The 129,438-nt window shown below is 48.9% G+C and overlaps 3 protein-coding genes across 3 annotated transcripts; 2 read left to right on the forward strand and 1 right to left on the reverse strand.

Annotated features, from left to right (window-relative positions):
- Positions 1-13,476: 13,476 nt before the first annotated feature.
- Positions 13,477-31,418, reverse strand: TMEM241 (transmembrane protein 241). The gene is made up of 16 exons (XM_061554408.1): positions 31,148-31,418; positions 29,621-29,667; positions 28,617-28,694; positions 28,119-28,200; positions 26,468-26,545; positions 25,770-25,795; positions 24,774-24,825; positions 23,988-24,036; positions 23,747-23,795; positions 20,359-20,394; positions 19,473-19,507; positions 19,178-19,247; positions 17,827-17,920; positions 16,873-16,937; positions 14,540-15,891; positions 13,477-13,685 (listed from the first exon to the last, which is right to left on the reverse strand). The coding sequence occupies exons 1-15, from the start codon at positions 31,217-31,219 to the stop codon at positions 15,735-15,737; spliced, it is 990 nt and encodes a 329-aa protein (XP_061410392.1). The 5' UTR covers positions 31,220-31,418; the 3' UTR covers positions 13,477-13,685; positions 14,540-15,734.
- Positions 31,419-31,954: 536 nt separating this feature from the next.
- On the forward strand, positions 31,955-43,445 carry MRS2 (magnesium transporter MRS2). The gene is made up of 11 exons (XM_061554409.1): positions 31,955-33,773; positions 34,676-34,740; positions 35,563-35,599; positions 35,770-35,882; positions 36,397-36,570; positions 37,234-37,364; positions 38,011-38,127; positions 39,124-39,276; positions 40,192-40,309; positions 41,207-41,320; positions 41,929-43,445. The coding sequence occupies exons 1-11, from the start codon at positions 33,521-33,523 to the stop codon at positions 42,064-42,066; spliced, it is 1,413 nt and encodes a 470-aa protein (XP_061410393.1). The 5' UTR covers positions 31,955-33,520; the 3' UTR covers positions 42,067-43,445.
- Positions 43,446-48,710: 5,265 nt separating this feature from the next.
- On the forward strand, positions 48,711-91,644 carry RNF144A (ring finger protein 144A). Its single transcript, XM_061554410.1, has 8 exons — positions 48,711-49,036; positions 68,898-69,108; positions 74,484-74,588; positions 78,621-78,681; positions 79,698-79,980; positions 81,068-81,212; positions 83,106-83,195; positions 85,267-91,644. The coding sequence occupies exons 2-8, from the start codon at positions 68,956-68,958 to the stop codon at positions 85,414-85,416; spliced, it is 987 nt and encodes a 328-aa protein (XP_061410394.1). The 5' UTR covers positions 48,711-49,036; positions 68,898-68,955; the 3' UTR covers positions 85,417-91,644.
- The last annotated feature ends 37,794 nt before the right edge of the window (positions 91,645-129,438 follow it).

A 129,438-nucleotide genomic window follows, 5' to 3' on the forward strand; every position in this document is an offset into this window, starting at 1 on the left:
TTATGGTGCCGTTAAGTTGTTGTAGTAAATACGAGGCCTAGTTAGTAACGAAGCCTGTGACTTTCCTTATTGTGGATGTTACTTGTGATTTAGTAGGTCGAGTCAGACTTGTGCCTATGTTGCGATCCTGAGAGTGATAACGAAGTATCTCATCCACAGTTTAGTGTTAAGTGTAATGCTGTACATTTGGGGTGCAGTGGGATGAATACACTGTGCCTGTATGCAACGCACCAGCTTGTGCCTTTGTCTAGTTGTTCAGGGGTAATGTGGGGGCCTGGTCCTTCCAGGATCTATTGTTATCTGAGACAATGTTCTGATGCTGTGGTGTTCATTGTGTAGGTGTTTCCGAATTATAACAGATGCTGTATCTGTGTTTTCTCACCAGTTTTACCTGTTACAATCAATAAATGACGATCGGAGTTGGACGGTCATCCTGGCTCCGAGGGTTTATTGAACACATGGTTGTCTACTCGACTAGCGGTGCAACGCAGCGCACAGCGAGGCCGAGATAGTAAAAGGATATTTTTCCTGAAGCTCCCAACCAGTGCTGCAGCCAGCTCTCTGCAGCCAAGTAAAAAGATAGTCTTCTTGAAGCTTCCAACCAGCCCTGCAGCCAGCTCTCAAGCAGTCAGCCTGCAGCAAGAAAAGAGCTCTCAAGCAGTCAGCCTGCAGCAAGCAACCAGCTCTCAAGCAGTCAGCCTGCAGCAAGCAACCAGCTCTCAAGCAGTCAGCCTGCAGCAAGCAACCAGCTCTCAAGCAGTCAGCCTGCAGCAAGCAACCAGCTCTCAAGCAGTCAGCCTGCAGCAAGCAAGGAACTCTGCAACGAGTCTACATTAAAATCGTGTTGCAAGCATTGCAGCATGGACAGCCACAGTTCAGCAGGGAGAGATGCTGAAGAAGATGATTTAAGCAATCCAGGACCTCCCATCCTGCCTCAAGAGGACCAAGGGAGTTCAAGGCCCCAGAGGGAGGTCAGGTTGACGCAACGGGCCTTGGAAAGCTATGAGGCTGAGAAACAGGACCTGGATGCCAGGATACAACGGGCATGGAACCGGGTTGAAGCAGATTTATCTGAAGCTTCAAATGCCTCAGACACAGTGGAATCAATTCAGCGGGCCATCCAGCGAGTGAATGTGAGCAGCTCAAGCTACAAGCTCCTGGCAAATAGATACATCTCCCTCCTGATGAAGGTGAAAACAGATGAGGGCATTGAGGGAGTGCGCAGACAAGAGCACTTCCTTGAACTGCTCGATGATAATGTGCAGGCAGTGATACAAGATGCAATGGACCGTGTGGAGGGCTTAAGAGAGACACGATCTCAGCACTCTGTCTCATCCAGGTCCACCACAAGCTCTAAAGCCTCAGCACACTCACATATATCATCTACTGGTATGGCAGCAGCTCAGGCACGCGCCGCAGCAAAAGCAGCAAACGCCCGTATTGCCTACATGGCTGAAGAGGAAGCCATGCTAATTGAAAGGGCTCGTATACAAGAAGAAGCAACCAATGCAACTGCTGCCGCACGGAGGAAAGCAGAGCAGGAGGAAACAAGCATAGCAACTGCTGCCGCACGGAAGAAAGCAGAGCTTGAAGAGCAAGAGAGTATATTAGTGGCTACCGCCACGCGGAAGAAAGCAGAGCTTGAAGAGCAAGAAAGTATATTAGTGGCTACTGCCACACGGAAGAAAATTGAGCTGGATGCTAAGTTAAGCATCCTACAACTCAAAAAGGAAGCAGCTGCTGCAATGCAGCAGCCAACCTGGATAAGGAAGAGAATTGGAGCGAGTTTGGCACGCAGATACCTGTCAAGGACCGTGATCAACTCACCAGAAAAAATATTTTGGACTGGTCTGAACAATGCATCAATGCTCCTCCACCAAACCATACTGAACAAAGGGTGGACGTTCAGGCATTGCCATCTCCACTCCGAATGAACATGAATGCTGTCTACAGGAATGGTGGAAATGCATATCCCGCTCTGGCAGTTAGTCGCCAACTCAGCGTCGCGCACGTGGGGTCAGACGTGGATGCACCAAGTCAGACCCACATTCCAGACAGTCACATAAGGGGATCCAACCAACGTGATCGAAACCCTCTGGGCTCACAGTCCAACGCCATCGCAAATGACGGCATGCTAGGCAATACGGCCAATAATGCCGCCTCACAAGCGCAAGTATGGATACACCCTGGATCAGCAGGACTAGGAAACTTTGCTAGGTACCTGGCTCACCGCGAACTAATCAACACAGGACTCGTTAAGTTTGATGACCACTCTGAGAACTATCGAGCCTGGAGATCTACCTTCAGCAATGCAATCCGAAATGCAGACATCTCTGCAAGTGAAGAACTCGACCTGTTGGTGAAATGGTTAGGAAATGAATCCGCAGAGTACGCAAAGAGGATCCAGTCAGCAAACATTGACGACCCCGCCTCAAGCCTGCATGCGGTGTGGGAGAGGCTCGAGGAGTGCTATGGTAGCCCAGAAACCATTGAGAAGGCTCTCTTCAAGAAGTTGCAGAACTTTCCAAAAATCTCTGGTCGAGACAATAAAAGGTTACGGGAGCTTGGAGATCTTTTGATGGAGCTTGAATCAGCCCAGGCTGATCCCTACTAACCAGGTCTCATTTTCTTGAATACCTACCATGGCGTGAACCCCATCGTAGAGAAATTGCCATTTGACGTGCAGGAAAAATGGAGAACAGCGGGTTCAAGATACAAGTCAGAGCATCAGGTTGCATTCCCCCCATTCTCTTTTTTCTCAAAGTTTATCCGCAACCTGGCTAAGACTAGAAATGACCCGAGTTTCATGTTTGGCACCACGGGGATTTCCAGTCCAGATCTCCCAAAAATGGAAAGGACAACGGCGAAACGAGGAACAGCGAGAGTGCCAATTTCCGTACACAAGACTGAGGTCTCTCCTGCGACATTCGCAAACTCCGTCCAGGCAACCACCACAAAGAAAAAGATAGAGGATCCAGAGAAGCAATGCCCATTGCATGATAAACCTCACTCCCTCCAGAAATGCCGTGAGTTCAGGAGGAAGCCATTAGAAGAGCGGAAGAACATGCTGAAAGAATTTGGAGTGTGCTTCAAATGCTGTGCTTCTACAAACCACCTTGCAAGGAATTGCAAGGCAGATATCAAGTGCGAGGAATGTGGCAGCGACAAACACGCAACTGCTCTGCACACATTTTACTCGAAACCCAGTAGCACTAAGGCTTCCGATCCCGAAGCAGAGCACGGCGGGGAGCAAGGCGAGACCGCCGCACTCACTTCGTCAATCACAACCAAATGCACAGAAGTCTGTGGAGAAGGATCTTGCTCAAAGATATGCCTCATCCGAGTCTATCCCAAAGGACATCCTGAAAGGTCAGTAAGGATGTACGCCATAATGGACGACCAGAGCAACAGGTCTTTGGCAAGGTCAGAGTTCTTTGATCAGCTAAGTGTAGGTGGGAATTCCTTTCCATACACGCTCAGAACATGCTCAGGACTGATGGAGACAGCGGGAAGAAGAGCGAGCGGTCTCATGGTGGAAACCATAGATAGCACCATGAAGCTAGCCCTTCCTACGGTGACAGAGTGCAACGAGATACCGGACGATAGGAGTGAGATTCCCACGCCCGAAGTTGCACGTCACCACCCACACCTGAAACTCATAGCAGAGTTCATCCCGCCATTGGATCACGCGGCACAGATTTTACTTCTGCTCGGCAGGGACATGCTGAGAGTCCACAAGGTTCGTAACCAACGCAATGGACCTCACGACGCTCCCTATGCCCAGAGACTCGACCTAGGATGGGTCATCGTAGGTGACGTTTGTCTGAAGGGAATACACAAACCTGACCACATTAGCACATTCAGAATGAGTGTGCTCACGAATGGACGCACGTCGCTCTTCAAACCGTGCCCCAACCACTTCACGCTGAAAGAGAAACTCGGCGAGAGAAGTCAAGGCTGTACCTTGCAGACTTACGAAGAAACCACCATGACTTCGCTTGTCCATCCACCGTCTTCGTTGGAGTTTGTTCCTCCACGTTTCTCCAAGCCAGTCCTGACTGACGGGAAGAAGACTAAGGTGAAGCCGCTGCTCGTCGCTCTGCTGGTGGTCGTGGCGGTGGTCGCTGTGACCGTGGCCTCTCCGTTCCTCGACTCGGAGCTATCGTCCGAGTGGGAATTCTGGAAGGAGTTCCACGGCAAGGCCCCACAACCGGAACATACCATCTCAAGGCTCGAGCTGTGTGGAGCCGTTCTTGCTACAGAGGCGGCGGAACTGATCTTAGACGAATTTGACGTCAAACTGGACGCGGTCAAGTTCTACACGGACAGTAAGGTCGTACTAGGCTACATAAACAACCAAACCAGAAGGTTCTACACCTACATCAGCAACCGGGTGGAGCGCATCAGGAGATCGACGCAGCCGGAGCAATGGAATTACGTTCCAACTGACCAGAATCCAGCAGATCTCGCAACTAGGTCCGTCCCTGCATCTCTGCTGAATCAAACCATCTGGCTGATGGGTCCAGCGTTCCTGTTATGACGTGACGTTGGCCCATGTACTACCAAGGAGACCTTTGGACTCTTAGAGCCCGAGTCCGACAAGGAGATTCGTCCTCTAGTGACAACTTTCGCAACAAATGTGCGACCAAGAAGTCCACTGAGTCCACACCATTTTGAACATTTCTCAAAATGGACGACGCTCGTGCGAGCGATGGCACATTTAACGCATATCGCAGACTGCTTCCATCGCCCGATGAGAGGCACCACTGGTAGCTGCAATGGATGGCATTACTGCACAGTGCCACGCACTGAAGACGAGCTTTCCAGAGCAAGGAAATCAATCTTCCGCTGTGTGCAACAGGCAGCTTATGCAAGTGAGATCAAGGCCATCAACAAGGGAGAAGACCTTCCTAGGATCAGCACCCTCAGGAAGCTAAACCCCGGGATGGACAAAGACGACTTGCTCAGGATCGGTGGTCGGCTAGGGAATGCAAAATTAGATGAGAATGAACGAAACCCCTTCATAATCCCAAGCCAGAGCCACATCGCAATCTTACTCGTACGCCACTACCACGAGAAGGTCAAGCACCAAGGTCGGCACTTCACAGAAGGAGCAATCCGATCTGCAAGGCTGTGGATCGTTGGAGCAAAGAAGTGTATCGCCAGCACAATCCACAAGTGTATCCGGTGTCGCAAGCTACGTGGAAAACAGGAAGAACAGAAAATGGCAGACCTCCCAGCCGATCGACTCAGTGTGGAACCTCCCTTCACCTCTGTAGGGATTGACGTGTTCGGACCGTGGACAGTCATCTCCCGCCGCACCAGAGGAGGGCTCGCGAACAGCAAACGTTGGGCAGTGCTGTTCACCTGTATGAGTACACGAGCAGTGCACATCGAAGTCATCGAGTCCATGGACTCTTCGAGCTTTATAAATGCACTCCGGAGATTCTTCGCCATCAGAGGGCCAGCCAAGCAACTCCGTTCTGATTGTGGAACCAATTTCATAGGAGCATGTAAAGAGCTTAAGATCAATACGGAGAATGTCGAAGATTATTCTGTCAGGAAATACCTTAGTGATCAAGGCTGCACATGGATCTTCAATCCTCCCCACTCTTCGCACATGGGTGGAGCCTGGGAACGCATGATCGGGATTGCTCGACGCATTCTCGACCCCATGCTATGTGATGTCGGGTCCACACGGCTCTCTCACGAGGTCTTGACCACTCTCATGGCCGAGGTCTCAGCCATAATTAACTCAAGACCCCTGATCCCCGTCTCAACCGACCCGGAGTCACCATTCATCTTGACTCCTGCTACACTTCTTACCCAGAAGATAGATGTGCTCACAGCACCTACCAAGGAGGCCAGCACTGCAGACCTCTACAGACGTCAATGGAGACAAGTGCAGAGCTTTGCGAACACGTTCTGGCGTCGCTGGAAAAACGAGTACCTTACGACACTCCAAGTGCGCGACAAGTGGCAGTCTAATAGACCAGACATCCAAGAAGGCGACCTGGTCCTACTGAAGGACAACCAAGCCAAACGGAATGAGTGACCAATGGGCCGCATCCTCAAGTCGATTCCAAGTGCCGATGGAAAAGTTCGAAAGGTCGAGGTTATGATTGCGAAGCAAGGTGTCGCAAGAACTTTCATCAGGCCCATAGTCGAGATAGTACTACTTTTCTCTCGCAAAGATATGGACAAATAAGTCGACCCGTTGAAGTTGTTATACACTTGTTTATGAGATAGGAAATAAATGGTGGTATCTCCTAGATACCAGACGGGGAGTGTCTTGCCTCACGGCAGTTATGGAGCGTACGGTCACAGGAAGTTCCTGTTTTTTGATGCTAATGTTGGTCACGTGACCAGGAAGTGACGATGTTAGATTTCCACTGTACCACGCGGGCGTCAGCCATTACACAGATAAGTCAAGATGGCGGCACGCATCGCATCTCAGTGAGACCACAGCTGCACTTGTCCATTGTGGGAGCTTAAGAAGCATTATCTGTAAGTTGTTTATCTAACCTATATAATTCATTTTTTGTCCGTCCGTCCGTCCGTCCGCGTACGCTCCCTACCGGGGGATTTAGCTCTCGGACCGTGGGGTTCGGCGAGATTAAATTTTGCAGGTGGGCACGCCCCCGGCCCCGCGGTAAACTTAGGCATTTCCGATTTTTCGTCTCTAAACTTTAAATCGGACTGATTATCGATTTAGTGCGATTTATCTTTATTTATTTATTTTACGCTTTATTTATTTATTTACTCTTGCCGGCCGGCGCGGACCACGGCGGTTGCCCCTGGCAACGGGTAGAGACGCATTCGCTGCGGGGTGGACGCCATTTTGAATTACCATTAAAAATATGCGCACGCATTAACACGCGATTCTGAGGTAAATTCATCAAAGTTTCACGTCCTCTTCACTCCCCCCCCCACCCCGATGTGTGCAATTACTATTATAGGGTCGGTAGATAATAAAATTATAGCGATTAGACAGTATTATTGTAGCGCGGGGGGGGGGGGGTATTGGCCCCAGTACCCAGCCTCAGCTGGATGGGCAATCTAGGCAAGGCCGGAGGCTCTGCACGGTACTAGGCCTCGACACCCCACCCGTGTCAAGCGACGACTTTGTGGTATGAACTCGATATACCCGGCGTTGCCCGGAAAAAAAATACATTTATAATCTTCTGAAAACTTTAAAACATTACATACCAATGAAAATACAAGTGTGTAATTAAAATTATAAACCCGACGCGCCAAGAATCGATTCTCTGAATCCCGCAAAGGAATCAAAGGTTGTAGATTTTTTTAGATTCGGACGATTCCCGTTTACTATAAGTTGGTTAAAGTCGATATAAACTGCTACGAACGGGAAATATCCGGCGTTGACCGGGGCAAAAATGTTATTAAAAACTCCTGAAAACATTAAAACATAACATATCAATGAAAATAAAACTCTGTCATTCAAAATGGAAACCTCCTATGCACCAGGAATCGATTCTTTGAATCGCACAAAGGAATCATCGAAGGTTGTAGATTCCTTTAGGAGCGCCCTTAACATGTGGTGAGGGAGAGAGTGGTGAGGGGGAGAGTGGTGAGGGGGAGAGTGGTGAGGGGGAGAGTGGTGAGGGGGAGAGTGGTGAGGGAGAGAGTGGTGAGGGAGAGAGTGGTGAGGGGGAGAGTGGTGAGGGGGAGAGTGGTGAGGGAGAGAGTGGTGAGGGAGAGAGTGGTGAGGGGGAGAGTGGTGAGGGGGAGAGTGGTGAGGGGGAGAGTGGTGAGGGGGAGAGTGGTGAGGGGGAGAGTGGTGAGGGAGAGAGTGGTGAGGGAGAGAGTGGTGAGGGGGGAGAGTGGTGAGGGGGAGAGTGGTGAGGGGGGAGAGTGGTGAGGGAGAGAGTGGTGAGGGAGAGAGTGGTGAGGGGGAGAGTGGTGAGGGGGAGAGTGGTGAGGGGGAGAGTGGTGAGGGGGAGAGTGGTGAGGGGGAGAGTGGTGAGGTGGAGAGTGGTGAGGGGGAGAGTGGTGAGGGGGAGAGTGGTGAGGGGGAGAGTGGTGAGGGGGAGAGTGGTGAGGGGGAGAGTGGTGGTGGTGTGGGTGAGTGGTGAGGGTGAGGTTGAGTGGTGAGGGTGAGTGGTGATTGAGGGGGAGAGTGGTGAGGGGGAGAGTGGTGACGGGGAGAGTGGTGAGGGGGAGAGTGGTGAGGGAGAGAGTGGTGAGGGAGAGAGTGGTGAGGGGGAGAGTGGTGAGGGGGAGAGTGGTGAGGGGGAGAGTGGTGAGGGAGAGAGTGGTGAGGGAGAGAGTGGTGAGGGGGAGAGTGGTGAGGGGGAGAGTGGTGAGGGGGAGAGTGGTGAGGGGGAGAGTGGTGGTGGTGTGGGTGAGTGGTGAGGGTGAGGTTGAGTGGTGAGGGTGAGTGGTGATTGGTGAGGGTGAGTGGGGAGGGTGAGTGGCGGTTGTTAGTGGTGATTAGTGAGGGGTGAGTGGTGAGGGTTAGTGGTGAGCATGAGTGGTGAGGGTGAGTATTGAGGCTGAGTGGTGATTAGTGAGGGGTGAGTGGTGAGGGTTAGTGGTGAGCATGAGTGGTGAGGGTGAGTGTTGAGCGTGAGTGGTGAAGGTGAGTGGTGATTGTTGAGGGTGTGATTGGTGAGGATGAGTGGTGAGTAGTGAGGGTGAGTGGTGAGGGTGAGTGGTGAGTGGTGAGGGTGAGTGGCGGTTGTGAATGGTGATTAGTAAGGGGTGAGTGGTGAGGGTGAGCGTGAGTGGTTAGGGTGAGTGGTGAGGGTGAGCAGTGAGGGTGAGCAGTGAGGGTGAGTGGTGATTGGTGAGGGTGTGATTGGTGAGGATGAGTGGTGAGTGGTCAGGGTGAGTGGTGAGGGTGAGTAGTGAGCGGTGAGGGTGAGTGTTGAGGGTGAGTGGTGAGTGGTTAGGGTGAGTAGTGAGGGTGAGTGGTGAGCGTGAGTGGTGAGTGGTGAGCGTGACTGGTGAGGGAGAGTGGTGAGGGAGAGTGGTGAGGGAGAGTGGTGAGGGAGAGTGGTGAGGGTGAGTAGTGAGTGGTGAGGGTGAGTGGTGATTGGTGAGGGTGAGTGGTGAGGGTGAGTGGGGAGGGTGAGTGGCGGTTGTTAGTGGTGATTAGTGAGGGTGAATGGTGAGAGTGAGTGGTGAGTGGTGAGGGAGAGTGGTGAGGGGGAGAGTGGTGAGGGGGAGAGTGGTGAGGGGGAGAGTGGTGAGGGAGAGAGTGGTGAGGGAGAGAGTGGTGAGGGGGAGAGTGGTGAGGGGGAGAGTGGTGAGGGGGAGAGTGGTGAGGGAGAGAGTGGTGAGGGAGAGAGTGGTGAGGGGGAGAGTGGTGAGGGGGAGAGTGGTGAGGGGGAGAGTGGTGAGGGGGAGAGTGGTGGTGGTGTGGGTGAGTGGTGAGGGTGAGGTTGAGTGGTGAGGGTGAGTGGTGATTGGTGAGGGTGAGTGGGGAGGGTGAGTGGCGGTTGTTAGTGGTGATTAGTGAGGGGTGAGTGGTGAGGGTTAGTGGTGAGCATGAGTGGTGAGGGTGAGTATTGAGGGTGAGTGGTGATTAGTGAGGGGTGAGTGGTGAGGGTTAGTGGTGAGCATGAGTGGTGAGGGTGAGTGTTGAGCGTGAGTGGTGAAGGTGAGTGGTGATTGTTGAGGGTGTGATTGGTGAGGATGAGTGGTGAGTAGTGAGGGTGAGTGGTGAGGGTGAGTGGTGAGGGTGAGTGGCGGTTGTGAATGGTGATTAGTAAGGGGTGAGTGGTGAGGGTGAGCGTGAGTGGTTAGGGTGAGTGGTGAGGGTGAGCAGTGAGGGTGAGCAGTGAGGGTGAGTGGTGATTGGTGAGGGTGTGATTGGTGAGGATGAGTGGTGAGTGGTCAGGGTGAGTGGTGAGGGTGAGTAGTGAGCGGTGAGGGTGAGTGTTGAGGGTGAGTGGTGAGTGGTTAGGGTGAGTAGTGAGGGTGAGTGGTGAGCGTGAGTGGTGAGTGGTGAGCGTGACTGGTGAGGGAGAGTGGTGAGGGAGAGTGGTGAGGGAGAGTGGTGAGGGAGAGTGGTGAGGGTGAGTAGTGAGTGGTGAGGGTGAGTGGTGATTGGTGAGGGTGAGTGGTGAGGGTGAGTGGGGAGGGTGAGTGGCGGTTGTTAGTGGTGATTAGTGAGGGTGAATGGTGAGAGTGAGTGGTGAGTGGTGAGGGAGAGTGGTGAGTGAGAGTGGTGAGGGTTAGTGGTGAGGGTTAGTGGTGAGAGTGAGTGGTGAGGGTGAGTGGTGATTGGTGAGGGTGAGTGGTGAGGGTGAGGGTGAGTGGTGAGGGAGATTGGTGAGGGAGGTTGGTGAGTGGTGAGTTGTGAGGGTGAATGGTGAATAGTGAGTGGGAGTGGTGAGTGGTGAGGATGAGTGGTAAGGGTGAGTTGTGAGTGGTGAATGGTGAGGGTGAATGATGAGTACAGTCAATATGCACTGCTGTTATCATACCAGGTACCACCACCACAATATGTACTCCTCTCATCATAGCAGATACCACCACAGCAGTATGCACTGTTGTAATCATAGCAGGTACCACCACAGTCAGTATGCACTGTTGTAATCATAGCAGGTACCAACACAGCAGTATGCACTGCTGTAGTGATAGCAGGTACGACCTCAGTCGGTATACACTGCTGTAGCGATAGTAGATACTGCTATCGAGTTGGTAGATACCGCTATAGTAAATACTAAAACAGTCAGTATATACCACTACAGTCAGTCAATACTGCTACAGTCAGTATATACTACTATACAATCAGTACATATTGCTACGGTAAGTAGCTACTAGAGTCAGTAGATACTATTATAGAGTGAGTAGATACTGCTATAGATTGTGTAGTTACTACTATAGTCAGTGGATACACTATAGAGTCAGCAGATACTATACAGTTAGTCGTTACGAGTATATAGTCGGTAGATACTACTGTAGGCCCAGTAAATACTACTATGGTCAGTAGTTATTACAGTCACTAAATACTACTAAACAGTCAGTAGCTACTACTGGCTCAGTAGATACTACGGTACAGTCAGTAGATACTACTACAGAGTCAATAGATACCACTTCCTATGTTGTATGTAAGGTGTTGTTAGTATATATACCTACGAGGGGTAAAGATATTTTTTGAGGGGGGGGGGGAGACCACAATTTTCGGAAACCTTTTGACATCAACTATTTACCCCACACTTTCTACAACTTTTTGGACTTGTGAAAGCCTCTTATATATTTGTTGGTGGAAAAATGTACAAACAGCCCACCGGGCTTTGACAATACCTTAGTATCTGTGTATATATATATGTAAGGTTTTTAAGAAAGATATTTTTCACCCGGGCAAAGCCGGGTACTTCCGCTAGTATTCCTATAATATTGGAAATGCTGTTGTAATGTTGGAATGACCGCTATAGCAATGTAAATGCCTTTATGGTGCCGTTAAGTTGTTGTAGTAAATACGAGGCCTAGTTAGTAACGAAGCCTGTGACTTTTCTTATTGTGGATGTTACTTGTGATTTAGTAGGTCGAGTCAGACTTGTGCCTATGTTGCGATCCTGAGAGTGATGACGAAGTATCTCATCCACAGTTTAGTGTTAAGTGTAATGCTGTACATTTGGGGTGCAGTGGGATGAATACACTGTGCCTGTATGCAACGCACCAGCTTGTGCCTTTGTCTAGTTGTTCAGGGGTAATGTGGGGGCCTGGTCCTTCCAGGATCTATTGTTATCTGAGACAATGTTCTGATGCTGTGGTGTTCATTGTGTGGGTGTTTCCGAATTATAACAGATGCTGTATCTGTGTTTTCTCACCAGTTTTACCTGTTACAATCAATAAATGACGATCGGAGTTGGACGGTCATCCTGGCTCCGAGGGTTTATTGAACACATGGTTGTCTACTCGACTAGCGGTGCAACGCAGCGCACAGCGAGGCCGAGATAGGTTTGTAACATAAACAAAACGTGCCAATTCGTGACTAGTACAGCACACCGGTGTGTTGGAGAGCAAATCCACAAGATTTACAATCTGAGTACGACGTTTCGCCAGTAATCAGGCGGCAGCCATACTTGTTTCGTTCCTTCGAGAGTAGATGTGATGACGTCACTTGAGCCCTTGTGCGAAGAGGGGGGGGGATTAATGGATGCATATGGATTACAATGGATATCCATTACCGGTTGGGTTATATACATGATAATCAACGAACATTACGCAAGCCCATTGTTCTTGTTCCTCCTGTCGTTTGTGTGCACTGAAATAGCGGTATCTGCTTTTATATGTTACCAGTGTCCACCAACGGGCAGAACGCGTGGTGTACACACTCCTTCATATACTCACACAACGAATATTTGTTTTCATGTTCCGTAGATGCTATATATCACATTTGTTTCTGAAGTGATATTTTCTGTCTTTACCTTCGTTAAATTACTTCTCACAAGACACTCCCATGGTGACCTTGCTATCATTATGCATATTTGTAATCTAGAGAATCGGATGTTTAAAGAATATACTTGTTAGGCCTTGCCACCATGGGCGGTACCAATTAGAAAAGTTTTAACCCATTTCAAGGGCTATACACGACAACCCGTATGTGGAAAATCCACCATTGGCTCGCTTTCACTCAGAGATGAGCACCAAACAATGCTCACTCGATTAGAGACACATTGAATAGTTGGTAAATGTTTCAAGCAACGGTCTCGTTTTGGAAGCGTGCGTGTGCATGCACGAGACTGAGCGAGTGGGTACACTCCAGGGATTCGGTGTGCACGAGCTAGCGAGTGAATAGGTGAACATGTGAACTAGAGACACGGCTACCTTTTAAACGTAACTTTCCATTGGTGTTGTGCGCGATGTCCAGGAATGGAACCAAGTCACGAACACGTCGACTCGTGCACGTACACAAGAACAGTTTTATTGCCAGTGAGAGTTATTCCACCGTTATCCAGCGTACAACATGGCCACACACCTCAGGATAAGTGTCACAGTACAAGTAAAGGCAGGTAACCGGACAATCCCATATTTAAACTTTCATGGGAAAAATCACTTATCATCACTTATAATGTACAAGTTGATTAGTTTGATGATTTTACTGTCAAGGAAAAATTAACAAGTATTCCAAGCACAAAGAAGATGGTGACGTTGGCAGCTGCGTTAACGAGGACAGCAACAGCCAATGCACACAGACGACGCGACACGACCGCCAGGCGTAGGAGCCACAGTGCAGTTGTCCGAGGTGAAATTATCCCCAAAGAGGGAAATGCATTAGGTAGTAATGAAGTATATTCTATGGGTCTTTCGGTAAAGCCACGTACGTTTCGATCGCAACACAAGCAATCGTCTTCAGGTGAGAGAAAGAAAGCTGCTGAGACAAGGTTCTATATAGGCCTGAGATGGGTGCATCAAGGTAGGTGGGTGGAGCTCGAGATGGTCCGACCACAGAGGCTGGGGCAGAGGCCTTTGTATTGTGAGAGATTAGCCTGTAAGCTGTGGAGGTGGCCATTGTATTGTGTGTAGCCCAAGTGTAAGGGGGTGGGGCTACAGATGGTATTTGCATGTAAATGTAAGATCGGAGGGCGCCCTGAGGCTGTGGAGGTGGCCATTGTATTGTGATAGATTAGCATGTCAATGTAAGAGAACCACTGCAACGGTGGATATGCTAGTGAGACATTCAGCCTGTCAATGCAAAGACATCCAACCTGGCAATGCAACTCAGTTGGAAATAACAGCGAACATCGACAAGTAAGATGGAAACATCATAGCCAGTTATGCCTTAGACTATATATCTGGATGGCTTCATGAACAAATCTTTGTTGATAGCCAGTAGATTTTTCCAAGACGAAGGTACTCTGCAAACCTACTGGCTATCAACAAAGATTAGTTCATGAAGCCATTCAGATATATAAACACACAATTTCAACCGAGATGGGTACAAACTGAGCAATCACCGGAAGGACGTTATTAACCAGTTTAAGTCATAACTGGCTATGATGTTTCCATCCTACCTGCCGATGTCAGCAGTTATTTCCGACTCTCTGAGTTGCATTGCCAGGTTGGATGTCTTTGCATTGACAGGCTGAATGTCTCACTAGCATATCCACAGTTGCAGTGGTTCTCTTACATTGACATGCTAATCTATCACAATACAATGGCCACCTCCACAGCCTCAGGGCGCCCTCCAATCTTACATTTACATGCAAATACCATCTGTAGCCCCACCCCCTTAGACTTGGGCTACACACAATACAATGGCCACCTCCACAGCTTACAGGCTAATCTCTCACAATACAATGGCCACCTCCACAGCCTCAGGGCGCCCTCCGATCTACATTTACATGAAAATACCATCTCTAGCCCCTCCCACTTACCCTTGGGCTACACACAAGACAATGGCAACCTCCACAGCTTTGGTGGCGCCCTACAGGCTAATCTCTCAATACAAAGGACACTGCCCCAGCCTCTGTGGTTGGACCATCTCTAGCTCCACCCACCTACCTTGATGCACCCATCTCAGGCCTATATAAGACCTCGTCTCAGCAGCTTTCTCTCTCACCTGAAGACGAATGCTTGTGTTGCGATCGAAACGTCGTGAAATTTTTATTATTTTTCTATCTACGTGGCTTTACCGAAAGACCCATAGAATATGTATTCCTGCAGTCACAAAAGATTTAAGTCAAGAAGTAATGAAGTAATCGTATTAAGAGTGGAAAATGCCGCATGCCAAGATCGTGTTAAATCCCAAACCACGATTGATGCCCCGCCCGCGTTACAACGACCTCACACCGCAACCGCATCTCATTCTCCCCCCCGTCCCCCATCATCAAAAATACTGTTTTATCAAATTATTATTTTCACGACTTTTCCAAAATATACTTTCAGAGATACCAACAGACCATGGCTACATAGAGCATAAAAAAGTTAAAACGCTATACGCATACAGTATATACTGTAAAAAAAAATATTTTGTACATCCAGCACGTGCGGGAACTCCACGGCCCGGTGCCAAGCTGATAACCTGTGTGGCTCATTACACCAAGGTGTAAAAACCACGCCGATATTTCACCACTCGCTTCACCAATACACACTTCATTATGCAGACGTAGACAACCCGAGTTAGATTCCCGCTCATGGCTAACACCAGTGACGATTATCTGAAACCAGCCCTGGGCCTCCCCCCCCCCTGTCGACTTGGGCTCAAATGAGTGCCTGGTGTGATGTGTAAACATTGCCACTGGGGAGACAAAGGCGGCCGCGCGTGGTACTAGCCGCACCACTCCCTCACGTGCCGTGCGAGCTTTCATAGGTGCTCACTAACAGCACTTACCCTAACAATATGTTAAGGCTATGCAGGGGATCTTTGTCTTTTTGTATTTGTCTCTAGTAGTACTATTATTAGTCATGGTTAAGTTTTGGTGGTGGTGGTGCCATCAGCAGAGCATGCGGTTTGCGATTGGGCAGCTCCAGTTCAAATTCCGGTTGAGGGTCGTTGCGACCTTTCACCCCTGCAGGGTCGATGGGTGGAATAAAACCAGTGGGAAGCCAACTGTGGTTTACATAGAGGCACTGCTTCCTGCCATAGTAATGTTGACTGTTCACTGGCTCAGCGCTGTAAACAGGTGATCATCTCCTCCGCAATCATCTGAGCGGCTTTAGAATCGGCCGTTAATCTGGGACCTCCAACCAGGAGTGCGGAGTGACGGGCGGGTGCCTCCATTCCAGCCGCGCACTCCTCTTCCCCCGTCTCCCCCTCACACGACTTTGCTGGTTCCTTGGCTTCCGATGCCGCTGGTGGCGAGCGACACCTTCTGCTGGAGGGAGGAGCTGACCCCAAGGCAGTCGCTGCCGCCCTCCTGCCACTTGTCGCCCAGCGAGAGCAGAACCTCGCTGACCAGGCCGAGCAGGAGGCTGGGGGGAAGAACACGTGGCGACTTTAGGGCAGAGCTGGGGAATCTACGGCACGTGGGCCGGACACGGCCTTGTGACGAAGGACGCCCGAGATTCCCAGTGGGCCTCGAGATCCTCGCGATGGCTGTGGGTTAACGTTGAGATGAGGCCAAGCCGACGCCTGACTGCATCGCTGTGTGGCAGACGTGGGGACCTGGGGGGGCCCAGTATTTAATTTCACAGGGCCCGTGCCAACACCAGGTGTGCGCCCACCTCATGACAGGGCCAGCTAACAACATTCACCCATCACTGCGAGCATCTCGAGAGAGGGGATATTTTCGACCTGCCAGTAATTGCTGTGTTTAAAAAAATTAGTGCAATCGGCCATTTATGCCATTTCAAGGGCCTCGTGCAGTGACAGAAGTGACTGCGGCGTACATCAGTGCGTGGCCCAGCAAAGTCATTTGAAAGTCACCCTCAACACCAACCAGTTGGAGGTGTCGTTGATGAGCAGTTTGCTTTATTGCGATATTGTGATGTTCAAGAACATGGCCATAGCGCCCCCTCCAGTGACATAGCTGGGGTATAACCTCTTTTATGTGTAAGTACGTACAACTTTTTATCTAGTGCTATTCACGCAAGGCCACATGGTGCTTTACAACACAATCCCAGTAATTAAAAATTTAAACCCTTAACATTAAAATTAAGAGGGAAAACAACCTGACACAGACGGATACGCAAGAGAAAGTAAATGTGCTTTCAGACGAGCCCTAAAAACCTCGACTGACGAAGCGTCCCTAACGGACTGGGTGAAGACTGCAAGCTCTATCATCACCCATTGAGCCTTTTTTGCACTAAATTTCAAGCGAACTTTAAGTCAGGATCATGGCTGCTACGCTCCCACCCACTTGTTTACCTATGATTCTATTCTTGCATGTGGCAATTTGTTCAAAGGCCAATGTTGAGGCTCTGCTGCATAGATACTGAAGGTGTTGCGTTTACCAGATTCCCATCCACGTAGTCAGCGTGCTTTCAAACAGGACGATGGATAGGGCACACGCGTACATCTGGAACACAGGGCGGGGGCGTGGGAAAAGATGGTCACAGAGCAGATTCCCTTGGATGGACTCGCGCAGCAGATATCTCCTGCACCCGCACATGTGCAGCCAATTCTGACAATCCACTGCTGGGTGCCGGCCTCCTCACGCCATGGTCTATTGACCATACTTCAGCACGCTGAACAGTGCAGGTTGTTCGAGGAGGAGCGCACTAACGTGGCAGCATTGAATTACTTCGGATATTTCTGCACTGCCCTCTGCTGACCACCACTCCGCGGTCGACTGTGGCAGCAAAGCGTCCATTGTCACCCATCCAAGCACTATCCAGGCTCAACTTTGATGCGCTTATAAGATCTGACAATACTGGGTGTGCGTTCACAGGAAATGACAGTATCGTATTTCAAAGAGCCGTACCACGCATTCACTCTTGGTAATGGGGCACGCCAAGGACGCTGGGGGGGTTACCAAGTGCCATGCATTGTGGGAAACAGCGATACGCAAATAATTTTGGGTAACGGGGCCCGCATGCATGCTGGGTATCGGCGGACAGACAAAGTAGAGTCATAAATAATGGGATGCCGACAAGGGGGCAATGCTGGATTGTCAGACAGGGGGGAAGATGATGACTATGATGATGAGCCGCGCGAGGCTGGCAGGGAACCCCGCTCCCCCGCCAAGTTTCACGGCGAAACCGAAGCGCAAGAGGGAGACGGAGATAACGGTGGCACGGGGTTCAGCACGGGGAACAACACACAGAGGAAGCGAAGGAACACGTTGACCCTCAATATCCGGACCCGGAGCTGACACCCGTAGGATTCGCGCGCACGGCCGGTTAAGGGTCACGCGCCGTGTGCGCTGTGAGGCGGCGCCGCTCCCCGGCGTCTCGCGACGAGCGTACCTTCCCCGCGAGCAGCCACATGGAGAAGTCGGCGGAAGAGATGCATGCCTTCAAGCGGTCTCCCGTCACCACAAACAGGAAGCCTAGGATCCCACTGGGGGTGACGGGGTCAGGGTCATGGTCAGGGTTCAAAGTCCTTGTCCGAGTGCCTCGCTTGCTCCAACGAGCTTGGGACAGTACTACTTTTCACTGGCAGCCCGCAGCCAGTAGCAGATATTCCACGTTAACTTAAAACATAGGTCAAATGTAGGAAATTCAACATTATTAGGGCAGGGGCCAGTCTCTACTAAAGTGCTACAAGCCCACATATACTAGTACAGGTATGCAGAATCTACCGCTAGGAATTGGTGCAATCTACAGCAGTGAAACACAGGTACAGGACAAGAAACAGCAGTAGTTAACTGCTGCACGCACGCGTCAGTGCCCGGAGGACAACAATCAATCTTCATCGGAATGACTACTCTTCGGTTAATGTACTTGCGGACTGATAACACCCTCGCTAATAACACTGTTCTCTCTCTTTCACCATCCGCCTTGGCCATTCACTGCTGGATGAGGGCCTCCCCAATCTGCCACCACTCCCTCAAGTGCCGTACTAGCTTTCATAATTGCTCACTAAGATCACTAAGAACACTTTCCCTAACAATATGTTAAGGCTATATAGGGGATCTTTTTGTATTTGTCTCTAGTAGTAATATTGAGTGGTGGTTGAGTTTTGGTGGTGGTGGTGCCGTCAACAGAGGATGCAGTTTGCGATTGGGCAGCTCCAGTTAAAATTCCGGTTGAGGGTCGGTGCGACCTTTCACTCCCGCATGGTCGAAGGACGGAATAAAACCAAAGTGGGAAGCCAACTGTGGTTTACAGAGGCACTGCTCCCTGCCATAGGAATGTAGAATGTTCACTGGCTCAGCGCTGTAAACAGGTGATCATCTCCCCCGCAATCATCAGAGTGGCTTTAGAATCGGCCGTTAATCTGGGATCTCTAACCAGGAGTGTGGCGCGACGGGCGGGTGCCTCCATTCCAGCCGTGCGCTCCTCTTCCCCCGTCTTCCCCTTCCCTCACACGACTTTGCTGGCTCCTTAGCTCTCTCTCACCATCTGCCTTGGCGAATTCACTGATGGATGAGGGCCTCCCCCATCTGCCACCACCGAACATTGCTCGAGAAATAAGATAAAATAAAATATGTATATAACAGGTGACGAATGCGAGTTAGCTCATTATTGGTGCTTCGCGCACCACGGCCAGCACAGCATCACCTTCAAGTGTTTTGTTGAATGCTGCAGGACTACAGCGTGACCACTGCCATGGTGGCGATGGGAGGAGATGTCGTAGCGAGCAGACGAGCGTTACCTGGCCAGGCATCCGGTGTGGAAGCGGTAGAAGTAGAGGAATGGAAACTCGGCCGCTCCGAGCAGGTCACCTGGAGCAGAGGGACACGCGTGACGCGATTGTCGCACATCTGTGGTGCGTCACTGATTTGTCACGTGCCATGGGAGTCATGTGCGAGCCATGGAATGCGCGTGTCGATTTGTAGTTTAAGGTGTGGGTCACCGATTGTGTCCATCACGTGTCAAGTGTTTGCGCAACACGCGTGTCACTCGTGCTTCACGCGTGTTACCGGCTCGACTGCGCTCCTCACACTCACCAAGCGGATGCGACGACGGCAGCAGAGCCACAACGCTAACAGAACCACACACGGAAGAGCGCTCGTTAGTGCCACGTCCATCACGGCCACCGCCACTCGCTCAAAATAAGGTCAACTGCTTGAACGTGAATCCATTCAGGGATGTCAATGAAAGCAAACGCAGTTGACCTCCATTCGTCTAATCAAGCGGCCGCCATACACTTGCGTGGCGATATTCTCAAAATCACCGACGCGAGAGAATTCGCCGTGTTCATTTCCATGTACGGTACACCAATGACAAGTCGTGCCCATCCCGTCATCCACAGAAAGAGGGATGAGTGGACAGAGTCGACCCCTGACCCATATTTTCACCCGCAACATGATTGTGAGCTTAATCACAGCGTCAGACGTGGCAGACTGTGCACACGTTTGAAAATTGCCAGTCGTGCGGTCGGTCAACACCTGACACATGGGCTTTGTCTTGTGAACTCATGCCAGCGGGGCCTTCGACACTTCACGCGGGGGCTCAAAGTACACCTCGCCTGGCACGGGGGTGCCGTCGTGATGTCACCGCCAATTGGTGGCGAACGGTGGTTCTTGCAGTGGTGTAAATACGAGCGGGACTGAGATATCTGCTCCTTGCCAATTCACCCCCACGATGCAATAAATCGTCACCTTTCAGGGTCACAATTCACCGCATCTTTGGTGCCAAGTTAAGCGGCCACGTGAGCCCATTACAGCACACAAATAGAAAACCATTGATTCTTACACACGTCATTTGATGCATGCAACAAGAGTGGTAATAACTGATGTTAATTAATAATCGATACATCACTACGTGTCTATATAGTATTAGTTGGTGTCTTTAAGATACGTGCATTGCAAATTATCCAGTTGGACATCGTACCTGACAATGTAGTTTAAATACTGCTGATCCAGCTCACTGCAATCACACACACACACACACATAACTGTGTATACACGCATACACATACATACACAAAGATCCCCCGTATAGCCTGTAACAGACTGCGGAGGCAAGTACTGTTCACAAGCACCTCTGAAGGCTGGCCATGGCACACGAGGGGGTGGTTGGCCAACACCACGAACCTGTCCGCCTTTGTCTCCCCAGTCGTAATGTTTAGACACCACACCAGGTACTAATTTGAGGCCGAGTCGACCTTGGGGAGGCCCATAACCAGTTTAGATAATTGTCACTGGTGTTGGCCGTGAGTGGAAATCCAACTCGGGTTGCCGGGTTCGCAACGCAACGTGCTAACCGCTGCACGACCGCTCCCCACACAAACATACGTGGACGCGTGCGTATTCACATGTGCACACTTTGAACAACACACTCTCCTTTTACTAAAATGCGCAAGAATACTTGTTTATTTAAAAAAATTCTCATTAGCAGATTGCAGCCTATTACATCAATGCCAATTACATGATATAATGTACATTACATTATAGACTGCCAGTACACTCACTCAGTTTAATAACCATTGCTAAAGTCTACAATATAGACTGCCAATACGCTCACCAGCTTAAAAACCAGGCTACAGTCTACATTATAGACTGCCAGTATGCTCACCGAGGTTAAGAACCAGGCTACAGTCTACATTATAAACTGCCAGTACACTCACCCAGCTTAATACCATTGCTACATATTCTACACTAGCGGTAAGTGCCCGGTGTTGCTCGGGCAAAAAAGGCACACACACACATGGACTTACACACAGACATTTACCCACACACATAGAAACACATCGACTTAGACGTACACACACACATATATGGTTAAACCCAAGATGGATCGTTAGCAGGCCAGCCTAAATGTTTCGAACTGGCGAAGATGCTCCAATAGGGGGGTGCACGTTTCGCAAGCGTAGAGAAGGGAGGGAATGACTGTGGCCGAGAAGACCTGAAGCTTTGTGCGGAGCGACAGACCAGGTAGCTTCCACACAGCGTTATGCAACCGATGAAAAGATATTGCCGCTCGACTGATTCGGAGTGAGACCTCTGCTGTTAAACTGGAGCCGGTCATAAGCACACTGCCCAGGTATGGGAAACTCTCCATTCTCTCCACTACTGCCCCTACACCGATTGGGAGTTGTGGGGGTGGAGTGTCCGATAGTACAAAATACCCAGGCAGGTGCTTAGTTTTGGTGGGGCTGATGGTAAGGCCCCACCTCTTAGTGGCAAGCTCCAGGTTGAGCAGCAGTGAGCAGCAATCACCAGAGCATCGGCATACATAATATGGTTGAGCAATAGGGAGGCATCCCTTGACCGCACCCAGGCATCGATCACCCTCCCATTGTATCTGTACTATATGGTAATTCCTCGGGTACAGCCATTGAAGGCTTCACGAACTACGTGCTAAAAAGATATGTTAAATAATGTGGAGCCAGAGGACATCCCTGTCACACCCCAAGGTGTAGAGGGAATGGCTCTGACTGACGGCCACATAGTTTGACGCGGGGCCGCTCAGCATCATGAAGGTCCTTAAGGATCATGAGCAAAGTTTGAGGGACTCCGAAAGCATGAAAAACAACCCAGAGGCCAGGCCTACTGATGGTATCATCGGCCTTGAGCAGGTCAATAAAGCACATACATTCACTCACACGCACACATGGACCTACAGACACGCAAAGAAATTTACTTACACTGACTGACATGGAGCCATGCATACAAAGCGACTAACACAGACGCCCATGGACTGACACACACAGACATATCGACTCACACACACAAACACATGGACTTACACACACACACATATGGACTCACACACGCATAGAAATGCACTTTAGATACACACACATGGAGTTACACACACATATATCGACGTACACACATACTGCGACTCACACACACACATCAACTCACACACAGACATACGTGGACTCACACACGCATTGACGTAAACACACATGTACTTACACACACACATATCGACTAAGACACACACACATGGATTTACACACATACACACATACATAGACTGACACACACATTGCCTTCCACACACATATACATATGGACTGTGACACACAGACACATGGATTAACACACACACATCGACTGACACACATAGACACACAAACGCACATTGACTTACACGCTCAGATGGAGCCATGCACGCACATCGACTCATAAACACGCATTCACTTAGACACACACACATGGAGTGAAACACACAGGTATGGACTTACACACACATGTGGACTAACACACAGCGACTGATATGCGCACAAATGGACTGACACACACACAAACACTTGTACGTACGCACACATGGGACGTTGTCTGTTTGAAAAAGACAGACACACACATGGACTTACACACAGACATGGAGCCACACACATAGAAACCCATCGAGTGACATGCACACAAACATTATCATTGTAATATTTGTAAACTTACTTGTTTAATAATAGTAAACAATAAACCTTAAATTCTTCGTGAAAGATGCAATAAAATTGTACTTTACATTGGCGTGGTGACGCCTCGTCCCGTGCAGAGCCCGCGGCCTCGCCTAGATTGGCAAGCCGGAGGAGGTGAGACGTTGCCAGGCTGCGAGCTGGGCCGCTACCCCCCCCCCCCCCCCCCCCCGACGATCCCCTCGCCCGAGGCAGAATAATACTATGTAAGCGCTTACATTATAGACTGCCAGTACACTCACCAAACTTAATAACAGGCTAGTCTACATTATAGACTGCCAGTAGACTCACTCGGATTTATAACCAGGCTACAGTCTACATTACTGTTTTTTTTACTTAATTTTTATTATTTTTATTCACTTTATTTTTATCATTATTTTTCTACCTACGTGACTTTACCGAAAGAACCAAAAAATATGAATTCCTGCAGTCACGAAAGTTTTAAGTCAAAATAAAAAGGATAACCACTGTTAACGTCCCACGCCGTGGTACTCATTTTTACCAAACCTCAAGGAATGACGGGCGGAGTTGGCCCTCTTACTGGGACTTGAAATTGCAATAATACTGACTCGAGGCTGCAGGCCCTGACCACCGCACCGCCGGGACGGGTCTCTGCCCCGTACAATCGTTGGCCACGTTCACACCAACTCAAGTTTGGCTGCGATTCCATTCATCCAGTGGCGTAGCTACCGAGAGCGCAGGCGGTGAAACTGCACTGGAGCTCCTTGGGCCAGAGGGCCCCCCCCCAGGGCGCGGGCTACGAAGCGGAGGAGAAATGGGATGGGTGGGCCCCATTGCATTCCTTGAACTGGTGCCCATGCCGACCACGCTACGAGGCCACCGCATCCGTCGTACCTCAGTGACTGGTTCTTGCTGTGCTCATAGGAGAAGGCTTTGTAGATCCCTGTCCGGAACACACAATGCGGGGGTGGGGGTGCAAAACCCAATTTCAAACAGAGCCAGGATTTCAGGGGCCGCCACCGCCGAGGTCCTGGAACGTCGGAGAGCCAGGCCTGGCGGTGGTGACCTCTCGACCGGGTTGCAAGTGCAGCGCTCGCGTTTGAAGAAGAGGCATGGGTCGGGTGGAGGTGCTCACCGGCGCATACGAAGTGCAGCAATGCCCACACGTAGCCGCCGGGGTCAAACTGCAATGGCACGGCGACACGGGTAGGGGAGGGGGTGAAGTCTCGCTGGCAGAAGGACAACAGGGCACAGACCCAGATGTTCGTAGTGATGATGTAGGAAGGAAAAAAAAAAACGCAGGACTCGGAGAGAAATTCACAGACACGCAAACTCCAAATATACAGCAGGCGTCAGGGTCTGGATTGAACCCACGAACCTTCTGCGTACCAGGCAAGGTAGTTAACATACACAGCAGGCGTCAGGGTCTGGATTGAACGCACGACCCTTCTGCATACCAGGCAAGGTAGTTAACATCTTGCCATCTCGGAAGGGTCAACAGCTCATCATTAACCACCACCATCATCATCATCCCTCCGTGGTGAGTAAAAACGAGCATCACTTCTTGGGAAGTGATGACCGATAATCGTGCAAAGAATGGCCACCGCCTCAGGCATGTGGGATTTCTCTGACTGACCTCAGGGCTGCCCAGTGAGCGGAGTGCTTTGAACACCGAATCTCAGAGGTGCTCGTGCAGTGAGGGCACAGACAGGAGGTAAGCAGCATAGTCAGTGGCCCCCTAGGTCAGTCACATTAAGCTGCTCGACAATGTTGATGGTTGTGAGTACGGGTGCAGCGCTGTCTGGGTGTGCAGTACTGCATGTGGATGCAGTGCCGCGGTGTGGGTGCGCAGCGGCGTTGTGTGGGAGTGAAGCAGCGGTGTAAGTGCAGCTCTGTGCAAGTGTGGCTGTGATGTACGTACCTGCACATCGCAGAAGAGCAGACCTCCTGAGGACAGGGTTATCAACAGCAGGCTGCAAACACACACCCGCACACGCAGGTTCCTGTAGAGGCGTATGGACTGTTGGGGCAACTGCTGTGAAGGCCTGCATGGTAAATGAGGTGATTCTTGCAGAACCAGCCCTGTTTGCCTATTTCTTCCCAGTGTTGATGCTTATACATGACATCAGGTGCTGAATTAAGCCTGAATGAACTTAGAAGGGGCCAGGGCGAGATCAGATGTGACTCACCACTGACGTCATCTGTGGCTGGAAGCTGCAGTCAGCTTGCCGGGTTGCACCACCGTTCTACCCAATGTAATATAAATGCAATAAAGGGTCAGTGTCCCCTGAGCAGCACACATCAAAGACAAAGATCCCCCGTATAGCCTAAACAGACTATTGGAGCAAGTGCTGTTAGCAAGCACCTATGAAGGCCGGCACGGTAAACGAGGGGGTGGGTGGCCAGCACCACGCCCAACCGCCTTTGTCTCCCTATTGGCGATGATTTTACACACTGCAGTAGGAACTAATTTGAGGCTGAGTCGACTTAGGGGAGGCCCCTGACAGGTTCAGATATTCGTCACTGGTGTTGGCCGTCAACGAGAATCAAACTCGGGTCGCCGGGTTTGTAGCGCAGCGCGCTAACCGTTGCATTACCGCACAAATGCACGCTCGCAAACACACACACGTGTACATGCACGCACACACGTGTACATGGACGCACACACAGGAGACACACCCATGCACTTGAAGCAGGAGACGGATTGTGGCATCACAGGACTGGATGGACGGTGACAGCGTGGGGAGGCCTTCATCCAGCAGTGGATAAATCAAGGTTGCCGATAGTGATCTATTTATGCAGTGAAGAACCCAGTTTATGATGAAAATCGCATCGAATGAGTCGTCCAAGTATGGTAAAGAATTTTTGTTTCATCCAAAACACACAAAGCCACCCGCATCAAACCTTGTCCACTCACCTCGTTAATCTAACTAGAGGGATTTTCTGTGAAGACAATGAGAGAATGGAAATACAGCGCGTATTAAAATAAGGTACGTGAAGCGCCTTGCTCCGGGCACATTACACATTGCGTGAAAAAAAGAGATATGGTGATATTAGTCCTTTCGTTTTTATAGCAGGTGAACCTAGAGCCACCCATAATGAAAAATAAAATCCCTGAAAGGGACAGCCAAGCCCAGGGATTGAACCCAGAAGCTCAAAATGTGCTGGCTCAACACTCTTGCACCGGGCCCTTTAGGGTAGGGTTTCTCACCACTGCAGTCCTCGCAGCCCACCAAAGACGGTCACTGCATTGCGCGCTTTCAGTTGCGCTTCTACAGCCGTCTGGAATGCTCTTCCTTACGATATTAGGAAGCCACTGGAGCCTATGCACTTTCAAATCATCATCATCTAGAATTAAAACTAATTTCTTTAGAACTGCTTTTTCGTGCTTAGTTTGTTGACCTTCCCCCGCACCTCCAATTAGCACGATTAGCTACGTACGGTGCAAAAGAAGTTCAACATAAAAACATACGTGGTACACATTTCTGAGTTCACCGATTTACTCAAAGGTCGAATAACAAGACCACAGTGCGCGGTGACACACGGCGCGCGCGCACGATGACCGCAGGGTCGCGTTCCACGCGACGTGGAGGGAGCGGCTGCGCAGGCGCTCACCTCTCTGCACAGCACGGCGGAGCACAGGCACAGCACCACCTCCGACGCGTTCTGTAGCAGCAGGAAGGTGGGCACCGGCTGGGAGACGGTGGCACGCGGGGGGGGGGGGGGGGAAGAAACGCACCACTCAAGTCTCGATCCGAACACGTTCGTTCTCGAGTAGCACGGGACACACAGGGAAACTTGTAAACGCTGTTTATTTCCCCCCCCCGCCCAAAAAAATTACAAATAATCTTTGTGGCATTTTTAATTTTCGGTCTGGCGTGCACTGCATCTCGTCTCTTCCATCTGCCAACTGTGACGTCTTTTCGGAGCCATTAGCCTGAATGTTGACGTCAGCATTTAACGTGCTTTGCAGGTATTTTATGTACATATTAAACAATTAATTATTACAGATTAATCAACTCGCACTGAATGTGTGATGATGCATTTTAATCCACGAATTGTTACACATCAAGTGTTTGAGTGCGTGTACGGTGTGCGCTTGTGTGCACTGCAGTTTATACAGGGTGTGCTCAAAAAAGAATAAACCAAAAATAAAGTTGAATAGTTGTATTGCTATTCGAGATACTGACGTAAATTTGATATGAATATATGCATTAGACTTATACGTTTTAGCTTGTTGTGAATATTGATTGCTATTTTCTGCTTCAGGAGAAACCGCCAGTTCACCCGACTTAACACCATTAGCTATTTATCTCTGGGGTTTGTCAAAAATTAAAGTCTACGCTAGCAAACCAAGGGACCTTGAATAACTTAAACATCATATTGCTGATGCTACTGTGGCATCAGCCATCCATACAGATGTGTTGGAAAATGTTTCTCAGAGTTTGAACGCCAAATTAGATTGATTATAGTGAATTATGAACCGCATGTAGAAGTTTATTAATAATTCTAGAATATCGAATCAATACTACAAAACTCTAAAACGAATAAGTCATGTATTCATGTTACATTCATGTCAGCATCTCGAATAACAATAAAACTATTCAACGTTCTTTTCGGTATATTCATTTTTGGACACCCCGTACGTATGGAGTGTGTTTGTGTACCTGCTGTTGTGTTGGCACGGTGGGGAGCACTGGTGGTAACACCTGCCAGTCACCTCAGTGAGTTAACCCAAAACACCTGGGTCTGTCCCATGACCTGCCAGCAATATAGCCTTCCACACATGTCCTTAAAGTGCACCTAGCCTAGCACAAGTGCTGTGTTGGCATCACCATGATTTTGTGGTGAACGGCGGCTGTTGTTGTTTGCGTATTGCAGCACATACGTGGAGCGTTGTGTCCACTGTTGTGCGTGTTATTGGTAGGGAGTGGTGGTGTAGCAGTTAGCGCTGCGCTATGAACTCAGCGGCCCGAGTTCAATTCCTGCTCATCGCCAACACCGATGACGATTATCTGAACTGGTCATGGGCCTTCCCTAGGTCGACTCAGCCTCAAATGAGTACCTGGTGCGGTGTGTAGTAAACTTCTCCACTGGGGAGACAAAAGCGGCCAGGCATGGTGCTGGCCACCCACCCCCTCTCGTGTGCCGTCTTGGCCTTCATAGGAACTCGCTAACAGCACTTGCCCCAACAGTATGTTAAGGCAATATGGGGGTTCTTTGTCTTTGTTTTGTCTGCTGTTGTGCGTGTGGTCTCGTTACTCACCAGCAGTGACAGCGCTCGGGACCCAGCGTAAATCACAGCCACGTAGAGGAGGGCTCCAGGAAACCATGACACCACCACGGTTCTTCACAAACAACCACCACACGTACTCATTACAGCCGACAGCGATAATTACTATTATTATCCACGGTTGGAACATCACCATCACCATTCTCCGGCCTCATGGAGCAGTGGCCAGAGTACTCGACTCGCTATTAGGTCGTGAATTCGAATCCTGGTTGGTGGTCGAATCAGCCAAGAATCACAATTCTTATGGGATTGATAATATAAGGGCTATTTAGTGGAATATTGCACTGCTGGCATCAGGCCCTCGACAGAGCTGAGAACTACCCCAACACTTGTTTGGGCAGAGAGACACGAAGCCACTACAAGGATAGTTGTCAAATATATTTGAATTTTCATTTTATAAATTTAGGTGGGAGATGAGGCCTCCAACTCGATGGTCTACTCTGGTGAATGGTGGAAGCCACTTCGGCTCACCCCGATAGAGTAGACAGCTCCAGGCAGCCCAGCCGCCAGCCCACATGCAGCAGCAGCCCCCCGATCAGCGTCTGCCACCTGCACGAAAGGCACGGGACACTTCATTCACTCTGGCTCTTTGTCAAGGTCAAGAGGTCATGACCGTAATGCTACTTAACCTTCTTTGACAGATGCCACATCCGCTATAGAGTCAATATCTAAACATGACTATGTGTTTTTGTTAAGTCTCATTTCTACCATCCCTTTTACAAGATATGCTAACAAAAAAAAATATTTTCATTTTACCAGGTGAGGCCCAGTGAGATATACAACCCTGTTTCAGCAGCAACCTGGCCGCAAACGTAGAAATTTATACCAAATACTTTAAAACGCATTTTTATAAATGTGGAGGGAAAAACCGAAGGACACGTAGAAAAATCCACGTGACCACGGGGATAATGTGCAAACTCCAAATATAAAGGCATCAGGGTCGGGATCAAACTCACAACCTTCTCCATACCAGGCGAGGCAGATAATGTGCAGGTGACATATCCTCGAAGGACTATTGTAACAGTTGTATCCCATAATTAGGCTTTAGGTCTTGCCCTTGCTACACCCATCACAGCCTTCAAAAGCACCACTCTCTTTTGGTCTCATCCCAGCATTTGGCTTGTTTTTTCCATCGTGAAAGTCGTTAAAGTCCTTCAATGACCATTCTAGCCTCATCACCACCAGCTGGCTCTAGGTTTTCACCTTAGTCACGATATTCCACTCCAATGCCTGTCTCTGTGTCCTGGCACCATCCTACATCCTGCACACGTGCCACCCCAGCCATCCCAACTGTCTCTTTATCATTGTCTACAACGCCGTGTTGTCACGTTTTATTTGAAACGTACAGGTTGCTAATACCTTCTGCACGTGCAATGTCTATCATCCTCAACTCTTCTGAGGTAAGCTGAGGTTAGGACCCATTGTCAAAACTTGGCAGCAAAAATGCTGCCAACTTGGTAGCTTCCTTCACTCACCCTTGGAAGAGCGTTGGGTAGGTGAACTTCAAGACAGAGAGGACATACTGCAAACAGAACACAGCACTACGTTAGACTGTTTGTTGCATTTTTACAACATTTGACCTACGATTATGACCATCACGATCATCACCATCACGATTATGACCATCACGATCATCATGATCATCATCACGATTATGACCATCACGATCATAGACCTGCCAATTAAAATGCCAGTTGTGGAGACCTATGGAGCCCATCATCTTTTTGGGGCAACAAAAATTGCATGGAAAGTCAACAGTGTGGCCTGTGTCGTGCATTATTGGCATCGGGCATATGAATGCGTAATGTGAGCGATTTGTACCTTTGGCAACGTAGATGATCTCACTTTCCGGTAATAAACCGGCTCAGTCAATCACTGTGTGTTAGTTCATGTGTTGCACAATTTCCAGTGGAAAACACTGTACTGGTGAAACAATGCAAAACTCGCTCGGTGCTGGCCATTTCGAATACTAACTACTATGCTTATCCCTGTGGAGGTGCCTGAGCTGCAAACCAGCGATGTGGAGGCTGCCCAGCCAGCATGAATCAAGGTGATCAGGATATTACAGTAAAGCAAGTTGGCTCGCAAGCCCCCACATACTCTTGAATTGAACACGATGTAGGGGAGTTAGGATATTGTCAGGAGCCAGATTCAGCAGGGGGAGGGGGTTGCTCGAGCATACTTCACCCATAGTTGTCAACCCCTTATCAGAGCCTACCTCATTACAGACCAATTCAGACCTTATTGGAAGCATGCAAGACAGCCAGGAGTGGTGAGTTTATGTCTGCACTGCCATCTGCCGTCGAACACGTAGCATATGGAGACCTCGCAGGCGCCTATAACATCAACAACAAACAATTTAAACACGTGTAGGCTTTCGCGACCAATATCATCCATAATATAGGGGATTTTTTGGGGTTAGATCGCGTAAATTTGTGTCGTTAAACCCGCCACCACCCGACACGGACAATTTTTTGTTAACAGGCTTAGTGCTGCATTGTTTAAATGCATGCCTATACAGGTCACCATATGTCAACAGAGATTACCTGTACGCATACAATAACAGGCACTGTTATTTTAGTGCACGCAAATGACAGGAGGTAGAAGAGAAAAGTGCATGCATATAATGTGCTTTGATTAACATACGTATAACCCAACCGGCAATGGATACCCATTGAAATGTATATGCATTTACCCCCCCCCCCCACCTTGCACACATCTATCCCTCTATTTAAAGAACAAAACAGGAGGAATTCTCCACAAATCTGGCTGTCCGCCTGATGATGCCGGTTGTAATTACTGGCGAAACGTCGTGCTCAGTTTGTAAATGTTGTGGATTTTCTTTCCAACACACCGGTATGCTGTGAAACCCTTACTAATGGTCTGTTGAGGGTGGTGGATGGTTTAACGACACTTTTATATAATTACGCGATCTAACCCCCCAAAAAACGCAACCTATATGATGAACGACAAACAACCCCGACCCAGGGGGCGTTCCGAACCTTGTTCGTGAGGATCGAGGCCACGTAGAGGGAGCACAGCAGGAGAGCGGTCGCCAGGTGCCTCCACTGCATCCAAGCGGCCGTGTCACGGACACGTGATGGGGCGGCTCGCTGCTCGTGGCGGCGTGGGAGGCTCTGCCGGGGAATGGATCGCGAGGCTCGGGGAGACGTGGGAGGCTCTGCCGGGGAATGGATCGCCGCGGTGCGCACCGCGTACGACGGAGCGCATGGGCGGCCCCTTCAAAACAACACACGTGGCTTCCACGTGGCGCGTGACGTCACATACCCCCCCCCTCTACCCCCCCCCTCTCCCCCCCCTCTACCCCCCCCCCTCTATCCCCCCCCTCTACCCCCCCCTCTACCCCCCCCCTCTACCCCCCCTCTACCCCCCCCCTCTACCACCCCCCTCTACCCCCCCCTCTACCTCCCCCCACTTCACGCCTCCACATGCGGAGTTTGACCTCTGACCCGAGGATTTTTTTGTGTTTTCACAATTTTTTAAAAATATATAACCAGTTTATAATTACTTTTGAGGGAATACTTTTGTCTCTCTTCTTTTTACAAGAATAAATAATAACAAATGTCTCTTTAAAAAAATTGTTCGAGAAAAAATAATCACCCCCCACCCACCGCCATTTGTTTGGGTCACGCCGTCGCCTCGCGCGCCCACGCTTCCGCTTCGTGAGGAATCGATTCCAAGCACGCGATTCGCGCGAGGCGGGTATTCTATTAGCGATTCCCCAGTTGTTTTGTGAATGAAATCGATTCCATCCGCCCGTGGAGTTCTTAATCGCGAATCGACTCCCGGTTAGCCCGCACGTGGTTCCGCGCGGCTCGAGGTGCTCGTGGGTCAAATGCGAGGACGACTCCTGCAGCAGCCAAATTGTCGCTTAATTAACTCAGCCGATAGCAGGGAAGTTATAAACTACACACACACCGGACAGAGTTACCGTCTCACTCGCCCCCGTGACAGACGAACCAGACCGAGCCTTGAACGCGGCTCGAGTCGGCAGTGCTGAGATGTGTGTTTGCTTAACACGTCGTGGATTTAACAATGTTGTGGATTTGCTCTCCAACACATGTGCTGTACATAGACACGTGTGTGGATATCGCATGCTGCAATTAAACGTGTGCGCGCTTGCCTTCGACGCGTTAGCAGCTAACGCAGCCGGGCCGTCAAGTGCAGTCGAAGAACTTTCAAGTGCGTGGCCGCTGGTAGTGGCGTACTAATAATTATAATCATTAATCCTGCAACGATAGTGCTACGGCTACAGTGTTATTGCATAGAGACCGCAGGGATATATATCCAGTGATGGTGCATCTCACTTGCAGGGGCGGAACAGATGACCACCACCAACATCATCGTGAGTGATCGTCACCGTGACCCATGACTGCTGCTGTTGCCATGCGCCGGGTCTCCACAGATTGCACCGCTGCAGCCTTCGATTCGGCGAGAGCCGTCATATTGTTGGCAATGACGCCGTGAAGCTGGAGGGGGGCGTCATCTTAACTCGAAAGGGAAATTGGTGGAAGACGCTAGACGGACTGATGAACCCATTGACCCGGCACGGCTGCTGCACATGATATAGTGTGAAACATAATACCATACCTGTCAACCCCATATCAGTGCCTACCTTATTACACACAAATTGAAACCTCATTGGTCACCCAGTGCCCCTTATACATCTGAACGTTCACCCCGTCACAAGGGAGAAATACAACTAGAATTTTTTTTGCCCGTATTGGAACGGCTGTATGTCGTATGGACCCTGAAAACTCAATTTCCCTGTTACAAGAATACGGGGTAAACCGTAATGCGTTTAACAAGAGCTGCAAAGGTGCAATACGCAATGACGGTGTGAACTTCGATGTCCAGATAGAAAAATTGCACGACCTTTATTGAACCCGATAAGAGCCGTGTGGTTATACAAACAATCGAATAGTTTGGCAAGAATAATAATCAACATTAGGCACTTTTCGTGGTGAAATCAACAATGCAATCAAACTGATGATGATTTCATCAGTTGGATTACATATACATTGAAAACTAATTTCTTTAGGACTGCTTTTTGTGTTAAGTTTGTTGTCCTTCCCCCCGCACCTCCGGTTGGCTACTTACGGTGCAAAATAAGTTCAACATACAAACTCATAAACATTGCATCAACAACAGCAGAAATATCTTAATCAGCGTCCTCACCATCAGCAGCAGCATTAATGTTATCAACTTATTGAAGCCATTTCATTAACATTGCCATCAACAGCATCCACATAAACTTTTTCAAGTGAGATAATCAGCATCACCACCGTCAGCAGCAGGAGCAGCACAGACATTGACGGCCAGAGTTGAGAGCGACCGGCAAGAACTCCGCCGCGATGTGGCCGTGTCACCAGCTCCCGTCAAGAAGAGTGGTCGTCACTCTCGTGTGGGGGGCCGTGGTGACCCGAGCCGGGCCCTCCACGACTCCGCTTCGTACCGCCTGCTCCGTGTGCCCCCCCTGCGTGCGGGCGCGGGGGGGTCTCCGCCCTGCACCACTGCCACCGTCCCCCCCTCGGCCCGGCAGCCGGTGGAGACCCCGGCTGCTGCTAACGTCGCCGCCGCTGTGGGGCGACAGCGCAGTGGGCATGGGTGAGTGCGTGAATGAGGGCACCAAATGTTGGAATGCGTACTGCAATATCACTTGGAGCAACGGTGGTTGAGTGTACTCGAACCCGTATGGGTTGTAGTTAATACAATAATCGTACATTTTTGTTCTTGGTTCAGTCCACGTGGTGGTTTAGTGCCAAAATTATTGTCATTCATCTTCCACTACTGGACCAGATCGTCACGTTTACAAAGATAGTATTTATACATGGCCAATATATTAATCAAATTCTGACTTATAAGCTTCTCACCAATGGCTCAAGACTTTTTATGACTGAATGTAACAATGTACGGTGACGTTTCACTCGACCTGCTTAGTGCTTCACCAGTTAATGAACTCGAAAATCAGCTGCAGGAGCTGACGCTGTTCCTTCAGTACCCGCCTTGACATCACTAACCGCCATTCACATGTATTTGTAATTTTGGCCTGGCTACTTTTAAAGTAAAAAAATTCCCATCCACAGCTTTCATCCATTCTGAGTTAAATTCGAACCAGTCCAGGCCTCGCCCTCCGCCCTTCACTAACCCGCACTGACCAGCATGGTGAAGTATGGTGCAATAATTCCCACGGTATAAACAGAATGGGGAAGACTGTCATTCAGCAGTGGGATAACACGGGGCTCAGACCTGAATTTGAACCTGTGATATTCCTTTTATGGGTCAGCCTTTCCATCCACAGCGCGACCCAGCTGGTTGTCAGGTGACAGAAATTATCTGGCAACTGTAGCTGGAATCGAGCTGTCACGTCCATGCCAAGTGGCTCAGTGGTGGAACGCCGTGACCACCGGTCCACTCAGCCCCCGAGTGCTCTGGCTGTCGAGAGTTGTCGTGCTTGCGTTGAGCTGTGAGTTTGTAAGCGATGCCCCCTCTCACTCGTGTCTTCACAGGTAGACACTTCTCTTCTGATCCCTCACAGGCAGCCCTTGCCAGTGTCATCCCTGTGTTTAGCGTGGTGAGTGATTTGATTTTTTTTTTATCTCCCATACTTTAGTGCCTACGAGCAAATTGCCCGGAATCTGCCCCATCTCGTCAAATCTAGGAAACTAAGCGGCCTGGGTAGTGCTTGGATAGGTGCCCGCCGTGCATAAAACAGGTGTTGTGGGCTGCTGTCGGCTACGTCGTGGGTAGCAGAGGGCAGGGCACAAATGCCCATCGTACCTGCAGCTGCTTCTAGCCTTTCTAATTAACCGGCTCAAATCACAGTGTCTTCTTGCTCGGATAAGCAATGGGGGGTCACTCCTCCGTTGGTGGCCCTTAGCCAGCTGTGGAAATGCCACATTGTTTTGGCAGGAACCAGTCCATCCACTGGATGGCCACAGCTGACTTCCCACAACTAAGTGGTAAACATCAATAGGACGTGCGGGATCACTATTATTGAACAATTTGTATTTTACCAGATAAGGCCCACTGAGCTATATAGTTTTTTTCAGAAGCGGCATGGCCACAAATGATAGCTCAACGAAGCGGCTCATCATATGGAAATTTATAGCAGCCAAATACTCTAAACACGTGATGTTCATTATAAAAATGTGGAGGGAAAAACCGGAGGACGCGGAGAAACATCCACGCAACCACGGGGAGAACATGCAAATTGCAACTACACAAGCGTCAGGATCGAACCCACGACCTGTATACCAGGCGAGGGTGATAACAGCTCGTCACCATGGCGCCCCTGGGATGGGGCGGGGTGTTTGGCTGCATTTTTTTTATCCTGTGCCGGCTTAGGAGCCTCGTGCTGCTGCATGTGTCCTAATGCTGGCATCTGTCTCCACAGATGAAGTTCGACAAGACCGGCCTGGTGTGTTGTTTCGGTGGGGACCGCTGCAAACAGCCACTCACCTGTCGTCTGCACCCCACGCTTATTAAATTTCTTTAACCAAAGTTCCCAATTACTCCAGGTTGTAGAAGTGTAGCGCGTGGCTGTGCTCATGCGTGGTTGTGGCGCCCCCATCGCCCCGTGGCCCCCCATGGGCGCATGCAGAGCGCCGCAAGACGGAGCTCTACACGGAGCTGGGCCTCCAGGCGCGAGACCTGCGCTTTCAGCCTCCCGTTGGCATCTTCACCCGCAACAACCGCATCATCCTGCACATGGAGGTGTGCGCGTGTGTGCGCGAGGGTGTGTGCGCATGTGTGCGCATGTGTACGCATGTGTGCACGTGTGGTAGTGAAGTGGTTAGCGCGTTGCGCTACGAACCTGGCGACCCGGGTTCGATTCCCGCTCATGACCAACACTAGTGACGATGATCTGAACCGGCCCTGGGCCTCTCCTAGGTCGACTCATCCTCAAATTAGTATCTAGTGTAACATGCAAACATCGCCACTTGGGGGACAAAAGCGGTCAGGTGTGGTGCCGGCCACACATCCCTTCGTGCGCCGCTCCGGCCTTCATCAATGCTACTCACGAACAGCACTTGCCCCAACAGTCTGTCAAGGCTGTATGGGGGATCTTTGTCTTCATGGGCACACTGAGCGATGATCGCTTGATGGTTTTGCATGAAACGTCTGCCCACTTGCTTGACTGCCTGACCGCTAGCATTGGCGACTCGGCCCACGCTTTGCTCGACTGCCCGGCTGACTGCGCCCCTCCCGTGCCGTGCGGAGCGAGCAGCAGCTGAAGGCCGTGGTGAGCACCGACAGCCTGCTGGTGCTCGACTACCGTCACCCGAGCCTCGAGTCGTGGCTGCAGGCGGAGCTGGGCCCCCAGCTGGCGGGGGAGGGGCAGCTCGCCTCCTACTCGCTGCCCTTCGAGTTCTGGGCCCTCGAGGCCATCCTGCAGCACCAGGTGAGACGAGGGGGGGCACCAGGTGAGACGGGGGGTTTTGGGGGGGGGTGCACCAGCTGAGAAGAGAGGGGCACCAGGTGAGAGGAGGGGGCGCCAGCTGAGATGGGATGGGGGTCACCGGGTGAGACAGGGGGGGCATCGGGTGAGACGGGGGGGGGCACTGGGTGAGACGAGGGGGCACCAGGTCAGACGAGGGGACACCAGGTCAGACCAGGGGCTTCTGGAGTAGCATCAATGAGTATGTGCATGTGTGTTTCCTTCAAATATCTGTTCTTCCAGGAATGAATATCATCAATCTGTGAATATTTTTCTCCCATCTGGAGTGTATTTGCCGCGTGTTGTTCGGCATGTTGCCTGACCCTTCACTCCACGTGCCGGGAGCTTCAGTGGCTGAAGTAGCCCCCAGCACGTGGAGTGAAACGTCGGACATCAACAACAGCAACGGGCGGTAGATCGCAACCACACGATCGTGCGCAGCGGCATTGCTTTCGACCTGCCGAATATCTTCGCTCCCTTGTGTTTTTGTCACGGGGTGCAGTGGTAACGCAGTGGGTAGCTCGCCACACTTCGAGTCCAACCTGTGTCGGCTACCCTGGGGACCTTTGTCTTTGTATGTGCGCACGCGCGCGTGTATCCGCACGTCGTCGGCGTCGTCCGGCGCAGCTGAGCGAGCTGCAGAGCCGCCTCGGCGACCTGGAGTCGGCCATCATGGCCATCCTGGATGCCCTCGTTGACCCCAAACTCCTGTCCATCGACCGCGGGAAACTCCACCTCCTCCTTCAGAGCAGCAAGAGGTGAGTAGTGACTCCAGCGGCGCAGCGTCTTCGCTCACCACGCCTCGCCAACCCCTGCTGCACCATCGTCCCTCACTGCTCCTCGCCGCCCTGGTCATTGTCTCTGTACACTTGGTGATAGGGTCTTGTTCAGTCATTGCGTGCGTGTGAATCGCGCGTCTGTAGTTGTTAGTGAGCTGACTGTGTTCTCTCTCTCTGTGTGCATGTATCGTGTTTCTCCCTATCCATGGGCTCTCTCTCTGTGTAAAGCTATAAATAAAAAAACTGTAAACTATTATTATTTTACCAGGTCAGGCCAACTGAGCTGTATAGCTCTTTTTCAGAAGCTACCTGGCCACAAATTATAGCTCAACTAAGTGGCTTGTTACGTAGAAATGTATTGCAGCCAAATACTCTAAACGCACGTTGATTCTAAATGTGGAGGGAAAAACCAGAGGACGCGGAGAAAAATCCAGGCGACCACAGGGTGACGATGCAAACTCAAAATAATATAAGCGTCAGGGTCAGGATCGAACCCACGACCTCCTGTATTTTATACCAGGCGAGGCAGTTAACATCTCACCACCGCGGCGCCCAGTGTCCGTGCTTGCATGCGTCATATGTGTTGCGACTGTGTGCAACCGTGCGTGTGCCTGCATGTGTGCAGCCTGTCGGAGCTGGAGACGGACGTGCGTGTGCTCAAGGACGTTCTGCTGAAGATCCTGGACGACGAGGAGCTCATGGAGGAGCTGTGCCTCAGCAAGTGGAGCAACCCACGAGCGTAGTGCGGCTCGCAGAGCACACGGGGCTCCTCCACACAGCCCGGCACTCGCCTCCTTACCTCCACCCACTTCCACCCGCCTCCACCTGGCTCCACCACTCTCGCACCGCACCACCTGCGTACCTGGGCAGGCGTTTGTGTGCATGTGTGGTGGGTATATATGGAGACCCAGGCATCACGTTGGAGGCAACACGTTTATTTAGTCTAACACAAAGGGGGAAGTCGAGCGGCATTATCCTTTCATTGGCTGCATAACGCTGTGTGAAAGCTACCTGGTCTGTCACTCCACACGAAGCTTCGGGTCTTCTCGGCCACGGTCATGCCCTCCCTGCTCTATGCTTGCGAAACGTGGACCCCCCAAAGATAACTTTTTAGCCAGTTAGAAATATTTAGGCTGGCCTGCCTACGATCCATCCTGGGTTTAACCAGGCTGAATTTTGTGAGCTCACAGATCCTTGAGCTTTCCTGGCAGGCAAGGCTGTGTTGGCTGGGTAATGTAGACTGCATGCCCGGGCACCATATGCCTAAACAGCTTTTGTTCGGCCAAATAGAAGGGGCTAAACGGGCGTGGGGCACGGTCTAGAGAAGAGATGAAGTGATGTAGTACAAGAGGATGTGGAGCTGAGTGGACTTGCCGATGACTGGTACCATTGCTGTCAAGATGGGCCTCTGGAGGAGGCTCGTGAAGGACACTATTGGGCAGTTGGAGGCAGTCGCCCTCCAGCAGCAACGGAGGGCAGAGGAGTGACGCAACAACGAGCGGAGCGCCGGATGGCTAAAACATAGCAAATTGGCACAGTAGGGGGCATAGGTGGTACATCGGCGAGTCATCTCAGTCAGCCGACCCATGGCACCTGGGTCTGCCCCGTGAACTCCTGCCAGTGGGCGTTTGACGCTTCAAGTGGGATTAAAATCCACATAGCCTGGCACAAGCACCATGGTGACGTCACCGCCACTTAGCGGTGAATTGCAGTTGTTGTGTATGCGTATGGTGAGCAGCGAGGCGAGCAGCGTGGGCATGGACCACGCGGACGAGATGGAGCTGCTGCTCGAGGTGTTCCTGCATGAGGCCGACGCACTCTTCAATGCCGTGCGCGAGCTCAAGGGGCTCATCGACGACTCGGAGAGCGTCATCTTCCTCAACCTCGACAGGTGCATTGCTTCGCTCACCGGCACGGTCATGCAGCCTGCTCAAGCAGACTTCTTTGACTGGCGGCCTAATTGAGGCCCCTGTACATTTAGCAGTCTCCCTCCTTAACCTCCTTTCTTTCCTATCTTAAAGCATCACCTCTTCTTCGTTGCCCATTCCCTTCCTCGCCCCTCCACTCCTTCCCGTCCCTCCCCTATAGCCCTTTCCTGACCCCATGCCATATAAATCACTAAATTTTTGTACCGCTTATAAGCTATGTAAAGCGACTTAAGCTAAAGCACTCTATAAATATAAAATAAGATAACAAGTTACCCACTTTGCTAGGGCCACCCGAGATCGATCATCGAGTCATAACGAGATACAGATTAGAGAGATGTAAGGGAGTCGAACAAGAGAGATGAGAGAGTGGTAGACAAGTTAGAGAGGTGAGTGTGATGAAAGGGAGCTAAATGAGAGAGCTATGCAGAACCGAGAGACGAGAGGTACACGCATCACGATGCCACGTGATGACGTCACAACGCCTGAACATGTGACATATGACGTTACTTGTCAAGTCAGCATGCGCTAATTTTACCAAGCGGCCATCCTGCGTGCGTATGTGTGTGTGTGCGCAGTTGTTTCGCGGTTATCACGCTGCGCTGCGTACCCTGCGACCCGCGTTTGATTCCCACTCACGGCCAACAACATTGACGGTTATTTGAACCTGTCCTCCCCTAGCTTGACTCGGCCTCAAATGAGTACCCCGTGTGGTGTGGAAACATCGCCACTAGCCAGACAAAGGCAGCCGGGTGCGGTGCTGGCCACCCACCCCCTCGTGTGCCGTGCAGGCCTTCATAGGTGCTCGCTAACAGCACTTGCCCGAATAGTATTTTGCGCTTACACGGGGAATCTTTATCTTTGTTTGTGTGTGTGCGCAGCCACCGTAACGTGATGATGCGGCTCAATCTGCAGCTCACCATGGGCACCTTCTCCCTGTCACTGTTTGGGCTGATTGGCGTTGCCTTTGGCATGAATCTCAACTCGTCGCTCGAGGAGGTATGCACACCGCCTGCCATCGCCTGCTCCTGCGGCAAATTGGTCGCAGGGTTGGTGGATCACGCAGGGATGGGAGTCATGATGGCAATGGGTGTGATGACACCCACTGACCTGTAGAAAGCAGAACCACAGGCAGATTTCTGTGAGTGGCGCTTGAGTTTCCTGTCCCCCTCTTATGGGTTTCCTCCAGGCACTGTGATTTCCTCCCACATGGAGAACAAAGCACAACCCTCCTAAAAATAATGTCACCTGACCTTCTGCCTGCGAGCCTTTGACTCTTCACGTGGCCTCAAAGTGCGTGGAGCCCAGCACAAGCGCTTTGGTGACATCACCGCCACTTAGCGACGAATGTCAGCTGTTGGTGGTGTTGTTATGCGTGGGTGGAGCCGTGACGTACTGGTTAGTGCACTGTTCTATGATCTCAGTGACCGGGGCTTTATTCCCAGCCACGGGCAAAACCAGTGGCAAGTGATCTCCATGCACCTCCTGGGCCCCTCTCATTTTATTCGGCTACAAATTAGTACCTGGTGTGGTGTTTCAGCACCAGCACTGGGAAGGCGATGATGATCAGCCATAGGGCTGGTCACACCACCTCGTGCACTGTACTCACCTTAATAGGTGCTCACTAATGCCACTTGCTCCAACTGCCAACACCAATAACGATTATCTGAACCAGTCCAGGGTCTCTCCTCGGTCGACTCAGCCTCAATGAGTACCTGTTACCATGTGTCAACATCGTTACTCGGAAGACAAAGGTGGCCGTGCGTGGTGCTGGCCACCCTCTCGTGTGCCGTGCCGGCCTTTATAGGTGCTCGCTAACAGCGCTTGACCCGGGATTCTGTTATGGCTATATGGGGGATCTTTGTCTTTTTTTTGTGTTCGTCTTGGTGCTTTGAGGACCCACGTGTGTTCTGGCTGGTCACGGGGCTCATGCTGCTGGGGAGCGGTCTCATGTGGAGGCGACTTCTCTCCTTCCTGGGGCGACACCTGGACCCCTCGTCTCCCCCGGTCGTACGTAGAACAGGGAGCACACCGCAGTCCACCGAGTGTACACGGTGCATTGCAGCACACATAGCGCACACGGCGCATAGTGATACACATAGCATACATGACACATAGCGGTGCACATCGCGGTACACATTGAGTACATGGTACATGGAAATAGACATAGCATACACGTTACATAGTAGGACACGTTACATTTTACGGCAATCTAAAATATTGTACGTAGTGGTACATGTGACGTAGCACAGAAGCACGCCATGTACCCAGTACATAGCAGTGCACGTGGCATTTCATGACATCGCAGTGCACATAGTGTAAATCATAGCGGGTACACGTGAAGGTTCTTATGCGTCACACAGCACAGCGCGTGATGTTGCTATCACGGCGGCCAGAAAATCCACGAGCTTCGTTACGCGGTGCACCGAAGCACCCGCAATGCACGCGGTCTCGTCGGATCTCGGGAAGGCTAAGCAGCCTCGGGGCCCGGATAGGCGCTTGGGATGAGCGTCCACCACACACACGGCAGGTGATGTAGGTTGCGGGCTTGCTTGGGGGAGAGATGCCCGGACGTGACGCCGATTGCGAACGCGTGTGTCGCTTGACGTGTGGCGCAGGTGCCGTCGTTTGTGCGTCGCACGCAAAGCAAGTCTGCAGCTGCCGCCTCCTCCTCGCCATCCCAGGCGCCCAGTAAGGCCACCCTGCCCCTGCTGCCCAGCCTGGCTGGCCAGAAGAACCCGCTGCTGCAGAGATGATGCTGACGTGAGGGCGCGCAGATAAGCGAGGAGGACGGTGGGAAGCGCTGTCATAGAGCCATACTGAATGCCGATGACCCAGGGCCGTTGGGTACTCGGTCTCTGCTGGTGATTGAATGAACGAATGCCCGTCAGGAAACGACGCTTTCTATATCTCGTAAAAAAAAAATGAAGCCAACAATTGTGAGAAACTGCGGAGGCAGTGGTGCACAGATCACAAAACATCCAAATACCCTCGTCAAAAACACTGTGGCCTTAAAATTAAAAATATAAAATACGCGTTCATTTGGGGGCATTTTATCAGGACTTTCTCCACAGCACAAAAATGTGGTCATTATTTCCGTTTCGTGCTTTTCATTTAACCAGTGAAGAGGGTTGTTGTTTTATTAGTTAACCTCGTGTATTGGTTTTCTTGGTGTGGTGGTTGGTGGCGAGTGTTTGGACACACTGAGCTGCTCCTGTCCCAGTGTCCGTGGTTGTCATTGTCACGACCGGAGACTCGTCTGCTGTGGATGATGCTCTCATTTATCCAGGATCTCGTTGGCCTCTCACGGCCTTGCTTGAACCTGACAACTGAACCCGTCGGTCGCTTACAGTGCCGGGGTTGGTGGGGCACGTCAGCACCGCGGCGACTCGAACTCGAGGTCGAACTTTGGACCGTGCGGAGTGAAATGGTTGCGTGGCGGCCGTGGTGGGAATTGAACAACGCCTCCGTGCTACCACTTTCCTTTGTTCCTCTTTCAGGCATGGAGCCGGTACATTCACAAAATTCAATCAGCTATTGAAAAGGAAGAGGTCTCATTAGGTATCATTGAGGTGTCTATAAATGGTTCACCCTGTATATGTACGTAGTTTACATGTAAACAATGTTGTACTGTATAGGTAATATGTGGGCATCATAAGTCACGTCAAAGTGTTTCACTGTTCATGATTGGCCCTGAGCCAATCGTGAACAGTGCTATGGCAAGGGCCACTTTCTACACAGGACAACGCACTGTGCATTTTTGACAAAGTGATAATTTTATCGATCAAGGTGGGAAGATGGACTGCACTGAACCTCAACCGGGATGTGATCTCGCGACCTTCCAAGATGAGTGCTGCGACACGCTCGCCGTGCGACTACATTACCTGTGGTGTCGCGGTGTCTCCCCGCTCAAACGAGCAGTGGCTGGTGGTGCTCCTCTCCCTTGGTGGCCACAAACCAGTGGTGGAAATTCCACATTCCCATGCTGGAGGGACAGCCTATTCATAGGGCGATCACTTTTGACTTCTTACGAAGTGCTGCCTACGTGTGTGTGCGTGTACCGATGTTTGTTTCTTCATTTGTATGTAACATGCAATTCTTAAAAGCAATAAAGGCAATATTTATGTATAATTAACAGTGGTTGAACAGCCGGATTCTATGCCCGCTCTTCCGGTGCACTGGACGGTATTCATCACAATACTCCCACAGCTATCACATGGCTCACAAACGTAAACCTGGATGTATACAGTGTTTACACATACTCGTCATACATTAGAAGTAGAAGAAGACGTGGTTGTTTATCTGCCTGTGCCAACAGGGAACTTGGTAATTTAATGAATGTGCATTCTGTGTATGTGTTTGTCTTTGTGTGTGGAGCACAGTGGTACTTAGAACCCTACGACCTTGGAACTTTTGGCCTGGGATATTTGTCTCGTGTGTAACTGGGCAATTCTTGTTGTGTGTGTATTTAACTGGCCAATTCTTGTTGTGTGTGTGTGTAACTGGGTAATTCTTGTTTTGTGTGCGAGTAACTGGGCAATTCTTGTTTGTGTGTATAACTGGGCAATCCTTATGTTTGTGTGGGTGTGTGTGTAACTGGGTCATCCTTGTGTTGTGTGTGTGTGTAACGGGCAATCCTTGCCCATTATAGGTTCTACTTGCTAACAGCACTTGACCCAACAGTCTGTTAAGGCTACACGGGGGATCTGTCCTTTTTTTGTATGTGTCTGTACTTGTTTGTGTGTCTGTACTTGTTTGTGTGTCTATGTGTATGTGTGTCTGTATTTCTGTCTCTGTGCATGTATTTGTGTATATGTCTGTGCCTATCTGTGTGTATGTCGTGTGCGTGCGGTGTCTGTGTGTTTGTGTGTCTGTATTAATCTGTGTGTATGTGTGTCCAGCCACCGCATGCCTAAACAGCTTTTGTTCGGCCGGATCGAGGGGGCTAGACGGGCGCGGCACGGGCTGGAGAAGAGATGGAGTGATGTGGTACAGGAGGACGTGGAGCTGAGTGGACTTGCCGATGACTGGTACCAGCGGTGTCAAGATCGGCCTCAGTGGAGGAGGCTCGTGAAGGACGCTACTGGGCAGTTGGAGGCAGTCGCCCTCCAACAACAACGGAGGGCAGAGGAGCGACGCTCACAACAACGAGCGGAGCGCCGGGTGGCTAAAGCACAGCAAGTTGGCACAGTAGGGGGCACAGGTGGTGCATCAGCCAGTCATCTCGGTCATCTCGGTCAGTCGACCCGTGGCACCTGGGTCTGCCCCGTGACCTCCTGCCAGCGGGCTTTCGACACTTCACGTGGCCTCAAGGTGCACTTGGCCTGGCACAAGCATCGTGGTGACGTCACCGCCACTTAGTGGCGAATGGCGGTTGTTGTTGTATGTGTGTCTACTCGTCTGTGTGTCTGTGTCTTTGCGTGTATGTATGTCTGTACTCGTCTATGTGTCTGTGCGTGTATGTATGTGTCTGTACTAGTCTGTGTATGTAGCGTGCGCGCGGTGTGTATGCATGCACGAGGCAAGTCTTAATGCAGGGCATTGATGCAAACGCAGCGAAAATGGAAATGGGGCCAAAAACACCGGAGGCTCTTTTCATCCTCCCTGGCGTGAAACCCGACCACCCTGACATTTCCACAGAGGGGCCTCCTACCGGCCGCGACTGTTGCTATGAACGACTGATTGAGCTGCTCACAAACGAGTCCTGTGTTCGTGCCCAGAGCCCCTTTCCTCTGGATCTTCGTCGGCCATTCCCATGTTACAGGGTGCTTTAAAAAAAATTGGTTAACACTTTTATAGGACTATCGTCTTTAATGGAAAAAGAACGGATAACACGCTGTGCCGTGATAACAAATGTATGTTAATAGCTTCAAAGAGTCTCCACTTGTTCACCATCATTGTCAACACGTGCTTGGAATATTCTCCAGGTGGTCTCCAGAGCCCGGAGGCACATTTCTCGTGGTATTGTTACAAATTCTCAGAAGTGAGACTTGTATTGTTTTTGGTTTCGCAAAGCGCGCATTGTGAGATTTATCCAGGTGTGGCGATGGTTGTGGTGATGGCGGTACCCGTGGCAGTACTGTTAAAGTGGCAGTACTGTAGCAGTGGTGGTCCACAATGTGTCGTTAAACCCGCCACCACCCGGCAAAGCCAATTAGTAAGGTTTCGTCACGTAAAAAAAAACATTGCAGTGAGTTACGACTTCAGCACACCGGTGTGTTGGGAGAGTAAACCCACGATATTTACAATTTGTTGGTGATTACAACCAGCCTCATCAGACGATTAGCCAGAATTGTGGCATTTGTGTTGGTGCTGGTGCAAGTGGTGGTACTGATGCTAGTGGTGGCAGTGTTATCGGTGTTGATGGTGATGTTGCTCCCGGTGTTGATGGTGATGTTGCTCCCGGTGCTGGTGGTGGTCCATTTCCTGAGAGCCCCTCTAATCCTATTGCAATGATAATTGGGCCCAGGAATGCATCAATAAGTGGATTATGCTAATTACAGTTTCATTGACCTCACTGCAGCCGGGCAGTGGTGGCTGTTCGCTGCCTGTGACCCAGCACTGCGGAGGCATCAGAGAGGGTTGGTGGTTCACACGCACACACAGATATGAAACTCCCTTCCCGTGGACATCGCGGTGCCACACCCCTGGCTCGCCAGAAGGCAGTAACAGCAAGTTGCAAAACCGCCATCTGTTTCCGTCTGTATCGAGCATGGCTCTGCAACCAAAACAACAAGAGGAGAACCATTTCAGCCATTTTTTTCGAATTCGGTGAAAAGAAAACCCAATATTTCAAGAGCCACAATCTCCGTGAGTAGGAGACGATCCTGAATAAATAAAGAGTTACGGAGCAGTCCTTAATGAGCCAGCCGAATTCGGCTCACGAACCGCAGGGATCCGACCCTCTGGCCCATGCTAAACTGAACTTCCATGGGGAAGTGGACTTCCATGGTCAGCGTGGGCACGGCTCGTTAAACAACGTAACAAGAGGAGCCATATTTTCATATTTCCGCAGTTCATTAAAGAGCCGCATGCGGCTCCCGAGCTGCATGTTGCTGACCCCCTGGTAGTGTTGCCCCCTCCCCCAACCTCGTGTGTTGCGTGGTTTTTTTTCCGGGTGCTCTGCTTTATTCTCTCACTTCTATAAAAATGCTCAGTAATTGACTAAAAAAATCTCAAGATTAAATACAATGCAGGGCCCTCTTGAAAAAGAGTCATATGGCTCGGTGTGGATTTCCTGGATACAAAAATAAAATAAACCACAGGTCCACCCATAATGCAATTTGCCAGCTACATTTTATAATTATGCTTGCTTTTAATACAAATTAAAGCTGATTTTATTTATTATTTATTCGTTTTGCTTTTTGAAACGTGTGTCTGCTACTCAAAAGAGACTTAATAGGTAACTCCATACACCGATTTTAAAACTGGTAATCAGGAAACACATTAAACATTTAATTCTCATCAGGCCTTATGGTTTAAATAAGTGTCGTCTCCAACTCTTTCTCATCCACTCTGTCTCTTTGCTGGCCTCTAAATATAGGTGCTATGAAGAAGGGTCATTGCCTGAAACGTCGCCTAGTATATACAAGGGGTGCCACGTTGGTGATATGTTAACTACCTCGCCTGGTATACAGGAGGTCGTGAGTTTGATTCCGATCCTGACGCCTGCTGTATATTTGGAGTTTGCATGTTTCACTTTCCCAGTGGTCGCGTGGATTTTTCTCCGGGTGCTCCAGTTTTTGCCTCCACAATTAGAATCAACATCTCGCGTTTAGTGTATTTGGCTGCATTTTACATTTCCACCCCATAAGCCACTTCATTGAGCTATCATTTGTGGCCAGGTGGCTTCGGAAAAGTGTGCCTTCCCTGGTAAAATACATGTTTTATATATAGTTTTAGTTTATATATCGGAATCAGAATATTCATTCATACTGGAGGAATCCGATGAGATATAAAGCTCTTTTTCACATGTCCAGTAGGGGCGGGTGAGAAATGTGACGGCACATCAAATGCGCAACTTTAAATAAATATAGACAACACGTTCTCCTTAATTAAATATACTTTTTAATAAATGTTTTCTCCTACAACAGTGCAGCGCCACATTAAATACGCACTACAATGACTAGTTTAAAGCGATTTGAAGCATGTTTTATTTTCAAAATGGAAATATGGTTTTGGGGGGGGAGCTTTGTGATGTCATATAAGAGGGGGGGTCTGACTTTTTGCGACGCCGTGTGACGAGGGGGGGGGGGTCAAAATCGTCCAAAATCGCGTGACGTCATTTATGGACGGCCCCTAAACAAATCACTTAAAATATATATGCAAATAAAACTCAATTATTTAACTTGCCAGGTAAAGTCCACTGAGGTATTCATTTATTTTTCAGAAGCGACGTGGCCCACAAATGATAGATCAACAAAGTGGGTTATCATGTGGAAATGTATCGCAGCAAAATAATCTAAATGATCTCACGCCGTGGTCAGGACCAATGTTGGCTGTGAGCAGGGTCATTTTTCTATTTGGACATCTGTGAAAACTCCTTAGATACCTGTGAACAAGAACTTTATAGCTTATCGGATTTCTCCTCCAGTATAAATATGGGAACTCGTCTACCGACGAACATTCGATTTACGAACTTTCATATGTACGAACAAACCTGTCTGCATATCCAATTGATTGTTCGGACTGAGAGTCGTAAGCACCTGTGGTGAACATGCAAAACACACGTGCTCTGATAATATATGGCATTGTCTTTGAAACTGATTGGCCAACATCAGAGACAGACTTCTTTAGGGCCTAGTCTCACCAGTGTCAGACCAGAAAATGCTAAAAGGCGAACAGATCCTAACTTGTTAGGCTATGTCCTCTGGGACCTAACTGCCCTCTGGAACCTAACTCATTAGGTTATGTCCTCTGGATCTAACTGTCCTCTGGAACCTAACTCGCTAGATTCTGTCCTCTGTAACCTCACTGTCCTCTGGATCTAACTGTCCTCTGGAATCTAGCTGTCCTCTGCAACCTAACTCGTTAGGTTATGTCCTCTGGGACCTAACTGCCCTCTGCAACCTAACTCGTTATGTTATGTCATCTGGAACCTAACTGCCTTCTGGAACCTAACTCATTAGGTTATGTCATCTGTAACCTCACTGTCCTCTGGAATCTAACTGTCCTCTGGAACCTAACTCGTTAGGTTATGTCCTCTGGGACCTAACTGCCCTCTGGAACCTAATTCGTTAGGTTATGTCATCTGGAAACTAACTATACTCTGGATTCTGGAACCTAACCCGTTCGTTAGTCGAGGGGTCGTTGTGTTCAGATTAATTTGTTTAAAGGCAAGGCGACGTGACGAGCAGGCCACGTGCTCCGCGCCAACCAATCAGAGCCGTCTTCCCCCGGGGGGTGACGGGGGGACTCCGTCCGGGCTCTTGCGATCAACTCGCGGCTCCGCCTCACCGCTCCCTCGGCTCCCCGAGGCTTCCTCCACACCTCCTCTGCGCTCCCGTTACCCCGCGCGGGTGTCGTCGCGGTTGCTCTGGGGTCTGGCGGCGTCTGCTAGAATCCGCTGGGATTCGCGTACGGCGTTCTTGGGGTTGGTGGGTGGGGTTTGCGCCGGGGAGCCGCCCGGATACCGCGCCTCGGCTAGTTGTCCTGCCCGGGGAGGCGCCCCTCGTCCCGCAGGGCCGTGCGCGGCGAGACGTAGGCCCGCCTTCGGGACCCGCCCAGGTAACATTGACGGACAATATTGCGGTGGTGGCATTGTTATAATGTCAATATTTATATTGTAATGCGTTGAATGATTTTTATGGCACGTGCTTGATTCACTTACTGTTATTCTTTAGCAATGGAGCGTGTTTTATGTACTGTCTATTAATCTTGAATAATGCCGACATCCAATGACATTGTTATCTAATGTTATTCATGTAGAGATAAGCGTGCATTATATAATACAAGTATGCGTTGTTAATAATGTCAGTGATTTAATAATGCTGTTGAATGTTTAATCATGTCGGGTATAATGCAATGTAATATCATTTGGTTAATTGTACAGTGTTATAATTTACTGGGTTACCTTGGTTGTAGTAGCGCCTGGCAATTGCTATTTTGAGTGTCGGGTCCAGCATTGAACCCTTGGGCATTTCACTGGTGCCTTTGCCTCGACTGGTTTGCAGCAATACGCATTATTTTTAAAGTTCGAAGATTTTGCCACAATCCCTTGATATTACAGACCAATTCAGGCCTTATTGATCACCCAGTGCCCCTTAGACATCTCAACATTCATCCTACCAGGTCACAGGGGAGAAACACAAATAGACCAAACAAACATTTGCCCGTATCGAAACGGCTGTACGCCGTATGGTGACAACTAAATTTCCCTGTACAAGAATACGGGGTAAACCGTATGGGTTGACACGGTATGGCAACCTCGTTTGCAAGAGTGTCCAGTGTGTCACAAGACCCATGCATTGTGTATGCGTGTCTGTGGCGACTGCTCTAGTCGGCATATACTTTATATATGATGGAATCTATCAAACAATGTTTGTGTACATGTCGTGTAGCACATGCCGTTGACTGCGTAGCGTCGGACGCAACACAACAATGCTGTAATGTCACAGATGATTACATCCGAGGTTCGACTTGAACGTCGTTTGGAGTGAAACGCGTCTCCTTTATGCACTATTATCGACGCACCTTATGTGAGCATTGCATCTTGCGTCTGTGTGCGCTCCTACGTATTGCCAATTTATCAGAGCCATCGCAGAGATTAAGAGAGGTTGTGATCAGAATTGTGTTTGGCGAATCCTCGCTATTTTCCGTGCCTCGGCAAAGACACGAGGGAATCGCCGGGGGCTTTGGCAGATCCTGTTGTCTGGTTATCTGCGACAAGGTAAATACTCTAGCCGATATAAGACGAGGTGTAGGAACATACAGGCGGATCACGCCTTTTCCCACCTGCTCGTCTGGTGATGTTTTTTTATGACGCTACTGGGCAGTTGGAGGCAATCGCCCTTCCCAGCAAAAACGGAGGGCAGAGGAGCGATGCTCACAACAACGAGCAGAGCGCCGGGTGGATAAAACACAGCACAGTAGGGGTCACAGGTGGTGCATCGGCCAGTCATCTCAGTCAGTCGACCCATGGCACCTGCTGGGTCTGTTCCGTGACCTACCAGCGGGCGTTCAATCCTTCACGCGGCCTTAACGTGCACATAGCCTGGCACAAGCGCCGTGGTAATGTCACCCACTTAGTGGCGAATGGCGGTTGTTGTTGGTCATGGACTGGCGATGATGATACTGTTATTGTTGAGCGATTAATTGTGTGAGAATGACTCTCTTTCTGTGTTCCACTTTGTCGGGGTTAAAACGGTGGCGATGTTGATTGCGGTAATGTTCATCAGCGGTGATGGTTGCGGTGATATTGATGATGACGACGATGGTATTGATTATGCTGAGTAAATGCGAAGATAAACACGGACGATAGGATCCATGGTGAGCTTCTTCCTCATCAGTTCATGCTAAAGGGGATTTCCCATTGCACGAATGTTTATGTTTTAACACGACGCCTTTTCAAGGTCTCGGACTCGTTTTCAGGAGTGCCCCCTGCCACATTCAGATGTCTGGCCAATTCATTTTTAAGGAGTGCTTTGTGTGAGGAAACTCGAGTACCTGGCGAAAACGTATGCATGAGAGAAGATACGACACAGATGGGTTAGAAGCCTACTTGGTGTACTGCTATATCCTGGCTATCTTACTGCTTTTACGGGTTTTTACACTATACACCTCTACATGATCCACTAACCCTTGCCTCCAAATCATGTGCCCTATGCGTGTGAGTGTGTGTTGGGTTTGTAAATATCATTGTTCACATGTAATTTTAATAACTCTCACAATATTCAACGTGAATATGCTGTTGTACAATACAGCTGTTGCTGTTGTGGTCATTACTATACCACTGCATTGTGGAGGGAAAGCATTGAAGTAAGCAATAGGGATTGTTAAGGTTAGGGTCATCCACTCCAGAATAATATGAAATTCATGTCATCGGCTCAGGACCTGTAGTGGCAATAAGCACACTCATGAATCGCTGAGCCTGTTGGAAGCCTGTACTGAATCTGTATTGTCTACGCATCGAGTCTTTAATGCAAGGTTTCTCTGGTCAAGTGTGCTCAACTCATTTCAGGAGTTCCTTTTGAGCAGATCTTTATGAGCTTATCTCCGTATTGAGTGGTGAAAACTCTACATTCTTCAGGAAGGGCCGAACCATCCATTCTTGGGTGGGGGAGCTTATGGGCTGTGTTTATCTTCAACCGGGATGTTAACCTGCAGTCTGCTGATTGCGAGTCTGGCGTTCCAGCAAACAATTATTTTAGAAAAATTGTCCAGTTTTATTTATTTTTAAACCATAGGTTTGCTGTGACAGAACGCTCGGTCGGCTTCACCCATTATCTCATGGGGGTTTATGAACCGAGTGCCAGTTGAGATACTAGCCCACGTCACAGGAATGTGGAATTTCCCCTGACTATTAGGTTGCAAACAGAGATGAACGCCACAACAGTGCTCGGGGAACACTTTTGACTTTTGATTGCATATGTTACAATTACCAAATTAGTTGGATTTATTTTTGTTGATTTTATATTGTCGTTAAGCTTAGGGCGTTGTACTGTTGCGAGTCTTGCCGCCTGTACAGTAATTGTGGTGTGACTGTTGACGTTTTGTGAAACCTTAACCACACAATCATTAACAGAATCTCATCCAGCTGTGTTTCTTCAGCAACAGGGTGGTACCTGGCTACACGTGTAGAAAAATTCACAAGCTCAAATGGCGGAATCTCAAAGTCCACTGCTGGCTGTGTGGGGGAGGAGGCAAACAGGGGATTTCTGTCACTGGGTCAGTGATTTGGGGGTTATGATGGTTCAATGGATTTGTTTAGTGACAGAACCAGCCTGGCAGCCTGAGAATGTGTCATTGTTCATGTCTGAGGCTTGGAAAACCAAACCTTAAGCCACCCATAAGATTTGGATACGTTTCGTGTAGCCCAGGGGTTGGCAAACTATGGCTCCGAACCGCATGCAGTGGCTCTTTGGCTGCTCCCTTGTGGGCAGCTGTTTAAAAAAAAACGGATTTTAGTTTAACACGTAGAGTAGTAGGCTTTCGCGACCAATATTATCCATAATGGAACCGTCACAGCAAAATTACTGTATCAGTAATTTTGCTGTGTTGCCTCCGAAACGTCGTGATTTAATTTATTTGTTTTCTTTTTTAACCTACGTGACTTTAACAAAAAAAAACAACGAGTATGGTATGCATTTAATCAAACCTGGGATGAATTTAGGTAATGATGATGGGAATGTGTGTCCCTCCGATTATGTGTGTTTTTACTAATAATTGACAGACTTTATATTCTGTACATCAATTCACGTGAAATAATTGACAAGGTTGGTGTATCATCTTTTATCATTGTGAAAGGGTAATGTGTTAGTGAACTTATTCAGTGTGTGGTAGGTGGGACGACTTGCGTATTAATTCAATGACCTAACTTATAAGTAGGTGAGTTAATTTTAGACCAAAATTCTTTCTCAAGTGAGAGATTTAGCTGAATATTCCAGAGATTATGGGAAGAAAAATGTTGCAAAACCAGAAACGCGGCATGTGGGTTTATTCTGTGACTCAACTACAGTAAGACAATAAGATGAACAAGAGTTGTATATGCTTATACAGGTAAAGAATCATTGGAAATACCAGCTGAAAGGCAGCCAAGTGGTATTATTTGGCTTAATGGCCAAGACACTGAATTGGCAATGCCAAGATCCTGGGTTGGAGTGTGGGTTTTGGCCATTTGTTATTCTAACAGGGTCTTCAAGTGTTGTGAATTAATGGTCTAGTTACGATTGACTGCACACAAAATATAATATTATAATGTTTTTGCTTTATGCAGCAAAGCCCAGTATTGAGGAATAAGGTTGTAAATATAACGGTTGATTGACTTGTGACAACCCCTCTACAGAACGTGAAGGAGCGTTGCCTCATTGGTTGAGGTGACTCATGGCTAAGTACTGTGCAAAAGACGTTCAACATACAAGTTGTTCTGTGGTGTTTTCCGTCACTGGGTCTGATGATTGGGGGTTATGATGGTTCAGTGGATTTGTTTAGAGACAGAACCAGCCTGGCAGCCTTAGAATGTGTCATTTTTCATGTCTGAGGCTTGGAAAAACAAACCTTAAGCCACCCATAAGGTTTGGCTAAGATTCATGTAGCCCAAGGTTCTGCAACCCCTGTCGTGCCGTGTCGGCCTTCATAGGTGCTCGCTAACAGCACTTGCCCCCAACAGTCTCACAGGCTACACGGGGGATCTTTGTCTTTATCTTGTGTGTGTGGGGGGGGAGCGACTGCGTAGCGATTCGTGCGCTGCGCTACGAACCCGGCGACCCGAGTTCGATTCCTGCTCACTGCCACCACCGGTGACGATTATTTGAACCGGTCCTGGGCCTCCCCGAGGTCGACTCAGCCTCAAACGAGTAACTGGTGTGGTGTTTGAACATCGCCACTGGAGAGACAAAGGCGACCGGACGTGGTGAATCCAAGTCCTGGGTGAAGCCGGGTAGTAAAGCTCGTATTGTATATAGGCTGAGCAGTTCAGATATCAAACGGGGGCACTAACGCGGCTTAACACGTCAATTTGCAGCCGCATTGATGACTGATCAACGGCAACATTCAAAACCTGTATTTTAATTAAATTTAAAAGTTATGCCCTGCTCGCATGAGCAACGGTGGGCCCTGAGCCAGTATAAATATATTCTGCCTTGTTTCGAGAGGACTGCTCTGTTCAAAGCATGACCGACGTTTTCCTACAGAGCAACAAAGTGATACTCATTTTATCGACTGCACAGGGATGATGTTTGGAGTGGACCCCTGAGCGCGAATTTATCTTCTGACCTTCCCATTGAATCGAGCGCCTTGACCACAGCACCGCATGACAGCAGTGGCATCGTTGCCATGTGGGAATTTTAATGCACACTGTTCAGTTAATTTATAATTTACTAACCCCTACCATGGAAATATGGAATTTTACCGCCAGTTCGTGGCTGCCGAAGGAATCCTACTATGGTATAATAGAGGACACCAGAAATGAAATCCAGAGGTTTCCGGTTCCATCTCCCATCACGGTAGTTGAAACAATTGGCAAGTGTTTTTAATATCCCTCTGTCTCTGTCCATCCAGGAGTACAAATCCACGAACCACAGTTAGTCAATCTGCAGGTTGCGTGTTTTGGGGGCAAGTTGTGGGTACTTCTTCACCCAAGGTATCTGGCAAGTGGACAAGTAGGCCAACATACCCTCTAGAGGAGAGCTTTCTAGAGATCCTTCTAATGGGGGAGGCCCTTCTGACAGCAGTGGCATGAGAAAGTCATTGTGGGGGCTGCACCTTTGCTACGGCTGCCAAATAAGATGAGCGCCACCTCTTGCTCATTTAAATAGGGCAGTGTTCTTCATTACAAGGCTCGTGGGCCACTGGTGGCCTTTAGTGCGGCCCCCAATGTGTGACCCCTGACAATACACAAATGTGAAAACGCCCCATCATGCTCTCAAACCCTAATGGTTTCAAATGTGTGTCGGCCCTCACACTGATGTCTTATCGGCGAAAGTGGGCCCCACTTTGAAAATTGGTTATAAACATTGAGTAGGGAGACCCTGTGACTCTAATTGCGTGGCTTGCCATTGCGTTTGTGTGCGTAATGAATTGGTAGACTAAGTCATAACGTTCCGTGTAACTTTAATTCTGGTATAATTGTAGGGCGGTGTAGCATATACACTTATTGAGCAGTGGGGTAAGGCGGTCAGGCAAATGCAATTATGAACAACAATTTGAGAATGAGTAGAGAGAGAGAGAGTATGTAGCGTGCAGGTTAATTTGCATGCTAGAATATTATTAACTTTTTATTTGATGCAGGTCAAAGTATCTCCCTGTTCAAATTAGCCTACGATGTTACGCATCTTCATTGGCAGCTTTGAGCCAGTGGTGGACATTCCACGTTTCAGTAGCGTGAGCATTTTTTTCCATACGACGAGTATTGTTGACATCCCACCAATTGTGCTACTTTATTGACCCTGGCAAATTTATGGGGATGAGCTGAGATTTGAACTCCAACTGGGATTTTAATTCGCAGCTTTCCGACTGCGAGCTAAGAGCTCTGGCACTAGCAAAAATTGAGACCATTATTGATGTTAAGATTCATATCCTTGTACAGTTATTGTTTAGGACATTTGTATGATCTCGTATTGACATTTAGTACACTTTTAATCGTATTATACTCATTAAGTGGCTAACTTGGGTTGTCAGTATGTTACCCAAGTGTAACTGTAAGTTCGATTAAAAAAATGCCCGTGCACTCTTGTTGATAAAGGGAGAAATGCTCATAAAAATGCCATGGTGCCCGACTTGGACAACCGGACGTTTTCATCTACGCTGGAATGGCAATGGCCACTGGCGCATTCGGTTTCCTGTACGCGTCAAGCCGAAGACGTGTCCAATAAAAAAGCCGCGCTTTCTGAAACTACACATATATAATTACCTTCAAGGCTGACGCATTGCTTATCATTTGGATGATTTTGAAATCTTGACCGAGGTTGCCTAATTTGTGGAACCATCCTGTAATGAACTGGGCATAATGAGTTCGTTCGTTACGTGTCTTGTTTGAGTTAGGCGTTTCCAGAGGCGCTTGTGCGAACGAATGCAACGTACATGCACGCAGACACAACTGTCAAGGTGTTGCTTGTGCCGGGACATTAGTGAGGGTGGCTCTCAATCTCTACGCTGCAATGGGAGATGGATGGGAGTCTCTAACCGGAGGTATTGGTTGATTAAGGATGGACACTGTAGTAGTATTATTGGTGTCTGTGATAGTCTGATTGTTGGATAGTGAGAAATGACAACCATCCAGCAGTGGATTGTTCATGGTTGCTGTTGTGATGGTGAGGTAAAAATTCAGTTTAATACGAAAGGTAAAAGTCTATGGGAGGTGTATAGTTATATGGTCAATCTTGACTTAAAGCTTTCGTGACTGCAGGAATTCATATTCTTTGGGTCTTTCGGTAAAGCAACGTAGATAGAAAAATAGTAAAATTATCATGACGTTTCAATCGCAACACAAGCAGTCGTCATCAGGTGAAAAAATATAGCGAGAGAGTTACCAAGGCAGGACAAAAATGCAACGGGAGAGCTGCTGAAACACGAAGTTATATAGGCTTGAGATGGGCTCAGCCCAAGGGTAAGTGGGCAGGGCTAGAGGTGGAATTTGCATGTAAATGTAAGATTGGTGATGTACCTCCATGACGACGCAGCTGTGGAGGTGGCCATTGTATTGTGAGAGATTAGCTTGTCAATGTAAATGCTGTGCGAGTGAGACATCCAGCTCGTAAAAATAACGAGGGACAACACCACATTGAGGAAAAGGAGCAACGGTGGCTGTGTTAGTGAGACATTTAGCGTGTATGTAACTCAGAGAGACTGGTAGCATCGGCAGGTAGGGTGGAAACTTCACAGCCAGTTATGACTTAATAACGTCCTTTCAATGATTGATCAGTTTGTATCCATCTTCTCGGTTGAAATTGTGTCTGTGTCTATATATCTGGATGGCTTCATGAACAAATCTTTGATTGCCAGTGGGCTTGCAGAGTACCTTCGTCTTGGAAAAATCTATTTTGTGTGTGCCCACAGCGTTCAAACATCCTACCATGTTTCAGATCTGCCTTATGTTCACGAACACGGTCCGAGACATGGCACTTAGTTTCCTTAATGTAACTACTGTCACAGCCACAGCTTAGTTTGTAGACACCGGGGTATTGCATGTCAGGGGTCACATCCTTCACAGATGGGATCAGATCACGAATTTTATGTACTGTGTTGAATCGAACCTGGATCTTGTGTTTGCAAGCCCACTGGCTTTCAACAAAGATTCGTTAATAGTAGGTTTTTTACCCTTTTTCTGGCAACACACCTTTTTACAAGGAATCATGTTTGCATTAACCACAATACCTGTGGTCAGAATGCAAACAAAAAACAACTCTGATAATGTATGCATTGTCTATGAAATTGATTGGTCCACACTAGAGACAGCTTTTCTTAGAGCCCAGTCTCACATGGTGTTGGACCAGATGACGCCAAAAGGCGCACAACCCAAAGACAACGCACTATCAGATAGGCCTCGGCAAGGTAAGGTAAAAGTGAAAAAGTAAAAACAACGAGCCTACCTTTACCCTACCACAATACAATCACTCTACCCTACCTTTTACCCTTTAGCAGGTAAGGTAAAAAGTAAAAAGCAACGAGCCTACCTTTACCCTACCTTTTACCCTTACCCCATACACATTACCCGATTACAGGGTAATTACTGGGGAACTACTACACATGAACAAGGTTTATAACGGTAATGCTAGGTAGAGTGCTTTAATCATATAGAATACTCTCGATTATTCCAATTTTACACGCTTTCTTTTAACTAACTCTGTCTGTTGTTGTTGTTGTATCCTCAAATCTTGAAACTCAATTTTTACCCACTTCGTAATGTGGTATCGACTGCAAACTTGGTATACTTAGGTCATACTGATGACAATACTATATTCTATCATTAAACATTTATATATTTTTAAACAAACCTTTGATGGTAGCCAGTAGGTTTGCAGAGCACCTTGGTCTTGGAAAAAGACAATTTCATGGTGATTGCTACATTGGAGAAACGAAACGTCATGTTTCTGATCGTGTCCGCGAGCACAATTCAGATCTGAAACACGGCAGAACTGATTCTTCGGCTGTTGCCGATCATTGCTACAACTCTGTGGGCTCTCATGAAATTGTCTTTTCCGAGACCAAGGTGCTCTGCAAACCTACTGGCTACCATCAAAGGTTTGTACACGAAGCCATACAAATATACAAACACAGACATAATTTCAACCGTGATGAGGGTTACAAACTGAGTAATCATTGGAAAGATGTGATTAACCATGCAAAAATGATGTAACTACACTTATTTGGACCATCTTATTTTACAGACAACTATTACAGGTCATTGATAGACAGCCAGTTTGTTGTTTTACCAGTTTTAGTTTTTTACTTGCTTTCTTTTTTCACACTTTTGTCATGTTTGCCATGTGTTAGTTACAAACCGCACCTTTCCATAACAAAGGCTCAGTCCTTTGTTATGCAGTCTACTCTTGGTCTTAAGCCTCACCTTACCATATTAATAAAAAAGTGTGCCGTTCCTGGCCCTTCCCCCCTCAACCATTATATATACGGGGTAGTATTTCTTGTGATCTCTCATTTACTTGATACAGCTGTCGTGGCTGTGACGGTTCCACCTGAAGACGGAGGCTTGTGTTGCTTCCGAAACGTCGTGAATTTTTTTATTTGTTTTATTTTACTTTTATTAATTTAAAATTTTTTACCTACGTGACTTTACCGAAAAAACCTAAGAGTATGAATCCTTGCAGTCACGAAAGCTTCAAATCTAGAATATATGTTCAATGTCTTCACAAACTATTGTGTAAATTAAAATACAACTCAAAACTTTATCTGCGGGTGGATGTTATAGCTTGGTGGACTTGGCTGTGGATTTGAAATGCTGGATAGTAAAGAGTAATGGCACAGGGTTTGAAATTGTAATTTGTTTTCCTAAAGTCACTGATGATTGTCAACATTTGATTTTCATATTTCAGAAATTTCTAATCTTTCACCGTGCAGTGCATATTTGCATGATAATTGCGTGCTTTTTGTATTTGTGTTTTAGATTGTACTACTGACTTGTGTACTTTTAACAGTTTTTGTTTTTATTGTTTTGTACATTGTCTACCTTGCAAAACTGATGCGTTTGTCAAAATGGCCTCTCACCTGGTTTTAACAAAGAGCCACCTATGTTGAACTTCTTTCGCACCCTATGCAGCCAAGCATGCTAATCTGAGGTGCGGAGGGGGGGACAACAAACGAAATACAAATAGCAGTTCTAAAGAAATAAGTTCAACCTAGAATTACCTCACCTGCGAGTTTTGTTAAAAGTTTTCGTTTTGCGTTTCCAGTAACCCGAATGACAAACACGATTGGTTGCCGGTTTGCCGCACAAATAGCAACAACATCTCTAGGGTTTGTGCAACACCAGTTGCTGAGCACAGAGCCAAAACGCCAAGCGGTCAGCAACATGACGGCACTATCAAAGTTGTAACGGATGAAGAGTGCAACGCGTTTCTTGAATTAAGCAGGGAAGCGCTTCAGAAAACCGATGATTGGCGGGAATTCCAAAGTGGAGCTATTCCTGGAAAGAAGCCGAAATGTAGACTTGTGGCTTGCAGGTATGGTGGTTGAACACAGTACAGATGAGATTAAACAGTCTGGTAGACTTCACATGAGTGCAGACGTTGAGTGGACTTCATGAGAACAGTAACCATAGTATTAGTGATAGCGATAGATGTTGCCACCGTGGGCATCATGGTGGCGAGATCTCAACTACCTCGCCTGGTGTACAGGAGGTCCTGGATTCGATCCCAACCCTGACGCCTGTATATTTAGAGTTTGCATGTTCTCCCCGTGGATTCTTCTTCGGGTCCTCCGGTTTTTCCTTCCACATTTAGAAAAAATGTGTATTTTAGAGTATTTGGCTGCTATAAATTTCCACGTGATAAACCACTTGGTTAAGCTATCATTTGTGGCCACGTTGCTTCTGAAACAGAGCGATTATAGCTCACTGAGCCTTACCTGGTAAAATAAAAAATAGGTTTAGTTTTTTTTGTTACGACGAGGGATAAGTAGGTGACTGACCGCCGATGAGCGGGTAATTTGAGTGAATCAGTGAGTGCTCAATCATCAATCACCCTGACTTCATTATAGTTCATTCTATCAAGTGCAATTAGATAGGAACTGGGTTCTCAACTCCAGATATGGCAACCACTGATCCAACTTTGGCTGAATATGTGCTGTGATTTTAGCAGGAGTAATAATTGTAATGTTGAAGGATTTGGCGCGGAACAGAATACCGGGATTCTTTAATGCCTCCTTATCCATATTATTAACACAGCCGTTCCATGACAGCTCAGATGAGATCGTTGCACCAAGCCAGTTTTAATGATGTCACTACGGATTAGAATATCATTGTTAAATATAATGGGAGGCACTGTGGATTTGCTAGCCATACGTGTTATCATGGATTAGGCTATTTTCATAGTTTAATATGACCAGGTTTTTGTCACCCCAATTTAGTCATATATTTTATCCATTATTCCAACTTAAATCAACAATGTCACTCCTATAAATAATTGTGTAGTGATTGTAATTGTCACTGTGTGGAGCCGGGACTTGCGAAGTCACGGCCGGTAATGTTGTCATTGCGGGCAGCCCGGGTTGCGGGCTGCAGTACCAACACTAGCGGTGGTTGGGTGAGCGCTGGTTAGCGCGGAGGCACCGCGAGTAGTGTGGGGTGCCGGCTCTCAGTGAGGGAGCGAGAACGAGCGTTAGCCAGCCAGGGTTACGCTGGGGCATGATACTCTGGCTGACCTGTTGTCACGTGACCGGACGATATTGGAGGGGGGCCACTGGTGGCCGAGGGGCGAGGGGCGGTCACGTGGTCCCGGAGAGCTCTCAGGAACGTTCGAGAAGGGGCCCGAGGAGCCTGGAAGGTGGGCGGGGCTAAGGGCGGAGCCAGCCCCAGCCCGGGAGCATATAACGAGAGATCCGTGAGGAGCTCGGGGTTCTTCAAGTGTTGGTGTTCGAATAACCACATCGGGGAGAAGAAGCCTCTAGCCACGCGGTCTGGGACCCAGCAGCTTGTGGTCCGGACCGGGATAGCGAACCGTGTCTAGTTCTGCCGTAGCGTGGCTAGATGGGCATTCGAGACCCGAGCGTAGGTTATGTTGTGTTCGTGTTGTTGTGTTAATAAATAGTGTTGCTCCCAAGTTAATGTCTGCGACTAAGTTGGACTCACTACAATTGTATTCAAGTCAGGTTTGATTGCTTATGGGGGTGCCACGGTCGTGAGATGTTAACTACCTCGCTTGGTATACACGGGGTCGTTGGTTCGATCTCTACCCTGATGCCTGTATATTTGGGGCCGTCCATAAATTACGTCACGCACCTGGGGGGGGGGGGGGTCAGACATTTGTGACGAGGGGGGGGGTTTGAGAAATGTGACGTCACATCAAAATGCGCAACTTTAAATGAATACTAGCTGTACTACCCGGCTTCGCCCGGGACTTGTATCCACCACGCCCGGCCGCCTTTGTCTCCCCAGTGGCGATGTTAATACGCCACACCAGTTACTCGTTTTGAGGCTGAGTCCCTCCCTCACCACTCTCCCTCCCTCACCACTCTCCCTCCCTCACCACTCTCCCTCCCTCACCACTCTCCCTCCCTCACCACTCTCCCTCCCTCACCACTCTCCCTCCCTCACCACTCTCCCTCCCTCACCACTCTGTAGAGGACGTGAAACTTTGATGAATTTACCTCAGAGTCGCGTGGTGGGTGTCGAGGCCTAGCACCGTGCAGAGCCTCCGGCCTCGCCTGATTTTCCCACCCGGCTGAGGCTGGGTACGGGTGCCGTCCCCCCCCGCCGCGCTACAATAATACTGTCTAATCGCTATAATTTTATAATCGACCGACCCTATAATAGTAATTCCACACATTGTGGTGGGGGGGGAGTGAAGAGGACGTGAAACTTTGATGAATTTACCTCAGAGTCGCGTGTTAATGCGTGCGCCTATTTTTAACGGGAATTAAAAATGGCGTCCACCCCGCGGCGAAGGCGTCGCTACCCGTTGCCAGGGGCAACCGCCGTCCAATGAAACTGCGTATGGTCCGATACACAGACACACACACAGACAGACAGATAGACAGACAGATTTGCGATTTTATATATATAGATAGACAACACGTTCTACTTAATTAAATAGACTTTTTAATGAATGTTTTCTCCTACAACAGAGTGCAGCGCCACATTAAATACGCACTACAATGACAATGGTTTAAAGCGATTTGAAGCATGTTTTATTTTCAAAATGGAAATATGGTTTGGGGGGGGGGGGCAGAGCTTTGTGACGTCATATTTGAGGGGGGGGGTCTGACTTTTTGTGACGCCGTGTGACGAGGGGGGGGGGGTCAAAAATCGTCCAAAATTGCGTGACGTCATTTATGGACGGCCCCTTTGGAGTTTGCATGTTCTCACCGTGGTCGCATAGATGTTTCTCCTGGTCCTCTGGGTTTTCCCTCCACATTTCAAAACATGCATTTCGAGTGTTTGGCTGCTGTACATTTTAACAGAACCCACTCCATTCGGCTATCTTTTGTGGCAAGGTCGTTTCTGAAAAAAAAGCTGTAGCTCAGTGGGCCTTACCTGGTAAAATAAAAAAAATAGTTCATAGTTTAGATAATGCAGTGTCCAGTGCATTAGGCAGCGAAATTTCTTTTACTTTCAGCCTCTGATGATCACCCAAGACAACAATAATGACTCAAGTTATCGAGGAGCTGGTTTGTTAATGGTTGATGGTTCCCTCACTTTGCATGGTACAGCAGAATTGAAATGAATCAGCATAATTTTGCATGCAATTTCTTGTAATTCGCACATTATTGGCAATTTGTGACTGCCCCCTTAATCTCTGGGAGCAGAGATCCACGGAAAAATTGTTTGATTTCTTTCCGGGAGCGGATAATTCCTCCTGTAATCCTCGGCACATTACGCTGGCAGCTTTCGCGGATTAAGTTACCAGCATGGCCAACCTCCTAATCCATAAATTTTTCACGGATTAACGGAAGCGCATTGCTAATTGTTCCCACAATCCTTTGGCACACCAAGTCATTGGTGCTAATTTTCCCACCCCCTCCTCGCAGATTATAGGTCTAACCTCCATGGGTGCGCCACAGATTACAGGATCTACGATTCAATCCCTCCAAATCAATGTGGATTAAGTCAAGGCGATAGGATAAGTACACGCATGAGTTGGATCATCCTTTTTTCGGGACTTGGGACCCGAGCTACATTGCCAGTTGTTGGTACAATGCTATAATTAGAGCTTGAATAGCCTACGAAGAATTGGGGCAAGTTCTGTAGCCAGCATTTTTTGACACGCAGCCTTGTATACCATTGGGACCATGAGCCTTGGAGGTGTTAAGTTTGGATTTTTCCTGATATACATTATGCACAGTGAATCTTTGTTGCTTCATCCGACTTTTAGAAGGAATTGCTGTCGGTGGCATTTTATTATTGCCATCAAGAGTCAAAATTGATGCGTATATGAATCAAAGCGATTGGCCTTGTCTTTTTGTATCAACAATAACAGACCCAGATTCATCCCTTTATTGGTTGAAATAGTTTGACAGCTTTAGCAAATTACTCGAATGGATTAGAACCAACTGGACAAAATGCTGCCAGTTTCTTGCATTCACTATTTTACAAAGAAATATTTAGCTCACTTGATGTCACGTTTTGTTGTTGCAGTTATGTATTTGCCAAGCAGACAGAACGACTGGCAGTAACACCATCTCATGTAGAGGCTCTCTTTAAAAGGGGACTGGTGCTTGGCGTTTCAGGTTACGTCTTGGTTCCGAGTTTTAGTCTTCCCAAAAATGATGACCATAAGGGACAACGACTAACATGCCCAGTACCATAACATGAGTAACAGCTGGTACACACATTGATAATAATTACATTTATTGCGCCTTTCTTAAAGGATATCAAGTGCTGTACAGGACACAGCAGCAGCAGACACTGAGCATACAATAAATTATATTATCAATTTCCTAAATTAGCAAAAAGTTTCATAAGCGGAAGCGTATAAATAGTTTTTAAGGCGCATTTTTAAAACGTCCACAGACTCCGAGATCCTGATATCCCATGGAAGACCGTTCAATAGCCTGGGGGCTACACGGGAAATAGCTCGGTCACCCATAGACCGAAACCTCAACCTGGGAATGCAAAAAATATCGGCATCCCCAAATCTTAGGGACCTTGAGGGGACATATGGGTGCAGCATATCAATGATGTAGACTTGGGCAAGATTCGGCATTTGCTGCAAAACAAATTTGTGCGCCAAAGGAAGCGAGAATCAAGTTCAAGGAGGCCCTCCCGAGCATAAATATTGTCGCGCCAACCAGTGCACTAAGCCTCGTTAATGTTATGTTTTAGACTCTTGTGAGATGTACCAATTGGTTCGGTAACACCGACTGTGTACGGAGATGGGGTAGGAAGTCAGGAAATGCAACGATGGGACTCGTTGCCGGTTAGAGACATAATTTGGCATGCGAGTAGCAGTGAGACGATTGTTGAGTTGCAAAAAAGGGAGCTTGTGGCCAGGTTCAGTTATTTGAAGGTGATGATGAATGGACGTGATGTGACTGTTAATGGAGAAAATGTTGCAGATATTAATACTTTTAAAAAATCTGATTATTTGAAGTGGGAGCCTTCCATTTTAGCAGCAGGAAAGAAATTAACATTATTTTTTACATATAATATTTTTTGTTAGAATTAATCTTTAGGTTGAATAAATATTCTGAAAGAATAAAGGGGGTGGGGGGGGGGGAGATAATACTCTTCACGAGAGTTAACTGCTGTAGTGAACGTACCTACAGCCAATGGCCGCTCGATTCTCGAATGTGGCCTCAGAGGGCCCCAAGAAACCATCTGCTTAGAGCTCCCCCTGAACCAAACTGGCCCAAAAGATGATTCCAGGTCACACACACACACACCTGCTAATGAGGCAGGCTCCCTCCCAAAGTGTCACCTATAGTTTCGGGCTCTGTATTATCAGATTGCCTACGGGAAACCGTTTTATTGGGGTACCATTGAAGAACACGCCAACTCAAGCTCGAGCAGAAAATAGGTACCGGCTACCTCCCTGGGCACGGTCTGTTAAGAAGACACTGGTGCTTAAGTGTTCACATGAGCCTAGTGCAACACAAACTATAGAAATATAAAATAATAAATTCCTGCATGATGCTATGCATGTCATGAGCGTAAGAATCGATTTCAATTGATAGCATTTTTTGTTACACGTATACCACCTACCCGCCCATGTAAACCTACCCACATACCCATCCACTGACGCCTGGTGTTGTGTCACCAACCAAACGGAATGGTAGTGGAGATGCTTGTCTTACGTCCTCTGAGGTTGTGCATTACAGGGTTATTAATGTTTGTGCCACGATTCTCTTTCGCTTCTATTTTTTGTCTCTTATTGCATGGTTATGTCGGCTTGGTGACATGATAAATATACACAGGCTGCCACAATGGTTAGCTCTGTTTGGTTTAGGGTTGGGTGAATAGCTGTGTCAACCCAAGTCTATTTTAAAAGTAATGTTGCTTCGATGCCTGTTCTGTCAGCCTATTAAAGTATTATTGTTTGAGGACACCCCCCATTTCAGATGCTGCTCTTATCAGACCATTTTCTAGAGACCCCAGCACAGACAGAGGTGATGCTCATCTTTGTTGATGAGTCAGTATCTAAAATTCCACATTTCTGTGGTGTATAATATCGCACATTTTTTACTTATCACAACTGAGTGCAAATTTTTTTTACCCGAGAGGTATAACGACGATGAACATGATCATATATACATGGGATTAGTTGACCGTTGACTGGGATTAGATCTTGCGACCTTCCTTCCGATTGTGAATGAAGCAACCCAATAACGGCACCAGTCATCCGACTGGCCTAGTAATTCGTCGAACTGCGTACGTTAACCTGGCACCGCCGAGGGCAGCGGCGGCACCTCACTGCTGTCGGCGTCCACGGCACTCTCAGACCTTTTTATGATGCGCCGAGGACGAGCGCGCTGTTAAGGGCCCGACGGAACCTGCCTCGCAACCAAGTCACCGTGGCTGGCAGCACAGCCGCGTTGGAGGGACTGTTGACAAACGTGGCATTTGGCAAGGCCATTTGATCTGCTTTGCCTGTAAGCAGTAGAGGGTGGAGATGTTCAGAATAGCATTCGACTTCTGTTTTCCCGATCCGAGTAGAATGTTAGGTAATGCCACTGTTGGTGATTTTCAAAGTCGCTTAATCTAATTTATTTAATTGATCACACGAGTGGACATCCCTTTACAAAAAAAAATCCACCGCCGGATTAAAGCCTTTGCGTGTCGTTTGGTCTTGGGAATTGTTTTGCTGTACTTCTCCGCGGCTGGTCCTTGCGTGTTGGCGAAGGCTTGATTGCACCTATGAATGATCGCTTTATTCAAAACTAGCTTTACTACCTGGCTTTGCCCGGGACTTGGATTCACCTTTGTCTCCCCAGTGGCGATGTTCACACACCACACCAGTTACTCGTTTGAGGCTGAGTCGACCTAGGGGATGCCCAGGACCGGTTCAAATAATCGTCACTGGTGGTGGCCGTGAGCGGGAATCGAACTCGGGTCGCCGGGTTCGTAGAGCAGCGCGCTAACCACAACACTACAATGCGTTGCGCTTCCACATGCGCGGGTCACGTGACAGATATGACGTCACAGCTCACTTGCCTTGCAAAAAATATATGCATTATTGAGCTCCCTCCCCCCCCCCCCCCAAAAAAAATGTATTTTTCTAATTTTTCCATGGTGTACAGTCTGGAAAGTACCCACATAGCAAATTTGCAGTTTGTTGCATGTCGGGAAGTACGCTAAACATTTTGAACAGACACACATATTCACAACTTTGTCTTTTATATATATTGAGATAAACCTGTGCTGCGACTGCAGCTTTGTGGTTTCATCTGGGTTCATTGTCTGCAGCTGTTCTCACTCTTTACCTAAGCCGCTGACGGCATTTCCCATTTTTCATTGTATTAGGATTATTTTTAGTATAATTTTTTTAAGTAGTCAATCGGTACGTGCTAAATAACAGTAATCGAATTAAAGACTGAAAATTGCGTCATAATAAAGAATTACATGATAATTGGTTCTTTACCCTTCTATCTGGCAACAAAACTGACACCTTTTTGCAAGGAGTCATGTTTGCATAGACCGCAATACCTGCAGTCATAATACAAACAAAAGAACATAACTCTGATGTGCACTGTCCTTGAAGTTGATTGGTCCACACCCGAGACAGCTTTCCTTAGAGCCTAGTCTCATATGGGTTGGACCAGATGACGCCAAAAGGCGCACAACTCAAGGACAATGCACCATCAGAGTATGAGAGCTTGGGGCAAGCATCTACACTATGGGGACCTCATTTGCCAGTTTTGTTGCCAGATAGAAGGGTAAAGAACCAATTATCATATTTTTACTGGCAAATGAGGTCCCCATAGTGTAGATGCTTGCCCCGAGCTCTCATACTCTGATGGTGCATTGTCCTTGAGTTGTGCGCCTTTTGGCGTCATCTGGTCCAACCCATATGAGACTAGGCTCTAAGGAAAGCTGTCTCGGGTGTGGACCAATCAACTTCAAGGACAGTGCACATCAGAGTTATGTTCTTTTGTTTGTATTATGACTGCAGGTATTGCGGTCTATGCAAACATGACTCCTTGCAAAAAGGTGTCAGTTTTGTTGCCAGATAGAAGGGTAAAGAACCAATTATCATATTTTTACTGGCAAATGAGGTCCCCATAGTAAAGAATTACATTTACCTGCCTGAGCTTATCGGATTAGAATGTCTTTCTTCCAGATGCTGGACGCATGTTGCTTTGATCTTCATATATCTCGGCCAATAAAACTTACATCTGTGAAGAATTAAATGTGCATCTGGTGTGTATATCAAACACCACCATATGCCCAGCTGCCTTGGTCTTTATTGATTCCATTGCACTGTTTGCCAATGTTAAACATAACAAGGCAGCCGTGCAGGCCATCCATAAATGTTTCTCCCACATCCTGTACAGTCTAGGGCGCCTTACTTTGCCTACAAAGCTTGGATAATTCTGTGGAATCTTAAGAATTGTAAACATTTATTTCTGTGCCTCCCTTTTAGAAATCGGGTGTTTACGATTTGCTAAAAATCCTAAATATGCCTAATTTTGGCTTTAACGAATAGTGGTGGCACATAGCTCCCAAACACAGCTGCAGCCATGAGAATAACCGAGCCTGCTGAAATTGTGCACTTCCAGAAGACTGGCTGATGGGATATGTAAAATAATTACTTTGATTTTATTGTGTGGAGGGATGATTATTGCGTATAGGCTTGGTTACAACCACTATTGGACTAACCACAAAGTGATAATAATGTTATTGACCCAGTTCATGTGAATGGCTGAGTCTTTCCCCCAACTGGGCTCCAAGCAAGTGCCACCTGGTTAGCAGTGGGTCGAGTGGTGGCTCAGTGGTTATCACATTTATCTACAAACCCTGAAACTAGGGTTCGATTCCTGGCCACCAACTTTGGTTTTGAATATCATAACTATTGCTGTATCTCTTCTAGTTCGACTCTTCCTGAAATGAGTACCTGGTACATTGTGTAAATGTCAGCATTGGGGCGACAAAGACGGCCGGGCGTGTTTCGGACCACACCACCCCTTCGTGTCCTGCACTCGCCTTAATAACTGCTAAATAATAGGACTTTCTCCAAAAGTCTGAAATGCTGTGCGGGAGATCTTTTGCATTGGCTTTGTTGCATTAATGTTCGTATGTGTTTTTCTGTGCTGTTGCTGTCAGGCTCTGGGATATGGGAGTCTAGTCCTGAAAGAGCCAAGCCCTGGTGTTGGAGGAGGCCATGGATGGCCTCAAGGAGACCGAGGAGGGGGGCATTGGGAATGCAGAGCTGGGCTCCGAGGGCACGAGCATCGTGTGCAAGCTGTGCCTGGGCGACACGGCACCGGCAGATGTCACAGCTCTACAGACGTGCCGTTGTGTCTACTGCACACAAGTGAGACGCCACCACCGTCTTCATCATTGCTCGCCATCAGCAGAGCCACAGCCTCGTATACAATCATCAGCATCATGACAATCGGTGGCACGATTATCTTTATCGGTAACATCGTCATCTTCATCATCTTCGTCATTGCGGTGATAATCGTATTCATAACTAGCTTTACTACCCGGCTTCGCCCGGGACTTGGATTCACCACGCCCGGCCACCTTCGTCTCCCCAGTGGCGATGTTCACACACCACGTTTGAGGCTGAGTCGACCTAGGGGAGGCCCAGGACCGGTTCAAATAATCGTCACCGGTGGTGGCCGTGAGCGGAAATCGAACTCTGGTCGTCGGGTTCGTAGCGCTATGCATGCACGGGTGACATGACAGATGACGTATGTGACATAACAGCTCACTTGCCGTGCAAAATATATGCATTATTGCGCCCCCCCCCCCCCAAAAAAAAAAATACCAAAGTTTATATTCATAATTTTTGCATAGTGTACAGTCTGGAAAGTACCCACATGGCAAATTTGCAGTTTGTTGCATGTCGGGAAGTACGCTAAATATTTTGAACAGACACACGTATTCACAAATTTCCCTTTTATATATATAGAAGATTATCATTATAAACGGGTATAATTATACACTATGTAACACAATTTTTGTTCCTGGGTACTCAGTGTTATTTCCTAATTGCTTATGCTTAAAAAGTATCGAAAATTGCTATTATTCCCCACAAACTTTGCTTTTGTGGCCAGGACAGTGATATTTCGAAATTTACCTATTTTCAATGAGTAAACGGGCGAATTTGTGTATTTTCGTTCACATAAAGTCAGAAAAAAATAACATGAATCAAGAGACAAATTCACCCGTTTTCTCATTGAAAATGGTCACAAAAGTAAAGTTTGTGGGAAATAGCCATAAGCAATTAGGAAATAACACTTGCTACCCAGGAACAAAAAAAAAATGTTACACAGTCTTATTAGCAGTGGCAGCAGCAGTAAAGTCTTTATAATAATTACGCTTCTGAACCTGCATCCAGAGACCAGACTCTGCTGTCTCGAGATACCATCATAGACTGGTCTGTCACTCTTTTATCTAAAGACACATTTTCCTTCTGTGGCATTTGAAAAATAAATAACCGTGCTTTTCACTGTAAATGTTGAGTTTATAAAGCCATTCGGTGGCATCTGCGGTCACCAGGTTCATTCCATTCCTGATTCCTGCAAAAGTGCAAGTTAAAATTCCAGTCGTGGGTCGACTCGGCATCTGCCTGGATCAAAAACATAATATTGAGCTCCACTTTAGTTAAAAGGCAGCAGTCGTCATCCATTGCAGACTGCAGCCATAGAAATGTTGAAATTACAAACACTGGCTGAGGGCCTCAAGCAGAGTTGCTCTCCGCAATGCCCCTTGTTTGAGCAGGGAGACGCTTTTGCCCTCTGACCTTGGAGCAAAGACATTTGGAATTTCTGATGCGAACATGTCTTGCATCTTATCGCAGACCTGTGCACACCTTGCCTCACCGGTGCTGCTCTTCGGGCCAAGATTTTATCCGCCGCAGCATTTATTTTAATCCTCGCGTTCCATTCTCGCAACTGGGGTACTGAACGACCATTCTGAACTGGCTTTAAACGCTCACTGGGGTTGCTGCGTGAGGGACCTCTAAATACGAGGAAACACTCGGCCATCGGAACGCTTGTCGCACCAGTTTGTGAATGCGAGATTGTTCAAGCCCCACGGATGGATGAGGTAATGGGGTATTTTGCATTGGACATGTTTTGATTCACAATAAGTAATAATAATAGTAAGAAATGGACGCACCCACAACTGTTCTGACAAGTTTGGCAGGTAGCCACATGTTTCATGTACACACACTTTCGACTCGGCCCATTATCCGTCTGAGATGAATTAAATTGGCACTGCTTTGTGTGTTTATAAAACAGTTTATATATCTCAGTTGTATCATATTAATGTCAACATCAAACATCCCCCTGTTTTCAAGGTGCACTGCTTTGCAAGATGCAGTCTCCAACCATAAATTTACCAATTTCTCCATGTTCTGAGAATAGCCATATGTCAAAACATTAGCCTGCTGTTCTAGTTATGGATGTGTGTTCCATTTGTAAATGTATACTTTGGGTGGATGGTAAGGTTCTAGGTTTGGGCTAGAGGCTGGCTGTGTTGGATGTGAGCCATTTTATGTCTGGACTATAGGGTGGATGTTTAAGTTCACCCTCTAGCCCAAGCTATATAAAAGGAATGTTTACGATTTTTAGGAATCAGTTGAAATGTTCCTCACTCAAAGAACAACATGTGTGCGTGACCCGTCGCGAATTTTGAATAATTTGCAGACATTACATATGCAGCACGTACCGCGTGCACACATTTTCCGTAACACGACAAAGCATACAGGATCAAGGTAATGGATGCACATACACATGACACGCACATTGAAAATTCAAGAAAGTCTGGTCAAGAAATCAAAATACATTATGCAAAAGAATGTGGATCATTGCTTCATTACCCCATATATGCCTGGCATGTATTTGCAGCTAACTCCAGTTCATTCAGTGCTTGCAATATAATCATCATTGTAATCATTATCATCATCAACTTGTAATCATTATCACCACCAGCATCAATACCATCATACCCGTTATGATGAACATCAATCACACCTCTGCCATCGTAACGACCATGCGGCTTAAGCAATCCCCACCACAATCACTGCTGTCATCATCATTATCAGCATGCCACTGCCATCGTTACTACTCTATTGCCATACATTGCAGTTGTACTATTTTTCATTATTTGCTTCTACACAACCATTGTTTCTTTTACAATTTAGTTGCAGACGTTTTTTTATTTGCCTTTGTCACCACATCTCGGCTTGACTTCTGTGCAGTTGACATCCAACCTCTAAATAACTGCCCCGAGTCTCATCACCATTTGGCTTTAGGTGTTTACCTCCTTCCACAGCCGAAATGTCCTTCAAAGACCATCAAGGTCCATTTTGGCAGTGCAAACCCCACAATTCGACTCTAGGTCTTCCCTTTGGCCTGAGTGCCACTCGATGCCTGTATTGGTAACCTGCCCTCCCTCATCCTGCGCGCACAACCTCTCCCTGGTGTTGTCTTCGATGCTATCAAAGCAATGCACCAATAACCTATCTTGGCATGACATTGTCCTCTGTTTTGAGCGCACCAATATTCAAAAGTCGTAAGCGTCTTTCCTAGTTGTTTTGTTCGTGTCGGGTTCTATGACTCGGACAGTAATAGAGGCATGACTGCAATGGTAAACATTTGTCTGTTAACACTAACGCTAAAGTTTACGTCTCCTATTTCGAAATGGGTTTTGCATCTCATCAAAAACCTGCCCTGCATGGAACAGTACCTTGATTGAACTCGCGCCTCCCTGTGTGTTGTGAGGTTTACCTATCCGGGAACACGGTGCCCGGGTTAAAATTAGTATGAAGACAGTGTTCTCAGGGACGGGCCGCAGTGGCCAGGTGGTTTGCTAAATTGGGCCGTGCGTAACAGGATATACTGTTCGCCTCATCAGCTCTTGCTTACAAAAACCTGGGAGTCAAAACAATCAAAATATCCAATCCTCAAATCGCAGCGTCTCCTCTGCTCAAACGAGCACATGGGTAGCACTAATGTATTCTTTATTGTCCCAATCCTGTGGTGGAAATTTCACATTCCCATGGAGGAGGCCCAACTCATAACATTTGTTTCCCCCTCACAGAAAATTATTGTCCAAGATCATTGTCACAGTTAACCAAACCTAGATCATTGACAGTCCTTTTTTCAATCCACTGCTGGATGTAAACCTTCCCATGCCATTTTGGTAGTGGGGCCTATTTGTCCGTAATTCACACTGATCACTGCAGATTTGTGAAGGTGAAGAGCATAGACATTGGAGCATAGTAGAGTACAACAACAGTTCATTTTACTCTCTGCATGTTTCTGACAACATTGCCACACAGTCTGAAACCTGTGGTCGTGTATTTTTCTCCAGGTCCTCCGGTTTTTCTGTCCACATTTAGAAACATGCGTTTAGAGTATTTGGCTGCAAACAGGACCCTGCGGGGTGGGCTGGTAGGAATAATACTTAGTACCGGTACAGGGATATCGACCGGGTATAGAGGAGTTAAAGAAAAAATTACTGTATTCTAGTGTAACGTTAATTAAAAGTGTTTGTTTTGACAAGAAACGCTGTGAGATTTAAAGACTCGTAGTCTTTCATTTCCAAACGATCACATCTGAGATTAATTGACCTTAGATGGGGAAACTCGAATGCATTTACTAGTATAAAGCCTGCCGCACTAGGCCTCGCGAAGCCTGCTGCACTAGGCCTCGCGAATCCTTCTCTGCAGTAGACTTAGCGAAGCCTTCTGCACTAGGCCTCGCGAAAAGCCTCTGCAGTAGGCCTCGCGAAGCCGCGCTTTTCGTGCCCAAATAAGGCGATTAAATGTATCTCGTCTCTGTGTTAATAAGCCTGCCGCACTAGGCCTCGCGAAGCCTGCCGCACTAGGCCTCGCGAAGCCTGCTGCACTAGGCCTCGCGAAGCCTTCTCTGCAGTAGACTTAGCGAAGCCTTCTGCACTAGGCCTCGCGAAGCCTCTGCTGTAGGCCTCGCGAAGCCGCGCTTTTCGTGCACAAATAAGGCGATTAAATGTATCTCGTCTCTGTGTTAATAAGCCTCCCGCACTAGGCCTCGCGAAGCCTGCCGCACTAGGCCTCGCGAAGCCTACTGCACGAGGCTTCGCGAAGCCTTCTCTGCAGTAGACTTAGCAAAGCCTTCTGCACTAGGCCTCGCGAAGCCTCTGCAGTAGGCCTCGCGAAGCCGCGCTTTTTGTGCACAAATAAGGCGATTAAATGTATCTCGTCTCTGTGTTAATAAATGTATCTTGTCTCTGTGTTAAAAAACGTGCTGCGTTTCAGTAAAGTATTTTTTTTTAAAACGTGCTGCGTTTCAGTAAAGTAATTTTGAAGCGAAGTTTAAAGTTTCGCCGTGAGGCGGTGGAAGCGGCGGCCATCTTGTTTAGTTCACAGATCGCAGGGGGAGCGGGCGGCCATCTTGTCGGACGGACGGACGGACGGACACATTAATCTATTGGTGGTCTGGTCCACTTCGTTCCTACCAGTATAAATTTCCACATGATAAGCCACTTCGTTGAACTATCATTTGTGGCCAAGTTGCTTCTGAAAAAAGGGCTATATTGCTCAGTGGGCCTTACCTGGTGAAATAAAAAGTTTAGTTTAGATCGGGCACACTCCGGGTGAATTGGTCATTGGAAAATTCTAGGTCAAACTCCGCCTCAACTGAGAAGACTCTCTCGTCCTTTCTCTGTCCCCCTTCTAACCCTTGCTCTCCCCAGTGCATGGGGCGCTACGTGGAGCTGGAGATCTCGAAGGGCTTGGGGGAGCCCATCACTTGCCCGGATGCCGCGTGTCCCATCACAGGCCTTCTCTCCCAGGCTGAGGTGAGGCTCGTCTCTCGCTCACACACTCACTTGCACAAAGTAAATATCTCCCATGTGTAGCATTTAACGGCTATATTGGGACAAGTAGTGAAACACACATCAAGGCCGGAATGAAGAATCGGAGTGTGGGCCCGTACCACGCCCAGCCACCTTTTTTTTTCCCGACACTACACCATGTACTGATTTAAGGCTGAGTCAGCCTATGGAAGGCCCGGGACCGTTTCCGATTTTTTGCCACCGATGTTAGCCATGAGCGGAAATTAACAGGTTCCTACCACAGTGCACAAACCACTAAGCCACTGCTTGCAGATGCACATACATGCACACAAACGCACACACAGTGTTGCGGTTATGGGTAGATTAGCGCTAGGGCCTGTGTGTATGACTGTTGGGGGATTAGTGTTATGGTAATGGATAGGATTACTGTTGTGGATTGTGGCTGCCTCTTAGGGTGAATGATATAATTTGAGCCGTGGTCAGTGTTTAGAGTGGGGTGGGTGGGTTGTGGCTCTTAGGCTAAGTGTTAGGATTTGCAGTGTCAGTGATGGCTTTGTGTTTGTGTTTAGGGTTAGAGTTACATTAAAGCTCACAATTACGATTAATGCTATGCAATGGGCCAAGTGGAAATGTCGTGGGTTCATATTTGTTTGCTTATGGTTGGTGTTAAAGATAGTGTTTTGGCTAGTGCTATGGTTGTATTAGATTTAGGATTTGTATTAATGTTTAAATAAATCCTAGTGTGAGGGTATGGACTTCATATTTACGAGTGAATTAGAAATCAAATTGCTGTCTTCGTGCTCAAATGGGTAGTAAAAATTCGACATTCTTATGCCAGGGACCAGATTCTCCATCCGGCAACCACTGTGAACCCTAGATCTAACCATGACACTCTTAACACTCCCATCAAACTAAGCTATTTTTATTTTAGTAGGTAAGGCCCACTGAGCTGTATAGCTCTTTTTCAGAAGCGACCTGTCCACAAATGATGGCTCAACGAAGTGGCTTATGTGCAAATGTATAGCAGCCAAATACTCTAAACGCATGTTTAGAGTATTTGGAATGACCACGGGGAGAACACGCAAACTCCACAACCTCCTGTATACCAGGCGAGGTATTTAACATCTCGCCTCTACTATTCCCAACAACAATCCAAACCTCCGCCACCACTTTTGTGGTGGAGCTCGATTTTGCCTCTTTGAAGGTTTTTTTGTTCCGATCCGCGTCAAAGGGTGACTCCGCCAATCAACCGTCCCTCCACAGTCAGTAATTTAGTGAAGTGTTGCAGGAAAATTTCGATTTAAAGCTTTCGTGACTGCAGGGATTCATATTCTGGGTTCTTTCGGTAAAGTCACGTAGAAGGGAAATAATATAATAAAAACTCAACAATAAATTTCTCACGACGTTTCGATTGCAACACAAGCAATCATCATCAGGTGTGAAAACCACAGATTTTCACACATGATGATGATTGTGGTTTTCACACCTGATGATGATTGCTTGTGTTGCAATCGAAACGTGAGAATGTTATTGTTTTATTTGTATTATTTTATTATTTCCCTTCTACGTGACTTTACCGAAAGAACCAAGAATATGTTTCGGGAAGTTAACTGTGCTCATCTTTTAGAGCAGTGCTTTTTAACCTTGACTGCAGCCTGTTAATAAATAGATAATAAATAGATAGGTTTGATGAAACGAAGTAAGTTGTACTTACGTGCCCATGCTTAATTTTTGTTCGATGATTTACCTTCTAAAAAAATCTGGCCATGTCTCACACCACCCCCCCCCAGAAAAGGCATCTCCAGGGGTTGTATGCATCCCAGGTTAAGAACCACTGCCCGATGCTTTATTGTTCTATATCGTATCACATGGCGTCGCATCGTCCAACACCGCGGTATGTCGTATTACCCCCCCCCCCATGTGTTATGTGGCTCCCCCCCACCAGCCCGGGCGTCTGCGCGAGTTATCTGCCGTGTGATTGTGGAATTTCCACCATTTGGCAAATAACATTAAGTGTCGTTCCGTTGTTCATATGCAAAGGGAGACACCTGACTTTGACCATAACTCCAACTACGACACTCAAAGCGTTAGGTTTGGGTATAGTCTGAGTTAGGGGTGGCTTAGCGATTACTGCTACATTTGACTTTTTGCATGTGAAATGGCTCGTGCTAGGATAAATGTTGAGGACAGTGTTAAATAATTATTTAGAAAATTCCTTTCTCGGAACAGCCTGAGCACAACACGCTAATTTGAGCTGAAAAATAACCAAAGCCAGTCCACCCCTGGACCTGGTTCAAATCACGCATCGAGTTTCTAGTCCTATCGCCTTTCCGATGCTTGCTCAGACACACGTTGGGGGATTTGGAAAGCACCACGCGATCGATTTAAGCTGCACAATGACGGTGAAATATAATCCCCCCCCCCCCCTAATGTTTGAAGATCGCAACAAGAGGTCATCGCGGTCACTGCCGTTGATGTTGCAACGATTCTCAATGCTTCCTTCATTCTGCCACATCCTGCAACTATTGCGCAATCGGGATTCAATCTCCACGGCCTGATCTTAGTATCGTCACCTGCCATCCGTGCTTTAGGTCTTCCTCTTCTTACACCGTTGACAAGTGTTCTCAGGGACCACTCTTAGTCTTGCCAAAGATTGATTCCCTATATAGCCATATCAGACTGTTTGGGAAAGGTTTTTGCCATCGCATCATCATCTTCATGGCCTCGTCTCACACCTTAATCGATCGTGGCGCTTGATGCCATGTGGAGGTGGATTTCCTGATGCACACAAAGATCCCCCGTATAGCCTTTTTTTTACCAGAATGTTAGGGCAAGTGCTGCAAGCAAGTAGCACCTATGAAGGCCGGCACAGCACACGAGGGGTGGTGGGTGGCCAGCACCACCCCCGGCCGCCTTTGTCTCCCGAGTGGCGATGTTTACACATCAAACCACGTACTCATTTGAAGCTGCGTCGACCTTGGGTAGGCCCAGGACCAGTTAAGATAATCGTCATGGGTGATGGTCGTGAGGCAGGAATCGAACTCTGCTCGCCGGGTTCGTAGCGCAGTGCGCTGACCGCTACGCTACCGCTCTTACCCCCACCACATTGGTTTAGGTTTTCCCTGTGGTGGCCCACCTGGGTGCCACTCCAATTCCAACCTCCGTCACCTGCACACACGTCCCACCCATCACAACTTCATCTTTCTTGTTCACGTCTACAGTGCTGCTATCCTGACACATTCTATTCGGAACTGAAAAGTTGCTCATGCTATCCTTCATCATTCGTGTACACCTCTACTCAAAAGCCAATTTGTAATTTTCTAGCTGCTTTGTTCAGCTGCAACTCTGTGATCCATGCATGTGTGGCCAGGTTGCTTTTTAAAAATAAGTTCAATACCTCAGTGGGCTTTGTCTGGTAGAATGGGGATGGTTTCGTTTTATTTGTATGTGTTTGGGTGATGTGTTTACCTTTCATGTACTTTGGACTACTATCATGTGTTTGTACTGTTTATTGTTGTACCGTTCTTACCCTCCCCAACTGGACATCTGAAAAAGAGCTTTTATCGCTCATCGGATTCCTCCAGTATAAATACTTATACTGGTAGGAACCTCCTGGTTACACCAGCCCACAGGGGATTATTGTGTCCGTCGTGCAGGGAGGGGCTGGGTGGGGAGGGAGGGGCTGGGTGGGGAGGGGAGGGTGGGGAGGGGCTGGGTGGGGAGGGGCTGGCTTGTCCCCGCCCTCACAGTCGGGCATATTTGCGGAATACACCACGCCGCCGTTGACCCTGGCCATTGACCGAGCAACTCAACGTTCCTTCCAGCTCCCTCCGCAGGAATGTGTTTCTGATTCTGTAACGGAGCCATTACTGCTGCCTCAGACACGCCAGTTCGCACGGATCAACAGTTGGATTTCGTCCCGCAGATGCCTTAACGCTTTTCTGTTTGTTATTATGAGCTGCAGAGTGCCGTCTGCTGCCAAGCAGGCGAGAAAGACCCTGGAGTTGGTGGTGATTTTGTTGTTTTGCTTTGCAGATTGAGAAGCTGACCTCGACAGAGATGGTAGACAAGTACAAGAGGTTTCAGTTTGAGCAAGGTGACATGCATGTGTGGTGTGATGCCTTGTTGCCCGTTGTGGTGCTATTGTTTGCATTGCGATCTGATTGTTCCCACTGTCTCTCCATTGTTCTCACTTGTGATGGTCGTGATTAATATTCTGATGTTGTGTTCCCATCCCTGGGCGGCAGCTGTTGATTGTCCTTGTTCGTTGGTGTTGTTGGTTTTTGATTGTCATTGTTGGTTTGTTTTCGTTGTTATTATTGGTTGTTTGTCAGTGTTGATTTGTTTCTTGTTGTTGTTGGTTATTGGTTATTGCTGGTTGTGGTTGTTGTTGGTTGTCGTTGTTGGTTGTCGTTGTAGGTTATTGTTGATTGTCTTTGTTTGTGGTTATTTTTGTTGATTTAGTTGTCGTTTTATTATGGTTGCTGCACACAGGCCCCTAGGTTCAAAATCCAATGCAGCCGGCAAGAAACGGCACTGTCAAAGTTGTGTTAAGCAAGAGTTAACGCTTCTCTTGAATTGAGCAAGGTTTTAAGAACTTGGACAAATATGATGATGGGAGGGGATTCTAAAGTGGAGTGGTAGAGTGGATGCATTGTGACCTCTGCGGTGTGACGAGTGAGCGAGGGGCGAGTTGGTGGCTCGGTGAGTGAACGAGTTGTTGTGATCTGCAGTGTGGTGGTATAACACCGTGTGACAGTCGGTCTGGTAGAGCGAGTGCTCAACACGGAATGAGGATAAGGTGGATGAAAAGGAGGAGGGGACAGAGGTGGAGGGGGAAGAGGAGATGGATGAGGAGGATGAGGAGGAGGAGGTAGATGAGGAGGTGGATGATGAGGTGGATGAGGAGGAGGAGGTGGATGAGGAGGAGGAGGTGGATGAGGAGGAGGAGGTGGATGAGGAGGAGGTGGATGAGGAGGAGGTGGATGAGGAGGAGGTGGATGAGGAGGAGGTGGAGGATGAGGAGGAGGTGGAGGATGAGGAGATGGATGAGGAAGAGGTGGATGAGGTGGAAGTGGAGGAGGATGAGGTTGTTGCTGTGCGTGTCTGCAGAGGTTCACCTGGACCCCGCGCGGCGGTTCTGCCCATCCCCGGGCTGCCAGGCCGCGTGCCGCGTGCCGGACGGCTGCTCGCCGGGATCGGCGGCGCGCGTACTCTGCGCCGCGTGCCACCACGAGTTCTGCGCAGCGTGCGGGGTGGCGTGGCACGGCGGGGGGCGGCCCTGTGCGGACCACGGCACCGCCACGGCAGCGGGCCCCGGGGGGGCAGCGCGGGGCAGGGGACGAGGGGGCAGCATGGTGGGAGCGGCCGCCGCGCGGGCGACGCGGGACTCCAGGTGTGAGGGGGGCACGGCACCGTGGACGAACGCACACAAAGACAAAACACCCTCCGTATCGCCTGAACAGAATGTCGGGGCAAGTGCTTTCAGCGAGTACCAATGAAGGCCAGCACGGCACACGAGGTGGTTTGTGGGCAGCACCATGCCCGGCCGCCTTTGTCTCCCTAAATAGAGATGTTTACATCGCACCAGGTACTTATTTGAGGCTAAGTCGACCTAGGGGAGGCCCAGAACCGGTTCAGATAATTGTCACTGGTGTTGACCGTGAGCGGGAATTGAACTCTGGTCGCCGGGATCGTAGCGCAGTGCGGACAAACGCACAAACACGTAGACACATGTAGATAACGTTTCGGAAGGGTGGACAACACGGACATAGACACAGACTTCGTAGTTAAACAATTAGACGTTTAATCTACACGTAAGCAGCAAAAGCTACCGTTCGTAGCACGGTTGGCTACCTACGGTGCGAAAGAAGTTACATCCATGCAGGCGGGAGACTGCTGGTGCATGATTGTGTAGACGCACGATGTTAAAGTTACAGATCACACAGAGAGGCTGAAGTGGGAAGGGGTGGAACAGATAAAGAGATCTGGACAGCTAAACTGATAAACGGGTAGAATAACAGAATTCAATTATTAGGGATTTAGACATTATTTCAGGCATGTATGGAATTCTAACATGAATTTAAGTGGTAAGTATTTTAATTCCCTTCTTACTGTTGGGGGGGGGGGGGGCAGGGGGTTGTAGGTTCTGCACAAACTCGTGGTGAACGCGTGTCTTTGTTGTGCTCGTATTGCCTGGTTGCTGCGTGGTGCCGGATATACGAACAAATGAATCAACATGCAGCTGAATGAATTGATGCATGAACAATGCATAAACAAGTCTATAAACGAATACTTTCATGAATACCACCAACGGATGAACAATGAATACATCAATAAATGTTTTAACGGACGGACGCGTGATTGAACGAATGAATTCGTGGACATCATGGTCAATGCACGGAGTATTAAATATCAAATGAATGTGTTGATGACGGACGAATGAATGTGCGACTCGACAAACAAAGTATTTTCCGTTGAAGCGCTCTGCTGGGGGAGCTGTCGGAGGCACCCATCAAGCGCTGCCCGGCGTGCGGGGTCCTCATCGAGCGCAACGAGGGCTGTGCCCAGATGATGTGCGGCAAGTGTCGCCACGCGTTCTGCTGGTACTGCCTGCAGTCGCTCGACGTGAGTGCACGCGCAGACATGCGTTCTCTCTTGCGCGCACGCGCACATTCACATGCATGCACGCACGCACAAAGACGACGATCCCCCTTACAGCCTTGGCAGACATTTCATGCAAGTGCTGTTACAGAGCGCCTATGAAGGCCAGCACGGTACACGAGGGGGTGGGTGGCCAGCACCACGCCCAACCGCCTTTGTGTCTTCGAGTGGCGATGCTTACTGCACTGCAACAGGTACTCATTTGAAGTTGAGTCGATCTAGGGTAGGCCCGGGACCGGTTCAGATAATCGTCACTGGCATTGACCGTGAGAGGCAATCGAACGCAGGCCCCCACCATGTCACCGCTCCCCACCATTCACAAACAAAGATCGCCCTTTTTTCCATAACAGACTTGTAGGGACAAGTGCTGTTAGCGAGCAGCTAATGAGGGCTATGCACACACACACAGTCGTAGGGATGCTTGCATATAAACACATGCGTGTGCATATTCACACACGCTTAGGTGCCACTTTTCCTACTGTTGCTGCTGTTGCTTCTTCTGGCTGTTCTAATATTGTTTTGAAAAAATAAGAACATGTTTTACCCTTTCTGACAATATAACAGGAGTTGTGTTAAGATATTCAAACACCAAATAGAAACCTTTTGCAAGGAATAATGTCTGCATTAACCACATGTACTTGTGGTGAACATGAAAATATAACATGCTATTCTTAGGTTTTTTTGGTAAAGTCACATAGGTAAAAAAATCAAAATTAATCAAAGTAAAATAAAAATAAAATAAAAATCACGACGTTTCGGAGGCAACACAAGCTTCCGTCTTCAGGTGAAACCGTCACAGCATGCTTGCTGTAATCAAGTAAATGAGAGATTCCAAGGGATACTACCCGGTATATATACTGGTTTAGGGGAGGGGGATGGGCCAGGACCGGCCCACCTATTTATTATTATGGTAAGGTGCGGCTTGAGATTACGGCTAGTCTACATAACCATAATAAAGGCTCAGTCCTTTGTTATGTAGACTAGCCGTAGTCTCAAGCCGCACCTTACCATAATAATAAAAGTGGGCCGGTCCTGGCCCATCCCCCTCCCCTAAACCAGTATATATACGGGGTAGTATCCCTTGGAATCTCTCATTTACTTGATTACAGCAAGCGTGATGTGACGGTTCCACCTGAAGACGGAAGCTTGTGTTGCCTCCGAAACGTCGTGATTTTTATTTTATTTTTATTTTACTTTGATTAATTTTGATTTTTTTACCTACGTAACTTTACCATAAAAACCTAAGAATATGAATACGTGCAGTCACGAAAGCTTCAAATTTGGAATATAACATGCTCTTAAAATATATGCATTGTCTTTGAAACTGATTGGCCTCTTCCAGAGGAAGCCTTCTTTCGGGCCTAGTCTCACCGATGTCAGACCAGAGAATGCCAAAAGACGAACAGCACAAAGACAATGCATTATTGGGGCATTTAGAGCTCGGTGAGCAGCTACAACATGGGACCTTTTTTGCCAGTATCAAAGTATGAAAAAATAAGAATATTGCATGTTCACCACAAGTACATGTGATTGCAGACATTATTCCTTGCAATAGGTTTATATTTGGTGTTTGAACATCTTAGCACCTGTTTGATTGCCAGAAAGGGTAAAAAAACTATTCTTATTTTTTCATACTTTGTTACTGGCAAAAAAGGTCCCATTTTTATATGTTTTTGCTATCACTGGTGCTTATGCTGCTGCTGATGTTGCTACTGTTCATGATACGCATTCTGCTGAAGATGATGCAGGTGCTGCTGCGGTTTCTGACGTTGTTGATCTCGTTGATGCTGATGATGTGCTGTTACTGTTGGTGCTAATTCTATGATCCTGGTGTGGGTACCAATGCTGCTGTTGCAGGGAGACTTCTTGTTGAGGCACTATGACCGCGGACCTTGCAGAAACAAGCTGGGCCACACACGCGCCTCTGTGCTCTGGCATCGAACCCAGGTATTTGTTGCTGTCTTTGTCACTCGCAAGAGATCATGAACCCATTGTTATTACACTGTAACAATTATTTTTTTGTTCCTGGGTACTACGTGTTATTTCCTAATTGCTTATGCCTCAAAGTACAGAAAATGGCTATTATTCCCCACAAACTTTGCTTTTGTGACCAGGAAAGTGATATTTTGAAATTTACCTATTTTAAATGAGAAAACGGGCGAATTTGTGTCTTTTCGTTCACATAAAGTCAGAAAAAAATAACATGAATCAAGAGACAAATTCACCCGTTTTCTCATTGAAAATGGTCACAAAGCAAAGTTTGTGGGAAATAGCCATAAGCAATTAGGAAATAACACTTACTACCCAGGAACAAAAAAAATGTTACACAGTGTTTTTAGCAGTGGCAGCAGCAGTTAATTAACATGTATTTATACTGAAGTAATACAAAAATGATTACAAAAGATTTAGACAACAAGGCGCGCACTACCACAGGCGGGACTGGCCACAGCGGACCGAGTTCTCTGGGGAGGAACAATGTCAAGTGGGAGCCATTGGTGGACCCCTGGAAGGTGCTGATGCCACCACTGCACATCAAATTGGGCCTTATGAAACAATTTGTCAGAGCTGTAGATAAGGAGTTGGCAGCCTTCAAGTGCTTCAAGACTTCTTCCCTAAGCTGTCTGAGGCAAAGGTCAAAGCCGGTGTCTTCGTCGGGCCACGGATAAAGAAGATCCTGGAGTGCAATGAATTCCCCAAGAAGCTCACGAGTAAGGGGAAAGCGGCTTGGAACTGCTTTGTCGCAGTGGTTCGTGCCTTCCTGGGCAATCACAAGGTCGAAAACTATGTGGAGCTGGTTGAGACTGGTGAAGAACTACGGCACAATGGGCTGTAGGATGTCCCTCAAAGTCCATATCCTTGATGCACACCTTGATAAATTCAAGGAGAACATGGGAGTGTACTCGGAGGAGCAAGGCGAGCGCTTCCACCAGGATATACTGGACTTTGAACGCCGCTACCAAGAACAGTATAACGAGAACATGATGGGAGCCTACATTTGGGGGCTGATTCGTGGAAGTGATTTACAGTATAATCGAAAATCTCGAAAAACTACTCGCTTTTAAATATTTTGTCGTCATTTTTGTATTATCTTCTTGGTTCTTTCGGTAAAGTCACGTAGAATGGAAATAATAAAATAAAACATAATAAGATAATTCTCACGACGTTTCGGCCACAACGCAAGGTGAAGACCAGGTCTGTCGGGGAGACAGCGTCAGACCCTGTCTCCCCGACAGACCTGGTCTTCACCTGAGGACGGCTGCTTGCGTTGTGGCCGAAACGTCGTGAGAATTATCTTATTATGTTTTATTGTATTATTTTATTATTTCCATTCTACGTGACTTTACCGAAAGAACCAAGAAGATGAATCCCTACAGTCACGAAAGCTTTAAATCGAATTTTTTTTATTACTTTAGAATAAATACATGTAAATTTTTATTAATATGTTTTTTTTAATGACTTTATGTGAACGAAAAGACAAAATTTGCACGTTTTTTCATTGAAAATAAGTACATTTTAAAATATCACTGTCCTGGTCACAAAAGCAAAGTTTGTGGGGAATAATAGCCATTTTCTATACTTTTTAGACATAAGCAATTACGAAATAACACTTACTACCCAGGAACAAAAATTGTGTTACATAGTGTTATCAAGCGTTGTTCTCATTTGGTCCACCAATTAATGCTGCTTATTCAACCCTTACGATTAAAATTATTGCATCAAAGCAACATGGCAATTAATTTGTTTTCCTAATTAATTTGCCTAGATTTCAGCTGTGAGAATTAAAATATAAATCTGACTGTTTCCGGCGACCAAACATTGCTACCTTATGCAGAGCAGGTTGGAAAGTGCTGCCCTCCTCCCGTGTGGAGCAGAGGTCATGCTCCAACATAAAGGGTCGGCGAGTAGACGTGAATGGCCACTCGGCCTCTTGAGGCAATGCCAACGGCTCAGTCGGGAGTGGTACCAATGCCACACTCCGTCTCTGTGCTGCCCCACCCCCCCCCCTCTGCCTGCCCAGGTGGTGTGCATCTTTGCGGGGCTGGGCGTGCTACTTATCGCCGCCTCTCCCTTCCTGCTGCTGGCGGCGCCATGCGTGCTGTGCGCGCGTTGCCGGCCCCGCTGCCTTCGCAAGCGCCGTGGCACCGACGCCAACGCGCCCTCCTCCTGAGAGCCGTGGCACCGCGGGCACCGTCCGTCTCTGCTCTAGCAGCCTCCCACCCACTGCAGGGGCAGTGCGGGGGTCACGGGGGTGGTCTAAACGGAGCGATCAGTTGGTCCAAGCCATAGGATCGGAATTCTCAACACTGGCTCAGGACCGCTTACGGAGATGAAACACCGTTACCGAATGCTCGATTTGAGCAGGGACTCTTTGACTTGACTTTTTTTGGCATCATATAAAGTACGTAGTGTTGTGTTTTAAATTTAATTCGGTGTGCTTTATGTAGGAGTAAAGCAAAGGGCCTTGTTAGGAGACTGGGTGTGGGTGCGGTGTTCGGATCGTTCACCGTTGAGCCAGACCTGATGGCTCTGTTCCTACTACAGCTGTTTCATCACGATCGTTGGAACAGGGGGAGATGCTTTGATGTAAGCGACTTGACTTTGGAAGACAAACAAAACTTGAGTTGGTGGCATACTTCTAAACCAGTGCATTGAGGTCAGGAGTTGGTGGAGAACGTGTGGCAATCCCAGTGCGGTTAAGACTCCCAATCTACTTGGCTACAATGTGCTCAGATGTCATTGCAGCCATGCCCTCCGCTTGCACGCATATGTGTTCTCCAGTTTAACCCCCTGCATTCGAAAGGAATTTGCCCAACATTCCAATGCAGAAACCTAGTTACAAAGTAAGTTCTTGCATATTTATTTTCTTGTAAGTTTTTGAGCTGACCGTTGTGCAGCTGATTAATGATGTCAGATGACACCAGGAGCTTTTTTCTTTGTCTACCTTGAGAAGGCCCTTTGTCAAGGTAGACGTCGCACCAATTGCCTCCGTCACAGCCAGCAATCGAACCTGTGTCGTGTGGATTGTTGCGCAGCGTGCTCCCTAACCCCAATCGCCGCATGATACTCTTTGGGTACGTGCTGTTAGCGAGCGTTAGGCGGAGGCAACCTAGGAGAGATGCAGGACAGATTCGGACAGTGCTCGTGTTGCCTGTCATGGCTAGAAATTGAACCGGGTGTCAAGAAATGTAGCGCACTGCGCTAACCCATGGTCACACGTGCACATGTACATGCATGTCGAACACTGTCACACACGCTAAGATCCAGCATGTGCATACAGTACTGCAGTGTGTTGTGGGACACGACCCACAAGACTTTTGAAGCACTCACTATAGCGTATGCTGTGTGTATGCACAGCCTGATTAGTAGACTTAAGACATCGGTTGTTGTTAATTTTTTTTTACAAGCTGACCCTTTACCAATTTAGTTATTTTTGTATTGTTGGAGGTATCGTCGGTAAAGCTCCGCCACCCTATAAGCACAACTTGCGCTTCTCGTCCACTTGGGGTGGACGTGGTCGGCTCGCGCTCACCATGGAGGATACACCCGCATAGAGGCCATCTCGCGCGTGTTGCTCTCAGCCGACCCAGGTGTGGGAAGTGAACGGGAGATGAGAGGAGAGGCCAAGTAGGATGTCGATCGATTTGTGAAGGCGGTGCGGGGGGAGTGGTTAAGTGTTTCCGACAGGAACGCTTGGGTCCTCCCCAAGGCAACTCTGGTTCCTCCCACGTGCACCAAACAGGAAGGAACAGAACAAATTGGCCATACTCTGATGCAGAGAACCCGCTTGGTCTTTTATTTGCCCGTATAAAGATTTACTCTTGATGCTCGGTTTATAGACCGATTTGTTTGAACGCAAGCGAATCCACTACTCGCTGGCAGTGGTTGATGATATTTTTTGTGGTAATTTAAATAGTGCGTGTTTTCTTAACGTTTGTGATCGGGCAAAAATTCGTCAACTCTTTACGAACCAAACAAAGACGCCGTCATTAGGCAACAGTAGGGCGTGTGTGTCGTGACATGGGCATTCAGTGTGGTGTGTTTGTTCAGGTTCTGTATTGGATGTGGAAAGTTCCGCGTTGCACGAGTCATTGGGTTTGTTTCAGGTGTGGGGATTCAGCGCTGAGCGAGGTTTATTGGAACAAATGAAGGTTCTGTGTTTGCGGAGACGAGAGCTCGCTGGTGATGAACACAGGGACTCTGTTGGATGCAAGACTGAGGTTCTGCATTGGATGAGGGTTAAAATTTTGGATGGATTGCTATGCCCTGTACTTGGAAACTGTTTTTCCCACAATCTTAACTTCACAAATCCGATGCATGTTAATACTTTTTGTTTGGTTGCCACTAACAATTGACAAATCGTTTTTGCTATAATACACTTTATGTAAATAGACACCCCTCTACCCTGCCACTTCAGTGTAAGTGTAACCCATTTCGTCAGCAAACACGACTTGCGGTTCGTTCATCGGCAGACCTGTGTGATGGATGCAACGTCCCATGTGGCATGAATGAACAACCAGGATATGTCCCCACTGAACGGTGACATGATTGAGAAGTTGTCATGTGAGGGCTTATCATGGCCGTGGCGCTGTGTGGCGGTCACTTGTGCTGCAGCAGATGGCACGTGTCTGCTGCTCAGTTATCCAGGAACTTTGAAAGAATCGCTCGCATCAGGATTACTCCGAACGTACTGCTGCCTCTCCTCGTTTAGAGTAAACGTTGTGCGATGCAGACCACATGGCCTCGGCCTGTGTGGATCCTCAAACGGGCAACCACTTCCTTGTGCGGCGCGAAGAGCTCCCCTCCACAACTCCTGCCCCTGCGTTATGGGGGTCGCTTGACTTTACCTTGCCACACTGCTCCGTGCGGGTTTGTGGTTGGTGCGGCTTTGTGTGGAAGTCAAGGGGGCCAGGATCGATTTCGGATAACTCTCACCACTGTTGTTTGCTGTGGCCAGGATTCGAACTTGGGTCGCTGGGTTTATAGTGCAGTCTGCTAACAATTGCGCCCATACTTAACATCACTTCTGGCTGCCCTGTGGCAGTAATGCCCGATTCACGCCGCCTGTCTTAATTTCGCGACACCGAGCCCCACAACGTTGAAATCCGGTTTCCACATTTCCTACTCGGGCCACAGTTTGGTTTATTTATCTCTCCACATTTTTTTATTGGCATAAAATCACGAAGGCGTAACTTGTGGGGTGTCCTTGTACCTCTGTTGTGAGGTGCTTTTTGTTCATTTGAATACTCGTCAGATCGTAAACACTTTATTAATTGGAGACCGTGGTTAAAATGGGCTGGGTATATGGCCGAATGCCAGAGTGGTGCTTCTCACAACGCCAGACACGTACACGGGCTCTTTCCAGAAGAGTTCCTATTCCTACGCTACATTGTTTTCTTAGAGGAAACGGCAGTGAACATGGGCTGCATGACAAATGGGTGTCATAACGGCACTTTTTTAGTCTCCGTTTTGACCACTGATTAGTGACATAATGAGTCCATCATAGTGTCTTACGATTCCAGCATGGCTGTGTAGGAATTGTGCCCATCATGAACATACGTTACATATTTTCCGAACTCAAGGCTACACCAGTTGTCATTGCCAAGTTTGTTTTTAAAGATGGGGTTTGGAAACCGTCCTCCCGCTTTGCGTAATGTGTGAAAAGCACAGGCTTGTACATGCCAAGTGTTTATCTTAATTCTCTTCACGAAGATGTGAAGGCGTTTAGTGAAATAAGTTGTGGTCTCCGCACTTGCTGATGTTTTGAGTTTTTTTTTATTGATTTGTAATGCAATGTGAACCTCATTTTCAGGCCATGCTGCCATTGTGGGTGTAATTGCGGTCCTGGGGCTACGTGTCGTTAAAGTTGCATTCAATAGATGGCTCGTTATTGGCTCCATTGTGCAGGTGAGGGAATTCTATGACTTTATAGTCTCGGTATGATTAAAAATGCAAAACGTTTCTTCAAAAGGAGATGCAACCCAAAAAATTACTCTCATCTCCTCGCCGGAACAATTGTCAATTCATCGCAGTGCGGCAGTTAAAATGTTTTTTTGTAAACAGACTAATGCCAGTAGGGGCTTCAAAACATCGAATTGGACAGGTTCGGTGTTTAGTTTTCACAGAAAGTGTCTTTTTAGGTTGCATCTTTACATTTTTACTTGCAGCGTCCACCGAGTTTGCAGAACGTAATTCTTTTTGGCTGCTATAAATTTCCATAATGATAAGCCACTCAATTGGGTTATCATTTGTGGCCAGGTTGCTTCTGAAAAAGAGGTATGTAGCTTAGTGGGCCTTACCTGGTAAATAGAATAAAAAATGGTTTACTTTTATCTTGAAGCCTCTCTCCCCCCCCCCCCCCCCCCCCCACTGCACTACAAGGAATAAAATTGCAGGGTCGTGGTGGGATTGTGGCGATGAGTATCGACTCTAGATGGTGGACTTCAAACTCATTGGCACGACAATTCCGTCATTTCTAATACGGTGACCCCCCCCCCCCCCCCCCAAAGTGCTTGGGATTATTAATGTAGGAAATCAAATTGCAAGGCTAAAAACTTCCAAGAGGTCTCTAATGATGTATTTAACCAGGAATTAAATGCTACATCCAATGCCTATTTAAAATCGCAACGTAGGAAGAACTAAGTCTCTCCCTGTTAGAATGAGTGTGGGGTGTTGCTCATTTCCTTTGGCAACCCTCAACCAGTCATGGAAAAATGTCACATTCATATTGAGGGGCGGCCTCTTGTAGGTGGCAAAATGGTTGACTCTCCACAGTGATACTTGTTCTATCCAGCCCAGCGGGATAATGGGTGATGGGCTGTCGACTTATGCGATTTTTTAAAAAACTCACAGCCAATTATATGTCCAATATAGCATCACTTTATGGAGGCCACATTCCCAAATAAAGAACTTGAAAAATAAAGAGCTTTTTGCAGCTCGGGCTATACAGCTCAGTAGGCCTTACCTGGTAAATAAAATAAATAAATAGAACAGTTTATTTTAACGGTATACAGCACTGCAACACAATTCCGGCTGCAAAGTCGTGAAGACGACTTACCTCCCAATGTTCTGCAAATTCCCAAGTCGCGAGTGCTGCAATACTCAAATTCGTCCAGCAGAGGACACTTTGTATGGGTGGGGCGGGGGCGGGGGAATTTAATCGAATTAATCGTACACGTTTCCACTGTGAATTCAGCAGCTTGATGGTTAGGTTTATATATATACACACACGTTCAAAGTGTCTTGAATGTAACGGAGGCTGTAGTTGTCAACACGTGGTCGCTATCGCTTGTGGGACCCCAGGCTGTGTGCAGGAGCAGTCTTTGCAGCCTTCACGTCACGAGCAGAACCCACGGTGCAATGTTAAATTCATGATATAAGAGCACTACAACAGTTAATCCAGTTTACTTTTTGCATCCATTGTAAATCGTCCCATGCCGCTTTGATAATTGATCCCATTTATTTTGTTTGATGGAGATGCAATTGCCAGATAACTATGGCCATATAGAGATACCAGTTCCCTGTCATTATGAATGGAATTTGCAACCTCTGACTCGAGGTCACTAACCGTTCAAAAGCTCTAAACCCGTTCTGTACTTAGCAGCTGTGAGCCAGCAATATAGATTCCAAATTCCTAATGGTGGTGGCCAGTTTCTCCATAGGACAGCTACTGTTGTGTCAGAATTAAAGCTGCGGTCTGCTACGCTGCTCTGTGAAGTTAAGGTTGCAAGGCTGCTGCCGTGCAGCGTTGGCACAGCTACGTTTTATTATGAACATTATTTAAATGGGAGTAAAAGGGACTTCTCGTAGATGTGAACACTTGTGTAATCTTGTAGGCAACAAACACCGTTTGCAAAACCATGGAATGGATGAAATTAAATTTGTTTAAAGGGAGCCACATTTTTAAATATCACAGTTCATTGCTTTATTAATAATGACTTTTAATTGACTTTCAGGAGTACCGTCTTCACACACTCGTGACATTAATGTGTTGTGAAATGCCTTTAGCTGACACTTAAGTGATGTCACTTACGTGCTACGGTGGTGCTTCTGAAAGACACTCAATTATATAATATTTCTCATTTGAGAGATTCAAACTTGTGTAAGACAGCCCGGCTCGGTCTGTGTGTGTGGCTACACCAGCCGTTTGTATTTTGGTGGACTCTGTCGGCTTTTGCGGCTTTTCTCAATTGCATTCGGTTGATGTAGGTTCGGTTCGGTGATGATGAAAGGGTAGGTTTGCATTACTCAACACCTTAATGGGATGTTTTCACTGTTCATTTATGAAACTTTAAACATGAGAAAAATATTTCTTACTTGCACTTTGCTCTAATGTATCAGCCTATTTCTGAGGATTAAAAAATGTCTAATTTGTATTAAAGATGTTATATTCTGTGGATGTACTGGCTTGTTGTTTAATTTTTTTCTGGAGATAATATTTTATTTTATTTCCGAAAGGAGATTAAGCAATGGAATCTGCTTGTTTGCAGGTGGATTGTTGCATTCCAGGTTCGTGAGAGCTGGTGGCGTCGTGAGGCCTTCAGCCAGAAGTTAATTGACTGGCTGATGATGATGAGCGCCACGTTAGCAGTGACATGCAATCACGTTGTCTCTCACGGACACTGTCCGCCTACGATCTGGCTCTAGTCTAAAGCAATTTGCCTATTCGACTGCTGTGCCAGGAGATTGAATCAAGTTCAGTATACTCAGCATTACACCACAGTTGCATAGTGTGCACTTAATCTGTGCAATTTTATATCTCTGGGAAGGAATACATATGTAGTGAGTCCAACTGAGTCGCAGACGTTGTCTTAGGAGCAACCCGTGTATTAACTATTCGCACAACACACTCTCGCGTGGTGACCACCCAACTAACCACGCTACGGCGGAACTATACACGGTTCAACTATCCCGGTCCGGACCACAAGCTGGGTCCTGGACCGCGTGGCTGGAGGCTTCCTCAAGCTTGACGTGGATCTCCTGCCTCTCCAACAGTAAGAACCCCGAGCCCCTCACATGGCCTTATATCGGCCCGGGCTGGCTCCGCCTCTCACCCCGCCCACCTCGATCTCTCTCGCCCTTGCCCAAAGGCTCTCGAGAGTTCTTCCCGGATCATGTGACCACCCATTGGCCCCCTCCACCGGTGGCCCCCCTCCAGTATCATCCGGTCACATGTCCCCAGATCAGCCAGAGTATCATGCCCCCAACGTAACTCGAGGTGGCTGACACACTCTCGATCTCTCAACGGGAGCCCGCACCGCACGCTGTGCGTGGTGCCACCGCGCTTAACCAGTGCACACCAAAGCCCCCACTAGGGCTGTTACTACACCCCATGTTCGGGGTGTACACACAACAGTGTCCATCCCGCCGTGGCCTCACAGGCCCGGCACCACACAGTGACATTCCCAGTCACTACACATAAGGGGTTAGGTTCCTGGAAAATGCGTTGGGCAAAACCAAAAGACCTTATGGGAAAACGGTTACGTTCCTGGGTCCAAAATTATCACTCCCTCTTTTGTTTAATTAATTCTACATGATGTATGCCCTTGTACTAAAGGATATGCTGGGTCGTTCTCCATGTGTTGTGTGTACACACTTTATTTTTCAATTTCACCTCGACACAAAACCCCCGTCCAGCGCTCGCCCCTAACACTGAATCTCCGAACCTCGCTCTCCATTCGTCCACATCTTCATGAACCAATCATTGCCCGAGTTTGGCGTACTTGGTGTTGTCTGTCTGTGCACGTCACGGTTCCTTGAACGTTAACGATTTGCCATCTAGGCGTCCGTATGACTAACGTTCTCGACGACTGAATGGCATGCGGCAACGTGTGCGAGTTTCTCACATTATCACACGAAAACATACTTAAAACACACGCAAAAGCATACATGGTAAATTAAGCGTTCTTGATCGATTAATTCCCACATTCCAACGGATGCAGCACTCTCGTGACACTACCTTTTGAAGCGCAGCTGAGAATCTTAGTAAATGGACCACAATACTTGGCTGATCTCTTCAAAGAGCATAAACTATCATGCAAAGTCCGATCGTCCTCGCAGGAACCATCTCACAAAGACGGTTCCTGCATCGTGAGCTTTCAAATGTGCTTCTGCGGCTGTATGGAACGCGCTTCATTTGGATATTAGGAAGCCACTGGAGCTCTGCACTTTTAAATCATCTAGTTTGATAACGCATTTATTTATAACTGATTTTGTGTTTAGTTTGTTGTCCTTCCCTCGCACCTCCGAGTAGCACGGTTGGCTATGCACAGTACAAAAGAAGTTCAACATACTAACCGCATGCAGCCAAAACATCACCCCCATGTTCGGGAAAACATAACTTATTGGGTAAAGCGTGTATTGTACTGGCATAGCTGAAACACACATTCGATAAAGCCGCGTTGGGGCAAGGTTCTACCGTATTGTGTTTGTTTGACTGGCATACGATGAACATTGCTCTGATATGGCAAAGGGGCAGGGTGAGTGCTGCCCCTTTACTCTATAAACCAGAGGTCACTTTCAGGGATATGTAGAACTTTTTTCGCACCGTATGGAGCCAACTGCTCTCGGAGGTGCGGTATCTCTGTGATATCCACTTCCGTGGGCCATTGTCGAACATTAAGATTTGTATTCCTGCACGGGATATTAGAATGTCAAGTGTATTTGTTTAACCAGGCGTTCAACTCAAGAGACCAGAATAGTCTCAGGTTGCAAGAATGGCATGGGTCATGGTCACTTCGCCATAGATATTTTATACTGGCAGGAGGAACCGGGTGAACTATGAAGCTTTCTCTCACAATTGTTTTGTCTCATGACAATAAACTGATAGCATAACTGGGATAGAATTGAAGGAAAATGCCCTTTTTTTTCTTACACATGGGTAAAATATGTCAAGTAAAATAGTCAGTTTCCTTATAAACCCCAATTCCTATACGGCAATACCTCGCTTAATGCACGGTGTTCACACAACGCGTTTTAGCTATAACGCGGTTCTTCCATTCGGGAACCCTTTTCACACAACGCGGAACGTGCACCGTTATCACGCGGTTTCTGAGAGGTTGACGAAGGACGACGTTGGCGCTGTGTGACCGAGTGGTATGATACAGTTTCGCGGAATGATACAGAAACCCGGCCGCTTACCCTCGGCTATTATTTGTCCACCATCTTACTGTGTGTGCGTACATCGTATCTCGCCAAAATTTGCAGCATAATTTATGGGGACATTGTTTTCGTTTCAAGAAGGCCTTTTCAGGAGCGCATATGTGGGGGCCGTTGGCCCCCGGGGTCCCTCCCGCCTGCATCCCCTATTCCGTTTACGTTACCCCACCTCCCTATTACCCGCTACGGTTTCGCCGGCATTCGAACGCGACGCCCCTACTGTTACAGCCTCGCGCCGCGCTCCCACGCTGCGAGCATACGTGCGCACATCATCATCAATCAAACGCCGTGCTCGCAGTATAGCCCTGTGCGGCACGTTACCAATGCGCATCCGTATCCGACACGTAACGAACGTATGCACACACACACACACCGCTTCGTGCACTCCAACTCCACACTGACTACTCAAGTTACGATCGCGCACCTGTATCACACACGGAGTGAGCACAAGCGACACCCACTCTCGCACCGCGCTGCGCAGCGCTCCCCCGAGGCGAGCCGCAGCACTACAGAATCACTGCGTACACACGCGCACCCACACGCTCACACTGCACGACAAGATCACGCGAGACCACGCTTCGCTATTAATGATTTATTATATGCTACCTGCGAATTGATGTTGAATCAGTGAGTCGACGAGGCTGGCCTATTCCACCCAAACCTGTACCTATTCCCTATTTATTGGCTTACGCTACCCTACTTCACCTCCCCACTCACTGTTTGTTGCCCGCGGAGGTTCGCTGCTCTCTGCGCTAACAGCGCACCTCGATGCGTCGCACGGACGTCCGGGTCGCTGGCTGGGGCTGTTGCTGGTCCGCTGGCCTGGAGAGAAGAAAACATTTCCCCTTTGCGCCCCCCTATTTATCCTCCCTACCTCAAAGGGATGCTGCGCTGAACAATGGGCTCGTGCACCTCGAGCCCGCGCACGGCGGTTCCGGGTGCTTTTGATCTGCTAATTAATGCTCAACCTGCGCGGCGCAAATTCCAATCAATCCCTTTCTCACGCAGGCCCCCATCATCGAGGTTCATGTGGCGGTGTCCATCACAAAGGCCCGTCGTGGGAAGCTGTGCATGGCTCCCCGCGCGCCTCCCCTCTCCCGATCTATTCATACCTTCAGCTTAATCGTTTACCCTCCCCAACAATTGTGCCTGCGCGCTCAAGTGCAACCATCCCAACCTTCCATGACTATCCGCCAGAGCCCATGCGGTCCCGCTATTCATGCTGTCCCCTGTTTGTGTTTGTATGCGTTTCTAACTGCGGGGCTCTCTGAGCTCGCCGTGGTCGTGCGATCTCCAATCCGCCCACGGCGTCGCAGTGTTACTTGGCCTGGGAAGGGTCCTGTCAAATTCCCTGGCCCTGAGAAACCGTGGGGTAACCCCCCGAGGGGGCCCTCGGGTGAAAACTCAGGGTAGGTGACCCGACCACGAGGCCCTACGTGGGTGCGGGTGCGTGCTTATGTGGGGGGGGTGATGGGGGGAAGTGCGGTGGGGGAAGCCGGGCGGCTCCCTGGCTCGGCAGAGCGGCCCCATCGCTGTGGCACCACATAGCCCCCCGGGGTGCCAGTCCCTGTCCCGGGTTGACTGGAGCACCTCGCCTGGGTTGCCCCCACGAGGTATCGCCGCGGGGTCCGCGGGATTCGCCCGGCCTTTGTGGCTGGCCTCGGGGGTGGCGGCTCCGTCTCCTCCTCCATTCCAACGGCTCCCCTTGGCCTCTGGCACCTACGGGCTGGGGAACAAACTCAGAGGCGGTGGGGTTTAAGGGTCGCCGTCCTCGTTGCCCCCGGCCCCGCCCGGGGCCCCTCGGAGCCCGGGGCTCCGTGGGGCCCATATACTGCGCGAGGCCCCCGGGCACGGGGGGTGGGGGGACCCCGGGGTTTCGGGGTACTTGGACGGCGGGGCTCCCCCCCCTCGGGGGCTGCTCACCACGGCTTCAGTCGGCGGATGTTGACCACCATCTCCCGGCCCCTCTCTCCTCCCTGAATCAGCACCGTCCATGGTGAGATCTGCCGTCTCACAATCCAGGGTCCTCGCCAGTAGGTGGTCAGCTTCCCCACCTGTCCGGCACCGACGCGGGGAGTGTACAGCCACACCTCGGAGCCCGCAGTGTAGAAGGGGGGCTCCATGCGGGGTCGGGCGCCCTGCTCTTGCCGCTGGTGCGCGGCCTCTCCGTGCGGGTAGGCTCGGCCCCTGCCCCCTCGCAGGGTCTCCAGCAAGTGCTCCACGGGGTGGCTCCCTTCCTCCCGTTGCGGCGGAGGGACACCGAACAGCAGATCTGCGGGCAGGCGAGACTCGCGACCAAACATCATTAGGAACGGGGTCTGTCCTGTAGATGTGTGAACGGCGGTGGTGTAGGCGAACAGGGCATAGGGGAGGTGTTCGTCCCAGTCCTGTTGATTCGCGGCCGCCATGCGTTTAAGCTTCCCGGCCAGAGTCTGGTTCATCCTCTCTACCATCCCGTTCGCCTGGGGGTGATACGCCGTGGTTCGGTCCTTCTGGATCCCGAACTCTCGGCACAGTGCCTGGAATAGTTTGGCCTCGAATTCACTACCCTGGTCGGTAATGACTCGTTCGGGGATCCCGCACTTAAGTACGTCGTTTTCCACGAAGGCCCGGGCCACTACGAGGGCTGTTTTATCCGAGATAGCCACCGCCACGGGGTAGCGGGTGAAGTACTCCACCGCTACGAGAATATATCGGTTGCCCCGGTGGGATCGCGGAAAGGGCCCCTGCAGGTCGATTCCGACCAACTGATTCGTCCGACTGACTCGGAACGGCCTCAGGGGTACCTGGTACCTCGCCGGCTTATGCCCACACTGCTGGCAGGCCCGGCAGCCCTGCACCCAGGCGGCCACATCTTGCGCCAATTTAGGCCAGAGATACTGGCGACGCAGAGTCTCCCGGGTGCGCCGTTCCCCATCATGGCCCCCGAGCGGGTGGTCGTGTACCAGTCGTAGTAGTTGGGGTCGCACATGGGCGGGAACGCAGATGCACCCCGGCTGCCCAGCGTCGGCCAGTTCCCTCACCACCCCGTTTTCTACACACAACCGGGCATACAAACCGCTCCAGGGCCCTGGTAGTGCATCCTTCTTCTCTCGCAGTGCCGCCTCCACCGCCGCCAGATCCCGATCCCGCTGCTGGGTTTGTCGCAGCTGCTCGTCGTCCAAGCCCGGGAAGGCGCAGCCGACATCCTCTTGGATCCGCCCGGTTGGGGTGGGATGATCCGTCTGTCCCCGGGCTCCTTCTGCAGGGGTTCCTGCGGCGCACACCGCACTCTCTCTCGGGGGGGGGAGTTTAGTTTCCGCGCGCTCCTTGGGTTCTGCTGCCTGTCGGCAGCGTCCCCCCGTGAAGCACGGGCAGGTGTCTCCCTCCCTCGTCTCAGCGCGCACCGCGGGCCGCCTTGACAAGGCGTCCGCGTTCGCGTGTGTCCGTCCCGCTCGGTACTCTATCTGCAGGTTGTACTCCTGCAGCTGCGCCAGCCATCGAGCCATCTGCCCCCGCGGTTCCTTGAATGTAAGGAGGAACTGCAGTGCATAATGATCGGTGCGCACACGACATCTCCTGCCGTTCAAGTACGGTCGGAACTGTTTACACGCGAAAATCACGGCATACAGTTCCTGACGGGTTACGCAATAGTTCAGCTCGGCCCCGCTCAGGGTCCGACTGGCGTACGCGATGACCCGCTCCGTCCCACCCTGCACTTGCGACAGCACCGCGCCCAGCCCACTGCTGCAGGCGTCAGTGTCCAAAATAAAATCGGTGGTGAAATCTGGGAAAGCCAAGGTGGGGGTGTGGGTGAGGTGGTCTTTGAGTGTGGTGAAAGCCGTCTGGCAGGCCTCCGACCACTGATAGGGGTTCTTAGGGGAGGTGAGTTGGGTGAGGGGGCGTGCAATCTCACTGAATCCCTTTACAAATCGACGGTAATAAGTGGCGAGTCCCAAGAATGACCTGATCTCCGTCAGGTTCCTCGGCCGCGGCCAATCCACTACGGCACGCACCTTCTCGGGATCGGTGCTCACCCCTGCCTCGCTGACTCGGTGTCCGAGGTACCCCACCTCGCGCTGCGCAATGTAACACTTACGCGGCTTGAGCTTGAGATGGGCTGCTCGCAGTCGCTGGAATACTTCGCGCAGCCTGGACCAGTGTTCGGACAGCGACCTACTGAACACTATTACGTCGTCCAGGTAAATCAGGCACTGTTCCCACTGCAAGCCCCGCATCACCAGCTCCATCAACCGCTGGAACGTCGCGGGCGCGTTAGTGAGTCCGAACGGCAACACTCGAAACTCAAACAGGCCCATCGGGGTGGTGAATGCTGTTTTTGGCCGATCCTACTCCGTCATCTCCACCTGCCAGTAACCGGACGCCAGATCGAGGGTGGAAAAATACCGCGCTCCTGCGAGACTGTCGAAGGTGTCGTCGATGCGTGGGATGGGAAAAGCGTCGCCGAGGGTGACTGCGTTCAATTTTCGGTAATCAACGCAGAACCGAGTCGATCCGTCCTTTTTCGTTACCAGTACCACCGGGGCAGACCAAGGGCTCGCGGAGGGCTGGATTATGTTATCGCGTAGCATATCCGTGACTGCCTCTTTGATCTGGGTCCGTTCAGGCGCGCCCACTCGGTATGCGGGGAGTTTGATGGGTCGGGCTGCACCTGTGTCAATTTGGTGCTTGACCAGGTCGGTCCGGCCCACGTCCGAATCGTGCTCACTGAACACGTCGGCGTACTCCCGCAATAACCCGCGCAGCTGATCGGCCTCCCCCTTAGGTAAGGCTGCCCAAGGCACATGTAACGCATCCTGCAGTGGAACAATCTCGGCTCGGGGGGTCGGGCCGACCCGCCAGGCCAGATCCTGGCTGTCCTCGGGACGGCCAGGGTCCTCCGCCCAGAGTGCGAACACCGAGTCGTTCGAGTGGCGAGCGTGCAGGGGGTGTACGGTGGCTACCGGGGTGCGTCGTCGTATCATTGCCGGGGTACTGTGTGGGTTAAACACACGTATAAACAGCCGGCCCCCATCTGCGTTTACCAGTGTGGCTGACCCTACCACCCCGTATCGCGATGCCAACTCCGGGTGAGGAGTCAGCATTACCTCGCCCGATGGTCGGTGGGTTGGGTCGGTGGAGAGGGTTGCCACTGGCATCAGCATCTCGGCGAGAGGCCCGATGGTGACGGCCGACACCAGCGTAGCGGCCACGGGTGTGAAGCGTGGGCGATTCGGCTCCTGTCCTAGGAACGGAATCCGCTCCCCGCTGCCCTCCACCGTAGCGCATCGTTGCCGGGGCTGTATGTTAAGTCCCAACTTTTCCAGGAGGTCCGTTCCTGCAATGCACTCGTGGCACAACACCCTCGAAACGTAGAATTCCTGTGTGCACACCTGGTTTCCTAGACGGACCTCGAGGGAGACCTTCCCCAGCAACCCCATCCCGGCTCCGCTTGCCGTGTGCAGCGCGCGATCCGGGGCCTGCAGGCAGCCCACGTCCACCCCGAGCATGCTGCAGTGCGCGGCGCTCAGGAGAGAGGCCACGGCGCCCGTGTCCAGCAGGATCCGGGTGCGCTGCCCGTTCACCTGGCCTTCCACCAGCGACGTGGCTCCCGTTATCCCTGCCACCAGCGACGTGGCTCCCGTTATCCCTGCCACCAGCTCCCGCAGCCAATTGCCCGAGGTCCCCGCGCCCTTGGGTGTTGTCGTTGTAACCTGTTTATGGATCACTCGCTCGCCATTATTACCGTCTTTTTGCATCGGGACCGCTTCGATTGCACCCCCAGATGGTCCACTCTCTAGGGGGCGTTGGGGTTTTAACCCCGGCGCGTTTCTAGCGCGGGCGATCTGCGGACAGTCCCTCACTAGATGCCCTCGGCGATCGCACACATAACATGCCCGGGGAGGGGGGGCGGTTCCGTAGCGGGTTCCCTGTCCGCTCCCTCTCCCTCCCCCAGTACGCAGTTGTCCCAAATCGGACTCTAATTGGGACACCCTCCCGGCCAGCCCCCCTACGGTCGAGCGTAGTTCCCCCATCTCAGTCTCAATGGTAGACTGTAGCTTGGCCATATTTCGGCTCATTTTATCGTCTACTTGGGTTATCATATCTCCCATGCCAGCCTGTAACCCGGCTACCCATCCCGGGGTTGTCTCGCGGGACACTGGAGGCTCTCGTTCCCGGCCCCTTACCGTCCTCGCGAGCTCCTGTTCCTCCTCCTCGTCTTCCGAGAGCAGGCTCGCAATGGCGCGCTCTCGTCCCAGCCCCCGGAGCTGCGCACGTTCGCTGTGAATTCTTTCACACTTACGTGCGCGCTCGACAAGGGCGTTAAAGGGAAGACGTGGGCAGCTCATGTCTGGCTGCCACCACGCCGTGCGAGACAGGTACCGCTGGATTTTCTCGGCGGCCAGTTCCTCAATAACATCAGTTGCGTACCCCGGGCGTGCAATCTTTGTTAACTCACGCACATCCTCGGCGTAATCACGTAGATCCTCGCCAGGTTGGCGACGGCGCGCCTCTAAGGCCGATTTTGCTTCCTCCTCGTCACGCGTGCCAAAACGCTGATCGAGTCGGCGCATCAGCTCCTCTAGCTGTGTCTGTGCGCTCGCGGGTAACGCTTCTACAAAAACGGCTGCCCGCCCATCAAGATTCATATTAAGTTGACGTACTGCCTGCGCGTCCGTCCATCCATTAATTTCCTTGGCCCCTAAGAGATTGCGGGCGAATGCCTTCCATGAAGGGGCCACCCGGCCAGTAAATATTAGTCTTATTTTAGCGTGAGGTAACGCGGGGGTCCATCCCACTTCTGACACCAATTTGTGGGGGCCGTTGGCCCCCGGGGTCCCTCCCGCCTGCATCCCCTATTCCGTTTACGTTACCCCACCTCCCAATTACCCGCTACGGTTTCGCCGGCATTCGAACGCGACGCCCCTACTGTTACAGCCTCGCGCCGCGCTCCCACGCTGCGAGCATACGTGCGCACATCATCATCAATCAAACGCCGTGCTCGCAGTATAGCCCTGTGCGGCACGTTACCAATGCGCATCCGTATCCGACACGTAACGAACGTATGCACACACACACACACCGCTTCGTGCACTCCAACTCCACACTGACTACTCAAGTTACGATCGCGCACCTGTATCACACACGGAGTGAGCACACGCGACACCCACTCTCGCACCGCGCTGCGCAGCGCTCCCCCGAGGCGAGCCGCAGCACTACAGAATCACTGCGTACACACGCGCACCCACACGCTCACACTGCACGACAAGATCACGCGAGACCACGCTTCGCTATTAATGATTTATTATATGCTACCTGCGAATTGATGTTGAATCAGTGAGTCGACGAGGCTGGCCTATTCCACCCAAACCTGTACCTATTCCCTATTTATTGGCTTACGCTACCCTACTTCACCTCCCCACTCACTGTTTGTTGCCCGCGGAGGTTCGCTGCTCTCTGCGCTAACAGCGCACCTCGATGCGTCGCACGGACGTCCGGGTCGCTGGCTGGGGCTGCTGCTGGTCCGCTGGCCTGGAGAGAAGAAAAATTTCCCCTTTGCGCCCCCCTATTTATCCTCCCTACCTCAAAGGGATGTTGCGCTGAACAATGGGCTCGTGCACCTCGAGCCCGCGCACGGCGGTTCCGGGCGCTTTTGATCTGCTAATTAATGCTCAACCTGCGCGGCGCAAATTCCAATCAATCCCTTTCTCACGCAGGCCCCCATCATCGAGGTTCATGCGGCGGTGTCCATCACAAAGGCCCGTCGTGGGAAGCTGTGCATGGCTCCCCGCGCGCCTCCCCTCTCCCGATCTATTCATACCTTCAGCTTAATCGTTTACCCTCCCCAACAATTGTGCCTGCGCGCTCAAGTGCAACCATCCCAACCTTCCATGACTATCCGCCAGAGCCCATGCGGTCCCGCTATTCATGCTGTCCCCTGTTTGTGTTTGTATGCGTTTCTAACTGCGGGGCTCTCTGAGCTCGCCGTGGTCGTGCGATCTCCAATCCGCCCACGGCGTCGCAGTGTTACTTGGCCTGGGAAGGGTCCTGTCAAATTCCCTGGCCCTGAGAAACCGTGGGGTAACCCCCCGAGGGGGCCCTCGGGTGAAAACTCAGGGTAGGTGACCCGACCACGAGGCCCTACGTGGGTGCGGGTGCGTGCTTATGTGGGGGGGGTGATGGGGGGAAGTGCGGTGGGGAAGCCGGGCGGCTCCCTGGCTCGGCAGAGCGGCCCCGTCGCTGTGGCACCACACATATATCGCGTTAAACGAGGACTCGTTGTATTTGTTAAGAATTTGAAGAGTGCACTTTTACACTATGGGGTCGGATGAAAATTGTATATGCAGTAGACTCTCGATTATCCGCGGTAATGACGGCAAATATCGGCGTGGATATTTAGTGGGTTCTATTGAGGTGCACACTTGAACTAACACAACAGGTAACGTTTAACTGTAACAGGATAACGACATAGGGTGGTCACCACCGCTCCTAACTAACTAACTAACACTCGAAGGGATAGCTAACAGGCTGCCTGGTCCACGAGCGGAGACCGAACATCGTAGATGGCGGCTTCATTCTCAGAGTTGACCCACCAGAACAGCCGCGCTCCCTCTCGGGATTTGGCTTATAGCCGCTCTGGCGTGGCCGGCTCTGCCCACGCCCCCTTCCACATCCTTCGGGCGGGACCCTGGGTCCACATCACGTGACCCTCACAATCCCATTTGGGGGTCCCCTTGCCCCCTCGTGCAGTCACGTGCGCTCTCGGGTTCACCCAGGATATCATGTCCTGACCCGACCTCAGTGACACCCAGACCCTGCCCTCTAGTGAGCCATTCCGTGCCATGCTCACACTGGTACCAGAGAGCGGCACCACGCATACAGTACCACTCTTCACTCGGTACTCACTACAGTAGTGACACCATTTATGTCACTACAGATAATTCAAAATCTCGGATAATCCAAGAATGTCACTATTTTCCGCTACTCTCCATGCCAAAAACCACTAATATCGTTACAAATTGTATTATTTTGTTCTTTCGGTCAAGTCATGTAGATAGGTTCAAAGAAAATCACCTATTGACGTGACTTTATCGAAAGACCCAAAGAATATGAATTCCTGCAGTCACAAAAGCTTTAAGTCGAGGTATAAATTGTGTTTGAGTGAACAAAGTGAGTTTGTTAATGAACAAAACATCATGGGACCTCCTTTGCCAATGTAAAAATATACGAATAGGTTTTCCCCTTTTTTCTGGCAACAAAACAGGTGTTAAGATGTTTAAACACCAAACTGAAACCTTTTGCAAGGAATCATGCTCTGACAGTATATGCATTGTTTTTGAAACTGATTGGTCCACACCAGAGACAGCTTTCTTTAGAGCCTCGTCTCTGAACAAAACAACAATTTGTAGTAAAGAATGTATTAATCTTGCTTTATTACAACAGTCCATATGTAATGCGAGCAAGGAAAGAGGGGGCGGAGTCTGGGTCACGTGAGGAGAAGGAGGAGTCAGGGTCACGTGAGAGAGAGGATTTAGGGGGAGAACCGGAAGCGATCTGGGAGTTGAGAAGGAGTGGAAACAGGAGGAGGCCACGCTGGGCAGTGGCGAGAGGGTGGCGCCATTGCCACGTGGTGGGAGGCCACGGCACCGTCGGCCAGCGGTGTACGTGGGGCACAGCAGAGCTAGTGGGATAGAGTTAGTGGAGTAGAGCTAGCGGAGGAGAGCTAGTGGAGTGTGGGAAGCTAGCCGGGCGTGAAGAGCTAGCAGAGTGTGCGGGGCACACAGAGCAGCGGTGTGGCTGCAGGGTGCACGGTGGAGGAGGTGCGGGTCTGAGTGAGGACGCCGCAGGGGCGAGAGAGACAAGAACCCGAATAAAGGACAACGGAGACCTTACACTGTCTGAAGAGTCCTTTATTACATTGGTGTCGGAAGTGAAACGGCATGTCAAAACAGCTCAGAAGAAAGAACATCCCTGCACCATCTTCTGCACCATCTTCTGAAGATGATCTTCCTCCGGCGGTGGCGCTGCCAACGATGGAAGAAGGAGGCGACGCAGGGACGAGCGACGCGCCGGGGGTGCAGGATGTTACCGGCTCAGCAGGTTTGTCCGCGTTGGTGGACGCCGACGAAGGATGGCGACACGTGGCGGCCCAACTTGAGTCGCTGAAGGCTGTTGTAACGCAGTTATGCACCCTTGTGACGCCCACGACGAGTTCGGGGAGGCCAAGTGGGGACCATTCGACTGGGGCCTTGCCGACGCTGTCAGCCCTCTCCAACACGCGGCACGAAACCGCCATCTTGGGCGTGGCTGGGGAGGAACGGCGGGAAGCCGCCATCTTGCTGCCTCCACCGCGGGAAGCCGCCATCTTGCTGCCTCCACCGCGGGGAGCCGCCATTTTGAACACGTTGCGGAGTGACGCCATCTTGTCGCTGCCGTACAAATCACCATCGACAGAAGACGGCGGAGCGGGGACCCGCAGCCATCGTCTAACGACTGTGAAAGAGTTCTCCATCGGCAGAGATTGGAGCGCATTCGTCTGCCGTTTTCAAGCGGCTGTACGATCCGCGAAATGGACGGATGCGGAAGCCTTGGAGGTCCTGCCAACGCTTCTTGACGATGAGTCCGTCAGGTTCTTCCGCTCCATCAAGGCCGAAAAGAAGAGGACGCTACAGGGGGTGTTTAAAGAAATGGCGGAGGCGTATGAGCCCCCGGACGATGCTTATCGTAGGTTCGTGCAGCGGCAACGGGCACCTGAAGAATCGCCGGTGGCATTCAGGGGCGCCGTGATGGAGCTAGCTATGGCCGCGTATCCGGAGACGGAGCCCGATTTGTTGGAACCCCTGATATTGGGAAAGATGTTAGAGTTATTCAGGGACTTGGGAATCCCCATGCCGGTGTGCGGGCACGATAAGTTAACGTCCCGGGCGGTGGCTAAGTGCCTGGATGCCCAATTTAACCTTTGACGGTGGAAACAGGTGTCGGCTTGGATGGGGGGCCCCACCGTCGAAGGCGGTGCGACAGGGTGGGACCCGAAGAAGGCTGTCTACGTTCGAGATGACAGGGGTCCTGAGGAGTTGATGGCGGCATCCACCCAGTGGCCTGCTCGAGAGGGAGCGGGGTTGCGCTCCGGCACGGGAGCGCCAAGACAGAGGGGGTGCTGCACGGCGAACCGACTTGGCGTGTTTCCGCTGCGGCCGTAAGGGTCACTTCGCCAGAGAATGCTGGGCTCGCATTCTGCGGCCGCCCCAGCAGGAGGCCTCGGCCACGGACGCGACGCGGCAGGACCATCCACGACAGGCAAGTCGGTACGCATCAGACATCCGGCAAGGCCTGTCATCTCATGCATCACCATCGCCGCGTGGTCCGTGTGCCATTAATAATGGGGGGGGCGGTGATTGACCCGTGTCGCTCGCTGACGCAGTGGCGGAAATTGGCATGGAGGGTGGTGGCGGCTGCTACTGGGTCGTCCACTGTGCCTGGTTCGATCCAAGGGGTCGATGTGCGTATTTTCGTGGACTCAGGTGCGTCCGCGACTATTATCTCCGACGTGATTTTCCATCTCCTAGCCATTCCGCTGGGGCGGGAGCGACCGGTTTATGACTCTTGCATAGCGGCGAATGGGGGAAGTATGGGCATTGTGGGCCAGGTGGACGCCAGCATATCGATTGGGGGGGGTGTCGGCTTCAGGGACCGTGTTGATTTCCAGGTCCCTCGTGGTGCCCTGTTTGTTGGGGACCGATTTCCTGGCAAAAATGCCCATTCAAATAAGGGTAGATCACAATTGTATTGAATTACCGGGGTGTCGGAAAATGTAATTCTTGCCGTCGCCCTGGGGCCAGTCTGCTCCTGTCTGCCAGGTACAGGCGCTGTCCGAGGTATCTGTTGATATTCCACCTGATTCGCAGATGCTTATTCCGTTGCGGTATCGGAAACTGGTGCCTGGCATTGAGGGAGCGGCGGGTGTGTTGTTATCGCCGTCCACGGCTATAACGGGTGGCTCGACGCTGGTCGGGGCACAGACGATTGTCCGCCCGGGTCAGCCTCCGTTTTTACAAGTGTTGAACGGAAGCGCGGATAATGTTAGTGTACCAGCCGGAACGGTTATGGCTCACGCTACAACGGCTTTCACGGCCCATGACGACCGGGATTGCCGGGGCCTTGTAGGGGGATTCTCGGCCTCCACGGCGCAGGATGATCGATGGATTGCCGAGTTGTGCCGGGAAAACGCGTCTTTGACTGGGGACCAACGGTCCGCGCTTCGCGCGCTGTTGAAAAGGTATTCCGACGTTTTTAGTTCGGACGATTTCGACTTGGGACGCACCTCCTTGCTCTCCCACCATATTGATACGGAGAATGCCGCTCCGATTCGAATGAACCCGCATCAGTTGAGTCCGACGGAGCGGGATCATGTTCGCGGCGCAGTGGAGGATATGCTGGCTGCTGACATTATTTCCCCGTCCAACAGTCCGTGGGGCGCGCCGGTGGTCCTTGTGAAGAAAAAGGATGGGAAATTGCGATTTTGTGTCGATTTTCGCAAGTTGAATAAAGTGTCGGTTGCAGACGCGTACCCCCTGCCGCGTATGGATGATTCCCTCGATGCCTTGTCTGGGGCGAAGTTTTTTTCTACGCTTGACCTCTTGTCGGGATTCTGGCAGCTTCCCCTGGACGAGTCCTCGAGGGAAAAGATGGCTTTCCGTACGCCGCAGGGCTTATTTCAGTTTAATTGTCTTCCAATGGGCTTGAATGCTGCCTCTGCCACTTTTCAGCGGCTGATGGAGCTTGTGTTAACGGGTCTGCAGTGGGAGACATGTTTGATATATTTAGATGATGTTATCATCTTCAGCCGCACGTTTGAGGAACATCTGGAGAGATTGGACGCGGTGTTTGCAAGGATGCGCTCCGCCAATTTGAAATTTAAGCCCAAGAAGTGTCACCTAATGCAACGATCCGTGCGCTATTTGGGCCACATAGTCAGTGCGGACGGGGTGGCCACGGACCCAGAGAAGACGGCGTGCATTCGTAACTGGCCGACTCCGGCCACAGTGGGGGACGTACGTCGGTTCGTTGGGTTCGCTTCATATTATCGCAGGTTCGTTCCGAACTTTGCTACGATCGCTAGGCCGTTGCGCCTCCTTACGGCGAAGGGCCGGAGGTTCAGCTGGGGGTCGACGGAGGAAGCGGCGTTTGAGGGCCTACGCGATCATTTGGCGACGGCACCGACGTTGGACTATCCAGATTTTGATTGGCCTTTTATTCTGGATACTGACGCTAGTGACACCGGGATTGGGGCCGTTCTGTCACAGTCCAAGGGCGGCGTTGAACGCGTAGTAGCTTACGGTAGCCGTGTGCTGTCTCTGGCAGAGACCCGCTACTGCGTTACTCACCGCAAATTATTGGCTATTGTGCATTTTCTCCGCCAATATCGGCCATATCTATACGTTTATTGTTCGCACGGACAATACGGCTTTGCAATATGCCCTGAGAGTTGACCAACCGTCTGGCCAATTGGCACGATGGTTGGAAACCCTGCAGGAATTTTCGTTCGAAATTCAGTATCGGAAGGGGTCGCGTCACGCGAACGCAGACGTACTCTCCAGATTGCCGCAGGGATCCCCTTGCGCTTGTGCTTCGGGTACGAATAGGTGTACGCGGGTTCCGCAACCCCCTCGGCCTGTTTTGTCAGCTGTCGAGGTGCCCGAAGCTCCCGTATGCCCAAGACCGGCTGATGGGGTTTTGAACCTGCCGCGCTCGGTATGGATTCGCGAGCAATTGCTTGATGAGTCGCTGGGGGCCTTGCGGGGTCGGGCTGCGAAAGGGACGGGGGGACCGCTGTCCGGTGGGACGCCGGGAGCCGCTCTCCGGGATGGGTTGCTGATGTGGAGGGAAGGGTTGCACGATCGCTGGCGTCTGGTGGTGCCCCCGGCGACGGGTCTCTCTGGGGAACGGGACTTTGGTATTGACAGGCCTCCAACAGCGGCGGGTGGTTCCGATCCCGCCGCTCTTAAAACCCTGTCGCGGTCACGGTCTGTGGGGGGGCCGCCTCCCATTCGGGATGGGCCGGCGACCCGCACGCGTTCCAAGTCCCTTTCCTTTCATTAATTGTTGTTCTTGTTGTTGTTGTGTTGTTATAATCTCCGTTGTCTGGTGATGCCCGATGGTTGTAATTTGCTCGCATTATTTTGTTCTGTTGCAGCCGGGGACGGCTGGGTTTTTCATCAGGGGGGGGGGTCATGTAATGCGAGCAAGGAAAGAGGGGGCGGAGTCTGGGTCACGTGAGGAGAAGGAGGAGTCAGGGTCACGTGAGAGAGAGGATTTAGGGGGAGAACCGGAAGCGATCTGGGAGTTGAGAAGGAGTGGAAACAGGAGGAGGCCACGCTGGGCAGTGGCGAGAGGGTGGCGCCATTGCCACGTGGTGGGAGGCCACGGCACCGTCGGCCAGCGGTGTACGTGGGGCACAGCAGAGCTAGTGGGATAGAGTTAGTGGAGTAGAGCTAGCGGAGGAGAGCTAGTGGAGTGTGGGAAGCTAGCCGGGCGTGAAGAGCTAGCAGAGTGTGCGGGGCACACAGAGCAGCGGTGTGGCTGCAGGGTGCACGGTGGAGGAGGTGCGGGTCTAAGCGAGGATGCCGCAGGGGCGAGAGAGACAAGAACCCGAATAAAGGACAACGGAGCCCTACACTAATAATAATAATAATAGTACAATTTGTAACGCGCGCACATTTGCAGACGTAGTGGCCGCAACTCAGAGGCACGGAGCCAAGCTCAGAGTCGCTCAAAAGCATGATTGTAGAGGTGAGTTTTTAAGTGTCTCTTGAAGGAGGCGATTGAGGTGATGCTGCGAATGTGCAGAGGGATATCGTTCCAGACTGTTGGGGCTGCCACCGAGAAGCGGCGCGTAGACATGACCATCCTGGATCTTGGTATTGAGAGGAGGTCGTGAGTCGCGCTGCGCAGGCATCTGCCGTGTGCTGAGCTGCAAGTTGTCAGTAATGAAGAAAGGTACGGCGGGCAGGCGGATATGAAGGCATTGTGGCAGAGGCAGGCGGTCTTGTATGTGACCCTACTGGCAATGGGGAGCCAGTTGAGAGCGCGGAGACGAGCTAGTGAGTCGAGGCGGGGATGAGTGTGGGCAATGACGACGCGTGCTAGGTTATTTTGTAGTCTTTTAAGCTTCCTTAGGTTGCCAGCGGAGGTCCGGACAAGGACGGAGTTACAATAGTCAAGGCGAGACCCAACTATGCAACATGCCAAAGTGTTGGCAATTTCAGTAGAGATGAGAGGACGTATGTGTCTAAGAGCCTTCAGGTGAAAGTTACATGAGCTGATGATATGGTTGGTTTGACGGTCGAAGGATAAAGTTGAATCTAGGATGACACCGTGGTAGCTGAAGTGGTTGGTGAACTTGATGCTATGACCGAAGATGTGTATGTGTGTGGGGAGTGCTGCTGAATTGAGACGTTGCTTGGTACCTAACATGATGGCCACTGACTTTTTCGGATTAAGGGCTAGGTTGTGTGCAGTGAACCATTGTTGCACGGCGGTGGTACATTCCGAGAGCCTCTCGAATCCAGATGCATTGCTAGAATCGATGGCGGTGAATAGAATCGTGTCATCCGCGTATGAGTGATGCTTAACACCGAAGCTTGCAATGAGTCGGCCGATCGGGGAAGTGTAGGCTGTGAAGAGCAGGGGACCTAGAACAGAGCCCTGGGGAACCCCGCATAATGCTCTTGTTTCAGGCGATGTGGACATGCCCACCCTGACTGAGGATTGCCGGTCAGAAAGGTACGAAGCTATCCACTTGAGTGCTGAGCCGCATATACCGAAGTCGGATTTCAGGAGGGAAGTAAGGAGCGAATGGTTGATGGTGTCGAAGGCTGACGAAATGTCCAGACTTACAAGTGCAACAGTTGAGCCGGAATCAACGATCGTTAAAATGTCATCGAGCACCCTAGTGAGTGCTGTTTCTGTGGAATAGTTTTGACGGTAAGCTGACTGGAAGTTGCAGTAGTTTGCGGAGGAGGTGACGTGTGGTTGTAGCTGGGCGAGGGCTAGTCGTTCAAGGAGTTTAGAGAGGTTCGAGAGGTTAGTGATGGGACGATAACTAGATGGGTCATCCGGATCTAGATTTGGTTTCTTTAACAAGGGAGAAACCAGGCCAGATTTGAGGTTGGACGGAAAACACCCCGAAGAGAAGGAGGCATTTGCGATGTTCCTGATCATGATGGCGAGTTCCGGAGCACATTGCTTGAACAAGGAACCTGGGAGCACGTCGAGTGGAGATGACTTCAAAGGAAGTGATTCAATTAAAGCGAAAACGTCTTTTGTAGACACAGGCTTTAGCATAGTTAGAAGAGTGTCTGGGTTAGTGCTTACAATTTTAGGTACCATGAGCGGGGTACAATGGTGCAATGTGTCAGTGGACGTGCACGAGTTTGAAGAGTCCTTTATTACACGTACATACACACTCGCTTGAACAGGTTTGAAAGAATCATGAAATCGCTCAAAATGAAGCACACCTAACGATTTGTATTGTTTCTTTTGCGATTTAGAACGATCGATGCGCTTGCTCAGTGATAATAACACTTTGCTGCTTCTGCGCAGAACACTCGGCCCACTAATTGGATGAGGGAAAAAAGTATTTGATCCCCTGCTGATTTTGTACGTTAGCCCACTGACAAAGAAATGATCAGTCTATAATTTTAATGGTAGGTTTATTTGAACAGTGAGAGACAGAATAACAACAAAAAAAATCCAGAAAAACGCATGTCAAAAATGTTATAAATTGATTTGCATTTTAATGAGGGAAATAAGTATTTGACCCCCTCTCAATCAGAAAGATTTCTGGCTCCCAGGTGTCTTTTATACAGGTAACGAGCTGAGATTAGGAGCACACTCTTAAAGGGAGTTCACAGAAGCAATCAATCAGATTCCAAACTCTCCACCATGGCCAAGACCAAAGAGCTCTCCAAGGATGTCAGGGACAAGATTGTAGACCTACACAAGGCTGGAATGGGCTACAAGACCATCGCCAAGCAGCTTGGTGAGAAGGTGACAACAGTTGGTGCCATTATTCGCAAATGGAAGAAACACAAAAGAACTGTCAATCTCCCTCGGCCTGGGGCTCCATGCAAGATCTCACCTCGTGGAGTTGCAATGATCATGAGAACGGTGAGGAATCAGCCCAGAACTACACGGGAGGATCTTGTCAATGATCTCAAGGCAGCTGGGACCATAGTCACCAAGAAAACAGTTGGTAACACACTACGCCGTGAAGGACTGAACTCCTGCAGCGCCCGCAAGGTCCCCCTGCTCAAGAAAGCACGTATACATGCCCGTCTGAAGTTTGCCAATGGACATCTGAATGATTCAGAGGACAACTGGGTGAAAGTGTTGTGGTCAGATGAGACCAAAATGGAGCTCTTTGGCATCAATTCAACTCGCCGTGTTTGGAGGAGGAGGAATGCTGCCGATGACCCCAAGAACACCATCCCCACCGTCAAACATGGAGGTGGAAACATTATGCTTTGGGGGTGTTTTTCTGCTAAGGGGACTTCACCGCATGAAAGGGACGATGGACGGGGCTATGTACCGACAAATCTTGGGTGAGAACCTCCTTCCCTCAGCCAGGGCATTGAAAATGGGTCATGGAAGGGTATTCCAGCATGACAATGACCCAAAACACACGGCCAAGGCAACAAAGGAGTGGCTCAAGAAGAAGCACATTAAGGTCCTGGAGTGGCCTAGCCAGTCTCCAGACCTTAATCCCATAGACAATCTGTGGAAGGAGCTGAAGGTTCGAGTTGCCAAACGTCAGCCTCGAAACCTTAATGTCTTTGAGAAGATCTGCAAAGAGGAGTGGGACAAAATTCCTCCTGAAATGTGTGCAAACCTGGTGGCCAACTACAAGAAACATCTGACCTCTGTGATTGCCAACAAGGGTTTTGCCACCAAGTACTAAGTCATGTTTTGCAGAGGGGTCAAATACTTGTTTCCCTCATTAAAATGCAAATCAATTTATAACATTTTTGACATGCGTTTTTCTGGATTTTGTTGTTGTTATTCTGTCTCTCACTGTTCAAATAAATCTACCATTAAAATTATAGACTGATCATTTCTTTGTCAGTGGGCAAACGTACAAAATCACCAGGGGATCAAATACTTTTTCCCCTCACTGTAGCAGAGCCATGCCAATAAACATCAATCAAACTTCGCCCACTGTTGTAAAGATATTGCAACTACTGTACTGTAGTGGTGATTGCGTGGATTTAAGATTAACCGGAGCAACATATTTCTTCGGTTGAAGCATGTGACTTGTAATATTAATTTCCAAGATTAACAATGGATTACTGTTTCTAGATTATTGATTTGTGCTTAATGGAAAATCCACGAGTTTTTCATTTATGCCAATCTCAGGTGCACTGTTAATCCGCAAATCGGATAAACCGCACACGGATAATCGAGAATCCACTGTATTGATTATCAGTTTTGAATTGGCATAATAATACCTCCATACGTAGTAGCTATTAACTGTATGCAAATTACGTCTCGTAATTAGCGTATTCTCCCGACGTGGAAGTAGGATTCCTTATTAACATCAGCGGCTCTGGGCGAAGACCCCGGGGCCGGCTCAGGACACGCTGGCGGGACGATGTCGCTCAGCTGGCCTGGCAATTCCCCAGGAAGAGCTAGAGTCTGTGCATAGTAATGTAGTAGTGTATAGTGATGTATAGCAGTGTGTAGTGTATAGTAATGTATGATAGTGTAGTAGTGTGCGGTAGTACATCGTATAGTGTTACTAGTGTATAGTGCATTACAGTGCAGTAGTGTATAGTCGAGAAGTGTAGTGTATAGTGTAGTAGTGTAGTGTATACGTGCCGACGTGTTAAAGCGTATAATTGTGTACAGTGTAGTATAGTCGTGTATAGTGTATAGTTGTATATAGTGTAGGATATAGTCAGTCCCTCCAGAAAAACGCGGAGTTTTTTGGTGATTGTTGCGGGCAAAAATCGTTGATTATGCGGCACGTTTTCTTAAAAAATGTGATGGAATATGCGGGATATTTATGCAATTTTATGCGATTAAATTGCGGGAACTTGCAAAAATTGCGGGAACTTGCAAAAATTGCGGGAACTTGCAAAAACTGCGGTTTGATGAAAAAGAGAAAAAAAAGTGATTCCCCCAACACCCTATTCACTAGGCTACTACTTTAATGTAAAGAGTCATTTCTTATTACTTCCTATGATAAGCAAGCATACTACATCACAGAAAGTGCTGGGAATATTTTAGTTCTCATCTTGTTTTATTTCAGACCTTAACAAACAGATGGCTCAAACTTACAAAACATTGAGTCGAACAAGTTCTGTAGCTTTACAAAATGAATATGCTACAACTTCTGTAAAAATGAATAAATAAAATATTTAAAAATAAAATGTGTGCTTCCTGTTTTACAGAGGTAGCTATACAAAACAGACATCTTCTGTTAAAATAAGTGTTTTCAGTGCACAGTAACGTAAGCAATACAGTAACAGTACAGTCTTACAGTAATGTAAATTTACATACTACTTACAAAAAAGTGCAATCTTACAACTGTAAAGTTGCATAAACTCTTCATCATGGTTTCATTGGCATCGCGGGGTATGCAGCTTTTCAATGATGTCGCGTGATGAGTGACGTCACTTCATAACGTTCCCATGGCAACAGGGGAAATGGCTGCACTTGTGTGAAGTAAACGCAACATTTTTCAACTTTCTGCTAAGATATATGTGACTTTTTGCAACGAAAATGCGGGGATTATGAAATCATGCAAGCCCGCATATTTTGCGCGTGGAAATCTGCAATTTATGCGGCGAAAGTGCGGCGTATTTGAAAAACGCGCCCCCCGCATAAATATGCGGACTTTGGCTGATTTTGCGTGGAATCTTGCGATCGCATAATCGCGTTTTTCTGGAGGGACTGTATAGTAGTGTATAGTAGTCCGCCGTTAAAACACACAGCTAACTAGTAAGGGTTGTCACGTAAACAGAACGTGGCCAATTCGTCACTAGTACAGCACACCGGTGTGTTGGAGAGCCAAGCCACAACATTTATTTACAATCTGAGTACGACGTTTCGCCAGTAATTACAACTAGCTTCATCAGGCGACAGCCAGATTTTTGGAGAAGTCTTACTGTTTCGTTCCTTATATAGAGGCGTAGATGTGGTGACCACGCTTCTGCGCTCTTGCACAATGTGGGGGGGGGGGGGATTACTGAGGCAACTCACATGCATGTGCATTATTCGAGCCCTTTAAACTTGTCCTTCCTCTCTGTTGTGTTTATTAAAATAGCCCTACTAACGGTAATCCCTATTGAAGTAAAGCATGGATTTAAATAATGTATTATTTGATTATTCACTTCCACGTAGCACTAAGGCGGTAGCTATCCGGACGGTTAAAGTTATTTTGATTTTGTTGGTTCTTTCGGTAAAGTCACGTAGAAAAAAAAGATATGTAAAAAAAAAAAGTAGTATTTTTATTATTTTATTATTTCCCTTCTACGTGACTTTACCGAAAGAACCAAGAAGATGAATCCCTGCAGTCACGAAAGCTTTAAATCGAAATTTATTTTGATTTATTTCAATTTCGATAGATTCTCTAATTAGTCTTGGCCATCTTCTTGGTTCTTTCGGTAAAGTCACGTAGAAGGGAAGTAATAAAATAATAAAAATAAAACATAATAAAATAATTCTCACGACGTTTCGGCCACAACGCAAGCAGCCGTCCTCAGGTGAAGACCAGGTCTGTCGAGGCGACAGCGTCTGAATGAAACAGCACACGTGCTTAGAGCATATATATAAGCTGGGTTGGAAGGTGGGGGGGAAAGGGCGCCTTGACAAAAGAATTAGCATATCAAGAGGAATTTAGCATAAATAGTTTTGCACAAAACTTCAACATTATCAAAATCAATTGTGTCCTTGTTGGCACGCGTGTTCTGCTACTGCTGACAGTTATATATGGGATAATTTTATATTTCTCTGATATTCTTTTAGTCTCGTGCTGATCATTCGTCCTATTTGCCCAACATAACATTTACCACACGTGCATTTAATCCTGTACCCACCTTCTGTTGATAGCTTCGGTAATACATCGTTTGTACCAGATATAAATTTCTGTATTTTATGTACCATGCCAAATCTGACTCGGATGTTATGTTTTTCCAAACATCTGGCTCGTTTATTAGTTACTCCCGCAATATACGGTATTTTGATCGTTTTAATTACTTGGGCAGTTTCACTGCTCGTGTTATTTGATTTGGTTTTGGTATTCAATGCCCTGTTGATTTGTGCATCATTGTAACTTGTTCATTTGCAGCGTTTCTTTAACATGTTGAATTTTACTTCTCAGACTGTATAGTATCGTATATAGTAGTCTATAGTGTAGTTGTCTATAGTGTAGTATATAGGTGTGTATAGTGTAGTATATAGTAGTGTATAGTGTCGTGGTGCTGGAGTATGTCGCCAAGGAAAGCGAGGTGTGGACTGCCACTACTCAACACGCTGCTGCCACCACCGCGACCCTCACCAGGACAATCGTATCGAGAAACGAGCATCGGTGTCTTTCTCTCTTTGTCTCACTCTGTGTCTCTTTCTCTCTCTGTGTCTCACTCTGTGTGTCTCTCTCTCTTGCTGTGTCTCTCTGTGTCTCTCTCCCTCTGTGTGTCTCTCTGTCCTCTCACTGTCTCTGTCTCTCACTCTGTCTGTCTGTCTGTCTCTCTCTGTCTTTGGGACCGTCCATAAATGACGTCACGCACCTGGGGGGGGGGGTCAGATATTTGTGACGATGTGTGTCGAAGGGGGGGGGGGAGAAATGTGACGTCACATCAATATTCGCAACTTTAAATAAATATAGACAATACGTTCCCCTTAATTAAATAAACTTCTTAATACATGTTTTCTCCTACAACATCAGAGTGCAGCGCCACATTAAATACGCACTACAATGACAATAGTTTAAAGCGATTTGAAGCATGTTTTTTTTGGGGGGGGTGGGTGGGCAGAGCTTTGTGACGTCATATTTGAGGGGGGGGTCTGACTTTTTGTGACGCCGTGTGACTAGAGGGGGGGGGGGGGTGTAAAATCGCGTGACGTCATTTATGGACAGCCCCTTTCTGTCTCTGTGTGTGGCCAGAGCCGGGGCTCAATTAGCATATCCACAACTGACGTCACTTCCGGTGGAGCCCTCTCTTTCCGGTGGAGCCGGCGGCGGCGGCGGCACGGTGAGCAATGGGGCCTGGCGCTATCCGAGCACTCCGCTTACACAGAGAGACACAGACGCAGAGAGTTTTACTTTGACAACAATCCTCTATCATCACGTCCGACAAACAAACGAAGGAGCGCGCTTCGCTAGTACGGCTATCGCTCGCGCACAGCCGTCGCTTGTTTAATCATCATCATTATTAACCCTCCCGCAGAGCGGCGCACGTGGCATTCCTCGTGCGCGGTGGTCACTCAACTGCTGGATGGAGGCCTCCCCCCCCACCCCCTTCTCACTCCCGCTATGCCGCCTGCACACGCAGCCGATCCCGTCGATGCGTCTCCTCGGCGAAGAAGTCGCGTCCCGAACGGGAGGGGGGCAGCGCCTTGAGCAGTTACGGTAAATGACGATTTATTAAATTCGAAGCCTTTCGAATGCTACCGGTTGACGGAGGAGCTTCCTACATAGCGCGTCGCTTATGGGGGTGGTGGGTTCGTAACGTCGCAACGCTTCAACCGTGCCGGTCTCACCCCCCCCCCCCAACAAAAACCTCGCTGTTATAAAAATAGCTTCATAGTTAATCGGATCATTCCTCCGGTACGATGAGTAAAGATCCTCCTCGAGGTGATGGAGCGGTGGGGTAAGCGGTGAGCGCTACGATCCCGGCCCACCCGAGTTCGATTCCCGCTCACGGACAACATCGGTGACGATTGTCTGGACCGGTCCCGGGGCTTCCCCTCTAGGTCGACTCGGCCTCAAACGAGTAACTGGTATGGTGTGTAGTAAACATCGCCGCTGGGGAGACAAAGGCGGCCGGGCGTGGTGCTGGCCACGCCACCCCCTCGTGTGCCGTGCCGGTGTTCATTCGGTGCTTGCTAACAGCACTTAAGGTTATACGGGGGGGATCTTGTCTATATCCTCCTCTAGGTAGGTCAGAGAGAGAAACGTCATTTGTTTTATTTCTAACTACGTGACTTTACCGAAAGAACCAAGGAGTACGGCCATAGGGCGTGTATATTGCAGTAAATCTGAAATATTCAATAGAAAAATTGTTCAGATTATTATTATTGAGGAGGGTGTTGCCCCATGTGGAGTGACGTCACCCGCTAATGGTTATTGGGGAGGGGTGCGGCATGTGGAGTGACGTCACCCGCTCATGTTATTAACGAGGGGAGTAGTGCGGCATGTGGAGTGCGCGACTTTTTGCGTTAAGTGTGAATTTCCACGCGGGCATGAATATTAATGAAGGGGTGGGGGTGCTCTTTTGCAGTGACGTCACGCACGAATGGTGCACTGCTGCGTAGATTTATTTTTTACCGTGACTTTGTAAATAAACGTCATTTTAAGCGACTTTGCGTAATACATTATTTACTTGAGCTCGACCTGCGTTTGTGTAAAAATGCACCCACTAATGAATGTTAATAAGGGGGGGGGGGTGAGCCTCGTGGAGTGACGTCACGCGTGGGACGGACAGACATTTCTGGGTGATTATAGGAGGTAATATGGTCTGGTTTAAATCCTATTTTATTTTGTTACGCGGAATTATCCCATTCAGCCAGTTGCCCTGACTGTTTTACACGGGAGTTCCGTTAGCACAGACAACAGCAAAAACGTCACTGCTGGCAGACCTCGTTTAGAGCTCCAAGATGCGTTCCTGGAGAAGGGAGCGCTATCGAATCGGTGCTAAAAGGGGGTTATACCATTGTGTGTTCTTGTAAATGTGTATTCAAATTGTAAATGTTGTGGATTTACTCTCCAACAACGGTGGGCTGAAGTAGTAAACGAATTGGCACGGTTTGTTTAGGTGACAACTTAATGGATGTGTCTGGTGGTGGAGGGTTACGACACATTTATACTTACGCGATCTCACCCAAAAACCTTTATGATGAGTAAAAAAAATTGGTAAAAATGTTCTCCAGGACAAAGAGCATGAGAAAGAATCAGAGTTCTTTGGAGTCGTGCTAAATTAGGTCTGCCTGTACAGGGTCCTTAACAAATATTGCACAACTAGCAAACGAGGTATTTGACCGGGGCTGCCTTTTGGGTTGAATAATATCAAAGTCTTACATCCGTCCCAGCTGAAATTACTTGGAGTAGTACCCGTCTCCATTTGCAGCCCTAAGACTGTTGGGAATTTTCCATTCGCATGGCAGATTGATAGGCTGGGTCAACTCCCGGCTAGGACCCCGTGCTGGACACAACAAATTAATTCTGCCCTTTGAGTCTACACTTCATCATTCTAGTCACCATGACCTGCATGGCCTGGGGGAGTCCTTCATCCAAGAGTGGATTGACATAACAAAAGGCTGTACGTGTGGATCTGTGGGCTGCCTATGGCCTAACAGGCGCAGAATATTTAGTTTGGCCCCAGTAATTATCATTGGCTAGCGTTGAGATGCCACGGTGTTGAGTGATATGAAAACCGGTGGTATTGTGATTTCTGGTGATGATGGCGTACTGTGTGACGATGTCTCGTTGCAGGGAAGCCCGCGTTGCTGAATACGCCTGCTGTGATGTAGCCTGTGAGGATTGTGTTGGGTTTGCCTTTTGCCCACCACAAGATCATCATGGCCTTGGCAGCCCAGAGTGGAAGAACGCAAAGCTAAATGTGAGTGCAGATGGGTACAGCACAGCCTGAGGGGTTTCGCTGATCGACATTAGCCTGCATGCACGTGAAAAAACAAACATGTTCTGCAAAACAAATACACAAGGATCTTCCATGTAGCCTACACCGGCAGTTTCAAATATTGTCTGTGTATCCCTACCATGGTATAGGCATGATATTAGAAGTAATGAAATAAAAATTTTATTCAATTTTACGTCAACTGACACCTCGGGAGTTTAGTTAACACTTCACAATTAACAAAACTTTAATTATCTCGCGTATTCCTCAGATATATCACTCAAACCCCCAGGTGTGCGCGACCTCTATACCACTGGCGTACACAGACAGTAACTTAGTTTGTTTATTTTGAATTGCCTTCTCGCTTGCACAGACGTCTGCATTACTCGAGTCCGTTCAGAGACCATGCGGGGACGCTGGGTGTGTTGAGACCATGACACAGACTCGCTGTCGGGACGATGATGATCTCTAAGCCGTTTACCCAATTGAAGGCCGCTGTGATTTTGGTGGCCGTGAAACCGCTTTACTTGAACTGAAGTCCCACTGTGCGAGCCTGTGTGTCGACGTTTCGTTAAAATCTTTTCATCATCACTGAAGCAAATGTCAGCCCTTGCAGACATTCACTCAGGTGTTCCTTAGGCGAGCAGGAAAATGTTAGTCACAAACATAATGACGAGTACATGGTTGATTGCGTGTTGCCCATCAGTATGAAGGAGAGCGACTGGATAATTTGAAGGAGCTCTACACAGGGAGAGGAGTTCCCATGAGCCGGTGAGTGCCGTTCAGGGACACGAGGCCGGGACGCTAGGATTGTTGAGACGGTGACACAAACTCGCTGTCGGGACAATGATGATCTCTAAGCCGTTTACCCAATTGAATGTGGCTGGAATAACAGCTGCTGTGAAAACAGCATTCATAACCAACTGAGGTCCCCATCACATAATTTGTGTGAAAGTGATGCTTTCTTTAAGAGGTCATTAACTTTTGCGTTATTTTTTATCTCTTGCCAGCTGGTTGAATTTGTACCGGCTGAACCTGGCATGGGGTCTTGAGTCCTCTGAAGCCGGGTGGAGCTTGCAAGGTGAGGCACGAGCGAGTTGGAGTGAGCGCTGCCTAGTGCTGAGCGCCACTGGGACGACAATGATGACTCTTAAGCCGTTTACCCAATTGAAGGCCGTTGAAGTGGCCATGAAACCGCTTTACTTGAACTGAGGTCCCAGTGTGCGAGCCCAAGTGTCGACGTGTCATGATAACCCTGTCAGAGTACAGAGGCAGAACAGCTTGGTTCAAATCCTGGTTCCTACTACCCGCGGTTAGATAATCTGTGTAGTCATCGAATCACTGCAGTAGGGAATAAGGATAATATGCCAGTATTGGTGTTGAACTGTATTGTGTCTTAACAGAGGGTGGGGTATTAGTTGGGGACACATGAAGGATAATGGTCCATGTGGCAAGAAACCAATCTTGATAGTAATTCCCTTGTTTAATATGATGGTCATATTCTTTGGGTCTTTCCGTGAAGTCACATAGATCGATTAAAAGAAAATAAACAAAAACTACTACGTTTTGATCGCAACACGAGCGGTCGTCTTCAGGAAAAGGGGGGTTAGCTTCCAAAGGCAAACTATTTATAAGGGTTTCAAATGGGCGTAGCCCAAATATCAACAGCCAATGTTAATTGCAAGTGGTGGACAGCCAACCCGACCGTGGTTGGTTTTCCACCAATCAAAGGGCTGCTCGGTGAAAATTAGCATGTTAATGAGAGATTAGCATGTTAATGGTTAATCGTAAAGCACGCAACCGAGGGCTAGTCGGCGCGCGAAGTGGCTGTGTTGGTGTGAATCCTGTGAATGCGCAAGTTTTAAATGGGCATACTTTTTTTCATTAACATTCTTAATGGACGTGTGTCATCAGGATGAAGGAGAGCGACCGGACGATTTGAAGGAGCTCCACACACAGCGCGGAGTTCCCATGAGCTGGTGAGTGCCTTTCAGAGACCCAAGGCGGGGATGCTGGGATTGTTGAGACGGTGACACAGACTCGCTGTCGAGACGATGATGATCTCTAAGCCGTTTACCCAATTGAATGCAGCTGGAATAACAGCTGCTGTGAAAACAGCATTCATAACCAACTGAGTTCCCCATTATAGGATTTGTATGATAAAAGTGATGTTATTCCTTGAGAGGTTATTGACTTTGTGTTATTTTTAATCTCTTGCCAGGTTGGTGAATTTGTACCGATTGAACCTGGGCACCTGATCTTGAGTCCTCTGAAGCCTGGTGGACCTTGCAAGGTGAGGCACGGGCGATTTGGAGTGAGCGCTGCGGAGCGCTGAGCACTACTGGGACGACGATGATGACTCTTAAGCCGTTTACCCAATTGAAGGCCGTTGTGATTGCAGCGGCCGTGAAACCGCTTTACTTGAACTGAGGTCCCAGTGTGCGAGCTCGAGTGTCAACGTTTTGCTAAAATCCCTTTATCACTTCCATTACCTCCATCACCTTCTCTCTGCACTTGTTCAAAAGAGCATTGGGTGGTTCTCATCTCTTGTTAATTGCCGTGTGCCAGTGGTGGAAGTTCCACATTTCCATGCGGGGGGTGTACATGAAGTTACGAGTTCATGTGCAGGAGTTAGATGCATGGTAGCAGCATTAAACCCTGAAAGATTTTCACGCACCTCTGATTAGCACAGTTGGCTAAATACAGTGCGAAATAAGTTTTTACATAGATACAAAGATGGTGACAGTGTTGGGAGGCCTTCCAGCACTTGTTGATATGTTTGGATAGCGTTGGGTAATCTGCCTTTGTTCATGTTGAACTTTACAGTGATTTAACAATTAAAAATCTTAAACTTACCAGAGGTGGTTGGGACGCATGACAGATAATCCTTCACATTTGGCATCAAAACCGACCTCCATAATGATTACATTGATGACGCTATTTAACAGTAAGAATATGGTTATGTAACATAATGATCAGTACATGGTCGATTGATTGCGTGTTGCCCATCAGGATGAAGGAGAGCGGCTGGAGGATTTGAAGGAGCTCCACAAAGAGAGAGGTGGTTTTTCCACGAGCCAGTGAGTGCTGTTCAGATTCACGATGCGGGGACTCTGCGATTTTTGAGACTGTGACACAGACTCGCTGTCGGGACGATGATGATCTCTAAGCCGTTTACCCAATTGAATGCGGCTGGAATAACAGCTGCTGTGAAAACAGCATTCATAACCAACTGAGGTCCCCATTATAGAATTTGTCTGATGAAAGTGATGTTTTCCTTATGAGGTTATTAACGTTTGCGTTATTTTTAATCTCTTGCCAGCTTGGTGAATTTGTACCGGCTGAACCTGGCATGGGGTCTTGAGTCCTCTGAAGCTAGGTGGAGCTTGCTGCAAGGTGAGGCACGAGCGAGTTGGAGTGAGCACTGCAGAGCGTTGAGCACCACTGGGACGACGATGATGACTCTTAAGCCGTTTACCCAATTGAAGGCCGTTGAAGTGGCCGTGAAACCGCTTTACTTGAACTGAGGTCCCAGTGTGCGAGCCCGAGTGTTGACGTTTTTTCCAAAAATCCTTTTGTCATCACTTCCATCACTTCTATGCCCTTGTTCAAAATACCATTGGGTGGTTCTCATGTGTTGTTAATTGCCACATGCCAGTGGTGGAAGTTCCACATTTCTATGCGGGAGGTGAACATTTAGTAATAAGTTCACATGCAGGAGCTAGATGCATGGTAGCACCATTGGACCCTGAAAGATTTCACGCACCTCCAATTAGCACGGTTGGCTACGTACGGTGCGAAATAAGTTTAACATACATAGATGGTGACAGTGGGGGGAGGCCTTCCAGCACTTGCTGATATGTTTGGATAACGTAGGGTAATCTGCCTTGGTTCGTGTTGAACTTTCCAGTGATTTAACAATTAAAAATAGTAAACTTAACAGAGGTGGTTGGGACACATGACATAATTCTTCACATTTGTCATCGAAACCAACCTCCATAATGATTACCTTGATGACGCTATTTATCAGTAGGAGAATATGGTTATCGAACATAATGACGAGTACAGGGTTGATTGATTGTGTGTTGCCCATCAGGATGAAGGAGAGTGACCGGATGATTTGAAGGAGCTCAACACAGCGAGGAGTTCCCATGAGCCGGTGAGCGCCGTTCAGAGACACGAGGCGGGGACACAGACTCGCTGTCGGGACGATGATGATCTCTAAGCCGTTTACCCAATTGAATGTGGCTGGAATAACAGCTGCTGTGAAAACAGCATTCATAACCAACTGAGGTCCCCATGACAGAATGTATCTGATTAATTGAATGTTATTACTGAATAAGTCATTAACGTTTGCGTAATTTTTTTATCTCTTGCCAGCTTGGTGAATTTGTACCGGCTGAACCTGGCATGTGATCTTCAGTCCTCTGAAACCTTGCAAGGTGAGCACGGACGTGTCGGAGTGAGCACTGCGGAAAGCTGAGCAACACTGGGACGACGATGATGACTCTTAAGCCGTTTACCCAATTGAAGGCCGTTGAAGTGGCCGTGAAACCGCTTTACTTGAACTGAGGTCCCAGTGTGCGAGCCCGAGTGTTGACGTTTTTTACAAAAATCCTTTTATCATCACTTCCATCACCTCTATGCCCTTGTTCAAAATACCATTGGGTGGTTCTCATGTGTTGTTAATTGCCACATGCCAGTGGTGGAAGTTCCACATTTCTATGTGGGAGGTGGACATTAATGATAAGTTCACATGCAGGAGCTAGATGCATGGTAGCACCATTGGACCCTGAAAGATTTCACGCACCTCCAATTAGCACGGTTGGCTACGTACGGTGCGAAATAAGTTTAACATACATAGATGGCGACAGTGGGGGGAGGCCTTCCAGCACTTGCTGATATGTTTGGATAACGTAGGGTAATCTGCCTTGGTTCGTGTTGAACTTTCCAGTGATTTAACAATTAAAAATAGTAAACTTAACAGAGGTGGTTGGGACACATTACATAATTCTTCACATTTGTCATCGAAACCTACCTCCATAATGATTACCTTGATGACGCTATTTATCAGTAGGAGAATATGGTTATCGAACATAATGACGAGTACAGGGTTCATTGATTGTGTGTTGCCCATCAGGATGAAGGAGAGTGACCAGATGATTTGAAGGAGCTCAACACAGCGAGGAGTTCCCATGAGCCGGTGAGCGCCGTTCAGAGACACGAGGCGGGGACACAGACTCGCTGTCGGGACGATGATGATCTCTAAGCCGTTTACCCAATTGAATGTGGCTGGAATAACAGCTGCTGTGAAAACAGCATTCATAACCAACTGAGGTCCCCATGACAGAATGTATCTGATTAATTGAATGTTATTACTGAATAAGTCATTAATGTTTGCGTAATTTTTTTATCTTTTGCCAGCTTGGTGAATTTGTACCGGCTGAACCTGGCATGTGATCTTCAGTCCTCTGAAACCTTGCAAGGTGAGCACGGACGTGTCGGAGTGAGCACTGCGGAAAGCTGAGCAACACTGGGACGACGATGATGACTCTTAAGCCGTTTACCCAATTGAAGGCCGTTGAAGTGGCCGTGAAACCGCTTTACTTGAACTGAGGTCCCAGTGTGCGAGCCTGATTGTCGACGTGTTATAACCTTGTCAGAGCACAGAGCCACAATAGCTTGGTACAAATCCTGGTTCCTGCCTCCCGGGATTAAATAATCTGTGTAGTCATCGAATCACTGCAGGAGTGAATCAGTAGGATAATATGCCAGTATTGGTGTTGAACTGTATTGTGTCTTAACAGAGGTGGGGTATTAGTTTGGGACACGTGGTCAGATAATGGTCCATGTGGCGTGGAAGCCAACTTTGATAGTAATTCCCTTGTTTAAGATGATGGTCATACGAGCATGAAAATGTTTTATTAACGTTCTTAATGGGCGCGTGTCATCAGGATGAAGTAGAGGGACCGGAGGATTTGAAGGGGCTCCACACAGCGAAGAGTTCCCACGGGCCGGTGAGTGCTGTTCAAAGACACAAGGCGGGAACGCTGGGATTGTTGAGCCGGCGACACAGACTCGTTGTCGGGACGATGATGATCTCTAAGCCGTTTACCCAATTGAATGTGGCTGAAATAACAGCTGCTGTGAAAACAGCATTCATAACTGAGGTCCCATTAAACAGAATGTATCTGATTAATTGAATGTTATTACTGAATAAGTCATTAACTTTTGCGTTATTTTTTTATCTCTTGCCAGCTTGGTAAATTTGTACCGGCTGAACCTGGAATGTGATCTTCAGTCCTCTGAAACCTTGCAAGGTGAGCACGGGCATGTCGGCGTGAGCACTGCGGAAAGCTGATCACCACTGGGACGACGATGGTGACTCTTAAGCCGTTTACCCAATTGAAGGCCGCTGTGATTTGACGTGGCCGTGAAACCGCTTTACTTGAACTGAGGTCCCAGTGCGCAAGGCCGAGTGTCGACGTTTCATTAAAATATTGTCATCGTTTCACTCTGTTAAATGTCTGCCCTTGCCCACATGAGCATTAAGTGGCACTCATTTCTGTGGCCTTTTATCAGTGGTGAAAGTTCTACTTTTCCATAGTTGGAGGCAGGCTATACCTCAGACAAACTTTGCTAATATAGTAGACTCTCGATTATCTGTGCTAATGACGGTGAAGACGGCCGCGGATAATTAAAAAATTGCGGATCATCCAAAAATATAACATTTTCGTTGAGCTCTATGCCAAAAATCATTAATATAGGGGTATATATTATGTTTAACTTAAGAAAACACACTTTATTGCTCCCGCGCAGAAGACTCGGCCCACTAAGTGGATGATAGCAGAGCTATGCCAGTCAACATCAATCAAACTCCGCCCACTGTTGTAAAGATATTGCAACTACTGTACTGTAGGGGTTATCACGTGTATTTCGAATAAACCGGAGCAAAATATCTATTCGGTGTAAGCACGTGACTTGTAAAACACATTTCCAAGAATAACAATACATATCTGTTTATAGATTATTCATTTATTTCAAAATCTCAGGTGCACGGTTAATCCGCAAATCAAATAATCTGCACCCGGATATTTGAGAGTCTACCGTATGAGGTGGTAGCATACATCAGCACACATAGCCACATTTTATGGTTGGAAATTTGCGTGTGATCATATTCTTCTCTGGAGAGATGAGTACAGAGAATTTCATTTATCTGTGAGGTGGCCAATTGATCCGGGCGGAGGCTCACGATGACAGTGTCAGAGTACAGAGCCAGAGTACTTTGATTCTTCCAGTCGCCCGTTACTAAAACGCGTGACAGGTCATCTAATCACTGCAACTGTGTTTGGGTAATGTGAGGTATTAAAACCCTTCTTGGTGTTGGGACTGTATTGTGCCTTAACAGACGGTTTCAGTTGGGGTATATGTGGAAGATATTAATCTTATTTTAATTTATAATATTGCCTTGTCCAAGGCACTGAACAAATAATTAGCTTTTTGTACAGCAGAAGTGTGATGAGATGCTGCTCGTGTGGCATTAAAACCAACCTTAATTATTCTCTTTACACACTTGATTGAGATATCGCTCATAGGAGTAAGAGAATATTACGTATAATATTATAATGAGTTAATTGATTTTGTGTTGTCCATCAGGATGAAGGAGAGCGACCGGAGGATTTCAAGGAACTCTGCACAGCGAAGGAGTTCCCATGAGCCAGTGAGCGCTGTTCAGAGGCACGAGGTGGGGACACTGGGATTGTTGAGAAGGTGACACAGACTCACTGTCGGGACGATGATGATCTTTAAGCCGTTTACCCAATTGAATGTGGCTGGAATAACAGCTGCTGTGAAAACAGCATTCATAACCAACTGAGGTCCCCATTATATAATTTGTCTGATGAAAGTGATGTTATTCCTTATGAGGTGATTAACTTTTGCATTATTTTGTATTTCTTGCCAGCTTGGTGAATTTGTACCGGCTGAACCTGGCATGGGGTCTTGAGGACGGGGAATCCTCTGAAGCCAGGTGGACCTGGCAAGGTGAGTACGGGCGAGTCAGAGTGAGCGCTGCGGAGCGCTGAGCACCACTGGGACGACAATGATGACTCTTAAGCCGTTTACCCAATTGAAGGCTGCTGTGATTGTGCAGTGGCCGTGAAACCGCTTTACTTGAACTGAGGTCCCAGTGCTACTGCGTGCATTCATCATCAATATTCCGAAGCTAAACGATTCCTGAGTTGCAGCTACCCCTCCCTGTTCTTGTTTGGTGGTGGAAATTCCATGTTACTGTGGCAAGGTTTGGCCTCGGTTCAGCAACAAGCAGCCTGCACCAAGCGGTGCAGCCTCACCAGATGGTTTACTGACCCCTGAAGTGCTGATGTTGATTTGGAGTTGACCTGCACTGGGATTTGCAGCTGTACCCCCTGATGAGCCGTATCGCGGGTAACTCTATCAGAGACTGGAAACCAACAAATAAGTGCCACTGCCAGGTATCTGTAACTATGTATGTATGTTTAACTTCTTTTGCACCATATGTAGCCAACTGTGCTAATCAAAGGTGTGGGGGAAGGACAATAGATGAAACATTAAAAGCATTTCTAAAGAAATTCGTTTTTAATCTAAATTTAAAAGTGCATAGCTCCAGTGGATTCCTAATATCGGAGGGAAGAGCATTCCAGACTGCCGCAGAAGCGCACCTGAAAGCGCGCAATGCGGCGACCATCTTTGTTCGATGGTTAGCCAAAATATGCTGTGGGGAAGACCGGAGTTTTATTGTTTATGGTCATGACAATAAATAGTCATGGGATATTAGGTTTAGAAAGGGGGACTGGATGCTTAAATATATCAATCATGATTTGTTTTTAACAGATAAATGCAAAAACTTATCTTAACATTTTTTGGTTGAAATGTTGCAACAGTTATTTTAATGAAATCACAAGCAGTTTAACTGGTGTGATTGTTTCCCATTGTTTTTCCGCCTGTGAATCTCCCACAGTTCATTGCCTGACCACATCGGCCAAGTACAGGCAGTAGCCAGAGTTTGGGGAACAAGGCCAATGGCATCGCACCACGCGGACGCGGCAGATGGCGCCGCCCCACTTCCCACCAGCGACGCGGCCCACCGAGCGCCACCCCACGACTCGCGCTCGACCGGACCGTCACAAGCCGGCTCGGATGCCGCTCCGTCAAACGAGGTTGCCGCAGACGACGCGTCGGGCAAAGCGAAAGCGCGTCGGCCGGGGCCGTGGGGCCGCCAGGCTGCGGCAGCAGCAGCGAAGGCGCCGACGGGGGCAGCGCGAGCCGACGGTGCTTGGGCGGAATTTGTCAGATCGATGCCAAGTCCCGGACGCGGGTGGCTCACTGGAACGTGCGAGCGCTCGATGATGAAGGGAAGGGGGCGACACTGGTCGGCCAGCTGAGGCGCTACAATGTCATGGTCTGCGGGGTCTGCGACACAAAACTGGCCGACTCGGGTCCAAGGATGGACGGCTCCAGCTCGAGCCTGCGGAGGAGGACTCCAGGAAGCGGTTTTACAACAAGCAAGTTGCAGGAGATCTTGGAGTTTGTGCCCAAGCACTACGTCCTCCTGCGCAGGTGGGCACCAACTATGATTACTGGGGGCACGTCCTGGGCCCGCACGGGATGGGGCCCAAGGATGCCAACGGAGTGCGTCTGCTCGAGTTCTGCAGTGGCAACAAGCTCGTCGTCTGCAACACGCAGTTCCAGCATAAGAACTCACGCAAGGTCACGTGGGTGTCGCCAGAGGACCAGACTGAGAGGATCGTTGATTTTGTCATCACCAGGGAGCAGCACGCGACGTCCGTTCTGAACGTCCGGCCGTACAGGTCCGCGGACATCGGCTCGGACCACAACCTCGTCGTGGCTGAGGTGAGGGTGAAGCTGCTTGGTTAACGGCACAAGAATGCGGGCAGGTGCTGCAATGTCCCCAAGTGGAAGGTTCCCAAGACGTGGCAGTACAACTACTGACGTGCTTTGGGGCAATGATAGAGGTTGCCGAGGCGTCTGTCAATCCCAACGCTTCAGTGTTGGCGTTGTATGCACTTTGGGCTCCCTCGTTCCTGGGAAGCATTGTTTGAGGAGGACGTGGCTTGCTGATGAAGCTTGCTGAGGTTGAAACAAAGTCAGAAGTTGCTGTGTGAATTATTTGCCACTAAGGAACAAATGTATGGGTACTCGTC

This window comes from Lethenteron reissneri, chromosome 19 (genome assembly GCF_015708825.2).
Source record: "Lethenteron reissneri isolate LAM-NWPU_2019-01 chromosome 19, ASM1570882v1, whole genome shotgun sequence".
NCBI classification, from domain to species: Eukaryota; Metazoa; Chordata; class Hyperoartia; order Petromyzontiformes; family Petromyzontidae; genus Lethenteron; species Lethenteron reissneri.

Bases quoted from the DNA above. Each gene is read 5' to 3' on its own strand.
- TMEM241 (XM_061554408.1), bottom strand. From the start codon at position 31,219: ATGCAGTGGAGGCACCTGGCGACCGCTCTCCTGCTGTGCTCCCTCTAC. The intron at 20,395-23,746 runs GTACGACGGATG...GTGTGATTGCAG, and splicing joins AGCAAGAACCAGTCACTGAG to TGAGCTGGATCAGCAGTATT. The intron at 16,938-17,826 runs GTACGCTCGTCG...CCTGTGTTCCAG, and splicing joins TGTGGCTGCTCGCGGGGAAG to ATGTACGCGTGTGCCCTATC.
- MRS2 (XM_061554409.1), top strand. From the start codon at position 33,521: ATGTGGCCGTGTCACCAGCTCCCGTCAAGAAGAGTGGTCGTCACTCTC. The intron at 33,774-34,675 runs GTGAGTGCGTGA...GTGTCTTCACAG, and splicing joins CGACAGCGCAGTGGGCATGG to GTAGACACTTCTCTTCTGAT. The intron at 35,883-36,396 runs GTGTGCGCGTGT...CGGAGCGAGCAG, and splicing joins GCATCATCCTGCACATGGAG to CAGCTGAAGGCCGTGGTGAG.
- RNF144A (XM_061554410.1), top strand. From the start codon at position 68,956: ATGGATGGCCTCAAGGAGACCGAGGAGGGGGGCATTGGGAATGCAGAG. The intron at 69,109-74,483 runs GTGAGACGCCAC...TGCTCTCCCCAG, and splicing joins GTTGTGTCTACTGCACACAA to TGCATGGGGCGCTACGTGGA. The intron at 74,589-78,620 runs GTGAGGCTCGTC...TTTGCTTTGCAG, and splicing joins GCCTTCTCTCCCAGGCTGAG to ATTGAGAAGCTGACCTCGAC.